This window comes from Falco rusticolus, chromosome 3 (genome assembly GCF_015220075.1).
Source record: "Falco rusticolus isolate bFalRus1 chromosome 3, bFalRus1.pri, whole genome shotgun sequence".
Classification (NCBI taxonomy): domain Eukaryota; kingdom Metazoa; phylum Chordata; class Aves; order Falconiformes; family Falconidae; genus Falco; species Falco rusticolus.
Genome location: NC_051189.1, coordinates 119,399,884 through 119,520,825, shown reverse-complemented (window position 1 = coordinate 119,520,825; position 120,942 = coordinate 119,399,884). Strand labels below are relative to the sequence as shown.

General features: G+C 48.7%; 6 protein-coding genes across 18 annotated transcripts; 3 read left to right on the top strand and 3 right to left on the bottom strand.

Annotated features, from left to right (window-relative positions):
- Nucleotides 1-13,756: 13,756 nt before the first annotated feature.
- On the top strand, nucleotides 13,757-20,398 carry SMPDL3B (sphingomyelin phosphodiesterase acid like 3B). Its single transcript, XM_037382243.1, has 8 exons — nucleotides 13,757-14,086; nucleotides 14,191-14,404; nucleotides 15,866-15,963; nucleotides 16,530-16,673; nucleotides 17,251-17,423; nucleotides 17,570-17,750; nucleotides 18,253-18,386; nucleotides 19,429-20,398. The coding sequence occupies exons 1-8, from the start codon at nucleotides 13,765-13,767 to the stop codon at nucleotides 19,819-19,821; spliced, it is 1,659 nt and encodes a 552-aa protein (XP_037238140.1). The 5' UTR covers nucleotides 13,757-13,764; the 3' UTR covers nucleotides 19,822-20,398.
- Nucleotides 20,399-20,806: 408 nt separating this feature from the next.
- Nucleotides 20,807-23,937, top strand: XKR8 (XK related 8). The gene is given in 4 exon segments (XM_037382001.1): nucleotides 20,807-21,102; nucleotides 21,819-22,015; nucleotides 22,920-23,602; nucleotides 23,604-23,937. Coding segments are annotated over 4 exon segments (1,233 nt in total). The 3' UTR covers nucleotides 23,661-23,937.
- Nucleotides 23,938-24,854: 917 nt separating this feature from the next.
- Nucleotides 24,855-84,209, bottom strand: EYA3 (EYA transcriptional coactivator and phosphatase 3). 13 transcript variants are annotated; one of them, XM_037378718.1, is made up of 18 exons: nucleotides 84,101-84,209; nucleotides 64,177-64,257; nucleotides 58,143-58,186; nucleotides 54,338-54,417; nucleotides 52,447-52,513; nucleotides 51,518-51,660; nucleotides 46,142-46,279; nucleotides 42,700-42,782; nucleotides 40,364-40,547; nucleotides 36,811-36,950; nucleotides 34,905-34,988; nucleotides 34,208-34,297; nucleotides 32,214-32,377; nucleotides 31,265-31,425; nucleotides 29,502-29,616; nucleotides 28,966-29,087; nucleotides 28,590-28,690; nucleotides 24,855-27,699 (listed from the first exon to the last, which is right to left on the bottom strand). In XM_037378718.1, exons 2-18 carry the CDS (start codon nucleotides 64,207-64,209, stop codon nucleotides 27,619-27,621), a joined length of 1,830 nt encoding a protein of 609 aa, XP_037234615.1. In that variant the 5' UTR covers nucleotides 64,210-64,257; nucleotides 84,101-84,209; the 3' UTR covers nucleotides 24,855-27,618. The 13 variants fall into 13 exon arrangements, with proteins under 13 accessions (XP_037234615.1, XP_037234619.1, XP_037234616.1 ...); XM_037378722.1 differs by having other exon boundaries at nucleotides 32,319-32,377; XM_037378719.1 differs by lacking the exon at nucleotides 84,101-84,209 and adding an exon at nucleotides 66,453-66,471.
- A 528-nt stretch (nucleotides 84,210-84,737) lies between these two features.
- On the bottom strand, nucleotides 84,738-95,996 carry PTAFR (platelet activating factor receptor). Its single transcript, XM_037381135.1, has 3 exons — nucleotides 95,892-95,996; nucleotides 92,136-92,327; nucleotides 84,738-88,326 (listed from the first exon to the last, which is right to left on the bottom strand). The coding sequence occupies exon 3, from the start codon at nucleotides 88,287-88,289 to the stop codon at nucleotides 87,207-87,209; it is 1,083 nt and encodes a 360-aa protein (XP_037237032.1). The 5' UTR covers nucleotides 88,290-88,326; nucleotides 92,136-92,327; nucleotides 95,892-95,996; the 3' UTR covers nucleotides 84,738-87,206.
- Nucleotides 95,997-103,648: 7,652 nt separating this feature from the next.
- DNAJC8 (DnaJ heat shock protein family (Hsp40) member C8) lies at nucleotides 103,649-116,800 on the bottom strand. The gene is made up of 9 exons (XM_037380626.1): nucleotides 116,610-116,800; nucleotides 115,285-115,386; nucleotides 113,798-113,854; nucleotides 112,030-112,096; nucleotides 111,286-111,380; nucleotides 110,364-110,435; nucleotides 109,110-109,201; nucleotides 107,738-107,813; nucleotides 103,649-104,424 (listed from the first exon to the last, which is right to left on the bottom strand). The coding sequence occupies exons 1-9, from the start codon at nucleotides 116,679-116,681 to the stop codon at nucleotides 104,302-104,304; spliced, it is 756 nt and encodes a 251-aa protein (XP_037236523.1). The 5' UTR covers nucleotides 116,682-116,800; the 3' UTR covers nucleotides 103,649-104,301.
- Nucleotides 116,743-117,948, top strand: ATP5IF1 (ATP synthase inhibitory factor subunit 1; the record flags this gene model as incomplete). Its single annotated transcript, XM_037380627.1, has 3 exons — nucleotides 116,743-117,102; nucleotides 117,193-117,305; nucleotides 117,644-117,948. Coding segments are annotated over 3 exons (615 nt in total), but the record flags the coding sequence as incomplete, so codon positions are not given.
- Between the last annotated feature and the right edge of the window lie 2,994 nt (nucleotides 117,949-120,942).

Here is a 120,942-nt window from a genome sequence, read left to right as displayed (position 1 = left end):
TGTGTAATGGCTATTACCGGGCTCACAGGTCAGATGCTGTTTAAAGGGTTTTATTCAAAAGCAGACTAATACGGTCAGGTCATTTGTAGGCTCTTTGATTTCAAAAATGTCTTAATCTAGCAGTGGTAGGTAAAGGGGAGTGGGGGGGAGTTTCTGCTTTCACTTCTGCTGAACGCCAGAGCAGCTGCTGATCCGTACAAGCTATATGGTGTCACTGGGACCTACCTGCTTGGTGTCAGAGACAGAAATGCTAGTGCAAGTTGAAGAGTGTGAAGTAAGATAATGGCGAGTTCAGGATATACAACCGTGTGTTTTGGGTCACAGTCTTCTAAACTGGTCTTCCCTGAAGGTCCCATGACCGGTAGAGCAGTAAGAGACACTTCACATCCCGCATCACTTCAGTGCCTGAGACTAACCACGATGCTTCCCCTGTCTCCCTCAGAGACCTGCCTGCTCCACAAAAGCAGTAGCTTTCCAGCAGCGTTGACAGCTGCTTCAGTGTTGTATTATGATTTTCAGAGAACCGATGTCCTCTTCAGAGAAGCTTTAAGGGAGTGGCAGCTAAAAAGCCTGAATCTTTGGTGTCCACCCTGTTGCACATAGACATCTGTCCTATATTCTGGCATCCATCAGTGAAAGGTTTCAGTTGTGTTTGCAGAGTGGTAGAGGAGGAGGAGGAAGTCTTAAATACTAGAGCTGGTGCTCGAGCTTAAATAGTGCTCTGGTCATTCTGACGAATCTTGCTATGGCTGAAGTAATTTACTGTCATCTTGTAAAGACACCCAGGCAGGCAGCTGCCTGCACGTGTGCTGGCCTTTGAAGAACCGGCCAGTAACACTGGACTAGTCCAGCAACTTGGGCCATGGCTGGCCACGGCGGCTTTTCTGACTCAGTCTTGGCTGCAGTAGATTCCTGCCTGAGCTTCACCAGCTACTTCTAGATACATCAGAGGCCTTCCCTTGCTTGAGCATGGAGGAAATGGAAGCAGCATTTCTCCTGGTGGATATGTCCGTATCATGCCAGGGCAAGTCCTTTTTGAAAGAAGGCACAACTAATTTTCTTCACTGTCTGTAAAAGTAGTGTTTTTACAACGTGAAGGGGTAGCAGGAGCTCGTTCTCCATTACCCTTTCCCCTGCAGGCTTCCCAGAGTGCTCGCTGACGTGGACAGCAGTTTCAGGGTTCGGTGAAGATGAGGAAAAGCCTGGAAATGAGCTGTGTTTCCGTTGCCTGCTTCAGCTGGGACCCCGCAGGTAGCTCTGATAATTCTTGCTTGCTGACAGGTCAGAGAAGATTTGTGCTTCACTGCAGGGAGTGTCACAGACCTTCAAGGTAAGGATGTTTTTGGCTAAGAGACCAGTCTGCTTTGGGTCCTGGCAGCTGATGTCATCCCCTGGCTTGACATGTCTTCTGTGCTCGTCTGTCCGGCACCTGCTTGTGGGAGCGCAGTTCCCGCTGCTGTTTGAGGAGCCTCCTGCATGTTGTAACTTCAGCCCCCCAGTGCAGCCAAGCAGCAAAGTTTAGGACTTGGACAAGCAGTACAGGATGGCTTGGCGACTGCCTCAAAGCTGGGGAGGCTCCGCTTGTCTGATGCCCTCAAGGGAATTTCTTTAGGCAATTCTTGTTTCCCCAGTTGAGTTTAGATATCAGAAGAACAGGTAGACAACTTTGCTCCCTGTAGCTGCTCATGACTGGTGTGATTTTCATCCCTGTGACCTGAAGTTGGCCTGTTCAAGGCTAATTCCTGACTTCATGGGAGCTTCTCTCTGTCCTGCAGCACAAAGATCATCTGCCTGTCCCCGAGTACCTCTGCTTCTCCTACCCTTTCTTCCAGCTGTGCCATGTGAAGGAAATGGAAATAAACCCCTATGGGCAGGAGGACTGGTACAGTGAAGGGTGCTGACATCTAAATGCCTTGTCTCTCTGAGCCTGGGAATGCTCTCCAGAGGCCAAGGTGAAATGAGCAGTCAGAAAATGAGTGTCACAAGCCCAGGTGAGAAGTTTGAAGGCTCGAAATAAGTGGTAATAAAACCTCTGTGTTGTGTAGATGGTACCCTGTGGGTGAGAATAGGAAACCAGTGGTGTGTTCTCTCAGTAGCAATATCCACCAGCTGTCACCTGAGCGCAGGGCCAGGACAGAACATCATTGTGTCTCCCCGAGTACCTGCGGCAGGGGCTCGGGGGGCAGCGGGGAGGGTGTCCCGTACGCTTGGGGATTTTCTGTGGCCGGTGGCCATCTCAGTGCGGATCCTGGGCTTTGTTTAGGGCACGGTACAGCAGAGAGATGCGCCCGGGGCTTGGTCAACGTTTCAGTAGCACCGAGATGTGTCGCCTCCACCCGATACCGAGCGCAGCCCATGCTAGTGGCAGGGAGGTGCCTGGCACCATGCTCTGAATCTTTTCAAGAGAAATGCAGGACTCTGTGCGATGGGCCAGTCCGAACTGGAGAAGATGGAGCCAACCGGTTTGGTGACCGTTACTGTGCTGTAGAGCTTATCTGTCTGCTGCCAGTATCAGCTGCCAAAAAGCTCTTTGCGCTGCGCTGACCGGCTGTAAATGCTCCTACAAGATGCTGCCCGCAGGATCTGCCAGCGAATTTAGTGAAAGCTGAGATGATGCACGGCAACCCGTGTGCCAGGAGACAGCGCTGCGCAAAGGTTTCAGGCAAGCTGCTAACTTGCAGAAAGCTCTCCTTCACGTGCAGTACCTGCTTGCTCTTCCCTTGCTATGCTCACTCATCCGCTTAGGGGCACAGAAACTTCACGTGACTTACGTGAATCATTTGCTGTGTGCCCGCTCATTGCTTCGTCTTGCATTACGTGTTGGGGTGTTTTTGAGGGGTGGAGTGGGGGTTATGAATAACCAATTCCATTAATAACCAACCTCTAGTAAAAAGGGACATTTCTGCCCAGCCTGTCTTTTGCAAAAGGCAACTGAGTGGAACTGATAATGGTGGCAACCAGTTTCCTTATTTGATATCACCGGGCCCATCTGTTAGAGGGGTTTTATGTTCTTGTTACCACTTAACAACTGTATCTCAGTTAGTATGCAGAGCACAACTAGTTGTACTAAGATAGAGGCTTTACGGTTGCTTGCTGCTGAACAGAATCTTGGTCAAGACCATCACTCATCCCTAGTCCAGCATTTTAATTTCTGCAAACCACTTCCAACAGATTTTTCACCTGGATTTGGTCATGATGTGACCAACAACGGTGTGAACAACATGATGTGAACAACGAGTGTGTTCTGCTCTGCTCAGGCAAATGCATGACTGGAGGGGGGAAAAAAGCAGTTGCGTTGTTTCCTGGCTCACTGCATGAGGCAGGAGGTGGCAACTTCCTCAGATGCAAGTTCCCTGCTCCTCCTACTGTCCATCCTCATCACCCTTGTTACAGCCCTGGTGAGGACCAGGGTAAGAAACAAAGCTGCTCATGGGTCCTGGCTCGCCCACCGCCCTGTGCTGTGCTCCACGGTGCTACGAGACGGCTTGAAGTAGGAGAGGATCCTTCTGCAGGGTGACAGCACCTCAGCTGGGTCCTGTCACACACTGAACTTGGAGAACGTAAGACGGGTCTTGTGTAGCAAGATGATGCCAGTTGGCCTGAGCACAGGGCTGGGGAGCAAGTGGCGGGGGAAATGCCCGTGTGGTCTGGCAGGCAAGCGTGGACGGTGTCATCGAGGTGTGACCTTGCAGGGCTGCCAGCGCGCTGGGATGAGCAGCTTTACTGCTTGGTGCTCCCATTTCTTCCACTGCAACGTGCTGCCGAGTGGAAGGGCCTCGGGGTGCTGCCCTGCTGTCCCAGGGGACCCTCTGAAGGGGGCACCTGCTGGGTGGGATCACTCTGAATTTGCACTTGGAGAGGTGGAGACGGTGCTCATGAAGGGGACCCCCAGGCCAAGGACCATGTGTCTGGCCTAAGCCATCCCCTCCTCAGGCCCTGGTAGAGAAGTCTGCTGTGCACCCGCTTGCTGCGGGAGAGCGGGGGCCGTGCGTGGGAGGCGGGGGCTGGGTTCAGCTACCTGGGAAATAAAGCAGCAGTTCTAGGGCCCTGCTGCGGCTGGTCTGGCCCTCCCCTTGCAGGCAGAGCACAGAGGTGGGCGCCAGCCCGGCAGTGAGCAGGAGGAAGCAAAAATATTCCACCCATTGATCCAGCTCAAACCTTTGGCTGTGTTTGGGATGAAGGTGAAGGAGCCCTGACAAGTTTGCTGCTTTTTCCTCCTTGCAGCTGCTCTGTTGTTCCCGGGAGCATCTCAAATCTCAGCAACCTGCTACACGTGCTTCTGCGTGGCTGCAAAGCAATAACCTCCCTCCTCCACCCCCCGATGAAATTGGGCTCGCAGGTAAGCTACCAGGTGAGGGTAGCACCGCTGGCCCCAACGCAGAGCTGCTCAGCCCCGCAGCCTGTAGTGAGCCGACCTGAAAGTGTCTCTTCCCCTCCTTGCCCCGCTTCCCTGCAGCTTCCCTGCAGCTCTTCCCGTCCCTGAAGCGATGCTGCTTCCCCCTTGGCTCTGCCTTGCCCTGGCGCAGCAGCCTGGAGACCTGCTCCGAGGTCCCTCTCAGGGAAGGGCCAGAGGGCTTTGAGCTGCCCACGATTGCTCCCCATGGCCGTACTTGCACCTTATCCAGGGCTTGGACCCCTCCGTGACCCCTTTTATCTTCCCGGACTTCCCGTGGAGGTTTGCACACTGGGTGCCCTCAGCTGCCCTTTCACAGCCACGCTCTGCAGCGGGGGTATCGGCAGCCGCCTCAGGCACGTTTCCCTGCATCGCTCCCCTGCCCTGGGACCCGGGGGCTGCGGGACCGGCAGCAGGTCGCAGCGTTCCAGGACGTTGGTGAGCAGAGCTCTGGGGAGCTGCACTAGCAGTCAGGCTTCTGGAGCAGCTCTGCTGTGTTGGGTCCCTGGGAGGAAACCTCAGCAAAGAGCAGAGTCTGGTTATCTTTTCCGACCACAACCAGCTTGTTAAATGCTGAACTATGGGCTGCTGAGCTGTCTGGTTTAGGCCGCTGTACATTTCTGTAGTTTCCTATGACTGATTCGCAAACCAATTCTCTGTCCCCCTCCCACTTTCCCCAGACTGGCAGCAGAGCACAGTACGCAGGGGTGGCTGTGGCCAGGCTCTTCTGTCATGAACTGGACCAGCAGATCAGCAGGGGAAACCCTCGTTCCCTTCTGCAGCTGTGAACAAATGCCTCAGCTGTCCCAGAACCCACACTCTGGTTTGCCAGGGGTGCCCGCCCCAGCCCCAGTCACCTGTTCCCTGCAGAGAGGCCCTGGAGTCAGCCTGGCCACTGGGGTTTTGGGCCGTCTAGCCACGTGGCTGGTTCTTCAGGGCCTGTTTGCGAGTGCAGGGAGAGACAGTCGGTGTGCAGAGACCTTTGCTGTTGTCTGTTCAACTTACCCTGTGATCTCCAGAGCAGTACAATCCATTTAGCTCCTCCCTGGACTCTGCCTCAGAGCAGCAAAACGCACCCCAAGGGACAAGCTCTGCAACTCACAAAGTGCAGGTGACTTTTCCTTTCTGGTCCTCTGGTTTCTGGAAGCCACCCAGACTCCAACTACTCTGAGTCCATAACATGCATCGGTTACTTGCAGAGGCCAAATACAGCCCCAGGGCTCCACAGCACAACCTCCAACCGCCTCAACCCTGCAGAAAGCTGCCCGCTTTCCTCGGAAGCAAGCATCCCATGTGCTGCCAGGACACCCCCAGGCACAGAACACCTTCCCCCTGTTGTGCTGTGCGCTGTGTCCTCAGCTGTCACCCACGGGACCCTCCCGACAGCACCAGACCAGCATACAGCTGGGTGGCCACCGAGCTGCCAGCCCAGGCCCTGGGACACGGATCTCATTCTGCGCTGCCACCGTGGCTGGGCTGGCGTTACAGATGGAGATGATGGAGACGCTTTGGGGCCAATATGCCCTGGTGCTGTTTGGCACGTGGGGTGGGTCAGGGTTAGGAGGAAACAGGACCAGATGCTTTGCATGGTGCAAGCTATGCCTCCGCGGGGGCTCAGACCACCCACCGACATTTTGTCAGAAACCCACTTTCATAAGGCAGCAGCTGCATTTTTCTCTATACAGCCAAACTCACTTCTCACTGACCTAATTTCTCACCAAGGGTGTAGAAATGTCACGGCTTTAGGTTTTGCTGGATTTCTCATCTGTTTTTAACTGTGCTTCCAACTAGAACGTCTGTCCTAGACCTCCACAGTCCCCCTCCTGCTTGGAGTGTACTTCTTGCATGCTTGCAGATTCTTGGCACCCACAAAGGGCCCTGCTGCACTCATGGCACTGAAAGCAAAAAATTACCTGAAAACCCAGTAAGGACCAAAAAGATCCCAACTCTTCTTTTCCTAGAAGTCTGGCAAAGCCCCAGGAAAGTGGCAGAGACAAAGACCTCATAGTGCTGATGGGCATTAAGGAAAAAGAGCTGACAAGGGGAGAGCTTCACACCAAAAGGAAGCAGGTGTTTCACTCCTGCATCACGCACTGCACTCCTCTTTCAAGTCAGAGCTAGAAAAATAAACTTAAAATTTAATTTAAGATCAAACTCTTTTGTTATTTTTTTCCCCCTCACCCAGTGAAGAGTAGCTTTGGGTTCAGTTTTTTCAGTTCACGTCGTTCCTCACCCAGCACACAGGGCAGAGCCCCAGAGGTGCAGAGGACCTCACTCATTTGAACTTGGCTCGAGTCCTGGCTTGGGTTTGGGCTGGATTCCTTCTCTGGCTTTGGTTCTGCCCTGGGACTGATGCCCTCAGTATCAGCACTCTCTCCTCAAATCACACCATGGGAGGGACACTTGCTGTTGAGGTCCTTTCACTGAATACTCACCCAAGGAGGGAGAACCCAGCTCTCATCTGCAAACAGGCCTTAGCCATTCATTAACAGCATCTGAACTGTACGATCCGAGAATCACAGGATGGTTTGGGATGGAAGGGACCTTTAAAGATCACCTGGTCCAACTCCTTCCACTAGATGAAGCTGCTCAAAGCCCTGTCTAGCCCTGCCTTCCAGGGATGGGGCATCTACAACTTCTCTGGACAACCTGTTCCAGTGTCTCACCACTCTATATAAAAAAATCCTACCTTTCTTATGACTCATCTAAACCTACCACCCTCTTGTGGTTTAAAACCTTTGCCCCTTATGCTGTCACCACAGGACCTGGCAAAGTGTCTCTCCCCATCTTCCACATCGACGACCTTTATGTATTGCAAGGCGGCAAGAAGGTCTCCCTGGAGCCTTCTCTTCTCCCAGCTGAACCACCCTGACTCTCTCACCCTGTCTTCATACGATGTACAAAGCTTCAACCAAGAGATCCACCGCAGTGGCAGGAGCCAACAAGTCTTTAAGTCACCCCAGAATCCAGTTTTTCCTTCTGGGGGAAAAACTAATTGCTAACTGTGGCTGGGGAGAAGGTGGGCTCCTGGGAGGAGGAGGGAAGCAGAGCACAGAGGAAGCCAGAACGACTGAACATGCCAAAGTGTTTTTCCTTGTCTCCTTTACCTGAGCCACAACCATTCCGAGTTTGGACCTCACTGTTAGTTCACAGATAGTTTTAAATGCAAACTTCCTGTGAAGCAGCTGACACTTCTGCCCCCTAAGACCTATTCCAAATTGTCCCCCTAGCCGGACAACAGCAGGTGTTCCTGAATCCTTTGAAAATTGAACAGCAAATGGAGACTGGGCAAAGAAAAACTCCCTCTCCAGTCACATCGCAAGTGTTTTGTCCAGACACACAACTACTCTTTACTGCAAGCAAGCCCATTCACCTTCACTTCCAAAAATCCTCAGGGATTTTCTTCCTGACCTGCAAATTCCTGCAAAAGGGAAAATGAAAAGTGCTCTTGGCTTCTACATCTGCCAGATTCCGGAGCCCAGAAATTCACCTGTTCCACATCCGTAGCACAGTTTAGCCCCAGAAGTGCCCCACGGCTACAGCTGTGGCACCCCCTGGAACCCGAGCAGGGCAGCGGGTGCCCAGCATTAGTGCCAGGAGCAGATGCCCTGGGGCCGGCAGCCAGCCCCCAGTTACAAGCACACAGGGGGGAAGCTTTTTCAAAGCCAGGTCGCTGCACCAGTCCCACATAACAAACCCCCCAGCTCGCAGCTCCCCTGGCACCCAGAGCTGACCAGCCTGTCAGCCCAGTGACACCAGCCCTGGGTGCACGTGCTGGTTTTCCAGCAGGCACCATGTCCCTGGGAACCCGTCAGGCGGCAAAGTGCAGCGAACCAGGCTCCCACCTGGCAGGCAGCAAGCACATTTCAGCGTCTCAGCATTCAGCTCAGCGAGAGATGCCGGGCCCTGCTTGTCAGCAAATGTATTCGCCACAAAAACTGTGGCTTCTCCTGTGAGAACAGCTACACCTTATGGGGGTCATGGTGAAAAATCCTCCCGAGTATCTATGAACTCCTGAAGCGCTTCCATTAATAAATGCAAACCAGTTCCCAAAAGGCAGTTTTCAGCTTTGAATTTTACAGAACGGAAAGCACATCATGACTAAGAGGACAGAAATAAGCTGAAGCATCTGCTCTCAGCATGCTGCTCCCCTGAACAAGGCAGGACTGAGCAGAAACAGGAAATGCAAATCCGTTATCTCCACCCCCATACATCACCCACATGAACCCCAACCTTTCCTAACTCACCTAGTCCCACAAGATGTAACTGATTTGAGCTGCAGCTCAAGTGCTTTTGGGGTCAGAAATGGTCCTGGCTATGTTTGGAACACTGATGCAACATGTCGCTTTCTTCCATAGCACAATTATTTAATTTCTTAGTGTCCAGACATTCACTTCAGTTTGACCCTTTAAAGCAATTTACTTCAAAAGCTAAAAAAATAAGCGTAGTTTAATTCTGAAAGCATGTTTTTACCCACATGGCTGGGCTTTGTCTTCTTTTGGAAAGAAGAAAAGCCTCTAGAGCCACACGTGCATGCAAGACTACCAAGTTAAAATTTTATTGGAAACATTCAAAAGCTCTATTAACAAGATTACTTCATAGTACAAATACAGATTTAAATGCATAAACTAAACCAATTAAAAATCTATTCATGATTACTGTACATAAGTGGAATATTACTCTTGGCAATCCACTTTGTGAATGAAATAGAATGAAAGCTGGGTTAGGAGAAACAGCTCTAGAAACAAAAGACAATCGATCTGCTCAGGACAAGATTAGAAAGAGGTTCTTCTTTCTAACACAGGCATCCTCTAAGGAGACAAGAACAAACTGAAGGCTCTGAAGCTTTGAGGAGCTCAGTCTTCCCATGCCTGTTTATGCTTTCAGTCACATGGTCACAGCACATAATCAAGCCCAGTAAACAGAATCCTACATATTTTGCTCATCCTTGAATTCTAAGGAGGAGGCACTCATAGAGTAACTGGGACTTTCAGAGGCTAGAAAGAGCGAAGATTACCTTCCATGTCGCAAAGCTCTGCTCTGAATCATGGACAAGCATTTGCTTAGAACTAAAACCAGCTGGAAGTAACTTCAGTCAGTGTCTGTTGACTTAAAGTGATCATCATCCACAGTGGAGTAGATGTGTCCCTCACTGCTAAGGAATTCAACAGCTTGCCTTTGAAGATAAAAAAAAAAAAAAAAAAAAAAAAGTGACTGCTAACTAGTCTTTATCAGCACCTTTCTCTCAGGGATTTCCCATTTACAGACCCCATCCCTCCTGTTCCCTTCTGGCACCTGCCAAGGGAAGCTCTCGGTGGCTCTATCCTGTGAGCAGCTGAAGTGCTGCTCCCCCAGTCACTAGTACTGCAAGTTTCTCCAAAGCTATGGCAATGTGCTCCCCCCGCAGCTCTCAGGGTCTGCCTGCCACAGAGGGAAAGGTCACCACTCTGTGCTTCCCCAGTAAAAGCCGTACCTACCACTCTGCTTCAAAGGGGAGAGAACGCAGAAAGATAACAAATGTTAATTACTGTTTTTCTAAGTCTCGGGGAAGAGAAATTCCACGAGACAGCAAAGAAAAGAACAGGAGCAGTCTATTCCTGTGTGCAGCGAGCAAGGCAGTCCTCAAAAGAAGAAAATAACTGCTAAGGCACTGCAGTATTCCTAGGTACCTGTTACTTTGCTACCAAGCTGTTAAACAGCTTGTTTTGAAAATAGGGAACAAAGTATTTTATCACCCCTTCAACTGACAATTGCTCATTCTAAGCTGCTGGAGACTTCAAAAGATCTGGCTCACCACCACATCCTTCTGGGAACAAGTGAAACTACCGGCGCTGTTTCACAAATAAGGATCTGGGCTTGCCCGCTGTTTTCCTCTCTGCCTCCTTTTATCACTCCAGGAAGGACTGCCTGGATTTCCAGAACATCCTTCTTTCCTATGCTTCTACTTACTTGATTGTTGACATGCTCATATGGTGGAGCTGAAGTTTCAGCTCTTGAAGACTCATTCCTTCTGGGACAGGGCAATTTTTAATCAAGTTCAACACCTGGAAAAGCAACAACCACCATCAGCATACAGCTAAGCTTCTCTATCGCTGACAGACAGCAAAGCTGAGGAAGAACTTCCCGTCTCCAAAGGGTAATTGAGCTTGCATTTGTCTTACATCACACCACAGCAGCCTCTGCTGCGACTGCTGTGCTCCTGGAGAAGCTGCTTGCGCCCACCTGACCCTGATGTGCTGTGAGTCCGTTCACTCCTAGGCTGCCACCGGCTCCATAGCCCCCCACGTCACCTGTCCCAGTAGAGGAAAACGACTGAGGCACTCTTGATGCTGACTGAAATCACAAGAGTAAAACTGTTGCAGTTACACAGGCTGCTGCAAGCCCACAGCGTTAAGAGTTGGTGTTACTTCAGAGAGACAGTAATTAAAAATAGATTCCCAAAAGAAGCCACTAGAAATGGACTGCAACGCAATCTCTCCAAGGAAGCCAGGACTCCTGTTACACCTTTGCTGTAGCCCCCCAACAGCTTCAAGCTTTCCAGCCCAACTGGTACGCAATTTCCGCAATGAACCAAGAGGTCCCTCCCTTTGGGAGACAACCAGTAACCCAGCAAGGGCCGTGACAGAATCAGGATCTTCAAGTACATACCGTACGATTTTTTCTGAGGATCATATGCGCATGGACAATCTCTAGCATGTGTGTGGTGAACTCATTCATGTTTTCCACAGGCATCATCTTAAATGCCACCAAGCTTTTCTTATTCTTTCAGAGGGAGAAAAAAACAACAACAACAAAGAAAAAAAATTAACATCACAGCAACAGGAACATGCTTAGCAGCCAATCCAACCACTCCATCCAGGAACAGGGATCGTGGTGGTTATGGAGCTTGTCTGCATGTAACTAGTCCAAAATTTTCTGACTCACATTTTGTGTTGGCTTTGCCTGGGACAGAGTTAGTTTTCTTCATAGTAGCTACTATGAAGCTATGTTTTGGATTTGTGCTAAAAACAGTGTTGATAACACAGGGATGGTTTTGTTATTGCCAAGCAGTGCTTACACAGAGTCAAGGCCTTTTCTGCTTCCCACTCCACGGCACCAGCAAGGTTGGGGGGCACAAGAAGCTGGGAGGGGACACAGGCAGGACAGACTGACCAAATGGATGTTCCAAACCATATGACGCCATCCTCAGCATATAAAGCTGGGGGAAGGAGAAGGAAGGGGGGACGTTTGCAGTGAAGGTGTTTGTCTTCCCAAGTCCCTGTTACACATGATGGAGTCCTGCTTTCCCAGGGATGGCTGAACACCCGCCTGCCGATGGGAAGCGGCGAATTAATTCTTCGTTTTGCTTTGTTTGCATGTGCAGCTTTTGCTTCACCTATTAAACTGTCTTTACCTCAACCCATGAGTTTTCTCACTTCCATTCTTCCAGTTCTGTATTCTAAAGGGAGCCCACTAACACTATGTCAGACGACCAATGCACCACTGCACCAGCCTCGTGACTTGGAGTCATGGGTAACATGATCTTACCTGGAAAGACCGAAGATGACCAGCTACTTTTACATAAGTTCCTGGAGGTATCACAACATTCTCACCACCTGCCTCCTGGCAGAGAGGAAAAGGAGAAAAGAGGGTTTTGCCAATTCAGGTTTCCATTTCTCAATTACCACAATAAATTATCTGGGAAAGGAGGCTTATCTCAAGCATGCATTCCTACGTTCAGTAAGAGCAGTTAGGTAAACATAACAGTAAATGAAAAACAGAGAAAAAAAAAATATTGGCTCGTTTGAACACACTGTAGACCTGAAAGGAGTCAAAACCAGTCATCTGCTCTGCTCTCTCTGTCCGCTTCCAAGAGACCTCCACAGAGCAACAAGAGGAAAGAACCCTCAAACAGTAAAAAAAGCAGGTGTTCAACTATATAACTTGGCTAGGGGAATGGAAGCAGGACAGAACCTTTTCTGAAGTTGTGATAAATTTGCAGTTAAGACAGCTTAATCTTAACTCGAGTTAAGCCAGAATATCTGCCTAATTACTTTCCCCAAAGTCATTCAACTGAACTCAGCTGTCTGCCTACAAATACGTGTTTCATTAACATGGGCTAGCTTTAAAGGTTTGCTATACCAGCATGAGAGTCCAGTGGGAGTTATCAGCATTTCAGGAGTCATGCATCAGAAAACAAGACAACACTCATTGGTACACATCTTCACATCTATCACTGAGCCACCAACAAATTCCTGGTTCACTCTCTCCTTGTATTATTCCTCCACAGAAGTACTGAGCACGCATCTCAGTTCAGCTACGAAGTAACAGTTGAGCTTCAGCAGCTGAACTTTAAAAAATTATACAAAGTGATTCAACATAGAATCACGCATGGACTACAAAACAGGAGAGTCACATACAGTACACCAGTGATCTCTGCTACAGCAGATTCTCCCTTGGATTTTGGAGGCATGTTATCCCTACAACACTCCTCAGAAAACCCACGTTTTTGATAAAAAAAAGTCCTGCAAGGAGTGAGGAGTTGGACTTGATCCTTAAGGATCCCTTGCAGCCTGAGATATTCTATGATTCTGTAACTTTCTTCACTGCTCCCACAAGCTTTTAAAGAAGCGTGTTGGCAATGAACTCGATGTTTACTTACATCAGTATCAACCCACTGCCTAACGTCCATCGGGGCCGCGGTCATGTCGTCCACCTTGTAGAGGATGTTTGTCGGTGCCTTCTCGGCGTGCCGAATGACGCCCACGATGGTGACCTGCCTCGGGAAGGGGGGGCGGTTACCCGGGAAGGGGGGACGGCTACCCGGGAAGGCCCCGAGAGGCACGGCTGTCCCACCGCCCCCTCCCGCCCGCCGTTCCCGGCGCCCACCTGGGCGATCTCCATGTCGCAGATCCGGAAGGTCTCGTCTCCCTGCTCGGCCGCCAGCAGCTGCGACACGGTGCAGGGCACGATGTTCTGCGAGCGGATCCTCTGCAAGTGGCAGCGGGGCCGTCAGCGGCGGGGCCGTCAGCGGCGGGGCGGCCGCCCCCTCCCGCTGCCCCGGCCGCCGCTCCGCGCTCCGGCGCCGGCCCAGGCCCCGCTCCCGGCCTACCTGCTTCTTCTCCGCCTGCGTGCCGGCGGGGGAGCCGAAGCCGCCCGGGGACTGCGTGTAGCCGCCCGCGGGCGCCGAGGGGCCCACGCTGCCGTACCCACCGTCGAAGGTACCTGAGGGGGGAAGGAGAGCCGGTGAGGCGGTGGAGGCGACGCCCCCCCATCCCCGCCGCCATTAACGGGGCGCGGCAGCGGCGGCCTCAGGGCCCCTTCCCCGGGGTCCCCCCGCCCCCCTGCCGCCCCCGGCCCGGCCGCCCCGGCCCGCACCGTGCCCGCTCCACATGGCGGCGGCCTCTCGCTGGGCGCCAACCGGCCCGCGCGCTCCGCCCCTCCCCGCGCCGCCGGCTCCCGCCCAATCCGTGCGCGCCGCTCCCGGCGGCCGACAGCCAATCGCGGCCCTCCGTCTTCCGGCTCCTTCCAATAGGGGAGCCCCGCGGGGAGGCAAGCGGCCGCCGCCGCTTTGGGTGCGGGCGATGCCCGGCCGCGCTGCGGTGAGGGAGCGCGAGGGGCGGGGCCGGGCGGGGCCGGGCACGGCACGGCAGCGGCTGCCCGGCATGCGGCCCGTCGCGCTCCTGCTCTGCCCGCTGGCCGCGGCCCTGTCAGGTAAGTGGGGGGCAGCGCGGCCGGCCGGGCGGGGGCCCGAGCGGTGCCCGGCGGCGGCTCCGCGCCCCCGCCCCGCTGAGCCCCGCGTCTCCCGGCGGCGGCAGGGCGCTTCTGGCACGTCACCGACCTGCACTGGGACCCCGACTACGACGCGGCCGTGGCCGCCGGGCAGGTGTGCCCCTCGGGCGGCCCCCGCGCCGCGCCCGCCGCCGGGCCCTGGGGCAGCTACCTCTGCGACGCACCCTGGCGCCTGCTCGTCTCGGCCGCCCGCGCCATGAGGAGGCGCCTGCAGCGGCCGGACTTCGTCCTCTGGACCGGGTGAGGCTGCGGGGAGGGCCGGGGTCGCGCCGCCCGGGGGGGGTCCCGCGGCTGACGGAGCCCGCCTCAGCTCGCCTGCCCCGCGGGGGGAGGCACCGAGCGCTCCCGGGGCGCGCGCCGGCCGGGCGGGCTGTCGTTCTCGGCGCGGCCCTGCCGGCTCGGGGAGTTTGGGGGGGGGGGGGGCGCGACCCAGCGCCCCTTACGCGGGGCGAGGTGGGGATGTGCCCGTCGTGCAAACAGGCTTGGGGAGGGCGCCGCTGCGGGGGGCTCTCGGCGCCGGCCAGGGGCTCCCGACAAGCCCCAGCAGCGACAGGCAGGTAAGGGGGGGCGCGCAGCCCACCGCCCCTCGTTTGCTTTCGGCTCGCTGCCGGCCCTGGCTGAGCTCCCGCGGGGCGGGGGGCGCGGGGCGCTGCTCTGGTCGTGAGCGAGCCCTGCCTGTCCGGCAGCGCTGCAGAACAGAGTTCGACGTCTCCTCAAACTGTAAAGAGGCACCTGGGAGACTCGTCTCAAAAAGGGGCTGTTTTGCTTTAGAAGCAGGAAGAACCCACCCCCCCCAAATGGAGTATGTTTTTTCCTAGTATGGTCTCCAAAAGTGGGTACCCTGTTCCACAGGAGGCCTCCATAGCACTTACAGATAGTAAAAGCTTTATTTTGCACTATTATTCTAAGTGCCTGTGTCTTCTTGTAGTGTCTGCTTTTCTCCTAATAGTGCAACATCAGCCTGTAATCTGCTGTAACCTCCAGTCCTAGTTCGCAGTGCTGTTGTCTGGCCCCACGGTTCAGTTTTCTGTCTCTGTGGATGAATGTTTATACTTAGAAGTAGTTATTGGTCCTTATGACTTTATGTTGATTTTATTTTTCCTTCAAACTATTTCTCCCACTTTGACATCACTTTGAATTTTCATCTTTGTCTTCGATGGGCTTGTTGACAGCCCACCATCATCTACAAATGGCACAAGCCTATTAGTGAAGACATGGAAGTGTGCATCTGCCACGCTTTTGGAGGCAGACCTCAATGATCACTACCTTACTGGAGGCATTCCTTTGTTTTAATAAGAGTTGTTACCCTGCTGTTTGAACAGCTGTGCCAACAGCTTTGCTTTGCTGATTGACCTGAGACTGCAAAATGCTGCTCCTTGCAGTATTTCCAGTCAGCTTTAATGTCTATTAAATGCACCAGGGCAGAGTGAGCCTCCACTTCATACGCTTGTGTTTAGGTTTTCATATGCTTGTTACAGGTTTTTCAAGGTAGGATAAAGTGGAGCCCGCTTCCACTGTGAACAATTCCTTGAAAGTCCATCAGTGCCTTGGCCAGTCAACACAGTGCTGGTTCCAGGCACCCAAAAGCTTCAACTTTATTTTCTAGGAGGCACAAAGAAAAGTCAGCAAGTTTCTCTGCCTTGCGTATCACTTTAAGTGTATGCTCTGTTAGTCACAGACATGCTGCTTTTATTTATCTAGAGATGATACTCCTCACGTCCCCAATGAGAAGCTTGGAGAAGAAAAGGTTCTGCACATAATAGAAAATCTGACTTCTCTGATCAAAGAGACGTTTCCAGGTAGGATTTGATGGGATGAGAAGGGGAGAGGGGCACAGTCTCTCATGGGAAGAACTTACCAGGGTGGAAAAATGACAGAATTGGGAAGGGGAAATGCACAGAAGGGCTGTGGTTGCTGGGACTTGTTTTTTCCTCTTCTGAGTTGCTGTATGGCATGAGGTGTGTCTTATGCACACTCATTGTTTCAGGTTAACTCACTCAAGAGAGGAAAATATTACAGAAATTACACTTCTGTAATTAGTCATTAAGACAGAAAAGGCTTAAGATTTCCTCATGCTTAATCCATGTCAGCAGTGGGGGAAGGAGTCTTATTGATGGTGAAAGCTCACCGATTCATCTGTAAAGCCGTGGCTCTGGGGTGGCTTGTCCTGCAGAGGGGATGGTCTTTGCAGCGTTGTACTCTCAGTCATTGCAGCCACGTGGCTGTGGTGTGGATGATTTGCTTTTGCGAGGCTCTCAAGCCATACTGTTCTTCCCAAGTGTGTGAGTGCCTCAGGGAGCTTTGGTGCTGAGGAACTCTGAAGCAAGCACGCAATTACTCTGAGCCTCCTTTTCTCTGTTTCTAGATACCAAAGTCTACGCAGCAATGGGCAATCATGACTTCCACCCCAAGAATCAGTTTCCAGGGAGACAGCACAGGATCTACAACCGAACAGCTGAACTATGGCGTCCCTGGCTGAATGATGCTTCCACTGCTTTTTTCAGGGCAGGTGTGGCACCACTGGCTCATGTTGGCAGCAATCTGGGGAGTTGGGGGTGGTTTAGGAGAATACCATGAAGGGTTTTCCCAGCCTCTATGCTCAGAGAAACAATACCTATGAAGTATTTGCAAAGGAAGGGTCCTATTTAGTGCTGACTTCTGGCACTGTGTTCTCCTGCTTGCAAGAAAAGAAGTTTTTTTATGCTTTAGTCTTTCCTGCTTTCCTCGAGTTACTGGAAAGTGCCCCTATGGAGAATGCAGAGTGGTGAACTTCGGTGGAAGAAAAAAGAACTTTTAAGAAAGCTGCTGGTGCAGGCAGCACTGTGGTGCTCTGGAGCTGCCCAGCTCCTGCTCGCCCTCCCTTCACCCTGAGAGGCATCAGTACCACAGGAGGCACCCAGCGAGAAGAGTCGCTCCAGATCCCTGTTCTGGTGTGGTCAGAGTGCGGCTGGCGCCTTGTCCAGATGGTGACTTTGCTGTGGCTATGGCCAAAGAGAGCTGACAGGGTTGGAAACAAAGGGATGCGGTGTCACGACAACCAGCTTGACCAGACCTCCAGCTCTTTCCCTGTGGGTTACATTTTTCAGGAGCTTTCTACAGTGAGAAGCTGCCCAGCCCAGGGACAAGGGGGCGAATGGTTGTCCTCAATACCAATCTGTACTACGACCAGAATGATGAGACAGCTGATGAGGAAGATCCTGGAGGGCAGTTCCAGTGGCTGGAAGAAACACTGACCAATGCCTCTAGAGCAGATGAAATGGTATTAAAAGAAATGAATAAACAAACTTTGTGGAGGGCTTCTCCTACCCTGGAAGCTCTTCTCACGCCTGCTTTCCCCTCTGTGTGATCACAGTGAGCCGGTGGGAAGCATGGGCTTTGTGTTCAGTGCAACTCTTTCTTTTGTAGGTCTATATTGTGGGGCATGTCCCTCCTGGCTTCTTTGAGAAGAAACGAGGAAAGCCCTGGTTCCGGAGTGGCTTCAATGAGCGGTACTTGACGACTGTGCAGAAGCACCACAGAGTGATTGCTGCCCAGTTCTTTGGGCACCATCACACAGACAGCTTTCGGATGTTTTACAGTGATACAGGTATTGGTTCTGGCCACCCAAGCATTTGCGTATTAGCTCTGCCAGCTCCCAGAAAATGACTGTTGATGAGAGGTTTTGTTCAGTGGCTGTTAGCTGAATGCAGCTGAGAAGCCAGAAAAGGCTTGTGAAATGCTTTGGTCAACAAGAGACAGCAGTGGTTCTGATCACCACCCCCAGCCTGTAGCTCCAGCCCTCCTTCCTGTTTACCCTCAAATTTTGTCATTTTGTCTGGGTCTCCTTGGCTGAGTGTGGTTCTCTTGTGCACCCTCAGTGCAGGAGTCTTTGGCAGCAGTGGAAAGCCTGTTCTCAGCTGCAGCAGTCCCATGTTCAATCCCTGAGGCTGTCCAATGTGCCGATCTTGACGTGTGCTGTCGTGACTAGGGCTGGTGACAAAACTGCTGTTTGCAGTGTGATCTGTTCCTGGGGTGCTCGCTGCTATGTGGACAGGGTGTGATACAAGCCAGCATCTCCCACTCATGGGTGGTTTTGCCTTTTTGTTAAGGTTCTCCAATCAATGTCATGTTCCTGGCCCCTGGAGTGACTCCCTGGAAAACGACATTACCTGGAGTGAACAATGGAGCCAACAACCCTGGGATTCGGGTGATCAACTACGATCCAGACACCCTTCAGGTGTTGGTAGGGGATCCCCACGTGCTGCACGGTGCAGTTTTCTAGAAGAGTACTTTAATTCCTCCATGAAGTTTCAGCCTCCTGTCTAGCACAAAGATTTAGTAAGCCTGTCAGTGAGTAAGAGCAAGACGACCACAGTCAGCTGGGCCAGCTTTTCTGCCGGGATGAGTTACTCAGGGCAGCACAGGACAAGTTTTGTCATGTTCTTGATGTCTTTAGCTAGTTTCCCTTGACACTTGCTTTACTACCTAGGTAATGTGGATTGCAGAGCTTCTTGTTCAGGACTAACAAACTCCTCAAATCCCCTCCAAAAACTTCTAACCATCTAGGAAATTATTTGGGTCCCCCTACTTGCTAAATTGTTTCATTTGCAATGGATCTGAATTTGGATGACTTGTAGGGGCAGCTTCTGTTTCCTCTGTCTCTTATTTGCAAAGAGGCAGAGGATGGGTTGTTTGTGCCTTTCTTTGCCATGGACCCAGCAGCTCTGTGGCTGCTCTGTTTACACATTTATAGCATGAGAAACGAATGCTGAAATACACTGTGGAAGGCTAGGGAACTGGTGAGGCAGAGAGAAAAGGGTAAGGGCTGAGAACAGAAGCTGTGAAAAATGTTAGTCTGTAGTTTGCTCACAGTTGAGAAAATAACTTCACTTGGTGAGCAACTCTAGTGCAATCCTTGCTTCTGCCAGTGGGCAGTGTTGATAGTAAATAAGAGTGATTTTTTTTTTTTTTAAGGTGTCCAGGCCTGAACTTTGTGATGTTTGGTGGTAAAAGTCAAGCAGAGAAAAGCCGTTCATGCCTGATGAGTTCTGGAGGCTCTCACCTGAGGTGTCTGTCCCCAGGTTCACGTATCGGTGGAAAGCAGCCGTTGGGAGGCAGCTGAGCCCTCGCTGGGCAGGGAGGTGTGCTGCCTGCAGTGAATACATGTAGCTGTTGTGCTGCACAGCAGCACCGGGGAGAAGGGGCTGATCACAGCCTAGCCAGGCATTTCCCTCGAGGGCTGAGCCTTTCTTGATTTGTCTTCGTTCTCTTTTCTCTCCCTGCAGGATATGGTGACTTACTACTTGAACCTAACCCGTGCGAACATGATGGCCCCAACATGGGAGGAAGAGTTCCCAACATGGGAGGAAGAGTATGTGCTGACAGAAGCCTTCCAAGTCCCTGATGGCTCTGCGCGCTCCATGCAAACGGTGCTGGAGAGGATATCAAAGGATCCCCACTATCTGCAGCAGTACTATGAGTTTAACTCTGTCAGATATGACCTCACCCCATGTGAGGAGGCCTGCCGTGTCGATCATGTCTGTGCCATCAGGGAAATTGATTTTACAAAATACGATGAGTGCGTTAAAGCCAGCAGCTCTGCCTCTGCAGCTGTCAGTGTTTGGTTTTTATTCTTCTGCTTGCTCTTAAGACTTCTCAGTCTGCAGCAAGCACTGTAATGACAGAGAGCAAGAGAAAACGAAGAGAGTGCAAGTTCGTGATGCACGTGAGTTGGCAGTTGTGAATGCTTTTGGTGTTGAGAACTTACTCGGAAACCAAGACAAAATCAGTGGCTCTTACTAAAAGCTCTGTGATGTCAATTTGAAATCTTTTTCTAGAAAAGCTTGATGTACCAGAAAAGGGCAGTGATTGTTACAGTCTTTGTGCCAGGCTGACTGGTGCCAGGGAGCGTGTCCCGCTCGTCCCGTGATGTCTGAGGCAGTCTCCTGAATCAGATGAATTCCAGGCCCTGTGGATGGGAGCTGTGAGCTGCCCTGTGTCCCTGAGGAGTCTGCTGCCAGGTGGGTACCTTCTGGAAAGGCCACCAACTGGTGACCCAGAAGGTCTTGTTTTGGTGGCCTTGCGCAGTAGCAGCCTTGCCTTTGGCTTGTGAGCTAAGCCAGGTGGGATTAGTTCTTTGACAGTGTATGAACTTAAGCAAGTGTGGGCTGTGACTTTCATGTGTCAGCATCCAAGATGAGGCTCTAGGCTAGTGAGGTTGATTATTAATAAATAATAAACACCTCTTCCCTTCTGTGCCCTCTGAACTCACCCCTTCCTTCACTGGGCTGTTGTGGGCTGACCTTGACCGCTTGACCGTTTAAGGATCTCCGAGCGCTGGGGCGATGGGCATGGGGCAGCCTCGGGCTTTGCTGCCCTTGGGGCAGGGGGCGTGAGGCACGGCAGGAGCGGGCGGTGGCTGGGGAGGGGGCCGGGCGCTCTCCCCGGGGCCTGATGCGGCCGAGCAGGAGCGCGCAGGGCAGCGCGGAGCCGTGCTGGGAGCGGCGCCCCGGCGGGTCTGCAGCCGGTACGGGCTGCGGCGGGGCCGGTGCCCGGGGCAGAGCCGCTCGGGCTGGGCACGCGGCCGGGGGCGGGGCCGCGGGAGGGCGGGGCGTTCGCGCGGGGCGGGGCCGGGGCGCGCCCGGGGGCGGGGCGGCGGTGCTGATGGCGGCGCGGGCCGCCCCGCCGCGGTTCGGGCCGCTGCAGCTGGCGCTGGCGGCGGCGGGGACGGTGGCGGCGGCGCTGGACGTGTGCGCCGACGGGTGGGTGGCAGCGGGGTACGCGCGGGGCGGGCAGCCCGGCTGGGCCGCGCTGGCGCTGGCGCTGCTGGCCGCCGCCTCGGTCGCCACCCAGGCCTGCAGCTGGCTCTGGCTGCGCTCCGACCCGCCCGCCCTGCGGCCCGACGTGCCCCCCGGGCTGCTTGCCGCCCTCCACGTTCTCCAGCTCGGCATCCTCTTCAGGTACAGCTTCCCCCCGGGCATCCCTGGTGCCTCGCCTCAGCCCCCCCCTGCCCCGGCGTCCCCCTTCCCGGTCCCTCCGCCCCGCCGCCCCCCCCCCCCCCCCCCCCGGTGCCGGGCTGCCCCCTCCCCTTGCTCCTGCGAGGAGTCAGGGCCCCGACTCACTGCGGCTGCCGCTGCCCTTGGGCATCCCGAAGGCCGGGGATGGGCAGGACGGGACCCCCCGTGCCCCCCCCCCCAAGTGTTCGATGTTCGGGGGCTCCCTGGGCAGAGTGGCTCGGCCCAGCCCTGGGTTGGGACCGGGGGATGTGTGTGTGGGGGGGGTGGCCTGTGTCCCCCCAGCTCCCCACCTGCCTCCCACAGCTCCGGCCACCTCGCCAGACTGGGGCTGGGTGTCGGAGCCCTGAAACCTTGGCTCATCCTTGGGCCTCCTGGCTGGGTGGGCAGCGCCCGGCTGGGTTGTGCCTCCGCTCCGGGGAAGGAAAGAGCCAGTTTCTGCCCAGGGTGACACTTGGTGTCACTTGAAGTTCGAGAAGTCAGCCTGACACTTGAACTTCACCCAGCGTGGAGCATCGCGTGGGGCTGCGGGGCCTGGCTCGGGCAGCAGCAATCTGAGCAGGGATGGGAGCGTTTGAAGCTGTCCTGCCAGGGCAGCCTGGGGGCTGCGGGGGGGCTGCGGTGCCACCCAGCCCCTCCCCCACCACCTGGTCCCCACACAGGTGCCTCCATGCTCTGAAGGTGGGCTGGAAGGTGTGCTGGGAGAAGGCGGAGGAGGAGGAGGAGCAGAGCCGCATGGCCTTCCTCTCCCATGACATCAGCATGCTGCGCCTCTTTGAGACTTTCCTGGAGAACACCCCACAGCTCATCCTGCTCCTCTATGTGATCCTGCGGACAAACAAGGCAGAGCCCTCCCAGGGTGAGGGGGCTGGAGGGCGTGGGCTGGAGGTCAGAGCAGGTTGGATGGGACAGACCAGACGGGCTGTCTGGGGGCTGCAGGACCCAGCAGGACACTGTTCATCTGTCCTTGCTTGAGGTTCCCATGTCACTCCTTCCCTCGATATGACATGTAGGAGAGCAGACACCTGTCCTGTCCTTACAGCATCACAGACTGGCCGGGGCTGGAAGGGACCTGGGGAGGTCACCCAGCCCGACCCCTGCTGGAGCAGGCTCCCTAGAGTGGTTGGAGTTGCATCCAGGGGGGTTTTGAATGTCCCCAGAGAGGGAGACTCCACGACCTCTCTGGGCAGCCTGTTCCAACGCTCCGCCACCCTCAAGGTAAAGAAGTTCTTCCTCATATTCAGAGGGAACTTCTTGTGTTTCCGTTTGTGCCTGTTGCCCCTTGTTCTGTCTCTGGACACTACAGAAAAGAGCCTGGCCCCGTCCCCTTAACACTCGCCCGTAAGGTATCTGTATGCGTTTGTAAGATCCCCTCTCAGTCTTCCCTTCTCCAGGATGAACAGGCCGAGCCCCCTCGCCTTTTCCCGTGAGCGAAATGCTCCTGTCCCCTCATCATCTTCATAATCGCATGCCTCAGTGGACTGTGCTGGGCTTGGGGTGGGAGGGTTGGAGCTGGGGGACCTCTGTGCCACTTGGTCCTGTCACCTCTTCCCCATCCCTTGGGCAAGGCCAGGCACCAGCCTCCACCTCAGGGAGCGCGGAAGGTGGGGGGAGAGACGTAGGTGCTGAGGCTCTGACCCCCCCAAAGCAGCTGCTTTGCGAGGTGGTGGGAAGCTCGTTTTAGCAGTGCTGGGCAGGGGGAGGTTTAAGCTGAGCTGGGCCCCCTCAATCTGCCCTCAGCATCTCCACCACTGTGTTTGCAGGGCTGGGGATCTGCACCGCGCTCCTGTGTGTGACCTGGTCTCTACTGGACTACCACCAGTCCCTGCGCTCCTTCTTGCGGGACAAGTACGAGCTGAGCCTGGGCTCCTCCGTTGTCTACTTCCTGTGGAACTTCTTCCTCATCTGCCCCCGCATCCTTGTGGTCACCCTCTTTGCCCTGCTCTTGCCCTATGGCGTGGCTGTCCACTTCTCGCTCGTGTGGCTGGTGATGTTCATCTGGGTCAGCCTGCAGGGCACAGACTTCATGGAGTCACCAGGTCCCGAGAAGCTCTACCGAGCCATGGTGGCCGTGATCCTCTACTTCAGCTGGTTCAACGTGGCGCAGGGGAGGACGCTGTACCGCAGCATCATCTATCACGGCTTCATACTGGTGGACAGCACGCTGCTGGCCCTGTCCTGGCTCTGGTGCCGCTCCCCCTCTGACGAGCACTCGTTCCTCATCCCAGTGGTCTCTGCTGCCCTGCCCTGCTACTTGCTGGGGCTGGCGCTGAGGGTCACCTACTACAGGTGGCTGCACCCCAACAGGCAGGCGTGGCAAGAAGGTGGCTGCGATGAGGTGGATGCCCACGGGAGGGGTGATGGGCCGGAGTTTCGCTCGCTCTCGGTACCAGGCCTGGTGAACAGGCGGATGTGGTGGCTGGCCCAGACCCAGCTCCCCCTCTCCCCGGGGGGCAGGGCAGCGCTTGCTGAATGGGGCTGCTGCCACAGAGTCTGCTGTCTGAGGCCGGCTCCTCCAGAGTGACCTGCCAGGGAGGCAGACGTTGGTCCTGCTCCTGGTCCTGACCCCCCGGGCTGTTGTTTTGGGCGGTGGAGGGACCTGGCAGAAACCAAGGGTAACGTGCAAGCACCCAGCAGGTCACAGGGCTCCTGTGGCTGTGCCCCTCGGGAGAGCCACAATGTTTGTGGGGGGGTCCACCATATTGTGGCTGCCCTGCCATGTCAGCTTCTTTTGTTATTTATTATTAGCTTTTTCCAAAAAGAAAAACTCACCCAAAAAAGAGCAATGGTTTTTTTCTGTCTGTGGCCTCTCCTGTGCCTGCTGCCACTGTTGCTGCCCAGGCAGGTGGGTGCTGGTGGGGGAAGAGCTTGTTCCCCCCCTTGGAAGCAGCAATCTGAGTTTTCTGTTTCCAGCCAGGATTTTCCTTCTCCTTTGATTTTTGCTCTTAAGGTCAAAGATCACCTGTTAGGACTATGTTCAGGGAGGGCGCTCCCATGGGAGATCTGCGCTGGGAGAACGCGGGCAGAGCGGTGGCACGTCGCCACCCTGGGGAGGGTGCTGTGGGATGGTGCAGGGTCAGGGCAGGTGGGGGCTTTGCCCCTTCAGCGACAGGGAAGTTGGTCCCAGTGTGGATTCTCTTCGGGCAGGAACGAGGAATGTTGCTTCTGGCATTTCCCAGGTCCCTTCCTGCCTTTCCCCTCTGCCACACCCTGGGCAGCGGCTCCCGAAGCCCCCGAGGCCATCACGGGGGCCAGGGACTGACCGCAGAGGTGTCAGAGAACAGGCTGAAGCAGCGACTATAGAAAATAGACTTTATTTTTTTTTTTTCTCCAGTTCATAGGACAGTTCCCATTACAGACCATGAACAGGCAGAGGCTGTGTGGTGCCCAGGACCCCTCTCCCACTGCCAGGGCTCCACAGGTCCTGCTGCTTTCCTGAGCGCCAGCACAGACATCTTCCCCCAAGGCTCCCGCAGGCAGCACGCACCGGTGGATCTGGGGGGTTTTTAAACCCTCTGCAGTGGAGCTGGAGGGGAGGCTGGCAGCACCCAGGTGGGTTTGTCACCAGTTCAGCTACAGCCAGTCAGGGGTAACGGGAAAACACAGAGACAGAAGAAAAATCAATGCTTGGATAAAGATGTTGTTCCCACCACATGAGAGACAGGAAAAGTCTTAAATTCAGCCAGCAGAAGAAAAAATAAAATAGCCAGGTCAACCTTTATTAAACATAAAACACAGAAATGTACCATCAACCTCCTATTATAAAAGTACTTTACATACATTCAAGCAAACATAGTATAAATATCAGTATGAAATGTCACTGGCTGCGAGAGTTCCACACTCAGCTAGAATTTTTCCGATATCTTAAAATTTCCTTAAAACATTTTAAAGTAAACAAACACAAAGCAAAGCCAGTCAGCGGCAGGGCTGCTTGGTACCTTGGGTCCAGCACTCGCTGCGAGTGCCTGGGCAAAACACGTCCCACCTCCCAGCGCGGGCCAGCCTGGCTCTCCTGCCAGCTCCCTTTGGATGCTGGGCAAGCGGAGGGGCCGCTCAGCCGCGCCGGATGGCAGGAGGTTAAGGCACAGGTTTTGATCCCAAAGCTCAGCCAGCCACAGTACGAGATGTGCTCCAAATGGGCTGCTTCACCAGCTGGGACATATCCCAAGCCTGCTGACAGGAGACTTTTGGACGCACTGGGGACCCGCAGAGAGATGGTCAGGATCCAGCACAGGCTCTTCTGTGATTGCACCCAAGTCCTGATCTTCTGGCAACATTTCACACTCTGGGAGCGACGGGGCTGCTTCTCGGCCTGGCTCATGTCCCACCAGATCTGCTCGGCTGATGCAGTAGTGATGCTTCACAGGGACCACAGATGAACTGGTCTCTTTATGGACCCAGCAGGAGCCCTATAGCATCTCTCCCTGCTCTGCATGGGGCCCACGCTGCTGTGGAACATCAACACACACCTACACGCGCTGCACCGGCTGTGTGGGATCACCCACTAACACACCTGAGCTCTCTGCCTTGCGTATGCAGCACGTGGGAGAGCATCCCCTGTAGGCTCCTGCTTCTCTTCAACCCCACAAGCACCAGGCAGCACGTCCCCAGCTCGCTCCAGGGGCTCTGCCGGGCCAGCAGCCACGAGCAGCTGAACAGAAAGCAGACCACCCCTGACTCCTGTGACCACCTTGGAGAATCTCCTCTGACTTCGTTTTTTTTCTTTTAAAAGCAAAACTGGAGCTAGGAACATGTGAAACAGACCTCCATGTCCAGTCCCTGAGCTCTGCGAGTCCGCAGCCCTTGCTCTAGGCACCTTCTGCTCCACGGTGGTGACGAGCTGGCCCAGGAACAGGCAGTCCTGGGGCACAGCTCAGCGTGTGCTGACCTGGCCCAGCAGCTCCCCCAGCACTGATGGAAATCATTCCCCGGTAATTAATGCCACAAAAGGAATGTGGCAAACATCACCTGCTTCTGTGGGCACAGCCTGAGTGGGTCAGCGTCCTCCCTGAAGTGACATGCTTTCAGACCAGTCCCCTGTGGGTCCCAGACAGGTGACACTGTGCTGGAGACCACAGATCTGGAGGGGTGTGGGTGCAGCTGCGGCGTCTGGCTCAGTAGGCGCAGCAGAGGCGGTGGGGCACAGCAGACATCTGTCCTTTGTGCAGAAACCCCAGGCACCTGCTGATGTGGTGCCGCTGGGGTACAGGGAGGAGGCAGATACCACTGAACACAGCCTGACCTGGCACAAACCCGACACCCCGTGCCAGCCCCCAGTCTCCAGCTGGCTACTTCTGGCTAGTGGTACTGCAGGTCACCAACTCCAGCCTTTTTTTCCGAGACAGTAGCAGAAAAAAATCAGCATAACCATCACTTACAAGGCCAGTGTGCTCCAGGCTGCCAAGTCACAGTGTCTTAGAAAATTAAGTCCCTCTTAACAAGGGTTTTGTTTCTAACTATGTAGTTAGGCTAATGCAAAGAAGAATACAAGAAAATTGAATCTGATTCTACTAAAAGGAACTTACTCTCACAAATGGAGTCAGGAAAGTAGAGGTGAAGGTTAATAACCATAACCCTTCTTTGTAACATTCATGAGGATTTAGTTCTCTCAGATTATTCCAACTCCAGAAGAGGACTCTGTTCACATCTGAGCAGTCTGCAATAGTGTTGTGCTGTATCTAACGTTCATTGGCAGTTCTGTTTTCCTTTACAGGGAAAAATCTGTGGGATCTACAGTCTGGGTCACGGGTAGCTGAAATCCAATGATCTCCTGCTTGTTAACAGGGCTTGTGCACACATTGACTAGAAGCCACCAGGATCAACTCAGAACACCAACACCTGTACAAGGAACCATGTATCCCAGAAACATTCCCTTATCTATTTTCCAGTATTCCCATGTTGAGGAAATAACATAAGGACATTGTAATAAATTAACTGCTTTGAACACCCAGGGAAGGAGAGAGGACACATTTCATAGCAATAGAGGTATTTTTGACATTTTCATTAATATTTCCTATGAAAAAAACCATAGCTCTTTTTGGCTTTGCGAAACAAGGGAGGTTCAGCTCTGCCATCAGTACTTTTCTATAAAAATAAGGTTTTGTGTTTACTTGGATTCTACAACTAAGCTGAATAGAAAGGAGAAGAGTCTTACAAATACTTCTGCTGTTGTATCACACCCGGAGGCTACCTGCTAGAGGAATTCAGCTGGCTTCTGCAAGTCTCTTCTTCAGACAAGCTCTAGCTCTACTGAGTCTAGAGCATCTTTATAGGACACCTTTGTACTTGGCAGGGCCTGTGCTCCTGAGGAAATGACCTGGTGTCATGTTCTACGGTACAGGTTGCATTAGATATGTTTTCTTCATCACGCTGAAAAGTGAGTCCCCAAATGTATGAGATTTCTGCCTCCCCAGCGATGGAGAGGGCTTGCAGGAGCTGCAGTCATGCCTTTGCTCCAACTTCTTACAGGAAGTCTAACTCGAGGGCTTGGTGAAGGGACACGAGGTCTGCATGATTTGTGATCCTCCAGAAAGGCATGTTGTGCTGTAACAGAAGAGCCAGGTTTATCAGAATGATTTAACAGCTAGGTCGAAGCAGTCAAGGTACACCTGTAGGGTTGTGCAACACTGGTTTTGACAGCACTGTCTGAGCACACCACGTTCAGGAAGGACCTTGGCTGGATGCACATCAGTATCTGAAGCCTATCTTATCTGCACATCTGTTTACGACGGACACTGGCACTATCAGCTGCTTTGCACGCTCCTGATGGCAAACCTCAGCACTCGGCCGTGAGCTGCTGCTTCACCCAGGAAAGCCTTTCCAGGGCTCCCAGGGAACCTGTGTAGATGCCAACTGGCACATGGCAGACAGCACGAAGCCTGCAGAGGCAATGTCCTGACAGTCATCTCTGCATTTTGCTGCCTTTAATTAGCATGGCTGAACAACCTGTTCAAGCCTGTCCAAATAAATCAAACTGTTTGCTCCTTGTTTGTAATTCAGACTAGTAGTAGATGCTGTGTATTGATCTGATCGTCACCAGCAGTTTTCCCAGCTGAGCTGGCAAGTCTAACACAGAGTTTATCACTGCTTGACAGAACCAAGTCCTGACTCCCTCTGTGCTGCTGACAAACTGCACTATCCTAACTGATAGCTGCATGCTATGATCAAGACATGCTACATCAAGATACTGTTTTACAGGGACAATGTTATATGCAAACCTAAACAACAGTAAAACAGAAACTTGAAACCCCCAAGAGCCAGAAAACTTCCCATCTTAATGCGGTGAAAGATCTCTTGCATCTCAGGCCAATTTCCCCCTGGCTGCCCCAGCCTGAAGAGTTCAGCCCTGAAAAAGTGTCCCTGCATAAAAAGACTGCTGCAGCAACTTCCCTGTGCATCGACCACATTCCACCCCTGCAGAGTCAGAAACCCACCTGCTTAGCTGCAACCTCTTCGTCACGCCCATCTCCAATTACCACATAGGTGACTTTCTTTCCAAATCGTGACACGATCCTCTCAAAACAGCTCTCTTTACCTGCCGAAAGACAATCCCACTGTAATGAGCCTTAGGCAGAGAGTAACAAAAGCCTGAATAGGTCCCTTCTTCCCAGTACAGAAACACATCCTTGTCTTAATGGGAAGGGGCTAACACCCAGTTCAGCTGTGAGGCCAGGAGCCACTGCTGTCACACGGCCAGCTGGATGACAGCCGCCACGGGGCTGCTCAGCTGCAGAAATTGTTTCCTGTATAAAAATCCCAGGTAACCCATAGCAGACACCTCAGTGCCAGGTACGCAGCACAACCCCTTACCTATTTTTGTAGCACTATAAATATTTTCAATGGGAAACACTTCGCCCAATCCATACAGGAGAACTTTGGCAAGAGCGGGCACCAGCTGGGTGGTCGTGATCAGGATGTTCACACAGTTTTTTCTAAAAGAAGAAAACACATACGGTCAGTGGTGCTGAGGGCTACTCTGGGCAGCTTGCTCAGCTTTCCAAAGTGCCACATGCTTTGTTGTCCTGCCTTCAGGAGGCTTTCTAGGCCAAGACTTTTGATTTGTGATTTTTGTTTGCTTTTTGTTTTGAACCGAAACTCTCTGGCAGAAATGCAATTTTGTGAGCCCAGTCCTATTAAGGGGACCTTTCTAACAACAGATATTGCAGCAGAAAAATCCCAAATGGTGCTCAGGAGTGGAGTTCCTGCACTCATTCGCTTTGCTTCTCGGTACTTGTAACAAACAGCAGTCCTATTACATATGGAGACTGCTGCAACACAGCACTGCGTGCAAATCTACGTGAGAGAAAGGGCTGAGAAAGCAATATATACATTTCCAGTTTCCATACCTGGACTGTATGAGTAGCAGGGACTTTAATGCCGTTTCCAGCCAGGAATCTGTTAGCACTTCTATATCGGTCCTTAGTCGCTGCAGAGCTTCCCTCTTCTGCGGGCTAAGAAGGCCTGGAAGGCAAGCAACACAAGAAGTTTTCCCAGCTGAGTTGGCAAGTCTAACACAGAGTTTATCACTCAGTTTAACAGCTGCCTGTTCTGCAATAAATAACACGGTACTGAAGGCATTTGAAAGCTGAGACTGTTTTGAGCCAACAGGAGAAACCTGCTTCCAGCGACACAGGTGACGCCAGACACCCATCTGTGACACTGACTGTGGGGAACTGGGTAGATAATTTTCTCTGTTTATTTCAAACCATTTCTCAGGATATTTCAAACCATTTCTCAGGATATTTCAAACCATTTCTCAGGATATTTCAAACCATTTCTCAGGATATTTGTTACTAAACGCACTTCTCTTGTACAAAGCACTCGCAGCAGTAGGTGTTGTCCGAGGTGACAGGCAGCAGGGGAAGGAACTCCTGCAATCACCCTCTCTGACCTCCTACTTCCCAAGGACCTCTTCCACTTTAATCCTTTTTAGATATCCTTTTTAATTTCTTTATCACTGTATTTTTTATCCCTTTTAGATACCATTTTCTCAAAGTATCCAGTTTTGAATTAAAAGCAGCCAGAAATGGAGCCCATACACTCAAACCTGCTCCCATCAGTAAATACAAAATGAAAGGAGCGCCTCAAGTCTGAACCTCTCTCCACCCAATTTCCAACCAGGACATAAACCCTCCACCTCACTCCAGCCCTGAAGTACACCAGTCCGCTGACAATGAGGCCACGGAGGGACCCACTGTGGGCTGTGCTGACAACTGCTTTACCATGTGGACAAGTCCTGAAAAACTTTGCATCCAGGTTTCCCACATGCAAAATACGGAATAACGGTCTGAATAAGGTTACTGCAGCATATTGAAAGGCAGACTTAACACTGATGGGATTTTTAAGGCTGATAGTCATAGTTTTGAATACCTGGTTCTTAAAAAATATGTTCAAGGAAATGTTCTATCAAGTTGTGTTTCGGATTTTTTTTTTGTATAAGGCAAATGGTACCAAAACCCACAACCCACCAGGCTGAGTCACCCTGCCAGGTGAACTGCTCCAGCAGCACCCCCCCTTTCCCAGGGATGGCAATGCCAAGATTCAGACTAAACAGAAAATCTATCTACATTTGATATCTGTGGTTTGCATCGTTATTACTACTTTGGCATTGGAAGGGAAGCAAATCGAGAAGATTTTAAGTGACTTTGTGAACAGATGTCATGTCAGACTATGAGCACGATGGCCAAAAGGGTGAACGCTGTATTTCTTGACAATGGCATGATAAAAGAAAGATTTTGTGAAGACATAAGTGAAAAGATCTCCTAAGCAGCATGACAGACAATTAATTTAGGCCTGTTCTAAGCAGACTGACAGGCAGCCTTTCATACAAAATTACAAAGGGACGCTGCACCTGAATTTTCTCTTAGATACAGGATTGGACTGACCACCTCTATCTACATGGTAACTCACAGACTGCACTGGCACGCTGTTCAGTTTTGGAAGACATACCCTCTCAAATTCCATGGAGGTTTGATCCCATTTAGCACTAGCAGAACGGTTACTTTTCATACCCAAACATTCAGGAAAGCAAAAGCCCTGAGAAAGGCCAGGGTCTGGCACCACAAACTGTTTAGTGCTCAGATAAACATCAGTGCAGATGAACGCTCACCTCCGACATTAGTTTTGTATTTGTCGTAGATCTCTCGTACCCTGCGGTAGCGGAAGGCCAGTTTTCTCATCCAGTCCACTCCACCCTGGACTCCGACTGACGAGCTGTGATTCGCATTACTTCCTGAGCCACTGAAGCCATCCGTGGAGAAATTGTAGTTGCTATTTCAGAAAAGCAGATCTGTTACATGTGCCGTAACAGCAGAACCACTGCAGTTTTTCTGGCAGGGTTGCAGATTTCAGCTCTGGCAGCAGCTAGAAAAGCACCTCGGAGAGGAACTCTGCACAACCACCACCGCACCCCGACAGCAGAGACCGACTTCTACGGGCAACGTACTCTTGACACCCAACTACATTTGCTGCCCGTTCTGAAGTGCTGTACTGAAATGCAGATTCAACTCCTCTTTCACACCCTCCACTATAAAACCTTCCTTTGCTCTTTTGACTGCTCCCTCCTCTGCGATACAGAGCATCCTTCCCCCTAACCCCTTTCCCATCCCGCAGTGATAAACCCCACACAGTATCTTCCAAACATAAAGTCTGTTGTCTTCACATCACAGCTGCAGCTCCCCAGGCAGATGAGCTGCTTTACCAGCAGGAAGCAGGTCCCGCTTCACCACCTTCCCCATATTATTTCTCCCTGACAGGCACTTCATAGACCTTTCCATGAGACAGTTCAGTTCATTAATTGCAAGCAGAAAACTTACCCTCACCCTGCCTGACAGTGCACAATCAGATCACAGACGGATGCAAACCACAGGGAGACTTTTAAAGGTCAAGATCATGAAGTCTGGAGTGCTCGTTCTGCATCCATCATATCATTGAGCACACAAGCAATATTTAGCAGTGGACAACATAATTCACATTGTAATTCCAAATGTCTTCATGTTTTGTAGGTCTTCAAAGAAATAACCACCCAGCAAACAAACAGCATTTGCCAAGTTTCATACCTTGCACAATGCTGACCTCCATCCCTCAACCCCATCTGGGTTTGAAGTCCCCACAAAAAACAGATTACATGAGCTATACACTTCATGCATCCATGAGTACACCACCTTAAATCTTGGCCATTGTCATCAGATGCCACATCTTCTATGTGTACCTGGTCACACTCCTGTTTAAGAAAAAAATTAAAGTCACGCTGTTGTAATCCAGAAACATACTGAAATTTGCAGATTAAAGAAAGTGTGACACAAAACAATCCCCTCACAATTCCCAACAGCAACAAGCCATGCCATACTGCCTCTGCAAAGCTATACATAGCTTCCATCAGCTTTGTCTCCCACTCCTAGGTTTTACTTCTCAGCGCCAACAGGTCCTTGCCGAGACTGGGATTTGAATACCAGAAAAGTCTGAAAGCAGCATGTGTCCATGACATTTAGAGTTACCTGCAAAAAAGGATCTTCGACACTCACTAAACAGGTTGGACTCAAAGCTCACTCACCATCTGAAACTCTTTTTCCATTTCACAACAACAAGCCAAACAAAACCAAATATACCCCAAAACTACATTATCTGGTCAGGTATTGATATTCCATTTCATGAACAGAGCTCATGGTTAATTCTGTTACTGGAGAGCCACAGCACAAGCCCTGGAGTGAAGCATCAGCATGGTGACACTGCCAAGACTCTGGTAGTTAGTACAGCTAATTTAACCCAGAGATAAATTGCAAATACCTTAGGACAAGAAATTATTTTTCCCCATTTCAAGAATTTCCTACTGCTGCTACTAAACCAACAACTACAGCAAGTATGTGTAACATACCAATGACTACCTTTCCAGCACAGGAGACTGTATTTGGTGGGGTTTTGGTGGTTTGTTTTTTTCTGGGACAGGGAGGTAACTGTCATTACCACCTTTGCAAAGTTCACAGCAGCAAGCAGTCACAGCCACAAATGGAAACTTCATTTAAGTTTGTATTTGCATCAACAAAACCTTCTTGTTTTCCCACAATGTGCAGCAGTGATGCACCTACAATTCTTCTTCTATTCACAGTTCTTATTCAAAAGATTCACTGTTCTTATTCAGCCTTACTAAGCTTCAAACTAGTTCTGTAAATTCTGCAAGTTAGGTTCATGAATTCATATTTGTGGACTCATCTCAAAGAAGAAATGAATCAGATTTGCTACTTCCTACCATTTAGTTCCAGATTCTGGCATAACTTCACGTCTTCCTGTATAGGTCGCATTACTGCCTCCATTCCTACGTGATAATTCATCAGTGCACAGCACAGGGCATTGCCATGATTAAAGCAAAGATTTATATTCAACTTCAGTGGAAGTGGTGCACAACAGTGAGATGTATTTAATTTGGTGAAGAGTACTGCACGTGAAAGAGGATGGGAGCTGATCAGAAGTTCTTGAGGCAGGATGGGAACGGCAGAGCGGCAGAGACAGCTTGCAGGAAAGAAGAAGGGCAGGTGCTGTGGGACCTGCAGCTGCGCAGCACGCCTGTCTCTGGAAGCGTGTCCTTCACAGCTGTTACATGGCCAGTGCAACCCACTGAGGCACCGGCTGAGATGCACAAGTTGTTTCCTGTCCTTGACTTAGTCAAAGCCCCTGAGAACTGACACGCTCGAGGTCAGGCCACTTTGTTCTCCACATCTCTGGTCTCCATTTCAAAACAGGACCAGTGAAAGCAAAGTTTACCAGTTCAGAATGCAAATATAAGACAAAGCCCACATCACTCTTGTTATCTATACAGGTTCAAGCAGAAACCCATCAGATTGCTACGAGAGCTCATGACACTAGAAGCCTGCCGAATGCCTGTCTCAGGTAAGTGAGCACACCTCTGACGCGGCTGTGCTTAGAACCACTTAGCTCTGGCAGACTGTTATTTTTTGGCATCAAGCGGCTCTGAAGCACAACAGCCCTCACAAATGGTGCACCATCATCCCGACCAGGTAATGCGGAGTTTTGCCTTTCGAGAACGTTTGCCATGTACCTCCAAGTCATTGAAAAACAAGTGAGTATCAGCTACTTCAAAAATCATCTCCTCCATTGACAGACCTGAGCCAATCACTAGGGTTGGATCCTGGTAAAACAAAAAAAGGAAAATGTAAATTCACTGTGGTTAAAGGCAGAAGTAAATTGTGATAAATCTTTCATCAGTTACATCGCAGCTTCCACTGTATATCAAGACTGACATAATTCCACCTGCATTCAGTGTTGTGAATTACAATTGCCCTAATATTTTACATAACTCCATTAAAAAAAACAAACCACACCCACATTCTGGTAATACACTGACCCAAAATGTAACAAAACACTTCAGTACTGCACAGCAGGGACTGATACATTTTCAGAGGTAACGCAAATAAACATTCAAAAATCTTCAGTATTTTGAAGGATAAAAAATACTTTCTTTCACAATGTGCTATGACCTCAATAATTCCTAACGATGACAAAAACCAGTTTGAGATTTTAAGACTTGTATTGTTGAAAGGCGTTTGTGATGTCCATATCCTAGTTCTGTATAAAGCCAAATTTAGTGTCCTTTCCCCACCCCAAACTGCCAACAACTCAAAAGTATCACCTTATACATTTAAACCAAAATATAATTTTGTATTCCTTTTCCAAAGATCAACATTTAATTCTGCATGACAAATACGGTTCTTCTTCCACAGAAAAGACAGTATTACCTTGCCATATTTTTGAGCATAAGACCCTGTGAGAAGTGAATGGAAGATTATGATGGTCTCATCCAGGTCCCAGAGAAACACTCGCTGCACAGAGAATAAAACAGTTTAGAGCAGAAACACTCCAAGCGCTGAGCTACAATAAAGGAGCAAGTTTTAGGGTTAACTTTGTGGTGAGTTGCAGTATGCTTTTAACAGATATGAATGACAATATCCATCTTACAGGCTGAACATATTATTAAATTATTTCAGTTTATGCAGTGGAGTTTCTGAGTTTCTATACTGCTACAGTGTGACTACACACTCAGAGTAAGGCCTTCTTGCTCAAACTATTTGAAAAGCTTCTCTTGCTTTTATGAAGTGCTAATGAATTTTAGAGCCCTGCCAGGGTAAAAGTTTACTGTCTGTGATCTGGAGAGCACCAGGTAAATGACCTGGGCGTTTGTCAGACACCTTTGCTCTGATGAAAAAGGGGGACTGGCTGCCACGAGAAGTAGCAGAGCTTCAGTACAGAAGGACTTTGATAAACTTGAGAACTGGGCCAACAGGGACTAGAAGAATGTCACTCACTGCAGATTCTGCACGTGGGGTAGAACAACCTCTCGTATCGGCCCAGGCTGGAAGGAGCTGGAGGGGACAGCGGGCACAGTATGAGCCAGCAGCACCCTCCCTGGGGTAAGACGACCTGCATGCTGAACACTGTGTGCCTCGCTGGTTGAAGGAAGGTGCTGTCTCACCCTGCTCAGCACTGGGAAGGTCACCCCAGATTACATCCCCAGTTCCAGAGGTACGTGAGGGAACGAGAGGGGCCAGCAAAAGGCTGTCGAGACGGTCAGTGGCCCAGAGGAGAGGCTGAGGGAGCTGTGATGGTTTATCGTAGCAAAGAGGAGACCAAGGGGGATCTAATAGCAGACCACAACTAGTTGAAAGGGAGCTGCAAAGATGGAGACAAATTCTTTTCATTAGTGGCAGAAGGAAAATTGCCATGGAAAAAGAAGGAAAAATTTGCAGCTTGGAAGAGTCCAGCTGGAGAGAGACAACCTCCTTCCCCAGGTCGATGTAGTAGTCCTGGGACAGATCACTAGACAGATCTAGAATCTCCAGCCTTGGAGGTTCTCAAGACTCAGCCAAACAAAGCCATGGTTTCAGTACTGGGGACAGCCCTGCTCCAAGCAGGAGAAGGTACTAGACATCCAGATCTCTCCTCCACTGACGCCACTATGATTTCAAGATGCGTGTAGGTGATGCTTGTCAAGGACCACTGAAGAACTCATTTGGGCCAGTTCTCAGACAGCATGGGTCACGGGAATTTCCCAAATAACATCTCAGCACAGGAAAGACATGGACCTCCTGGAGCTGGTCCAGAGGAGGGCCACAAAAAATCAAAGGGATGGAACACCTCTCCTGTAAGGAAAGGCTAAGAAAGTTTGGGTTGTTCAGCCTGGAGAAGAGAAGGCGCTGGGGAGACCTTATTATGGCCTTTCAATACTTACAGGGGGCTTATACGAAAGATGGGGACAAATTTTTTAGTAGGGCCTGTTGTGACAGGACAGGGAGTAATGGTTTTAAACTAAAAAAGGCAGATTTTCACTAGATGTAAGGAAGAAATTTTTTATGATGACGGTGGTGAGACACTGCAACAGGTTGCCTATAGAGGCTGTAGATGGCCCAACCCTGGAAATGTCCAAGGTCAGGCTGGACGGGGCTCTGCACAACCTGATGTAGTTGAAGATGTCCCTGCTCACTGCAGGGGGGTTGGACCAGATGACCTTCAAATGTCCCTTTCAACCCAAGCCATTCGATGATCCCCTTCCATTTCCATGGAGAAAGAGTGAAAGAAAGAGAGGAGGACTTTTACCACCACCACTGCTCTGCAGCGCTACCTGTAGAAAACAAGATGGCTACTTACCTCTAGTTCACTGTCCTGTGAGGAGGAGGTATCTGCTTTCCTCTTCCCCCTGTTCTTCCCAGGGATGTTTTTTCTTGCCTGCTCATCTAACTCTTTACTTGCTGTTGCTCTTGATAACGAAGGACTTGTGGATGCATCTCCTAAAAGAAAGAAATCATCCCCTCATGTCTCAAAACAAACACCAGCATAAAGCTTACAGCATCTGGCCACAAACCTCCTTTGCAGAAGGTAAGATGTTATCTTGCTTTATTGATGCAGTAGTAGTTGAACCCTTATTAGAACATAAAACATGATTTCTTTGTCCCATCACTTCAAAGCAGCTGTCTCCTCAATTCAGTCCACCAGGACTGAGCTACTTAACTGCATCCTGCCTGCAGTACAAAGCCAAAGAACCTTCTATCCTAAGGTCTGAAACCCCTCAGATGTCTCACCACCCTGGAACTGCTTTACTACTCAATTAATACTTCTTGAGAGAGTACCAGAAACCCTCAGTCTGGAATGAGTGTACAAAGGAAAGCATTTCTCCCTCCCAGATTTCCTGGACTAGTGTCCTGCATCCGGCTGGGAGAGAGTTAATTTTCTTCTCAGCAGCTGGTTCAGTGTGTGCGCTGGATTTGGTGTGAGAATCACCTTGATAACACACTGAAGGTTTTGGTTGTTGCTAAGTGATGTTTATACTAAGCCATGGACTTCTGGGTTTCTGAGGCCCTGCCAGCGGGAGGGCTGGGGGGGCACAAGGAGCTGGGAGGGGGCACAGCTGGGACAGCCAGCCCCAACTGCCCAGAGGGATATGCCAGACCATGGAACGCCATGCCCAGTGTACAAACTGGGGGAAGAAGGCGGAAGGTGGGGGATGCTTGCAGTGACAGTGTTTGTTTTCCTAAGTAACTGTTAGGCGTGACAGAGCCCTGCTTTCCCAGGGATGGCTGAACACCTGCCCAGGGGAAGCAGTGAATTAATTCCTTGTTTTGCTTTGCTTGTGTGTGTGGCTCTTACTTTACTTACTAAACTGTCTTTATCTCAACCCAGGAGCTTCCTCGCTTTTACTCTTCCGATCGCCTCCCTCATCCTGACACGGCGGGGGAGCAGGGGAGCTGTGTGGAACTTAGTTGCTGGCGGGGGTTAAACCACAACAACTAGTCAAATGTATTTTGTGTCAAGCAACACTACACAACAGATGATGTTTCTACCTCTGCATAGGCTACTCACCCCTGTGCCACTGTAAAGCCTTAAACGGTTAAACCGCAGCCAGCGCACAGTTATCTGCAGTGTGCTAATCGCACGCAAATCCGCAGTGTGCTAGCTGTGAAGCAGACTCACCTAGACTACAGGTCCATGGGCCTATCCAAGAATTAGTAAAGAACAACAGGGATGATCTGGGCCCTCGAGACAGAGACTTGGCCAAGCACTGTGGCCATGGCTGATGGGGATGTATTATAGAGCCTGTTCTGCTACTGGTAAGAACACCCTTTCCCAGGGAAAAAGGAAAGCACCACCATAAAATAAAAAAATCATGTTTTGATGTGCAGAATATTATGACCATGATGGGAGATACTGTCTGAACCCTTTATTAACAGTTCAGGCAGAAGAGTTAACATCCCAGATGTCTGCCTGACCAGTTCAGAAATAGGATCAGAACTGCAGTGGGAAGGCTGAGGGCACAGAAGACTTGAAAGAGCCTGAATCCAGTCTGGCTCTTGAAGACAAGACATTACAATACCTATGAAAATTAATGCAAAATGGTGAACTTGGAGAATTCTTGAGCTAAGAAAAAAGCACTGAAAACATTAACAACTGGGCCGCTCCCTGGCCCATGCCTTGAAATAAAAGGTCAATTCCTTAGGTTTTCAACATCAAATGAGAACAAATTCTCATGGGTAAATCTGCTGTTGCTCACATCAGCTAGAGGCCAACTGCTTCCTGAAAGAGGGAAAGTGCTTGAAGCACCATGCTTCTTGATTTACAGCATCACAGTGCGGTGTTTGTCATCCCCGTCTGCAGCATCCATAAGGTAAAGGTGAGAGAGGTCTGGAACTTCACTGAGTTAAGGACTCTTGATTTGTATGCTTTGCTCACTGGCAGCCACCCATCCCTGCTCTCAGGCTTCTTGAACAAGTCTGAGGAGCTGGCAGAGCCCAGGCACTACTGCTGGACATGGGGAAGATGGAGAAGGCAAAGTGCTGCAAGGCAATCACTCGCCACCTCCCACAAGCAGGCCGATGCCCAGCCAACGTCCAAGCAAGAGCAACCCTGGAAGCTAAACACTTGCTTCAGTTTTTACTGCTAAACATGACAGTATATGGTATGGGAAGTCCCATTAGTCAGCTCAGGTCAACTGTCCCAACTGTGTCACCTTCCAAGGTTCTTGGACAAGAACACAAGCTGGCTGCAGGGGGTGTGGAGGGGAGAAAGCCTCGACACTGTACAAGCATCCTTCAGCAGCAGCCAAAACGCTCCTGTGTTATCAACACTGCTTTAGCCATGAATCCAAAACACAGCACCAGCAGACTTGCTATGAAGAAAGTTAACTCCATCCTGGATAGACCCAGGGCACCAACAAAAATGAAGACAATCTATATTTTTTTTTCTTCCAGTCTACCAAGTTACAACAGGCAGCAGATTTTGATTTAAAACTGTTCAACAATGCGATAAGAATTTCAGAACTTCTTGTGTAAGACACTGGAAGAAACACTACGTCTTTGCTCTTGTCCTTGTTAAGTATAGAAAACTGTATTTTTGGTAAGGAAATTTTAGTCAACACCACTGCAAATGGTACATTACATGGCATTAGTGGAAAAGGCCAGCTAAAGTTGTGACTTCTCTAGAACAGTCAATTAAACCTTTTCAATCCACTTTCTACATTTCTTCTCTTACCAGCAAAAATCTTCTCCCTCGACAAGTGCCAGGTAATTTACTGCTATCCAGAAGCAGATCTACTCACATGCAAAGCACAGCAGAAGAGCTGTCATTTCAAAAAATGGTTTACATGAAGATGCAGAAGAAAGGACAGGATGTACTCCTGGGCACATCGAGGACCAACTCATTGAGAGGTGATGGCTGAACTACAGCTCTTGAAAACGCCTGAGTAGTGTCCGGAGGGTTCCCATAACTGGGACTGGCAGCTATGTCGTGGCTATCAGGTAATCTGAATATCTAGCTGCGGGAGGGAAAGAGCTAGCAGGAGCTATTGAGACTGGATAGCCCAGGTGAACACCCAGCCCCAGCATGACAGAATCTACAGTCCCCAGGGAGCTGCTGTTGGCAACTCTTCAAGTCACCCCTGGAACCCCCTCTCCCTAGGGCATTCAAAGAACGTGGTAGGTGTCTACTGAATCGCAGCAGTATAAGACTTCCAGCAGGTCAGTCTGGCTGCCCACCATAATACTCCGCACACCAGCGAGACCAGCCTGATAGTGGAAGGCAAACGTCCCGTCCAGGCCCACACGCAAAGGTGCTGCAATCACCTTCTGGAAAAAAGTTTTCCCCATGTCTGCACACTGTAGTGTTTATCAAAGGTATTTTGCAGCCCCCCTGTTAAAGATCCAGTCGTTACCGGAGGAATGCCTCTGCACCGTCCGCGTAGGCACCATGGCATTTGGTTTTTCGGTTGGATACGTAGTTGTTGCTAACGCAGAACTCTCCGTGCTGCTGTCCGACGGCGTTACGACTCCAAAGCCAGAACTCGGGTAACACGTCTGGTACTGACTTTGGCCCAGGATTGTGTATGTAGGATATTCCTGTTAGAGGAAAGGATTTGTTATGATAGAGCCCTTCAGGAAACAATATTACATGACTGGTCGTGGGATCAGGAGCACAAGCGGCCTTTTCTTCTGTCCTGCCAGTTACAGGGAACGAGGGAGCATGTCATCGACAGATCATACAGATCAATACCTGAATCAAGGCCTGGTGGCAAAGGCTACATTTCGTGATTTCTGATCATGGGTCAGCACCATTTATACAGCACCAGGCCTGCTGGCGACAGATGGGGTTCACCTGTCTCTCAAAGATGGGAAAGGACGCTAGGGTTTGGGCCCCTCACGGGCAGAGGGACGCAGAGGGGCTGGAGCGTGTCCAGAGCCGGGCAGGGGGCTGGGGGGGGTCGGCCTGGAGAGGAGGGGGCTCGGGGGGCCTGATCGCTCCCTACAGCTCCCGGACAGGAGGGTGTAGGCAGGGGGGGTCGGTCTCCTCCCAGCCGACAAGCGACAGGACAAGGGGAAACGGGCTCAGGCTGCGCCGGGGGGCTCAGATCGGGTGTTGGGAAACATTTCTTCACCGAGGGGGCAGCCAGGCACTGGCACAGGCTGCCCAGGGAGATGGGGGGGGGGGGCGGTGTCACCATCCCCGGGGGTGCTGAAAAGCCACGTAGATGCGGTGCCTGGGGACATGGGCCGGTGGTGGGCTCAGCAGTGCTGGGGCAACGGCTGGACTTGATCTCAAAGGCCTTTTCCAACCTAAATGATTCTGTGATTCTATATTAAGATGACTTTTATGCTAGAATATGCCTGTCAAAGAGAAATCCCAGCACAAGCACAGTCTGACTTTATGCTATTTCATTCTGTCTGTGTAAGACACCTTCCAAAAGGGCTGGGATCTGACCTCCCAACAGTCCTGCACACGGGCAGGTTCTGCAGACTGGAGGCTAGCAATCACAGGGCTGCCACTCTGTCTCCAGTTTCTTCAAAAAATAATTCATTATGAATAATGTGACAGCAACAGGGGAGTATCAAGTGGATGCCAAAGCCACCCTGTGCTCTGGAATTTGTGGTTTTGTCTTGTGTTTTATTTTCTGAGAGCAGATGTACTGACAGCAACAGAAAGTCATCTTGGCACTGGCTGCAATGCCAGCTACAAGAGCTACAGATAAACTGCCTTTACTCATGTCCTGACTTCAGCAAGCAACTATTTTGCACGCTGTGATGAAAGGTATCCATTTATGAAGACTATTTACTCATTTAGGAGATCACTGATCACCTGAAGCTGTGCTTGAGGATTTTAATTTCTGCTACAGATAGTAAAGAAAGCAGCCATCCCAAATGTCATGTCACACTCTTCTAGCACACAGTGCACTCCTTGGTTCCCTCAAAGAGCAGTGGACTTGTGAACCAGGCACCCTGGTCTGCACTACCGAAAGAAAAATCTTTTTTTTTCCCCTTACAGCTCCAAGCAATTTTATGTTAATGAAAGAAACTTAAAAACCAACAGCACAAGCATACAAGAATTTTTGTGCATCCATTGCATTTTCCACACTTCCTATATTCTCTTTCTGCAGAGTTGTGACATTGAAGGGCTCCTTTGCATATCTAAATACTCAGAATGGCAGTTAACACTGACAGTGCTATGTATTACCTGCAGCAGGTCACAGTCAGGAGGAAGGGCTCTATGCTAGCTGCAGGGATTTTTTCCTTTGTTCTATTCTAGCACCATCAGAATGCATCTCCTACTGTACTGTTGTGGGGTTTTAGTTTGTTTTGTGTTCAACCTATTTTCCTTTCCTTGCTGAGGGAGAACAAAGGCATTGAAATAACATCCACCTATAATCCTCCCTGTAGGTTTGGTTCTCAAAACAGTTTTCTTCTCCACTGTCTCTCTTGCAGAGATCTCAGTACCCTGTTTAGAGATCCACCTTCCACACAATCGGCAGACAAGGAAACTGCTTTGAATATACGAAGTGAGTTTGTTGCAAAGGCCAAAGGGAAAAGCTTTATGGTTAAAGAGACAGAAAGAGTAATTTTGCTGACCTGGAGTTCCATACCAAGCCCTATAACTCTAGTACCCATTGTGCTCCATTTGAAGCGATGCAAATATTTGCCCTGCCTTTGTTAGTTTTGAGTAACATGTTAAACAAAGGTGAAGGAGATGCTGCACATAAATATAGCAAGGAAGTTTTACCTGTGAGATGCTGGCTACTGCTGATGTGGAAATATTGACAACAGTTGAGGATGTAGAGACTGGACTGGCATTGGTAGTTGATGCTGTAAAATTAAGAATTACTGCATTAAATGCTTCTAAAAAAATCACAAAAGACAAGACAAATCCAGGTTGTGAGAAAAGTACTTACTAGGCTTATGTGCAAACATTTGTGCTTCCAGTACCAGTCTGCTTGTAACAGCCAAAAAAAGAGCTGGAGCATATTTTCAAACCAATTACGTTTCATCTGGGATTACAGGGAAGGAGAGCTAGCGTATCTTTAAAAACAGTACTATCAAAATGTTTCAGAAACCTTTTCCCTCCATGCCTGCTAAGCAACTGGAGTATAATTACAATGGCTTCACATCTTTACTAAGAGTTTTGAGAAGACAACAATCATATTCTGATGTTCAATCAAGTAGTAGTTGAAAATTAATCAGAACACATCAGTAAAATGTGTTAGGAAATAAATGTGTTTAAATAGCCCTGATAAAAAAATTCTCTCTGCGTTGGACTTAGCATATTTAGTCTAACTAGATTAAAAAAATTAAGGAAACAGTAAAAATATTTCAAATAGTATAAGAAGGGTGCTTCCTAATGGAGAAAGCGAACATATCTCCCCATATCCCTGTGAGACTACAACTGTTTCTTGGATGAGACTTTCTGAAATAATTTGTCAACAGCTTGTAGGACAAATTCTTAAGAGACATGTGGTTGTTAGTGTGATTTTTAAGATGTTTAATAGCCTCCATGTTACTGCATTCCGTTCCTCCAAAACACAGAAGAGGCTGCTAGAGCACTGTCTGGGAACACCAGTCATTTAGCAGATTTTGTGGTTTTACAGCCCCAGGGCTACTCCATTAAGCATTACTCCACACCAGGTTTTGGGACCCTCAAAGATTAGTGAAAACAAATAATGAAATTGGCATGAACAAAATCAGGATGTACTAAACCAGGTGCCAGCAGAAATACTATTTTTGCTAAACCTTCTGTCTCTGCACACAAATAAAACCAAAAAGCACTTTTCGATGCTTATGAAAAGACCTGGAGAAACCCACAGTATCGCCTGCTTCACCATCACTCTGAGAAAAGCCCTCACTTTCTGCAAGTAACACCCATGCAGAATTCACCCCAAGACTGAAAAAGTCAAGCTTCTGAAGGCTTCAGTCTTTCTACCCCAGGGCAACAGACCCCACCATGAACTCTCCATCAATGTAGCACAGATACTACCTGGTGAAAGCTCCTGGAAAGAGGAATGGATCCAAAATATGCCTCAAAAAAGATGAAACCTGAAAGAAATGTATCTTCAAAGAGGTGCAGAAATACACAGTATTTACAAGAGGTGAGAAATGTGAAGGGTGACATCTCTGCGGAAGCAGAAACGAAGGTCAGTAATTAGCCCCTGGGAAGCCCCTCATAGATCGGAGCAGCCGTGTTCAAAATCAGATAGGAGAGAATTTGGGGGGAGAACACAGAAAAGGGAAAAAAGGCTGTACTGAACAGCAACAATGGTAATGAAGATATTCAAGTACCTACTGTAGCTACACAGCTACTAGAAGCACAATTGTGAGAATAAGGTACCCATGACAGATAGTCCTCATAAGCAACTGCTGGAGAACAGGGGCCAGGGCTAGTTTTCCAACTAAAACTTCTTCCAACAATACATGTTACGGAAACAATCAAGGCTGTTATTACCTGAAGAAAACGTCACTTCCTAGGGCACTCTGAAGAGCAGCTCTCCAGAAAAGGTCCTCACTAACACAGAACAAACCTGCCGTGAAGCTGGAGGAGATAAACTGTCTATAAAACAGATTATTCTATCACCTCTCTCAAGATTATCATGGAGAGCAAACAGAAAGTGATTCTCACCTGCAGTGCTCTGAAGAGGCTGCTTCTCCACTGAGATAGATAACAGAAGGTAAGAAATCATAGAAAAAAGATTCCAAGTGCTGGGATTCTGGTAAAAACACAGATGCCCTCACGTGAACTTCATTGTTTATCTTAACTCTGGTCTCCTTCCAACATTTTTTTAATTATCCTTTATCTAGTCAAAGTTATACATCAGATTTTTACAAACGGCTCCCACTACACAGATTAACCATTTCTTCCTGCACTGTGGGTCAGTTCCTTTCACCTGTGAATGGGCCAAAACCACACAAAAATGTTTGGCATGGATGTGCCAGAGGGGACCACTTCATGGTCTCGGGTTTAAAAGATCAGCAAACAAGTACGGCTTTGAAGTTGCCATGACTCTTTTTCTCTTCTCTCTTTCTCCCCCACTTCCAGACCTCATCCTCAGATCTTACATCCCTACCTCTCCTGCCTTATTCATCCCATTCGGCTTGGCTTCAGTCTTTTTCAAAGATGTTTCAACCTCCTTTATGTGATGGGAAGAAACGGCAATTAATGCATTTTATGTTTCACTTGGCTGCTTTGCTCTCTCGGGGAAGAGGGGATACTCCGAGCTGACAAAAGAAAAAAGGTTTCACCATGATGACAGTCAGGCTCTGGAACTGGCAAAATCTCCATCCTTGGAGATTTTTGAGACCCAACTGGATAAAGCCCTAAGCAACCTGGTTCTGAATTGTGTTAACTCTTCTTTGAGCAGGAGGCTGAACTAAAGATCTCCCAAAATCCCTGAATTATTCTATGAAAATATGACACAAGAAATAGGTTAAGAATTCCTGAAATGTTTTTTAAAACCTACAGAGAAAGAGACAATTTTTCACAATTTATTACCCAAACATAAATGGCAAAAATCCTGCCTAAAAATAAATATATATATATCTCTATATATATCTATATATATATATCAATTTGCACATATTTGCCTATGGATCAATATTCCATTATTCAGCTAAATGGCACATTTACTCCTAAAAATTGCTTTGGAATCTGGTGAAATTCAGCACCTGGCTTCTTAGATGTGGCACTTCCAGCAGTTGTGATATTTGCAGGGTAGTTTTACACTGAGAAATTCACTTTCTAGCGGATCTACCAACCTGGGGTGTATGATATAGAAGAGCCATCTACCTTCAGAAGTAATTAAAAAAAATATGTTTAAAAAACTCCAGTGTCAGACAGTGTATTTCCTGACATCAAGATAAAGACCACCAACAAAGAGCTTGAGCTGCAAGAGCATTCCCAGTAAAGGCATGCAAGAACACAACATTTAGTCTCCTCTTCCCTTCCCGTTTGCTCTTCACCCTGTTAAGTCCATCAGCGTGGCACCACCAAGCCAGCCTGGTGCATACAGAGGTACGTAGCAAATACAAAACCAAACACAAACACACGCACAAAGAGAGAAGAGGCAAAGCATAAAGAAGCATGCACAAACCAAGAACAAACGTGCAAGCCTCTCTACCTGTGGTATCTGGACTCAATTAGGTGGAGAGAGATGCAGATAAAAACCATGCCAAGTTACCTTCAATGGAATAAGAATAATGTGCTGGGCTGGGCTGGCTTGTGGTTAACCCTGTAGTGCAGGTAAGAACACTGTGCTGACTTGTAGATGGAGTCTGAATTAAACCACTTTCAGGTTTCATACCTGGCCACAGTGCACCTGAATTGGATAAATTGGACCAGTTACAAACAAATATGCTGGGACCAAACAGCATGCTGCTACCTCAGATTAAGATCTTTGCTTGTCACAAAAGCAAGTTACAAATCAGACATGGAAAATTTTAATTTCTGCAATAGTAAGTGCTGTCAGGCTGTGCATGGATTAGAGCTGCTGACAAAACTGGCTGAAAAAGAGAAAATTAAAAGCACCAACAAGACCAATTTCCAAAGCTTTCAACTAAAAATCTGCTAGTGTCACAGTAAGATTCACTGCCACGTCGGTACAAAGGAACTGCTAATCCCTTTGATGTTTGGGCTGAGTTGCACAGCACTGCAAATAACCTCAATTATTACATAGTGAGGCTGAAGTTGATATCTATTAAGGTCAAGGTCAAGGCTTCCACTACTTCAGTGGGCTTTGGGTTGACTGTCTTAAAACAAGCTGCAAGTCAGTAATTTTCAAAGACTTACAACTGCGAATATGGAGCTACAAAAAAAAAAACAAAAACAGTGGAAAAAAGAAATCTAAATGTTTCTTTAGATTTTCTGTCATTCTGGAAGGCATTTGTAACAACACTGGGCAGAGCACAGAGACAGCCAAGTGACTGTAATTCATCTGTACAAGGCACACAGGGGCAGCATGGTTTCAGCTCAGGTGCCGTGTTAAGGTCTAGGCTAGCGCACAGCATCCGACTGAAGTAGCTCGGCTCAGGCCCGATTCTTCAGGGCTCTGCAGGCTTTTGTATTTCCAGACCTACAGCCAAAGTCAAACGCATTTCTCCCTGGCCCTGGTTAGAAAGCAGGAATCAGTTGAGAGGATCTACTTAAAAACAAGCAGGAGGTGTGCAAAGCAGAGGGAGAAAGGATGTTTGGAGCTAGACACAAAGTTCAGGGGCAGTAGAAAGTCCACCCTCCTCCTTAACCCCCCACAAAAAGGAGCACTAAATCTGTGCGAGCCACCTGCAGCCTTTCGCCCACCCCAGCAGGACGAGCCACAGGCTCTGAGCTCCAGGTCTCTTACCCAGAAGACACAGGAGACTATAGAGCTGGACAGGAGCAGCAACTCCAAGAGCTTGCTCCATGTTGTAGCTCTGTCAGAATTAAATTATGCAATGTCTCTTTGATATATTTACGTATCTGATCTCAAACTGTCACCTGTGAGTCAAGTCATTCACCTATCTGTACAGCCACACCAGGGTTTTGATTCTTTGACTCTCAGGTTGCGACTTCATTACTGTTCCAAGCCTCTAGAACTGTGATAACTGGCAAACAAAAGGGAAAGACTGATTTAAGAAAGACTGTAGATATATTGTAGGAACTCCAGAACAAAATTTATTGGAAACAGATCCTCTAAGGAGATTGGGAGTAGCTGTATTTGTTTAGTCTGGAAAGGGTGTGCCACAATCTTCAAATAGGTGAGTACTTTTCTAGAGGGCAGAGTAACCGACAGTTCCTTACAGCACAAGATAGATGGACAAGGAGCAGACAGCAACATAGTGAGATGGTCACAGAGCACACAGAAGTGCCTAACAACCCTAACAATGATGCACAAACCAACTCTGAATGCTGTAGGATAATTATCACTTAAGGAGTGTAACCCCAGGTCTAACACACACGTCAGTGCGGGAGCTGACTCAGGTCACATGTTAAGGCATCTTTCAGCCCCTGCTTTCCATGACTGTTTCTTTGTCACCTCTCAGTACAGACACGTTCTATCTTCCATACAGGAAGGCACACTCTGGGCCTTGTCCTTCCCTCTCATTCTGCACGACATTTATAAGCTAGCACAGCCTCAAGGATGACAGAGAGGAAGCTGGGTGAGGGGGAACAAGAACTCCCCCTGTCCAACAACAGCACTGCAGCTGGGCCAGAAGAAAGTCACAGGACATGTCTGGCCCCACACAGGACAGCCCATCACTTGTAGGTTTTTCTTGAGTTACTGCAAACCATCACATTCCCAGTGTTTCTCATGCCAACTTACAGCCACACGTATGCAGCTTGTATGTCACTACTCTACTGCTTCTCTAATAAAATCTCTCCAGACCACAAGTATGTCCCAAGCAGAACTAAGTACCATCAAAAAAGTATTACAGCACAAGGAGAGGTGACAAATTGGCAAGAGCATAGGTCATCTCTTCTCTGAAAACAGCATCCTGACCTGAGTGATCTTAAAACTATGCTTGTGTTTCTCAGCTTGCTTGAATTTCCTATTAAAAATACATCTGCTTTGTTCCAGTTTACATAATCCACGATGCCTTCTTTTCGGCATAAAACCAAGTAAGCAGTAGAAGGTCACAAAACCTCTGGAACAGGCCCTTTGATGCTGGTAAAACATCTGAGCAAGCTGGGCACATCCTTACCTGCTTAATGGAGATTTTTGTGATCAGAAACAATTTGTAGAATTTCCTCTGCACTTGCATGTTCAGCCCTCTACCCTCCACCTGTCCACCACGCCATGCAAGGTCCATCTTCTCAGTATGATCAAGCAGGTACCACTCCAGTATGATTTCCATTACTAGAAATATGACTTTTAACACCTTCCAAACACTTAAATTCAGACTAAAACTTCAGGTATTTAATAACAGACCTCAAAATCCATATCAAGACATTTCAGTAAGTGAACACATTTCAGAAGACATTTAACAGAGAAGAGTTCCTATGAAGTTAACAGAAAATGCTGACCTCTTTGCTAGGTCTTCAGAAGAATTCCTACTGTTAAATTCAGGGTACTACACTGAAGCAGCTAGGCACCCCCAAATTCCAGAACCTCTGGATTAAAAAAACCCAAACACTCCCCCCAAAACACAGCCACCACCACTAACCAAGAAAACATCACACACACAAAATACTAACACAAACCCCTACATCCTCCCTCCCCCAAAAAAATTTTAGAAGTCTAAAACTCCTTTTTAAAAATCTTGGCCTAACACTTCAAGGAAGCACCGCACGTATTTAGAGGTATCTGCCTTTAAAAAAAACCAAGCACATGACACAGTAAAATACCTACGAACAAGGCAGCCTCGGTGCACCATCCACAACAAACTACCAATAAACACTAAAAAAATGAAGTAAAGGAAACCACCGGCCACTGTTCAGATATAGCAAAAACCAGTGCAAGAAGGCACTGAAAGCAAAGTGCAGGCACCCAGGGAAGAGAAGTATGTTCCAGCAACCATAACATGGGGTCAGGCACAGGTTGTAGGTAACAGACTGCTGTGACAACCACCACCACTACAGCCAGACAAAAAGCCAAGGGACAGAGCGTTCAGAAAGACAGCAGACAAACTGCCCTGGCAGCTGAAGACCTGAGTGTGGACACAGCATCAGACTTGTCTGCACTGGTCCAACCTTCCAGGGAAAACCTCTCCTGGAGGAATGAAGGGAGCTCAGCAAAAACAACAGCCCGACCTTTGCCTCACCAGGATATCTAACACAGAGCCAAGTAGGTCCTCGCCTAGAAGCCCAGGTGGTGGGGAAGTTTGGATGTTTTCAGAATTCTCTGAAACGGCAGTCGAGCCTTACTGGCAGGGGCTGAGCTAGAAACGCAGCAACAGCAAATACTAAAACAGCCCAACACTTACACCCTGCACAGCTCCCACTTCGTGGTGCTCAACTGAGCAGTCAGAACAATGTACCTCAGCATTAACACAGGGGAAATGAGATCTGGGAGATACTGTTTGCTCAAACCCTTACATCCAAGTTACTGAAAAGCTATCATTTTTTTCCTAAGGATCCCTCATCCACAAGGAAACTCCTTTTCATGAATCCCAGGTGTTACAAAAAAAAAAAAAAAAAGAAGAAAGAAAGAAAGAAATGTAAATTTGTTCTACACTTTGTGCCATATTATTTTAAACAGTACTAGTAATGTAACTTATGTGTAATAAAACGGAGCTTAGTTGTCTTATCTTTTCTACACCATCTTTCAAAAATGGCACAACAAATCAATTGTTTTGTAATTTCTATAAAAGTCCTTGCTGTGTCAGCAGCTATCAAAACCCACAAATGTTGCTGGTTTTAATCAAAGACATCTCGCTCTTCAGCTAAGGAAAAAATCATCCTTTTACACTTCAAAACAGTAATATTTTAGCAGTACAGATAAACCTGCACAAGGCTCTATCATTTAGCTACGCCGTGTGACCACAAGCCCCTGTGACAGACCCCGCGTGGTGGTCTCACACTCGCTGGCAGCACACGGGGTCTCTCCCAGGTACCTGCGTGGAAGCGTGATGCTCTCCCCTCGCATCAGAGCCAGGTGCTAAGGGACAAAACAGCCTCTGCCACCACACATTTTTGAGAGCTGGCAACATTATATGATATTTACGTATGAAACCAAGCTGGACAACATCAAAAATGAAAAGAGAAGTTAAAATGTTAAATTTTAATAATCAGTTATAAAATTTCATACATGCAGGGGGATAGTCAATCACATTTTTTGCCCCCCAGTGCCTGACGCTTTAATATGCAGCGTAAATCAAAAGACCAGGCAGCATTTTCCACCAGCTAACCCAGACAGAAGTTAGCTTTTCTTCTGTCTGCACTCCTCATCCTAAACTCCCTTCACATGTCATGGAGAGAGATGGACGTTATCTTCTAAACCAGACCAACACCCCGGAGGGGTGTCTCTCCCTCCAGGCACTACAAAGGGAGCACAGGGTGAATGTCTCCAACCCCCTCATCCAGCTTTAGCTGCTCAGCTACAACAGGACTTGGACCCTTCAAGCATCTGCAAAAACTGGCGTGGCTAACAGGGGGCTCAAGTATTTGTGCAACTTCAGCAAACTTACTTGCCTAGTAAACTTGGGAGACATTGTAGCATGAAATCTACATTTGCTGAAAGATGAAATAACAAAAAACATTTAATCCTGGGCAGCAAAAAGGAAAGGAAAAATACCTTCAGCAGACATGTACAGGGTCTTGTGTGATTTCACTGACAAAGGAAAACTGCACAAACACAGCTATACCATAATCAGAATTATGATCGCAAACTAAGAACCATCTGGCAAGCTTCACGGGGAGACATCCAAATTGATGGCCAGGAAAACAGCTTTCTAAGAAATAATGTATTATAATATAAAGTCCCATATAGAGATCAGTACTGATCTGGAATTTAAGTTGGGCACGTGCTCTCCTACAAATTCTTCCCTCCGACACACCTGGTTAAGCTTAACATTGGCTTTTTAATGACAACATAAAACAATAACAGCAGGCCCTGAGAAATCTTTGAAAAGTTACTTCTTACCGAAAGGAGGTAGTCCATAAGTTTGCGTGGTCTGGGGGTAGATGGTGTAGGGCTGAGACTGCTGTAGTGCTTGGTACTGAGTCTGACCAGGGTAAGGGCTCATTGTTTCCGATACAGGTACAGAAAGGATATGTGCATATGGCCTTGATAAAAGAAAGAACAAGAGTAAAAAAGAACCGTTTACACTATACATCTTTCAGTCTCTAAACCAGAAGACACATAAAAAAAATACTTTAGAAAGAAGAAACAACACACACTGACATGTGCCCTCAGTGTAATAAACCGTGGGTGTTTCCCAATACCTCAGGCTCTTGGTTTTATACACATTGCCTGTTTCTTGCAGTGACACCAGGGAAAACTCCTCTGTGATGCCACAGCACCAGTACTTATCCCAGAACTGGGAGGGGTACAACCAACTCCCTGTTCCAACAGGCACAAGCAATTAGTTTCACTTCCCATGCCTCACCACACCAAACCCTAAAGCTGATGCAATACAGCAGTTATGTGTCAGCACTGCTGGGACACACAGACAGACAATACAAAAGCAGTCACAGGGGATGAAGGCCTACTGTGCTGCAATGGGAAGAACTACTAAGATCCCCAGCCATGGTGAATGACAAGAAAATCCTATCTTCCCCTTATATTAATTTATGTCCAGTTTGTTTATTCCTCAAATAGTATGGGCATTATTCAACAAGACTATTGTGTTGTTCATTACTTGAAGGGGGTCATTTATCCTTCTGATCATAAAACAGCCGCTGAAGCCAAAGGGTGCCTCCTATGACTTTCAGTGTCCGCAGCAATGAGTATCTGTTGCCAGCAGATACAAAAATGTGATTTACAGCATTACAGAAATTCATATAGATGCAAAAAGATTACTTCAGAAAGAAGTAAGAATTACAGAATTCAGTTACAATTGTTTGACTTACTTTGCAGAATACATTTGTGAGGTATAATCAGTTGATGACCTTGGGATATAATCAGTGCATGTCATAACTGGAAAAAAAAGTTTGTATAATTACATGGGAGATTTCAAAACCCAGCAAATAATGACAATTAAACATCAGCATGCAAAGTACATTTTAATCACAACACAGGATTTACAAAGGTTTTTTAGTGCCTTCAATATCTGTTTCAAGGCAAATTCTCCAAAAATGCGCTGTTAAACCAGCACACAGACATGTTTTTCTTGGCAGCTCACAGCAGGTGGACAATTCAGCCAATACTCTTTCTCCCTTTTGTAACAGTGCTCTTTCTCTTTACCAGTTGGTACCACCACCTCTTGCAACTGTCACGATAAAACTTTGATTTCAGTCCTGGCCAAAACCTTGCATGGGCCAAAGGGTCTTCATCTGTACCAAGCTTAACAATTCTCTTCTGTGTCCTGGAGCAGACCCAAAAGCAGATGTTTGTTTTGCCAAGCTCTCCTCTTCCACATCCCTTTTCTACATACTCTACTCAGAGCATGGCTCAAGCAATCCATCCTTCACCAAGGAGCAGCTCCCAGCTCAACAAACTTAATCCCACGCATTGAGCGATAACAGGCTAAGCTGCAGTGCACAAGGCTCACAGTTCAAATTCAGATGGCCGCTAAAGAAATTCAGCAGTTACATCTAATGGGATGTTTACATTTTTCTGCTTGAATAAATCCATAGAAATTGCACTCTGAAAGTGGTAAGACAGAGTCACTCAGTTGTTTGTTGCAGGAGTTACCAAAAGTTTAAGCCTGCAAAATCTGCTGCCTAACTGGATAAGCCATTTACAAATTCCAGAAGGTGCATGCAGTAATATTGTGAGGGTTGTTTGGGTTTTTTTTACACCTTTACCTAATTCTCGGTATTCTCTGTATGCTGATTAAAAAATAAGAATTCTAGAAATACCATTACTACATTTCTATTCAGCTGAATACTGACATTCTTTAAAAAAAAACAAACACAAAAGGAGGATGTTTTTTGCAGGACAAATGTGAGAATATCTGACAAGCGTTGAATGAAAGCCTGTAGGTCCAAAAGTTCCCAGTTTGTTTCCTGTTGTATCTTTGTGGTACATGGGTTTCACACCATGAGTAAAGGCAAACACTGAGGCCCAGAGGGAGGTGATTCATGGAGCATTCAGAAGGTTGAGCATGTGGTTGATTGCTTATATTTCTCAGCAGCTTATGCTCAGTTTACACTAAGATGAGATTATTTAAGTATCAGAATGCAAATGTTAAGAGTTAAGGTTGCCTGTGCAAACTAACCTGCAAGGTATTTTACACAGGAATCCTACTTTTGTAATAACCTCCAGTCCTCTTTTTCCAGAAGAAAGGATACATTCCACCTCTCACTTACTACGTCATCTCTTTATGGAATCTGCCTCAGTTTCCTCTCAGTTTTTTTCATAAGGAATTTCTGCAGACATTCAATAAGAGTTTAGAGTCTAACACTAAGTGTATGGCATATTATTACAAAAGACCCAACCAGCTATGTAGAGATAATGATTTATAAAAATAACATCTCTTACAATAAGCGTTATTATTGCTCAACTCAACCCTCAAGAAAAATCATGTATAAGGCGGGTAAGACAAAGCAGTACCCAGTAGCAAGTTGGCAGGCAGTGACACAAAAATATTTGTTGGGAGATATTTGCTTACCATCAGGCATTAACACTTTGTAAACACCACAGCAAACTTTCACTTTACAACTGATAGTGAGGACAGGCTAAGGATTACAAGGAGGAGACAAAACTTGTGCGTGATGAAGCAAAGTAACAAGACCAGTGGAAGAAAAGAGGAAGGACAGTGGGAGCAGAACAACTCCAGAAGATACAGAAGATACTTACTCTCACCGGACATGGGAAGGTTTGAACCAATGCTTGAAGATTCAGGTTTCTGATCGCTGACTTCTGCGTTGCTCACATGACTGCCAGGACAAACAAAGGCCAATCATTAGCACTATGAACTCTTAAATTAACATCCTTGGACATCATAACCCCTGGGTTCAACCTTCCTAACCAAGGCAAACTGACTCTTAACAGGAACGAGCTGTGCACTCCTTGGTATTTCACACAAGAGATCCCAAGAGGGAGATCTGCAGCTCTAACCACACATCAAACTGTCCCCGTTTTGCGTGGCGAGGTTTTGGTGACTGGGCCGCTGCCGGGGCGGCCGCGGAGCGAAGCTGCCATGAGCTCCCCCGTGCCCCACGGAGCCCACGCAGCCGGCTCCCAGCCAGGCCCACCGATGGCCGAGCCCACCAGCGACGGTGGCAGCACCTCTGGGACAGCAGGGTGAGGGGGGGGCAACAAATGAACAAACCTGCACCAGCGGGAGAGAGCAGCGAGGCCGTGTGAGAGCAGCAGCCCTGCAGGCACCCAGGGCAGCGCAGGGGGGGCTCCAGGCGCCGGAGCAGGGGTTCCCCGGAGCCGTGATGAAGCCCCCGGCGAGGCAGGCTGTGCCCCCAGCCCGGGGAGCCCCCGGGGAGCAGATCCCCCCGCAGCCCGGGGGGGGACCCCCGCTGGGGCAGGGCAGGGTGTGAGGAGCAGCAGCAGGGACAGCGTGTGAGGGACTGACCGCAGCCCCATCGCCCTGTGCCGCTCGGGGAGGGAGAGGAATCCGGAGGGGAGTTATGCATAAGGTGTTTTTTAAGATTTGGGTTTATTCCTCATTGCCCTACTCTGACTTGATTGGTAACAAACTAAACTCATTGCCCCAAGTTGAGTGTGTTTTGCCCGTGACGGTAACTGCTAAGTGATCTCCCCGTCCTTATCTCCACCCAGGAGCCTTTTTGGTGGCATTTTCTCTCCTCCACCCAGCTGAGGAGGGCAGTGACAGAGCAGCTTCGGTGGGCACCTGGCCCCCCGCCAGGGCCAACCCACCGCATCCCGGCCAGCACATCCACCCCCCAGCTGCTCTCTGAGGATAAGGCAGCAGCTCGGAGCTGCGGCTTCTTCCCTGCCACCGGGGCACAGCCCCCTGATCCCGTGTCAGCTCAGGCACCCTCTGGCTCTCCATGGAAGCTTAATCTGTTCATCCAGCACAAAAACTGTAGAGTTATTTTGCTGGGACACTAACTAGGCCCAGCTCACAGAGGGGTGCAGTGAGCACCATGCTTGGTGCACACTTGAGCTACAAGCAGAACTTCCCCTCAGCAGCAATAAGCAGTTGTACTGGCTCCTTCATCTTGTGAAACTGCAGACTCAGAACAGCAGAACACCACAGATGCCTCCAAATTTCATGAAAAGCTGTGTTGCAGAACTAGAAACAATAAAAATAAAGCCAACAAGGCAAGCATAAAGGGAAAAAGCAGTTTCATGATGAAATTACCTGTACTTCCTATCCTACATAGAGACAAAGCAAACGGACGTATAACTGAAAGTGTGTGATAAATGCCAAATAATCCAAAGACCTGTGAACATTCCTTAAGCACAGAAGTGACACCCAGTTCAAGGATGCTTCAACACTGGTCTTCAGGGACAAACCCAGCAGTGAAACAGCCTCCCATGGGTATGGGAGTCTGTGACCGCAGGGCCACAATGTACCACGCACGGCAGCATTTACTGGGCTCCTGCAGGCTGTGGGGGAAGGGAAGCTGAGGAGTGTGTGATACCGAGCAGCAGCGCCCTGGTAGCTCCATCCTCCCCTGGTCTGGTCCTTTGGGCTCCCACAGGTCCCTTTTGTCCAGCTCCTTGCTCCAGGATGGGCTGGAGATAATCCCCTGGGGCAGGGGGTGCAGCTTTCCTGGGACACAGCAAGGGGCGAGCTGGCTACTGCATGCCATGGATTTGGTTGTAAGACAAACGAGTTTCCTTCCTTTTGTGAGAGGGAGTGAACCTTAAGCAAAACGCATCATCTGGCTTTTTGCCCCTGAAAACCTTTGTAACAAAAACCCTTGGATATCTTTCTCAATACTAGTAGATGAACAGACTTTCCATAACAGTGTGAATTTTTCAAGAAAATAACATTTTTCTACTTAGACTCGGGGTATTTGTGTGCTGTTTTTCTTGGCGGAAAAAACTGCTGCGATTCTGTGGCACAGATAGTCAGTCTGCAGCTGTTACATGGCATGCCATTTGCAAGCAGGTTGAGAGCTGCTCATCATGATCATTTCCTGTGGAAAATCTAATAGATAAAGTTTCTGACCATACTATACCAGCCCATGTTTCTGCTCTCAACACATGCAGCTGTGGCTCTTGGAACACATCCATCCCAGGTGCTCTTATTCTCTATAAGTTACAACTTTTCAATTCTCACAGACTGGGAGAAAAATTCTCAATTGCAGCACAACTGCCTTGTACTACCGAGAGCATCCACAGACCAGCCTGACCAGCAGAGCATGCTGCACCCACCAAAGTGTTAAGACTCTTAGGGGTGCTTCATGCTCCCAAGAGAGAAATCCCTCACCGGGTACAGCTCTTCCCTTCCCCACTCCCACTATCCAGCTACAACAAACCAGCCAGAGTATTGACATAGGCTGAAAATCATTTTGCTGAGCAGAAACAGGTCTAACAAATTATTTTAAACTATTCCATATGTCAAACTTAAAATCATATAGGGTTTATCAAAATAGAGCCAGAATATTTAAACAGAATATATAAGCAGGTTAGAAATGCAATTTTATCCCGCCATTCCCCATGCTATTTTTAAATACTAAACAAGGATGTTTACACTCAAATCTTGAGGCTACTGGCACCTGTAGGAAAGCTGTGATGGCACTGAAGCAGGGTAACACACCGAGGGAGGATCAACACCATTCACTCTGGCACCTTCAGGCCTGCCCGTGCTGCCCTCAGCTCTTCCGCAGCCAACAGAGAAAAAATCCTCCTAGGACATGGTTTATCTCACCTTATACTGGCTGGAAAGGGAGCTTGCAGTGATTAGCTCAAATTTCTAACTGTTAGACATACAACGAATTGCATACACTGTTTGCTTACTATTTCCTGTTAAAGTATTCCCTGTGATTTTTACAAAAAGTATATACCAATGTCCTCATTCAGGGCTTCAATATACCACATCCACTCCGGCACAAATGGCACACAGTGTTTCCTCCTCACTCATATTGGGATGTCTGAGGCTCCAAAAAGAAATCTTTCTTGGCAGTATTCGCTACTGCTCACAGGAACAGAATACATCCTAATACAGCTTTTTGCACTAGATAATAATAGTCATTAATTCCTAAATATAAGATACATCAGAAAGCATCTACTGAGGCTAAAAATAGTACAACACAACAGCTTCAAACAGAAGAGACTATCAGTTTTAGAATGTTTAAATTCTCAAAAGCGTTATCCGCATTGTTTTGCTGAGAATCATAGCACATATATTACTAAAATATTCTGAGTCTCACCAGAATAAATGCATGGTATATGCAGTACATGACAATCTCATCAGATTCTGTGAAAAACAGGACGCTTGGTGATACAATTAAGACTCTTTGTGGTCACTTTTATAAAAGCTTAACACCAAAGGGCCAGTTAATTTTTTTTATTGGGAACTTAATCTCAAAATTATATCAAATACAAAAATGACTTCTATTTGCCCTTTCTCTGTGAAAAACAAAACAATACGCAAGCTTCTAAAATAGAAGCTTATCATGATAAAAAATATTAGTAAATGTTCCACACTAAAATAAAAATTGAAATTACGTACCTCAAGCTTTGTTCTCTGGATTCCTGCATCTTGGCTTTTTTTACCTGCAAAGACAAAAACGTTCAGATGCATCACTGACAAGAGCTGTCCTTGACGGAATCTGTGCACACAGACCTTTGTTAGCAGATCACCACTGGTTATGATAGTTTGCATTTGTGTCTAAACACAGAAAGCCTTGCGCTGAACTCCAGAGCTAGCCAGTGTAACCACCGGTTCTTCATCTCAAAAGAAGCTTTTTCCTAATTAGAAAACAAGTGCTAATGCTGAACCTGTTAGCAAAATTGCCATGATATTTAAGTAAGTAACAGACGATGGGATATACAGCTAATCGTCTGATAAGGACATTTTTATGGAAATCGAATAAAACAGACATAAATTTTATGTAAATCTTATTCTGCATAAATTCAGCACGACTGTCATGAACTTGGGTTCCTTGTTTTTCCCTCCCTGTATTTAAATATCATACAGAGATAGGAATTTGCGTATTTTTTCTGTAATAAATGAGGAGTTCTGATTTTAATTTCTGAGTAAAACCAATACAGCATTTATTCTGGTTTTTGTAGGTGGCCAGCTGGATCCAGTTCATATACAGGGTATTATAAAACAGAAAGCACTGGCTTCAACACAAATTCAGTCTTGCGCATGCAGGCTACAAATACTACTTTGAAATCCCCAGGAGTACGACAGGGTTAGTTTCTGTAGCCCGAGACACTCCTGCAATATACAGACTTTTCTTTCCCCCATCTTCTCCCTCTAGCAGAAAGTTTTACAGCCTTCCATGCTTCTGGAGCATGTTTAGATGCCAAACTTGCCGCTTCAGTACCCAGCAGCACATCTTCTGTGCATGGGGTCTGGGAAGGGAGATGCTGGGTATCAGGCTGCAGGGATTACAGCCCCCGACTTGGGTACAGTAGTCAGACTGCTGTATGGAAAGCTGCTAGCACAAATGCCTCACCACATTATTCAAGTCTGTCTCTCTCAGGCAAGTATAAATAAAACGCCAGGAAGATACAGTTTGGGCATGAGAGGTCAAAATGTGCTCAAAACTTTTTAAAAAATAAATTAATAAAATGCAAGTAAATTCCTGTTCGGTAGAGGGAGATGGGAGGCAGAGGTACAATAACGGATAAAGGCTCAAGGCAGCAGCGAGAGGAAAGGAGTAAGCAAACAGTAAGAATGGAAAGGAGAAAGCCAAAAAGACAATCTTTCCACAATGAGGTTACCAATATTTTATTTATAGCTCAGTCTGCTTCCATCTCGTCTTCTCAGCAGCAATTCCCCCTGGCATTTCACAGCAGAACACCACAAACTTCATCAGCGCTCATCACACACACACAAAAGGCAAAGGCAATGACAAAAGACTATGGCAGCCCGGCGGCTTAGATATCATACAGCCTCAAATCTTCTGGCATTCATCACTTCAACCTGAGCAAAGAGCTCGTAACATGGGCATTGACATCAACTACTGATGTAGTTCTCCACTCCCACAGCTCCACAGACCTCTTCAGGACCTTCTCCTGCCTGGCCAGGAATACGTGCTGCTTCTGCTCCCCACTGACAAGAGGTTCAGGGCCAAAAGTCTTCCCCACCTGAAGACCATGTTAACTACAACACCAAGGGAAAGCAGACTAGTGTTCCCTCAGCTCTCTTGGGCACCAAGTTATCAGAGCATGGCTGCTGCCCATCCATACTGCCCTCAACCCCTGCTGGCATCCTGCCCTGCAGCAGGTGCTCCAGCCCCTGCCTGAGACCCTGCCACCCCTCCTGAGCAAGGACCTCAAGCCACCAACACTGCACCAGTTTGGCTCAGGATGTCAAACTGCCCACAGGGTTCTTAATGAAAGGAGATAGGAAAAAATGAATTGCATCAAAAGAAGTAGCAGCAAACTGCTTCAGACCAAAATTACGTTGAGGATAAAAATAAAAATCAACTTAAGAGTTGGGAGCTTGAATTTTAGATTTCATAGGAGGAATGCTGCTGTTTCCAGTCAGGTACTCAATAAAATCTGGCTTCTTAAATTCAGTAGTGGTTGGGTGTTTTTTTTAATATAGGTGGACAGAGAAATCAGCTCACTTACCCAAAACAACAACAACAACAAAAATCCAAACCAAAAAGCACTGAGGTTTTGCAAGAACACATCAGCTTTACTGACATTTTCATCACAACCAGAATGCAAAAGCCGTTCCTGAAACATCTCTCGATAGTCAGGGCTTGAACTCAAAACACCGCTTTGCTGCTCTGCCAACGTTGGTCCCAACTGGCACTTCTATCTTGATGAGTACCCACACCGCCAGCCATCATGCCCGGCCTTCCTCCGATGGGGTATCTTCCCCCTCTGCCAGAAACGTGCCTTTGGTGTTGTACAGAGAACAATCTTTTAAATGAGTTTTCCTTTAAGTCAACAGTTCATTTAAAAAACAAAAATCAGTAAAAATCTGGACAGGTTTTCATACTCTCTTTAAATGGCTCTGGAACATGGGATACCCAGTGCGAGCATGCAGCATAAGTCAAGCAAAACAGCAATTATGAATTTCAATCTATCATGTGCCTCAACTGGCTAGCCTTGGCTAGCGCCCATCTCTGCAGGTTTTTAAAAGAAATTCTCCCTAACATCTTAATGCTACGCAGTAACATTTACAAAATCTTGAAACTTTTATGGCAATTTATGATACAAACTTAAGTGGGAGGGAACAGTGTTAAACATCGTCTTCCGTGGGCTTGGAAAGCATTTTCTCTCCTGCCACATGTCACCAAACCTATTTATTGGACGAACAGCACCTAGTAACAGTAACTTCAGGATGACATCCAGGGCACAAGGAGAAAGTGCTGCCACAAGGCGCCATGCTCCCAGCGGAGGCCTGCACGATCGCACGCCAACCCCAAACCGTACACGGGGCGCCTGGTCACCCTCTCCTGCATGACCCTTCGAAAAGGCTGCTGAAACCTCTTCAAACGCCTCCTTTCAACACACACTCCCCTCTGAGCACCTCTGGAGAGATGCTGAGGGTTTTTTTGTCCCCTCTCAAGTGACAGGATCACAGGAGAAGTGAATTCACTCCTTAAAAATAAAAAAAAAAAGAGAAAAAGGAAAAGAAATTAAAACCAGGAAAAAGATGCTGTCTACCTCAGTGATTCAAGTTTCAGCTTCAGCAACTTCAGACTTGATCTCACTAAGCTGTTCTATTGCACTACAGTGAACATGTCACATAAGCTACATCTTTGCTCCTACCTCCATCTTTTTATTTCACTATTAGTTTTGGGCTTATGTTGATTTAAATTAAAAAAAAAAATTAAAAACAACAATAAAAAAGTCAAGTGACACATTAATCGATCCCAGCTCACAAATCACAAATTTCTGTAACTGAAAATCCAGATTATTCTTTGCGCTGGGAAACTCTGTTTCTGCCCCAGATCTACCAGGACTGGAGTTGAGTTCAGAATCACAGCAGAAACAGTATTCTTCCTGACGTCAAGATAACAGCTGCTCTACGATGGAATCCAACTCTTAGACTGATGTTCACAGAGTAATTTCCAAGCCCGAGCAGGACCAGGGACACTCCCACACTCACAGCCAGCCAACAAGCGAGGCGACGACTTGCTGGAACAAATGCTGCCAAAGCCATTTAAGACTGCAGCAGCTGTTGTGAACGGAGGACCGCACTCAAGTCAGGAAAGCAGAATTTTATTGCAAATCCTTTGCCAATTTCAATTAAGAAAAATCTTCAGCCCAAACACATGACCATCGTTTTTTCTCTACACTTTTGGCAGCGTTGGGCATTTCTGAAGCCCTTTTCAACACCCTGCTACTGACTCTGGCTTGCCATTGCTGCTGTCATTCCAAACACAGCAACCCAGTGGATATCTGCAATGAGCAAACACAAGTTCACCATCCCTTCATTTTCCAGTATGAAGGATTAAATAAAATATCATAAAAATCAACTACATGCATCCACAATGCATTCAACAAGTGAGAGATTACAGGATGACTTCTAAAAGCTAATCCTGATTCACAGCTTATTATGAATGAGTAACTTCTTGGTCATGGGAAGGGCAGGAGGTCACTTTCGATCATTTTCCCCAAAACTTCCCTTTGCTCTCTTATTTCCCATGTCTGTTTCTGTTTTCTAGCACTGCGGTGGGCACAGAAACTTTTCCATTCCAATTCAGACTTGAGAAGGGAAGAAACATTCCAAGAACAGGGACAGAAGACATGCCTGTTAAACATGCCAGGCAGCATGTGAAGTGGGGAAGTGAGAAGTCTAACATTCATTTAGAGAAGACACACTGTGTACATTTGCACCAATTCACCAATTATTACATCAGTCCACATCAACGCAAGAAAATGACACAACTTCTTTTTTTTTTTAGGTTAAATACATTGAACTCAAAGCCTGATGACTTCTCCACAGGGTCCTTTCTGGATTCAGTTATCAATAGTTTGCCATAAACATTATAAACATTACTTTTTTGAGGCAACATACTAAACTTGTTCCCATGACTAAGAAAAGCAAAATGATTTGGGAAAGAAACCAAGTTTGTATACTATCAGCACTGGGCTACTAGGCTGACAGGATTTTGAAAAGCTGACTTCAGTTTTCTTTTCTTTTTTTTTTTTAATTAGGAAAATTCACTTATTTCAGGAATGGTCTCACCACAAAACCCCAAAAACGTTCTTTTCATTTCCTGCAACAATGTGCTACTATACTCAGAACACCGCCTCATTTACTAGCTGGGATCAATAGTCTCACATTCTGTCTTAGAATGACTGACTGGCGTAAGATACTTAAAAGAAATTACCGAGAAAATCTTCAGTTGAAAATTACAGCAGAATCTGCTTACAGAGGATGCTTTCATGTACTAAAAATTAGCTGTACCCTGTCTCTCATGCCCCAAAGAATAAAATTTTATAAGGAAGTTTCCATTACTTAGGGATGTAATCACAGGTATTTCCTTTGTTAACGCATGCATTTAATCCATTTTTAAGTCCTACAAATATCTGGAGTTTATATGTTTTTGCTGATTAGTTTCGTATTTTGTGCGTATTGACTCAGGCACATAATCTGCATGTTGTGCCAAGCAATATTTTGAACAATTGTGAATTTACATTTCCATTTCATTCAACTTTGTTCCCAAATCACAAAACTGCATAATTGACATTACCGGGTATTTTCTAACTAGGTAACTAAGGAACATAAAAGTCTCACATTAAAACCCATCAGAATCTTTTCAACGAGAACACCATACTGCCCTCCCATACTACTCTATTTTTGTGTGCTTTTGAAAAGGTCTTCAAAATTAAATTAAGCTTCTTTCACAAGGTAACTTGGCAATTTCTTGTTGAGTTTGCATCAGGTTTAATTTGAGAATGTAACATCAATACAAATTTTTTTGCTTAATTCCTATGCTATTATGTTTCAGATATACAAATGTAACTTCCTATCATACTGTACTCATAATCGCTCTACCCAAAACTTCTGTGATGGGGTATTACTTGTTACTGATAATACAGACAGAATTGCAAATATGTAAGATGTCTGGACAGCAATTTTTAACTTAAGACATGATTCCCTACTTGAACACATTGTTAAATTAAGAATTTTTAAAAATGCTTTGCACTGGTAGAGATGATGGATCACAGGACGTTTTCAAGATCTCAAGCACAAGAAGAATTAAAGACTATACACATTGTAATAACCAGCATGCTGATCGGTTAGTAAAATAGCAAATTTTAATTTCTCTAGAACAGGCTTGAAATAGTCTGGTTTTCTGTGCATAACAAGTAGTTATTTTACATAGAAACATTATAGAGTTTAAGCATACATAACTATTCCTTTTATTACTATTGCCTCTATGATTATAATAAATTAAATTTACAACATATTTTACTAACACCAAAATGATTTTTCACCTCTAGATAAATATACTAAGTATAAGCCTTATTTTCCATTATTAATTAAAATAACTGTATACTGAATTTGTGAGATCACCAATTTGTTTTCTATGTTCAGTTTTAGTCTTTTTAAATGTACTTACAGGTTGTTCAGGTAAGTCTTGTGCCTCTTCCATGGGTGCTTAAATGATTCAAATCGTGTGTTCCTCGGCAGTCCTCAAAGCCTGTCAAAAAAAGGTGTTCATAGCTTTATGTACTTTTTGGGGGGCTTATCATTTAGGCTATCAGAGAACATTAATTGTCATATATTCCACCCACAAGCTTTCTAAACTCATGTTGCCATCTCCCAAGTAAAAGATGAAATTCATATATGGAGAGATTTCATAAACAAGGGATTTAGCTTTAATCTTCAAGATACAGATTTTTTACACACGTGGCACATTTCTACATCATTTACTTGTACCATACTGACTACAGAAGCTAATGTATCAATCAGACACGTGCACCATGATTTTAAAGACACTTTAAATGATCAGGTCTGGTCTACTAGGTCAGTAAACAGCGTGATTCAATCTAACCTGTTTTCATTTAGAACATTTATATAACAAACAAAAAAAAAAAATCAGGACAAGACTGTACACCTAAATGTATTCACATGCAGTACTGTTTATTGCCAAATCCACAAAGCAAGTTTATTATTTCAATTGTACCTTTCAAAGAGAGACGTTTGATGAAATTTTTAAAATAACTTTTATTTTGGAAGCTAAGTAACCCAGCAGCATTTAGCAGACAGATCTTGTATATTACACCAAGAGCTGCTATCCCCCACGATTTTAAAACCATGAAAAGGAAATTTTTCAATTACTTTCACAACCTGATTAATTTTTGCAGTTTAGTGCACAAAAGATAAAGGCACATGTCCTCCACGGCTTCCCCCTCTGCCCGACCAACATTCACAAACAGTGTGACCTACACAATTTGATTGCTCTTCTTTCACCCTCTCATTTCAGAGCCAGTTTATTAAAACAAACCCTAACCTCTTCAGACAAGCTCTATCTCAACTGCACCAAAATCAAGTAGATGCCTCCTCTCCATCCCAGCAGAGCTGCCTCTTCCATACACACGTGTGCATTATTGCACACAAAGCAGAACCTAAGCAGATTACAGAAATTAGAAGAAATACTGAAAAACACTTAGTGGTTTGGAAGCAATTAAATACAGTGAATTTGTGTGCTGAGGTAGAACCTATTCCTGCCTCCACAGCCGTGACAGTTTTTCTGTAAATCTCAGTGGAAATGCAGGTGGTCATTCACTCGCCTCTCCTTTCTCTGTGTCCTTCTGTTTTCCCCATCCTGTCTGGAGCATTCAGGCACCCTCACATTATGAAATTGTCCCCATGCAAATGGACTAAACAAGTTAACAGAAACAACTTTCCTGCATCCTGAAAACAATTGCTATTCCCCGCTCCTGGCCCCTGCCAGACCTACTTAGACTCCTCGCATGTGCAGCCAGCCTGCAGTGGAGCACCACGTGCCAGGTACAGGCATGCTCTGTAGCCTGGAATAATTTCATATTAACCATGAAAACACGAAGGATTTCTTCTCCCTTATTTGAGGACAGATAAAGGTCTTACATGCCAGGGTGTATCATATACTCCAGGGTAAAATTTCATTGAGGGTCTGAGCATTTTCCAAGGCTGCCTCCCCTAATCAAAGCTACTTACCTTCATTGCCTTAACAGTGTATCAACTGAATTTACAGTAAGTCTCTTCAATAACTCAGGTTCCTTTGAAATGACCCTATTCAAACCACACAAGAAAGTATACAATATCAAGTACTACTGTCACCATTCCAGTTTTTCCTCCACCACCTTTACTTCAAATATAAAAGCTTATTTCCTTTTTACTTTTTTGTAGGAATAACAGAGAAAAATCAAGACTTAAGAGAAACTGTGGCATTCAAAAACTATGAATAGGAGCACAGAATACAATGGCCACCAGCAAGAATATTTGAAACTGATACCAATGGGTCCTGTCTTGTCCCTTGTCCTTCATGTTTGCTACTTGACACTATTTCATTGTGCAATTTCTTTGAAAAATTCCAAACTAAACTCTTCAGTATGGAAAAAGACTTCACATCACACTTCGATCCATACAGCAGTAATTTCCCATCCCATGCTTCGTTTAAAAGCTGTAAGCTGATCTTTAATGTTGTTTTTAAGAAGGATCTAAACAATTAGAAAGACAAAAGAGATTCCCAGGGTCCTGTCATTACACTTGGGAACAAAACTCTCTTCCCAAATGAGCAGGGCATCTTGTAGCATCTGGAAACAAATGATTGAACCAAAGCAGCTGAGCAGATGGCAAGTGAAAGCTTGACCTCTGGTGACTTCATGCTTTCCTCTGGAGAATACTCTGTACCTCCAGAAATAGCAGCTTGGGCAGAAGACATCTCACAAAGACCTAGTGCTTGTAGCTGGTGTTATGCAGAAGTGGGCAGAACAAGAAGCAGCCTGCATTTTGGGGTGAAAGCGATGTACCTAACCGGTATGCCTGAGTAGCTAGGAGTGATGGGGTCTCTGCAGCAAATGCCTCCTACACCACAGTTTAAGCTGCTGCTGAAGGAAGAGCTCCTGCTCCTCCTTATCTCCAGCAACACATTCTTGCTGGCCTGACACCCCTTCCTTTGTGGCCACCAAAGCACTTGTGTGGCTGAACAGCAGTCTGGATCTGGGATCTGACCTCCTTCTAAGGAAAAAGAAAGAAAGAAAAAAACCCAAACACCAAACCAGAGGCACCCAAGCACAACCTTTCTGCTCCACTGCTTTAAGTGGCATCAGCTCTGGTCTCACACAGCCCCAGCCAGCAGGATGGGGAAACAGGCAGAGCACGCAAGTGGGGCAGCAGGATGCCCCTTTTCACTGACAGCCACAGGAAACGAAACCACAATTTTACCATCTTACTCATGCTTCACTTGGGCAAAACAGAGGACGTAAGTCACAGTGATGTACAGATGGCTCCACAGCCTTTCAACCGGTATCACCCACCCACCACCAGTTCTCCGGTAGAGCCGCCACATGACTTCTTGTGGCCGGGCATGGGGAGCGCGGCCGGAGGCCAGAGCCCCCACCTTCGTTACCTCCGGGCATGGTGCCGGGCAGGGCAGCTGCTGCCTGCCTCCCTCCCTCCCTCCCTCCGGGAGAGGCTGAGCAAAGCTGCTGACAGCTTCAGCGCCAGCCCGGGCAGCACCTGCGCCGGCTGCACGTGTTTCCCTCACAGCACCCTCCGATATGGCTAATCCATCACCCCCGCGCTGGCCATCAGCTGGCTGCAGCCTTCGGGCAGGCGTACGCCCTCCGCCAGCCCCAGCACCCCTGGGTGCTGCAGGCTGCCCACCGCTCAGCTCTCCAAAAACCAGACCCCGCGCCTGGCGCCTGTGCAGCTCAGCTACTCACAGCGGCTTACTTAGCCAGCAGCTCACCACAAACAAAGCTGATGTGTAAAAACTGGAGATAAACAACACTGATTCTTTTTAATGGCTTCTCAGATCTCAAAATTAGATTTTTAACTTGTGGAAGACTCAGGGCGACTGTGCCTCAGATAAGCTTATCACACAGCTTCTATTGCAGAGCATTTTAAAACCTTAAGCAATCACAACAGAAGAGATATCAAAACAGATCTTCAGTTCCACAGAGTTCAAACTGGTGCAGTCACACCCTTGGCAGGGGGTGCCAATGCAACCCTCAGGCAGGAGAAGAGCCACTGCCGTCGGTCGGTCCTGCTGCCGGTCCCAGTCCCAGAAACGCCACTGCTTCCTGAAGGGGACTGACACCAGCCTCCAAAGGCAAGAAATTGCTGATTAACAGCTTTGCAAGCAGCTGGAGGAGTTTGGTCACTTTCCCCATCTATATAGCCATTTATATTTCTCTGTGTGGGAGGGATGTCTGAGAAGTAGATTCTGATGGTGGGAATACTTCTGTGGGCCACCAGGCCCATGAATGAGAAAACCAGCACAAAACGTGACTGAGAGTGCAACAAGCCATCAAACGAGCTGCAGCAATGAAAAAAACATTCAGCAAAAATGAGTCAGGTGCACACTTCTGAAAACAGCAAAACACCATACCTTTTCCCCTTTATGGGGTGGTTTTCATTATTTACCCTGATAAAAATTGTTTTGTAATATGTGAATGAAACAACATTTTCAATTTAATCGACTCATTTTGAAGAGCCATCTTGGTTTAATTCCAATTTGCACACAAATCTACCAACAGTGTGGAATTACCAAGGACGGGTATTTGCACGTTGTTTTACTTTGCCTGCTCGATGTATGAAGGCATGTTATCTAAACTTCGAAATGGAAGGCATCAGTGCAGAGGAACGGGCTGCAGAATCACACCGATGAGTTGCCTGCCTTCTGTTCTGCACAAGATCGCAATGCCAATTAACTCCCTACTAAAAGCCCTGGCAAGTTATGTACAGTTTCTTGCAAGAAAGCCCGTTTTAAAAATCCTAAAATGCAAATTCTACTTCAGTCAGACTCTTTCTAACTAGATACTGTGGGTATACTTTCTGAAAGGTACCTGCTACTAGCATCAGGATAGACTGCTATTTACTTTCATTCTGTTCTTTCAAGCCCATCTGCCTTGGCTTTGAATATAAAATTTCGGCTGAGGTACAGTTCTTCTCTCAAGCTGCAAATAATTAAAATCAAAGATACTGTTATAAGACCAACAAGCAGTAATTACACTGATTAGAAAAAAAGCTGTTTGAATAGGGTTTTATATTACTTTAATAAAGCCACTATTCCCTAAGAAAAAAGCTTTATTTAGGGTAATGAAATTGTATCTCTTAAACAGAAAGTTAAAATAAAATAACAGAATCACAGAACCCTTTAGGTTGGAAAAGGCCTTTGAGATCAAGTCCAGCCATTGCCCCAGCACTGCCGAGCCCACCACTGACCCATGTCCCCAGGCACCGCATCTACGTGGCTTTTCAGCACCCCCGGGGATGGTGACACCCCCCCCCCCAGCTCCCTGAGCAGCCTGTGCCAGTGCCTGGCCGCCCCCTCGGTGAAGAAATGTTTCCCAACACCCGATCTGAGCCCCCCGGCGCAGCCTGAGCCCGTTTCCCCTTGTCCTGTCGCTTGTCGGCTGGGAGGAGACCGACCCCCCCTGCCTACACCCTCCTGTCCGGGAGCTGTAGGGAGCGACCAGGGCCCCCGAGCCCCCTCCTCTCCAGGCCGACCCCCCCCAGCCACCCCAGCCCCCTGCCCGGCTCTGGACACGCTCCAGCCCCTCTGCGTCCCTCTGCCCGTGAGGGGCCCAACGCTGAGCCCAGGGGCGCGGGGCGGCCCCGCAGCGCCGAGCACGGGGGGACGGACGCTGCCCTGGTCCGGCTCTTCCGGACACAAGCCGCGATGCTGCCGGCCTCCCTGGGCACCTGGGCACCCTGCTGAAGCGGACACAAGCCGCGATGCTGCCGGCCTCCCTGGGCACCTGGGCACCCTGCTGAAGCGGACACAAGCCGCGATGCTGCCGGCCTCCCTGGGCACCTGGGCACCCTGCTGAAGCGGACACAAGCCGCGATGCTGCCGGCCTCCCTGGGCACCTGGGCACCCTGCTGAAGCGGACACAAGCCGCGATGCTGCCGGCCTCCCTGGGCACCTGGGCACCCTGCTGAAGCGGACACAAGCCGCGATGCTGCCGGCCTCCCTGGGCACCCTGCTGGCTCGTGTTCAGCGGCCGCCAGCCAGCCCCCCCAGAACGCTGCGGGAGATGGCGCAAGGGCCTCGCCACGGCCCAGGCAAACACCCACCGCCTGTCCCTCAGCCCGAAGTGGGTCACCGGGCTGCAGCAGGAGATCGGGTTCCTCAGGCAGGACCTGCCTTTCACAAACCCGCGCTGGCAGGGCTGACGCCCGGCCGTCCTGCACGTGCCGCATGAAGGCACTCGGGACCTTCTGCTCCACGAGCTTCCCCAGCACCCAGGGCAGGCTGACAGCCTGCCATTCCCCGGACCCTCCTCCCAGCCCTTGCGCAGGTGGGTGTCACACTGGCTCAGCCCCAGCCTGCTGGGAGCCCCCCGGTCAGCCCAGACGCTCATCAGTGATGGAGAGCGGCTCGGCGAGCTGCTCCGCCAGCTCCCGCGGTACCCCGGGACAGTACCCTGGGCTGGGTCCCCTGGCCCCAGACACCGCTCCGTGTGTCTTGGTGCTGCAGCAGGTTGCTGGCTGATTCCTCCTGGACCGTGGCGGCTGCATTCTGCTTCCCATCCCCGTTTTCCAGCTCAGGGGGACGGGGACCCGGAGAACAACTGATCTTACTATTAAAGAGTGAAGCAAAGAAAGCATTAAGTACCTCAGCCTTTTCTTCATGCTTTGTCACTATGTTTTCCCCTACATCCAATAAAGGCTGGAGGTTCTTCTTAGCCCTCCTTTTGTTGCTAATGTATTCACAGAAACATTTTTTTTATTGTCTTTTATGGCAGCAGCCATAACATTTTGTATGCATAATAACATGATTATGCAGTTATTTCAACTCCTTTTTTACTCAAGGGCCAGCACCTTACCACGAATATATACAATGAATATATGAATTAAGCAGCAGCAGAATAGTCTATGCTTTCCGTATTTTCCTGTGGAGCATTTCATCGTAATCTGTGCCATGCTGCTACACGACATGCACCTGGGATTGGAGAGCGCGGCTAAAGCAATCTAAGCCACCACCTGACCGGAGCATGTTTTTTCTTTGCAATATGCTTTTTACTCTGTGCCACTTGCCACATGACAAACCGCTTCTTTCGGAGAAGAGCGGAATTTGGCACAGTGGGATGCGGTGGATCCCCTCCCCCTTTAAAAAATAATTAAAAACACACAAAGAAAGAAATACGAAAAGAGACACATACTGATATTACTATGCACTGCACAGCTACAAAATGCTTTTTTTTTTTTCCTCTCCAAAGGCTTATGACTTAAATTTTAACCTTCAGGCAAAACACAGTATCAGCCATCTCCCACACTGGCAGTGACTCGTGCCCCTCCACATCAGGGTGTGAGCAGGTGTATGGATATAACCTCCTTGTTCCATGGGAAAGTTTCTTTACAATTTTATCCTTCCCCATATCTCAGCATTTCTCTATCCAACTGTGATAGAATTTCATCAGCCAAGCTGCTGAAATATTTCCAATTCGGTACCCTACATAGCCAAACTAGCGTTCTGACTACACCGAGCAAGCAAACTCAGCCCACTGCCACTCCTACGTGATCTCTTGTAAGAGGCATTCTCTGAAGTTTTGAAGAATTTCCCATTTTGTTTTTAAACAGCTTTGATTAAAGATCACAGGAAATGACAGCATCAGCCTGGCTCCTAGTTCGGTCTGTCTAACAAAACAGCCCCCTAAGGAGCTGTCAGGAATTGAACAATTTAGTGTACTACGCTTCATTTTTCCTTCCTTCAGGCAAAAACAAGGTAATGGAAATTCTTCATGAAGCTGTACCACCACCATAATGATGCAAACAAAATGAGTAAATAGATGCCTGGGTGTGTAAAATGTTCTATCTGGTGTGCCTGCCTACAAACTCAAAAAAGTTTAAAGATATTTTAAAGAAAAGGGAATTGCAGTATTTAGTAGGCTGATGCAACTCTGGTGACAGGCAAGAACGGCAGGGGTGAGCCGAAGAGGAAGGGCCCACCTGGCTTTCCTCCCCCATCAAGGAATGAAATGCTTAATACAAATAATTTATTTGCTTTCACAAGTAGACGTGCAAGTAACACAATGCACAATCTCCTTCCCGTGGTGTTCCCAAGTTAATTTATAAATATCATCTTAAGGCTGCACGTTCAGTATCTGACAGCCATTCCATGACTGCCAAGCAGATGAGACACGTGCATTACTCCAGTGTTTGAAAATACAAATGGGGTAAGAGGGAAAAGGAACTTGGGTTTCTAGCTTTAAATGGTGGTACCCCCAAACTTTCTAACACTATCAACAACCAACTCCTGAAACAAGAGTCTTTCTCTCCAAAACAATTCTTAAAAATTCCCTCTAAAATCCATCTTCAAGGCACCGTATCTCAAGCTTTGTTTTGTTAAATCCACCCCTTTTTTAAGCACAGTTCTCTACTAGTTTCCTTTTCCAGCAGCAGAGAGCAGAGATTTAAAAAACAGAAAACAGAATAAAGTTAAAGAATGAAAGCTGTGCTACACACCAGCCTGCTGATTTCATATCTTTAACAAACCCAGCAGATCTCATGGCAAAGATTTATACTCTGCTGTTCCTCGCTTTTTCACACTCTCCACGCACACACCCAGATACACACATGCAACACATGGGTATTTGCAAAATACTGTTAAGAACAGCAGAGAATAAACCTTTGCCGGGAGATATGCTGGATTGCTTACTGCTCTCTCTCTGCACTCTCTCCTCCCTTCTTCATTAGGCAGGGAAGACTTGGAATAAAACACCAGAAGTTACAAGGACGGCAGACTGTACGTCCCGTTTTTGAAGATACAAGAGGCCATGACAAGCCTGTAAATGCAGTCCTGTAGGATTAAAAGAACCACGGTTTGATTAACATTTCATAATTTTAAAATGGAAATTTTTTTTTGCAGTATTTATAAAGTGAGAAAATTACTGAAATTAAATGTGGTCACACAAATGCAGTTTTACTCTAAGCAATGCCTATTTCATTAATAGGAATTTTCATGATATTATTAAATCCTTCAAGGGCTATCAACGTTAAGACTGTCTTCAGTTCACTTTGCTCGAACAATGACACACAAGCAGCTTGACTTCCCAGTTCTTATGCAATTTTTAAAAATTTGATTTTGAAACACAGCAGGGAAATTTTTAATGGGGAAAAGAACTGTTTTTACAAAAGGCAAATTTGGAAATAACTTCATCCTTGAGAAAAACAGCTCCCACTGAGCCCAGAAACAAGTCGGCATTTCTTCTAGATAGATCTAATGTGCATAGCTCACACGGCACAAGAACACAAACCTGCTATTAACCTTGTAGTTATTAAACAAAGTATGGTAATTTATGCAAACGTAAGAAAAGTAAAAAAGTCAATTAACTCCTCTGTTCATGAGGATTCAACTTGCACTGAGAAGGGATTTTTTCGACGACCACAGATGATAAGGTACCTGGTATCCTACAGCTCACATACATTTTTGTGGTTTAGATAACTGATAAATGGGTGACAAATCTCTACAGCTGCAGCTCTGGAGGAAAAAAACACCATCTGCCTTAAAAGCTTTTTAAAACAAACATTCAAACAGCAGAGCACAGGCCTTAGATTTCTAGAAACCACTTCAGACACATTCAAACAGATTAGGAGATTTTCTGAACAGAAGACTGACATTTTTAATCCCCTGTCAGTCAAGACAGCAAATCTGCATCATATTAACCACAAAAAAGGAAGCAGTTACATTATGCAGCTCTAAGTTTTGTTTTCAGTACAAGATTTTACTAACACATATCAGATAGCAATACAGATACCACTAGAGGCAACCAGGAAATTAATCTATAGTTCTATTACAGAAAATTTTTCAGTACTCAACTTTCAGCATGATTTTACTAAAAAGGTTGTGACTACAGTAAATTTACTTACTACTTTTGTTATTTAGCATTAGCGGCAGCCATGGTATTTATCGCGGTGCAATCAGTTCTGAGAACATCTGCAGCTATTTGTGTCTTAGCAACGCCAGTTGCTAGAGTAACCTGCTCAAAAATATTAAAGGAAGAATAAAGTACTGGATATTTGAGATTTTTGGCTGGGGAAAAGGACAGTTTAAATGACAGTGTTCAATGCTCAGCAGCTCAGGAAGAGTCGCTGCTTTTAGTTAAGCAGATTTATTGCACCATTCGCTTCACACAGCACCAGTCCTGCTGGCAGAGGCAGGGGGAGCACAGAAGCAGCCCGCGGGGTCGGACCAACGTCCGACAGCCCCATCTCCAGCAGGAGCCGACACCGGCGGGGAGTGCGTGAGCCTGGGCACCCGCAGAGAGGACATCCCTGCCTCGTCCTCCCGCATCCACCCGCGCACCGGCCTCTCCCCGCAACCGTGTCCCGCCCCGGCGCGGTCGGCAGCTCCCGCCCTGCCGCATGAAGGATTCTCGGCTGTCTCCCACCGTCTCCCCTGAGCTTCCGAGCGCCTTCAGCCCGCGTGCGGCAGGGCTGGGCGAGCAGCTCCGCTGTCAGCACATCCCCTGCCTGCAGCACTTTGTGCGCCTCGACCACATTCTCCCTCCAAATCAGTCCCAGCCTTCAGCTTCTCTTCATCGGGCACCTGCTCCAGCCCCTATGATCACTGTTCTGCCCCTCTCTGCTCCCTCTTAAGACGTAGCAACCAGAACTGCACATAGTAAACGAGATGTGGCTGCAACCACAGCTCTACTACAGAGAGGTAAAATGTTTCTTACTGCTGTCCGCATCACCCTCCCTTATGACGGCCAACACCGTGGGCTTCTTGTTTGGCTGCCCTTTACACCGACTAACCATCTCAATGGCCCACCACTGCCCTCAGGTTCTCCTCCTGGAGTCTTAACTGCCTGTTTCCGAGTTCAGGAATCTTTCTTATGTAGATACGGTTTAGACTGCTTTTCCCTATATTAATTGCCTTTAATTTAGGGAAAGCAATCTAAATCATATTTATGTTAATTACCTTAAGTTCTCATAAATTCATCTACACTGAAGCTCTTCTGCCACCTTTCTGATCACTCAGTTTGCCAATACCCTCCTTCTACCTTTGGCGTAGCTTCTTATGACCCAAAACTACAGTAACATCAGTAAACCCGGAGATTTCACTGGTCATTCATTTCTCCAGATCACTGGTGAAAATGCTGGACAAACCCAGTCTAAGCACCAACATTAAGGGTAGAATCACAGAATCATTTAGGTTGGAAAAGGCCTTTGAGATAGAGGCCAACCGCTGCCCCAGCACTGCCGAGCCCACCACCGGCCCATGTCCCCAAGCACCGCATCTACGTGGCTTTTCAGCACCCCCAGGGATGGTGACACCCCCCCCCCCCAGCTCCCTGGGCAGCCTGTGCCAGTGCCTGGCCGCCCCCTCGGTGAAGAAATGTTTCCCAACACCCGATCTGAGCCCCCCGGCGCAGCCTGAGCCCGTTTCCCCTTGTCCTGTCACTTGTCGGCTGGGAGGAGACCGACCCCCCCTGCCTTGGGAGCTGTGGCTCTCGCTTTTGGCCCCTACCTGAGCTACAAAGTTGACTTCCCAGCCTGACCACAAAGCCACCTCACCGTGGATCCGTCTGCCAGCCCAGGCTCTTCCCTCAACCCAGCCACATGCCATTGCCCACCTTGTCCTGATCACCCCGTGGGTTCTGAGGGACTGTACCCTCGCCGGTGAGGCCACTGCTGCTGCCTGCCTTGCTACCACGCTCAGCGTCCCTTCTCTTTGGGACCAGCATGTCCCTGCTGCTCCCAGGCACTAACAACGGCACCGAAAGATGAAGTTAGACACCGCCTTAAGAAAACTGGACAGACGCAGCTCCCTACGACCAAACAGGATGGAGAAGGAGCTGCTCTCTACCATTTTTGAAAGGTCACATCAATCCATGTGGTGACTGGTGACTACAAAATGTCACCCTCAAGACAGGCAATAAGGGAGATGGAGGCCAGTCAGACTTGCCTGTCTCCCTGCAGTGTCTCTGGGGACTGTGGAGCAAATCCATCTGCACACACATGAACAAGAGAGCTGTAAATGTTCTGTATCTAGTTTTAGTAACGCAGAGTCCTGCAGCCACACTGGGCCAGTATTAAACTATGGACAGACTACACAGTGGATGAAAAACTGTCTGGACTGCCAAGTTCAAAGGACTGTGATTACAGTCTACAATCTAACTAGTACCTGGTAACAAAAAGCCACCGACAAGAGCTGATAGCGGACACAATATGAACATCTTCATCACGACAAGTACAACAGCACAGAACACACCTTCAGAATACCTGTGGATAAGACCAAACTGGTGAAGCCTGACAAGCAGAGCTGCAATTCAGATGGACTATGACATGCTGGAAAAATGGGCTGGCAGGAGCCTCACAGCAGTTCAACAGGGGCAAGTGCTGTGCACCATCCCAGGGCTGGAACAACTGCATGCAACAGGACAGGCTGGGAACAAACTGAGAAGTCACAGTTCTGCAGGAAAGAAACTAGAGATCCTGGCAGACAAGAAGTTCAACCCAAGTCAGCTGTGAGTCCTGGCAGCAATGAAGGCTTACCTCAAGCTGGGCTAAAAAGATACAGAAAAGACAAAGCCAGGCACATCTCAAGTGCCTAGAGAAAGAGCTAACAGTCATAAATCACAACAAGGAAAATTCCAGTTTGAGGGAAGAAAAAAAATTATTCACCATGTGAGTAGTCTGCACTGGAAGAGTGACCCACAGGGGTGGTGAAATGGCCACCCTTGCACATTTTCAAAACCCCAGCAGACAAGACCCTGAACAACCTACCTTCTGTGAGCAGGAGACTAAAGGTGGCCACCTCATGAGGTCACCTGCAGTCCAAATCAATCTTTCACCAGCTTTCCACTGATGACAGAACCTCTCCTCCAAGCCTGGGGAAATTTAGCTTTGTTAATACAACTCTGTCAAATGTTTTCTGAAAATCTGATTATACCTGTTGCTTCCCTCTATCCACGCACATGCAGAACACCAGTACATTAACAAGGTGGATTTTCTCTTCACAGAAGCCATGCTGACATTTACCAATGGATTGTATTTTCCAGTTAACAGTGATTTTGTCCTTTGTAACTCTGTCATGTTATGGTTGCTGGCAGCCAGTCACCCGTATGGTGTTCCCAGGATGTCCTCTAGAGGCCATCTTTAGCAGTAACAGTGACAACAAGGAGATCACTGAGCTTCTCTTACACCTTACCATCCCCAGGTGCCCATTCCATCACCTTCGGTCACCGAGCAATCCCACACAAGCACTACCTGGATTCCTGCTCTGGACAGATTTCAAGAATGTATTACTACTGGTTTGAGCCTCCTGTGGAAGGTGCTCTTCAACCTCCTTTCCACCCTTTTTAATTTTCTTCTTACATTTTACCTGCCATGCTACAGATTTTCCTGTTCTCACCCACCATGCTTTCCATTTTCTAAATGCTCATCTTTTGCCTACGATGGCTTTTTAGCTTTATCTTTGAGCCACACAGGGATTTTCAGGGGGGTGGACACAACACCAGTTTGTTTTCAAATGGTATACCTTGGTTTCTGACACAGTATTTTTTAAACAAACTCCAAGCTCACTGTAGGCTGTTCACTTTTCGGGCAGATCTTTTCATGGTTTAGGGTTTTTTTAAACTACTTGATTCATTTTTAGGTATTTTAATTTCTTGAAATTGAATATCCATGTGCTGGATTTATTTTGTCTGCTGTCCTCTTCTACTCAGTTATATGTAATTGTACTGTGGTTGCTATAAGCCACCTCACTACTAGCTTAAAGTAGGTCCTATGACCCTCTGAAAAGCAGCTTCTCCTGTCAGTTTAAACTTAGTTACTGTAGGAAGCAATCATTTATTGAGTTAGAAGAATGCTCTATCTACTTTGTCTCCTGATGAGGCACAGAATTGATCTTTGTCCAAGTAGCTGAAATCTCTTCTGTAACTCCCCCAAATCTGCATCTTCTTTGATCTCACTTAATAGCTCCTGATCGCTATTGCCACCCTGATCCAGGGGCTGCCAGTATAATCCTAGTAGTACATTTAAGGCCTGGGATTTCCACCCATACAGACCCAATAGTGCCTATCTCTCCCTGTATTTGTAATGCTGTTACCCTTTATAAAAATCCTTCAAGCACAGTGCCCACCTCCCCTAGACACCCCAGCCCACCATTTCTGTACAGCTAGTCCCCGGCATTACCACATCCCAGTGAAAGCCTCCTTCCACCATACCTCAGAGACACTTGTTACAGCACAGATTAGCATCCCTAATCACACTTAAAATAACTGATATGATTACAGTGATAACAACTAGTTAATGCTATTGTGTCACAAATCACCCAAACCACAAGCACATTCCATTTGGAACTCAACAGCCCCGAAACTTAAAATTGGCATTACAGTACTATCAACAGGTATCAAACAAATGAAGACTTTGGTGGTAAAAGATTTGCTGCTTCTTGCTACAGCTCACTGGTGAAACCCTTTTCCCTCTCTGCTCTTGCCAGGTAGTTCAAGTTTCAAATAAGAATTAACATCTCAAAGCATCATCTCCTCTGCTGGGTACAATTTTGGCAAAGAAATATCTGATGACTTTTTTTCCAAATCTACTCTAAAGGTCCCATTTCTCCCTGTTCCCTTTTTCTTTCACGTTTGTTCAGGTTCTCTTTAGTATGAATCGTAACTAACATGTGCTACCAGTACCAGTGACCAAATCACATGCAACCCAAGAGTCTCTGAGCTGATTCTATCTCGTGCCTTACTGTTTATGAAAGAGAAGGGGCTGTTATGTTATTGTGAGTGCTTCTAGCTTACCTGTGCTCCAGACTAGGTCAATCAGTAAAAAAAGCTACATTCAAATGCACAAAAATAGTACAAAGTTTCTACATAATCCTCAAAAGATACTGCAGCCAGAACAAGACTTTCACAGTAAAAAAAAATAATTCATATTTCCTTTCTCTTCCCTGTTGTCCTTCTATCTATTCCCATTTCCTTTTTTCTCTCACACTATTATTTATGTGAATTATCTAACAGGCAGCCTAGTCATTACATAACTTTTTGTATTTAGCCCATTGAAAATACTTCCAGTTCAAGAGCAGTCAAATATATTAACTTCTAAAAACAATGACTCATTCCAATTCCAACCAACAACTCTCTTTTCCAGGAAAAAAAAAATAAATACTTATAGACAACAAAATTGTGGTGACACAAGCTTTCAGTCTTCGGACCTGTGCTACTTGAAACTTTTTCTTTACTATAGAAAAAGATAGCTTTTGCTCCCTGCATTCTTCCAAGTCTCCTTCTAAACGCAGAAAAGCAGTGCATTCAGTAATTCAACGTGAATTACTACTCACTATCGCAATTAGCGAGCCTCTGGGTTCATTCACAAGCAGCAACACCACAGGCTCACCAAATGCACATTCAGCTTTCACTACATACACAGAAAAATCATGTGAAGGCACTGAAGGAGTAAGACAACACACATGCTAAAGATACAGACAAAGGGTTTACACAACTGTGGTCACAAAAAGAGACTCAAACCTTTCTGTCTGCACATTTCTGCTACATGTGTCTGCTCTTCTCTGGTCAATACTTAAACAAAACCAAACCGAAGAATGAATTGCATTGCTTCAGGCATCATGTAAACCAGGTCCTCTATACAATATGCAACTATATGCAAGTTGTTGCTTGTTTCCAGGACAAAACAAACAAGATCAGGAAGATATCTGCATTGCTAGAAATACATTTTCTTCAGACCTTGTCACTGACAATTAATTCCTAATCAGACAACAAACAAATCCTAGCAAAAACAGTGACATGTGTTGTGAAGTTTCTGATGAATGCAGAAAATCTAGAATGCAAAATTAACGTGGACAGATGAATGACTAGGTCACTGTTGTACTACGATATTTGTCATTAGTTGAGCTGTGGCACGTGATAATACCGTGCATTCTTGTTTTAGCTGACTCCAGTTGCAAAGTGACTCACGTTATGCAAACGACTGCAGCTGGAATCAAAGGCTGTTTACACTCCGTTAAGATACAATCAGTTTTATTTAACAACTGAGACAGGCAAGGAACACAGGCACAACTCAATCTTTGCCGCTCCTGGAGCCTTGGTAGCTCTGTCACCTGTGACCGTGTGCCCATCCCCAGGGAAGCCAGGGACCCTGGGCAAGCCACTAACATGACGGAAGTTTTGGCAGAACCAGCAGGATGGCTGACGCCTTCAGGCTAAACGAGAGCCCAAGGAATTAGTATCTTCTTGCTTACCATAAGTAACAGGTAACCTTTGAGAAAGAGCAGTCCACCATATTTTCTGCTGCCTTTTAGCTCCAAAATCTGTCAACATCAAGAAATTCTCCAAAGGGCTGTCATCTTTCACTTAGGCCTATTCCAGCTAATTCAAGAGAATTTCTGACAGATGCTCTAGTCCACTTTTTACTTCCCTCACTGGAAAAAGACGCTGCATGACAGACACTGGGTTCTGGTAGTAGCTAGCAAGATCCAAGACTTTCAGTAAAGATCAATTATATATGTTTTTTGTAACAGCATCCACAAAAAAGGTCACGTCATTCAGAGATCTGAGAACCTTACTCAAAAACCCGGTGCTTCAGCACAAAGTTACATTCTTTGGGTCCTGGAAAGCTACTATACAGATTAATAATTCACAGAACTGTCAATCTACTTTTGCTATCTTATTTTAAAATGCTGAAAGCAGTGGCATGATTGACTCATGGCGATTTTTTTGCTTTCTCCAGGTCAGGCAAGGGTGAGTATTTTCTAATTTCTTTTTCTTTAAGCCAGAAGAATTAATTCATCCTTATACCCAGAAAGGTAAATGTAGAAGCAGGCTTAGCATGAGAGCTAACTACTGGATTAAAAAAAAAGTATTACACAGTAGAAGAAAAATTAAACCTCATGTGTCTTTACAGTTCTCCAGAATGCCAAACAAGCTAACAAAATAAAAAAAAAAAAGAAGACCCTGTATCTTTGAGTCCCTTTATCTCCTAGAAAGGCCAGCTCCCCTTCCTATACCAGAAGTTCTGGATGGACAGGAAACAGGGATTTTAAGCACACAGAATAACAAAGCCAATGGCCTCTGAAATTTCAAGAGCTATTATAAAGGTACTGAACAAAACATCAGGTGTACTACAAATGGGATCAGACTTCTACATTAAACTTCAAAGCCTTGAACCAACGGGGTTGTTTTCTGTGACAATATTTTCCCCAATTGGTATGTGAGAACAACTATGTCTTTACCAAAAAAAGCAGCCTGGCGATATTTTGATAGGAAACCAGTGATGGAACCTACTTCAGAATACTTCCATATAGGTTTGAAAACAACTGCTACTTTATTTTCTGCTCTGAATAATAATTTATCACCTACTTTTTCAAATTATCCTGGTCGTAAATATGCAATTTTTCTATCTTTATCATCTTAAATCAATCCTATTTAAGGAATAATTTCTTAAGCTCTCTAAAAGAGAACAGGGCAAAAAAATGGCCACAGAAAAGACATCAGTATGAGACTGATCTATAAAATCTTCAAAATGGAATTCCATGATAATGCAGTATTTACAGAAATATGAACTATCACCCAAGGTTTAAAGCTACCACTTTATGTTATGTTCCAGTTGGTGACTCTCAGAGAAACAGCGCTGTCAGTATTCAAACACAAACAATGCAAATTTCAGGACTCAGAAAGCAGCTCCTGGGATGTGAGAACAGCTCTGTAGATCTTCCCAAACCAGAGACCCACCTTCTGCAGAACTGAAGAAGTGGTCAATCACCTCTGAAATTAGACTAGCCATACCTTTAACCCCAGAAGTTTATTTAAGAGATGGAAAATGTTCCCAGCTTCATCACAATACTAAATTATTTTTCTAAATACAAAGCTTCTTTTCTAATTATATTGGCCAGTTACAGAACTGATCGGTGACAACCTAGAAAAGACAAGGCAGCAGTGACTGGCGTATCGTGGATCAAAATGACACCATACACTGAAGAGCCTGCTACAACATGCTGTGTCTTCTGCCCACAGCACTCTCCTAAACATCAGGTTTGGGTAGCGCATTAGGAGGAGATCTGAACCATTGCAGCACCACCTTCACTGAAGCTCTGGAGACAGCTGCAAGAAGGAAGAAAGGATCTGAAGTTACTCCCTCAGGTACTGGAGTGCCTCCAGTCACAGTGCCCACATGGACTATCCTTGAATCCCTGCTAGAGAGGGGCCACCAGAGAGAAGAGATGCTTGTTTTGCTGCCCTTTAACCAGTTAAAGGAAAATCTTCCAGACAAATTAGGATGAAAGAAAGAGAATAAATTAAGGATAAGATAAAGCAAGAAAAAGCTGAAAAAGACCTTCCTCAACTTACAACTAACCAGTGTGTGCCACTGGTCATGGTTTAGGTGACAAAAACACCCAGGAGCTGCTGCAAGAGACGATGCTGTCTGTAGACACTAACTGGCATGAGATCATACATAAAATACTAGTCGTTAAATCCTGACGTGATTCCAGTTAAGGCCTCAAAAGCTTCCTGTACATCTTCATCCTGACAGCTCCTATTTTGATCACAGGGTTTAGCAGACCCAGTGTAAGTTTTAACAAACACCCATTTTTCAGGAAAAAAAAAAGAACACACAGTTGCAAGGCAGGAAAAAAAAATAATAATCCTACTTCTGATAACTAAGAATACAGGCACTGAGTTACTCATGCCCACAATGATATATCTGCTTTAAGCCTTGAATCTTTACGAGCAACATGACTTGCACACGGGAACACAGTACGTGCAGGCTTTACATTCAATTAAAATATTCAGTATATTTTATCCAGTTTTATGTTTACTCATATATAACTACCCATTGGTACACAAAAGTTAGGAAATCGTATATTAAATCTGCTGTAGACGTACTCCAACGCATTAATACAAAACATGGAAACCCATTTAAGTAAACTGTACTCTGACCTGTTCGATTCAAAACTCATTCAATGTATTTATATGTTAATAAAAACATATAAAAAAAGAATATTTACCAGGCAAGGTTCTGAGAAGCTATAAAACCTGAAGTCACCGATTACTCGGCAATTATTACAGCTATTGATTACAGCTGTGATGAGCAAGTGACAGTTTTTCAAACAAATCTGTCACCTGACCCAACAACAGTTACCGAGGTGCCGCAGCTGCTGCTGAGGTTGCATGGAAGAGCTGAAAGCTGCGGAAAGACGTCGCAGTAACTAATGGCTTATAAACCCTGCGGCCTTAACCTCAGCTGTGGAGCAGTGAGGACGTACCTGCAGATCACCCGTTTGCACGACAAAAATCGGACTGCAGAACTGCGTAAGGAAGAAGTATCGCACCACGAGGCAAAAGGAAAACCCCAGGCCACGGCAGGTAGAGCCGGCCAGGCCAGCAGCTCTGCAGGCCGAGGAGGCCACGATCCTCCCAAGTTTTTCACAGTGGCTTATTGTGAAAGCAGTGCCTTGAGGCACGTGAATTGCCACGAATCTCAACAAAACCTATCGAGTTCAGTATCACGAATTTAAGATGACCCACAACGACAAAACTGAAGGAAAGCAAACAACAGGGGCAGATAATGACAATCATCTTAATCATTATGGTTGACTTTTAATTGCCAGTTGGAAGCTGTTGCAGTACAGATTAAGGGCATCACAGAAACAGGAAAGCCAGCTCCATACCAAAAGCAAAGCCCACCAAGGCTTTTCTCCGTGATACTACAGCTATGCTGCATCGCGGGCCAGCTTCAGGCTGGAAACGATTTAGCCGAAAACGCCGGCACCGAACCGGTCCGGCACGCCGCCCCTCAGCGAGCTCCGCACGGCCGCGGCAGCTCGGCGCGGCGTTCCCAGCGCCGGGCGCGTCCAGCCGAGCGGCTGCGGATCCAACGCCGCCCGCCGAGCCCAGCCGGCCCCGGCCCAGCCTCCCGGGCTCGTCCGCGCAGGCTCCAGCAAGGGCCGGACCCGGCCCGCGGGGAGCGGCGCGGCCCCGGTAGCCGCCTCCTGCGGAGCGGCACGGCCCGAGCGGGGCTGCCCCGAGGCCGCCCGCCTGCCGCGGGCCCCGCCGAGGGTTCTGTCCCCGCACCCGCGCTGGGCGGCGCCGGCCTGCCCCCTCCGGCGGTCCCCCGGCGCCACCGGGCTGCAAGGCCCCGGGGACCGGAGCGGCGCCGCCCCCTCCCCCCCCCCCAGCACCGGGCCGCGGCGCCGAGGGGCTGCGCGCGGGCGGGGGCCGGCACGCGCCGTCAGACACGCGCCCCCGCGGGCGGCGGGCTGGGAGCGGCGCCGGGGGCTCCGCGGGCGGCAGCGCGGCCGGGCCGGGAGAGGCCACGCGCGGCGCCTGTCGGTTCCCCCCTCCCCCGCGGCGGGCTCTTACCGAAAGGCGGCTCCGGCGCCGGGCCCGCGAGCACGTCCCGCAGCGGACATGGCAGCGGCGGCCCCGCGCCTCCTCGCCCCCGCCCGCCGCAGCCGTCCGGAAGCCGCGCGCTCGGCGACGGAAGTGACGCAACCGCCCGAGGCCCGGGCCGGGATGGTGGCGGCGGGTGGAGGGCCGGGCCGAGCCGCGCCGGAGCCGGGGGGGGGGGGCTGCAGCCGCCCTGTCTGGGCTGCGAGCGGCCGCCAGCCCCTGCGTCGGGGCGTTCCGGCGCTAACCGGGCGCTGGGGACAAGCTGCGGGGAGCGGGCGGGGGGTCCAGCGCCGGGCCCGGCTGCCTGCGGGGAGCGGCCCGTGGGCGCGGGCCGGCGGGCTCGGGGGCGGCCTCCTGGGGCTTTGGGGCGCTCGCGCAGGCTTTCAGAAGTTGCTCTCTCTGAAATGAACCCCTTTCCCCTTCCCTTGTAGCAGGTCAGAACTTGCTGAGTCTTTAATGTCACCTCTCCCGCGAGTTCACGTAGTGGTTCTAAAAAAACACCAAACTGAAGCTGTGTCAGCGGGTGCTGGGGCTTTTCCCTCCGGTGTAAATACAGAAGGATGAGAAAGTGGAAGAAGTTAAAGGGCAAAACACTCAGGGAACACACTTATTTAAAAGAACTTTTGTGGATCCATTTTATTGCAAAGTAAAGCAGACTAACACAACATTGCATAAAACCAATAAAGTAATTTCTAGAACAGAAGTAGAAGCTCAGACTGGTTTTTTAGAAAGGCGTTGTTACTGACTTCCGTTACCACAACATAGCCTCCTGAAATGCCCTCGGCGCTTTTTCTCCACTTACCCTTTTCCTTAGATGCAAGTTTGCAATTGTTCTCTGAGCCCACACCAGCCTTACAGCTGTTTTCTGTGGAGTAAAGCATGTTACTTAGCCACAGTAAGTAGCCTGAACTGTAAACTCTGTTGCAAGCTTTCCTGGAATCAATAGAAGACCACGTGTTTTTGTGATTTCCAGCTAAAATCTGTTTCCATTTCCTCTAAGAATTGCCAGACTCCATCTGTTTAGTGCTTTGGGGTTGTGAAGCAGGAGAGCTCCATTCGCATCAGGTGGCAAGGGGAAAAAGGTAAGCTGCACCCCATCTGCCAGCTGCGAGCGCGCCTCAGCCAGAACACGCCACCTGGGGAAGGCAGAAATACAGAGGCAGGATCCTCCAGCAAGTGGGATTTAGGCTTTTAAATTACAGAAGTTGCCCCCCTTGCTCTGTGCTGTGGTTCAGATCGCTGCAGATTCAGGGCAAAGCTTTGAACATGGCTGAGGAATTCTCTCTCTGCTAAGAGGTGCCAGCAGGTGTGCCTTCTGGGTGGTCATAACCGGAGCAGAGTCCAGGACCAGAAGGGAAATGAATTCATGCTGTAATCAGATTCTTTCCTCTGCCTGGCACAGGGCCCGGAGTGCAGGGCTGGTGCTGGCAGGTGGCATTAGAAACAGAAATGACTTGGTTCTTGTACTTATTTGCACCAGTAAGCATAAACGCTGCCTGAGGATCTTCAGGAGATAAATCTGAAGAACATGTTTCTCCACCAAATACAGGCAAAGTCTAACACAAATGTTGATCCTGTCTTTGGAAAGACTTGAGCCCATCTTTCACATTCTCTGGTGGGTGTAGGAAAGCTGCTGTGCTTGCATATGAATAATCAGTGTCACAGGTCAGATATGCTTTTCTTGTCATCAACCAGGCTCCCCTATGTAGTTTAGGGAACCAAAAACTGTTGTGAAAACAAGTGAGTTCCCTGCCCTGCCCAGTTTCCTATGCTGGATTGAGCAACTTGGGTCAGAAGAGGAACCTCAAGGGTCTCATGATTGGTAACAGAACTTGGCACCCACCCCTGGAAAACTACTTTGCCCTGGGCCCCAGCTGACTGCAGCCAGCCCTGAGTGAGGAGTCCCCAGCCCCTTGGAGCGCATGAATTACCTGTCTGTCAAAGGCCCTGGATCACTGTGCAGCGCTGATTTACTCAGAAAGTGGCCATGACCTGCCCTAATACTTCACTTGTGGGAGGCTATCAAGAACGAGGCAGCTTCATTTCTTCATAGCAGAAATAGAAATGCTGGGGGAAGGAATAACATACAGTTGCTTTCTACAGCTCTAATTTAAATAAATAAGAAAAGAAGATACCAAAGCATTTTAAGCTTTTTTTCTTCTTATCATAATGCCCATGCTGACAGTAATCTTCTGTTATCAGGAGCCTCCAAAGTGAGATTGGATTCCCACAGGTGCATGCAGTCAGCCAAAAATTACTAAACCGAGTGCAAGAGGCCACTGCTCTGCCAGTCGCGCTGTCGTACAAGAAGCCAGGGCAGACAGTAGTGCCCCTTGGACATACCTTGGACATATGGGGGCTGAGCCACTGCCACCTCTTCCTTTTCTTGCCTACTGCTCGCCTGATGCAAGAGCTGGGAGCAAAGGCAAACGTTTGTAATAGCTACTCCCAGACGCCTGTCAAGTACGGACCCCGCAGATGACGCACATAGGTAAGAAGGGGTCAGAGGTGCAGATCTCTTTTTTGATGGCATTTGAGGAACTCCTTGGACTACACCCCTTCTAGCCACTCAAGCTTCTTCAGCTCAGACTGTCTTCAAAGAACTGTGCAAGATGCCTTAAAAAGTCACTTGATGATACTAGCAGCCCAGTCTGTTCTCCCAGGTCTTTCTGAAGTCTCTTACAGGTCTGACCTTGGATTCTTCATGGGAGCTGGGCAGGCAAAAGACCAAGGACGGCGCTATCTGGGCTGACACAATGGAAAATTTGAGTGCACTTAGCTTCCAGCTGCTCACTGCAGAGACTCAATGACACATTTCTTTTACGTAAAAGCAGTCATCTGAGCTGTTCTCAGTGTGCATGAGAACATCAGCCCAGAGAGAAGGCACTTTTCTGCTAGCTTACTACAGGTTTCAGTTCTGCTAGTTGCATGTGGTAGAAGAAATGAGCATCCATTCTTCTGCCTGATGGGAAAAAGGAAGTGTAATATCCTGGTCCTCTGTTTTGCCCCTCAGTGCCTCCTCCTGAAAGATGAGTGACTAAGATGCATCTCAGTCTACAATCAGAACAAGGCTGAACTAGATCCTAATGGAGTCTTCTCGGTGGATGGTGCCCTCAATCACTGTGTCTGTGGTTTGCTTAGAGCATTTGCGACTCCCTTTCATGCTCTTCAGGTTTTCTGAAAGATGCTTCTGGAATTTCTTGGTGAGGAAGCAGTAGATGATAGGGTCCAACATGCAGTTGGTGCTCAAAAGGCACAGAGTCACCTGGTGAGCATCATTGAGTTGTTGGCGCAGCTGACAGTCTTCCTTCTTCCACTGCTCCAGCACAGTTAAGGTCCAGGGCAGGTGCACTATGTGATGAGGGACAAAGCTTATGACGAACACAGCCAGCACTGTGCAAACCATCCAGAGCGCTCTTTGCTTGACATGAGCACTCTTCCGTGGCTGCATTGATTTGGAGAACAGAGTCCTGATGATGATGATGTTCCAGCCTAGTATGAAAAGGAAAATGATATAGAAGAGGATACAGATGATGACATGAATGGCGAGAACAGCTGAAACACTGCCAGAAGAGCTGTAGTGCTCAAAGCACCGCGTGAAATTCTTTGAGTCCATCTCCTCCTGATTAGTATTGTTGTCAAAAAGGTAATACAAAGAGCTGCCCACTATTATGATCCAGATAGCCGCTGACAAGTAGATACCCCTTCTCTGGGTGGTAAACTGAGCAGCTTTGATGGGATTAGTCACAGCTTGGTAACGGTTATATGTGATGACCATCAGAAAGGCAACAGAAGAGTAGGTGTTAACAAAAAATAAACAGCCAGCCACATTACAGAGGAATTCAGGCATGATCCAGTCTCCGTGGTGGTGATAGTAAACAATCCACATTGGCATCGTAACCAAGAAGAGCAGGTCAGCCACTGTCAGGTTCACCATGAATATCTTGATTTCATTGAGTTTCTTGGTGGGGTAAATACGGCTGAAAATCCAGAGCACATAGCAGTTGGCAACAAAGCCCAGAATGAAAATGATGCTGTAGAAAACAGTGAAGAGGTTGTAGCGAAATTCAGAGTCTATGTGGCATGAAATGTAGGAATCAGCACTGCCTTCAGCACCACCTTTACCCTTTCCAGACATTGTGGTGCTGAGTGGGCACATCTGAAGGAGAATTTCCAGCTGCAGCTTTTCTTTTCACCTAAAAATATAAAGCATAAAACGAGCTGATTGGCATGCTGCCATTGCTAAGCCCAAATCCACCTCTCATCTTCAGCTGTCTGTGACCACAGGAGTTCTGCTCTGTGCCTTGGCTCAAGGTACAGACACCTGCCCTGTCCCCTTGGTCCTCTCTTTGATCCCATTTCCATGCCGTACTGGCACTTTTGTCTTCATCAAGCATTGTTTGCTGCCATGCAGATCTCTCACTAATCTCTAATCTCAAAAGATTTTTCTGCATGAGGGTTCTTAAATAAAATAATCTGCTACTCTGCTCCATCTCAAGATTTTTAATCCTTTACTATAAGCAAACAGGTTTCCAGCCCGCCACTGCTGTGGTTCCTCATGCTTTCTAATATGCCTAAATTTATTTTAACCTAGAAATTCCAGAAGTGAAAAAATATCTAGTAAAAATATCTGGTCACACTAATGCCATTTCCAGAGTTGCCCTCTACTTGTTGTTTTCTGACATTTTCCTGCTTACACTTGTGAGGATTGTATTTGGTTTTGGTTGCAGGCACCGTAGGATCTCACACTCGCTTCACAGGCCACCTGACCTCTCAATTTTTTTCCTCAGTGAATGATGTAAAAGGTGAGTCACTAATCCTAAAGGGTGAGGTTTTGTGGTACACTGCTGATTTTAACTACAGCTTCTCTCTCTTAAAATCTTGGCTGTTGTCTATCACGTCATCAATTTGAATTCAAGTTGTCATCAAACCCATCTGGCTTCCCCCCTGCCCCGCGCCTCCCGCCCGCCCCCCCTTTCTGCATCAAAGCCAGTGTCAGCAGCAGTTCTGTGCTTCCCTGTGGCGCTGGAGAGGCTGCTGGCACACACTGTCCCTAGAGAGATGCTTTTGGATTTGTAATATTACCAGTCCCTGCCTCAGTTAGTATTTCTTCATATCTTGCCTACAGTTTGGACATATAAAATTCCCGTATCACCAATACCGTACATGTTCTTGTCTCAGATTTACATGGACTGGGTCTAACCGCTTGCATGCTTTTACCATCCCGAGGACGTGCACCCCTGTTCTTGACTCCGGAACCAGCTCCCCGTCTGGCGCTGGGCAGGCACTCCCCTCTCCACGGCACAATCTCGCATAGCTGCTCGTTTTTGTCTCCTTCTTCCTTCCCCCTGGGCAGATAACTGACTGTAATGCAGGTAAAGCAGCCTGAGAGCCACCGGCAAGGACACTAGGTCACTCGCTGATGGTAAACTTGCTGGGGTTTTAACCTAATTTGCAGAACATGGTGGTTTTCCTGGAGAGTGAGTGAGCTGTACCACCAGTCACGAAGCCCAAACTTCTTGTGCAAGTTACGGTGGGAATGCCGGGTGCTCGTGCTTGCCTCAGCTCTGCCAGCCCCGAAGCATTTTCCCAAAAAGACTTGCTGCCTCCTGAGAAGGCACCCTCCTGTCTTGACACTTTCTGGATCTTCCCCAGCAGCGTGCTAGTAGCATGAACCCACATCTCACCCGCTCCGGGTTGAGTGTCTCTTTGTGCCCATGTGCTGTTGGTTCCTCATTTATGCATTTGCACATCTGCAGTTTTCCTCTGCAAATGGGGAAGTCGGCTCTAACACAGAAAAGCTCTCCCTTTCTTCAGAAAACCCTGAAACCCCTTGGCACTTCTTTCCAGCTGCCAGGAGAGGAAGGCAATAGCCATCTTCCTGAGCTTGTTCCTCCTTACCCCTCACAGGTTCCCATAGGACATCACAACTACAGATGGCCAAACCTTGTCCTTGGATCTTCACAGGCTGCTGCGTGCTGGCCAGCACTGGGGTTTAGGTGTCTTTAAACTCAATCTTTTTCAGCTGTGTTCCATGTGAATTAACAAGTAGAGTGGCAGTAGTAGCAGTTGGCCAGGTGACACTTGTACCTGTCCTCTTTCACTTTGAGGTCTGTCACCCTGCTGAGAACCCACCAATCTCTAAAGGGTTCAGCTGGTGGCAGCCAGGAGGCGAGGATGCTCTGGGTTATGGCACCCTGGGCTCCGTCCACAGAGGTCTGGCACATCCCTGAGGAGTTACGTGTCACTCCCTGCTGCCCTGTGGAGAGGTCCCAGAGCAGGCAGGACACCACGTTCTGATCCCTGTTCTACCTGTGATCCATGCAGGACCCCAGGCAAGTCGTACTGGTCATCTCATGGATCTGTTTACACACCCTCATCTAGGTATTGAAAGTGGTAATTGTGACAACGTGGCCTTAAATAAAGGTCCGTGTCTAAGCCCAGCTCCCCCACCTGCTGAGGGACCATCTCTGGTAAGGACAGACATACACCAGTTAGAAGGGTTTGCATCGCTCAACTTGGGAGGGCACCTAGCAGATGCAGACACTCAGGAAAGGGGGAAAGGGGTGAGGCTGTGCAGGGGCAAGAGAAACTAGTGGGGAGCTCTGTATTTGATGTACTATTCTGATGTTAGAATATGAGGGGAAAAAAAGTCCTAATTACCTAAGATCATTTGAGAACTTAATTTTTTTTCAAATCTGCATCATAAACCCCCAGTGTTCTGGCTATCTGCCAACTTCAGCAAATGGTTTTGGTGCTTGTGGCTAGAATCTTTGCAATGAAAACTGCTCTATCGCTGTAGCACCAGACTTGAATATACCAAGAGTTGGGGACGGGGAGGAAGGAGATGCATCCCTCTAGCAGAATTCACGAGGAGGAGGGAAGCACCCACAGCCAATACGTAGGCACAACTGTTATTCACAAAGTCCCTTTAGAGTGTGCTGCAGGTCACTGTCTATCCACCTCTCCATTTCTGGTGCTGTACGTGGGCATGGCAGCCACCAAACTGCCCAGGAGCTCTGGTGAACTTTACTGGTGGGATCTTCAGGCCTGCCCATCAGCTGCCATATCTACCAGTTGGGTGGAAGGAAGAGCCAACTTGCAGATCTCCCTCCGCTGCAAACCCTTGCATAGGAGACGGGTTTGAGCTAAGGGGCTGGCGGTGTGATCTGGAGGGATGAATGCAAGGATGTGCTCTAAGTCCACGGGAAATCTCTGGCAGTGGTGGGCTGTGGGAGATGGCAGTGCCATCTCCTGACCCCAGCAGCACTTGGCAGAGCTCACCTATCTTTGCCTCAGCAGGCTGTGCAGTGCCAATGCCAGGGTCCTTCAGGGAATCACAGGAGAGTTGCTTTTCCCTTCTCGCTTGTCAAGCCAGATATTCTACAAATTACAGCTAGAAGACAGCATGGCACCATTCCCCACTAACTTTACCCAACACCCACTTCCTTCTTCAGCCGGAGGAACTCAAGCTCACATCTCCCGTGTACTTGTGAGATGTCCTAAGCCCTAGACTCCGGAGCACCATACGGGGGATCTCACGCAGCCTCTCCTGTTGAAGTGGCTCCCCTTTGTATAAAACATGTAAATACTCTCCATGCCAGCAGAAGGGAGAGCTGGCATGGTGGTCGGGGTGTGGGCGGGTGGGTGTGGGTCCTGCTCCCCGCTGCAGCAGGCTGCATTGCTTTACCAAACCCCCTGGCAACTCTAACCCCAGCCGCTCCTTGTGCATAGTACACCAGCCAACAACCCCAAGTGCTTTAAGTCATCAACTCCATTGGATGCAGAACTAGAGATGGAAGTAACCGGCTGTGCAGCAGAGCATGGCCGGGGCAACTGCGGACTCTGTTCCCAATCCACACTCCTTCCCATGGGCCATGCTCTTCCCATAAGGATCCACTGGCTCATGGCAGCAAGGTGCACAGACCACGTTAGCACAAGCTATGCCATCAGCAAGAGTATATTCCAAGAGGACTAGCAGTAATAAAGCGTATTTTCTGCTTACCACCATCAAAAGGATTCAGCACAGTATGTCCATCTTCAGCTTCAGTAGAGCAGTGGTGGGTGTTCTAATGAGGATGCTCAGTCTTCTTCCAGGTGTTATTTTCTCGGACCTGGAGCGGAAAGGTCTCCACACAGGCGGCTCTCAAGAACAGGACACCAGAATGGGAACAGTTGCAGCATGACTGCAGAGTCACTAGAGAAGAGGAAATGTGTGACATCAGCTCAAAGGAAATGAGAAATAAAATAAGCTGTAGAGGAAAGGCAATTAACCACAGTGAAGATCTGGAAAGTCCTTTAAGCTGTTTCCTCAAAGTATCTCTGCTCCTGATGATCCTGAAAGAGGGCAAAGTTGGGATTTTCCTGTAAAGGCAGAATAGGAACCCACCCCGTGTCCATGGTTAGACAGCATTTGAGCATCCCTCTTCCAAACAGATGAATGGCAGGAGCCAGAAGAGCTTTCACTTAAAAACTTTGAGGAAGGGAAGTGGTAGGAAACTCATATATCCCACGGACAGACTCATTCCCTAGCAGTCTTCTTCACACTCAGGTCGGGGCTAAACAGACCCAGGAATCCAGCCATCCCACGTCTCCTTTTGTCTTGGGGACCTTCAGTGGACACTGAGACACCACAGCATGGCAGGTCTTCACCTGGCCCATCTGCCTTCACATGATGACTGCCATTATTGGTGGCATCCTGAAGACCACTCATCACAGTGATGCAAATTGCGGGGGTGCCCAGGGAGACACCGGTGACAAGCAAAGCTGCACACACAGTCCCAGCTAAGCTATAAATCCCAAGCTGTAGCTCCCATGCTGATGGTTAACCTGCCCTTCATGCAGACACTGCTCTTACACCTGCACACAGCGCACATGTGAGCTTGGAGCATCTGCACCATGTCCTGCACAAACCTCACACCTGCAGACACCTGCAGGAACTGAAACACCGAGTCTGGTGCCTGGGTCAGTGTGAAACACATAGGGACGGAGCCACAAAGTCCGTCACCAGCACGCAGCGGTGCCTGAGCCTGCAACAAGGTTGCTGGGGAGCAACACGGGCCCAGGGGGAGCAGAAGAGGCCGGTCCACATTGGTGCTCCCTGGGAAGGCTGGCTCTCCTGGCTCTCCTCATGAAATGCTGCCCGTGGCAAGCAGCCCGTGGCAGGCCCTGGCCACCTCTGTGCTGTGAGGAGCAGCAGAGACCCCCACGGCGTGGTGTCACACCTTGGGAGAGCCACCATGGGCAGCTGAGGGCTGCGTTCCCTGTGCCACACCATTTTCAGCTTTGCCTCAAATGCTCAGCTTAGGCCTTAAGCTACTGAGGTTCACAGAAATGCCCAGAACAACCGCTCGGTCACGTAGCTGGGCCTCTTGCCGGGCTTGCACTTGTCCACCTCTTAATTATCTGGGGAGTTCCCTTCCTCACCATCTCCGTTTTCAGCTGTCGCGTTTAACGCATGAAAAGTAGAAGGGGACGCAGACTCAGTGCTCCCAGTACCAAGGCAATAGAGAAAGGGTGAGAACAGCCCCCTCCCAACCTCCCGAACTGCATTGTGTCCATTCTGCACTGACAGGTTCCCTTAACGCCCCCCACAGTGCCCACCACCAGCACTTCTCCCTCTCGCATCCCTTCCAGCCTGGGGACTCTGCTCCCCTGCTCCTGGGACTGCTGCCTGTTTCCAAGCGCGTAACTTTAAGTCCAGTATTAAGATGCATTTTGTTTGCAGTGGCCTTGCTTGTTAAGTGGTCCTGGCAGGTTCTGACTGCCCCGTTCTGAGTGATATTTACCTTTCTTCCAGTCTGGGGGATGCACACAAGGTCTGACAACCACTAAATGCCATGCAAGGCAAAGTTAAAAAAAAAGCAATTTTGAATATGCTTTTACTTTCATCAAGCAAACTTGCAATCTAATAAAAAAATAAATAAGCTTCTTTTACTATAACTGATTCCCATACGATGCTTTTAAGTAGCACTAACGGTACTTCAGGCTGTTGTACCAGGACGCTGGATCCTGGAGCAGCTCTTCCAAATGATGTTTTCCGGGGATGAATTCATGCACGCCGGCTGTGGCAGCGGGCTGCTTCCCTTGGTTCTGGCACCACATCAGCACCCTCATGGCAAGCGCACACCGCCGTGAGAGAGGCACACCGCCTCTATGCACTGCCTGCCTCTGGCATGTTTCCTTGGGGGCATTTCCTTTTGAGATGGAGCCCGTTAGCAACATACGCACTTTTGATGGCCACATATAAATTTGCAGGTACCAGAAACACTCTGGGTTTCAAAAATGTAGTATTATAAGGAAATATTCAGAGGGGTCTTCCCAAGAGCAAACCCATACCGTATTAGTGGAGAAGAGCTCTCCGAGGAGTGCAGAGGAACGGCACTTTAGCTAACAGACTCCATGGGCACTGTCGACTGCCCTGTGCAGTGGCAAGCTGTGAACAAGGACAAGATGAAATACCAACATGGATCTTGCGAAAGCACCAGCCACCGCCACCAGGCTAAAAGTTGTGTGGTGCATGCAGCGCGCAGGAGCAGCACACGGCTGAGCAGGATCCCTGCCAGTCCTGGTCACCAGGATGCGTTTTGAAGTGCCAGGACAGGTCTGTGAAAGGACATGAAGTTCCTTTTGAGCCAGAGCAGCTGATGATCTGACGCTAGGCATTACTGTCTGCAAGTTTCCACTACTCATGTCACACCCTGTACACAATTTCCTTTTGCTTGTTGCAGGAAAGAAATACTAAACAAACCCCGTAGCTTTCCCCGGCGAGCGTTTCAGAGCCCAGCACAACAAGTCCCCACCTCATTACCAACAATGCAGGAATGCGACCCAGCGCTTGGGTTGCTCCGTGGAGAAATACATCCACCGCAGCGGCCGAGAGCCCCTCCTGGGGCAGCGAGCAGAAACGCTTCCTGGTAGCCATTGCAAAGGCAGGGCAGAGCTTCTGCAGCTGGCGGTGCTGCCGGGACCCCCGGCCTGGCAGGGAAGGTCACGGCCGGGAGCTGCGGGGGCAATGGGGGCAGCAGGAGGGGGGCAGCTTTGGGCAGGTGGGGCCCGAGCCCAGCCCTGCCGCAGTGGGCACAGCGGTGGGATCTGTGGGCCACCGCGTCGGGTTTGCAGGCTGCAGCCCCAGGCTGCCGTAGCTCTGCTGGAGGGGAAAGCCGTGCTCCCACCGAGCTGCCCGGGGCCAGGTCACTCTGCTTGCGCTGCTCCAGGCTGCAGCACGTCACCTCCCAACAGCGGCTGCCTGCCCTCTGCCCCGTCCCCCTGCCCCAGCCGGGGAGGAGCAGGGGCCACACAGGAGTGGGATGAGGGACCTGGGCTCCTTGAGAGGCTCCAGGCATTGCCTCCTCTTCCTCACTCCAGTGGCAGGGCTCCTCACCTCGCTTCGCAGCATCCAAGCAAAGCTGGGGTTGTTCTTGCCACCCAGAGCTGGGACAGGACCCAGGTGAGGGCAGTCCCTATTGCCACAGCCCCAAGGGCGATGGCAGCGCTAGCCTGACTCATGCCATCATGATGCACCTCATCCCTGCTCGCTGGGCACAGGGAGCAAGGACGCGTCTGCCCGGCTCACCTGGACGGGAGGGCAAGGACGGCTCCAAAGTCCCTGGAGCTGTCTGAGATGTCACAGCTCAGAGATCCGGGGCGGACACACAGCCAGCCCGTGTCCCAAGACACCCAGACGCAAGAAAAGCCTGTGGAGCTGGGGGAGGGAGGCCAGCACCCTGGGGGAGCGCGCAGAAGGGAAAGAGCCTCTTACCTGAGGGCCACAGAGCACCTGGCCCAGCAGACGCCAGCCCGGCAGGTCCCGGCCGTGAGCAGGGTGAGCCACGGGCGCTCCTGCTCGGGAAGAGGCAGGGACGGAAGGACAGGACGGACGGAGGGTGAGGGTGCTGCGCTCCTCGCAGGTGAGTGACTCACTTCCCTCTTGGCACTTGCAACACGGCTCAGACATGCCCTGGCTGCGCCCTGGAGCCTGACACCAGCTCCTGCGGCCCTTCCGCAAGCAGGCGGCGGCAGGGAAACAGCAGCAGAGGCTCTGTCCTGGCCAAGGGCTTGTCACACTCCTGTGTCACCCGGAGCCACCCAGGCCTGAGCGGGGTGGCCCTGCCCCGCAGCATCTCCAGGGCAGGGGTGCTCTCAGCTGCACCAGGGTCGCAGAGGTGGCCCGGGCTTGGCCAGGGGGCCCAGCACCCTCAGCAGATGCGTCCTCTGGGCCTCTTTCCTTCCAGATGATGGGACTGGGAGCCAGCACAGTGGTGAGAGCTCTTCAAATGCTTCCACTGGAGGTGGAGACTGGCTGCAGCTGAGCAAAGCGTCAGGATGAGACCACTTCGCTGCTTGAATCCCCACATGGGGAAACATCAGCCAGAGAACTACCCCCTGCCACCTCTGCAGCATTATAAACCTCCCTCAGCTCTTGTGCTCCTTCAGCCTGAGAAGAAAGGGGAGACAGACACATGGGGGACCCACCACCTCTTGCCGCCGAAGTCCCAGGGCAGCAGTTCTGACATTGCTCTGCTCAGGTTTCACATGGGATGGTGGCACTGGCATCACTTAAGTCACGGGAATAACATCCGTCTGAGTCACTTGTGTTATAACAAGAAATCACATGTGTTTCTGTCTGCTCCCGTTATTCACTGTTGGCTGTTTAACCAGGAAATGTTGGGTTTTCTTTGTTAAGAACCGGCACTGGTTTCTACAAGGATGGAGGTGTGAGGTTTCTGAGCCAGCCCTGAAGGACCAGGCAATCACAACTCGTTGACGTGCATTGGAAGCCCACTGGAGCAGGCGCGCAGCCCGCACTGCTATCGGAAGGCTCTGGCTATTTGCACGTCCCATAGTTCCCATCTAAGCCTGCCAGACACCCACTGCAGCATGCAGAGCTGCAGCAAACACCCTGGTTTCCCAACCAAACAGCAAAGCTGCACCAGTTTAACCACAGCCTTTCTCAACAGAGAAGGTTGCCAGCATGCTCTCGTGAATCAGGGGAGTTCGCTATGCTAGGAGGAGCATGGCCAGCAGAATGAGGTCAGTTAATAGCCCTCTGCTTGGTACTGGTGATGCTGCTCCTGGAACAGCACGTGCAACTCAAAAGGGACGTGGAGAACTGGAGCGGCACTGGCAGAGAACTGCCACCAAGCCTGAGCCCTGGGGCACGTCTGACAGAGGGAGCTGAGCCGGGAGAGCCCGGAGGCGAGGGGTGTCTGATCCCTACCTGCCGCTGTTGGAAGGGCGGCTGCGAAGGAGACGGAAGCAAACTCTTCTCAGTAGTGGCAAATGGTGTGGCAACGGGCAACAGGCACAAACTGGGGTGCAGGACAGTCAGGATGGACACTGGTGAAATATTTTCACTAGAAGGGCTGTGCAGCCGCAGAGGCCAGGGGTCTCATCCTCACCATTTGGGTAGATGCAGCCATAGCTGACCTCACCTAGCGCCAGTGACAGCCCCACTTCCCACACAAGGCCGAAATAAAGACCAGCAGAGATCAGCTCTGCCATTTGAACCGCAACAATTGCATTGGCCTATGTGCCGGTGTCATTTGCCTTTACAGGTGCTCTCCACGACATCAAAACGCGCTCCTTCAAACCCTGTTCCACTTGGTAAAACTGTTACAAAAGTGCCCAGGCCAGGCCCGACAGCATTTGAAAAGGAAGCGATTTGACCAGACGCGAGAAGATGGGTGCCACATGAATCCTATCGATTATTTTTCAGGCTACATCGTGTTTGCTTCAGTGTGAATCCGGTAGTAGCTGTGACGCAGGGGACTTTGCAACTTCATGTTAATTTTAATGCTGTGTCTGGACTTCCCTGGTGCTGCAGGACAACTGAATACCCCAGAAAGGGAACACGAATGAAGCAAGTGGCCAGGAGGACAGTAACGGAGGCGAGTCCATTTCAGTGGCACTGCACAGGCTGAGGCACAGACCTCCTGCTACAAAGGGAAGACCTCACTGCCCTGAAGCATGTGTCCGTTCTTGCCCTGGGAGCCCCAAGTCCTCTGGCTGGTGTGACAGGGAGGCTTCCCAGTGGGAAAGCTGCCAAGCCTCCGTAGCATCAGGCAGCTCAGCTACATCCTACATCTACCTAAAGCGCGCACGGTGCTCACTGCGGCGCTGAGATCAGAGTGGGAGAGACGGGACCCCAGCCTAGAGGAGCAGCACTCCCAAACCATCTGCCCATTTTGTGCACAACATGAAGCCAGGGCTGTGGGAGCTTCAGCTTCCAAGAAGCAAAAGGAGTTTGCCCCTGGGGCTGAAGGCAGGGGAGCCCCAGCAGCAGCAGCAGCAGCGGCTGGGAAAGGCAAAAGCAAGAGGGTTCCAAAGGCAGCGGTGCAGCCCCGCATGCGGCCAGGCCCAGGCGTGCTGTGCTGGCGCACAACACAAGGACTGATGCCCATTTCTGCTGGTGAGCTGTAGAGCTCCGCTGCCCAGGCAGGCGAGGGCTTGCTCACACTGCGGCTTGCACGAGGCCAAGGAAGCCAAGACAGCCCCTTCGCCCCGGATAACACCCTGCAGCCGCCCAGCTCTTCCTGAGGGAAACTCCCTACAGTAAGGCCAACCTCTCGGAGCGTCTCTCCTGTTTCAGTTGTTTTAAGAGGGCAGAGAAAGACCAGCAAAAGAAACTCATCTGGGAGAAGACGAGAGCACAAGCCCTTGGTCTCCCCCACCTGGGTCCCTCTAAACAGTGCTACACTGGCTGTAGTTAATCCCCCAGAACTAGTTATGGTTCTGAAATACAAATCACATAGAGAAAAAGGGTTGTTACCACCCAGGAGACGGGGTGGACAGCTAATTTAAAGCACATCACTCTGTTTGCCAAACTGAGATAAATGTTAAGTAACACACTGGTTTATGTCTTATCAAGAACAGACCTTATCTCTGGCTGATCTCCCAGGCTTTCTACAGCTGCCGTAACTTGGTCTAGCCTTTACTGAATGGTTTTTCTACCCGTGAAATCTAGCTAATTGGGTGAATATCTGGTGAAATACAGACCTAGGCTTGTCTACATGCTCAGGGGACCCTCTGTTCTCATCCCTGGACCACACAGCGGCACCAGACAGGAAGGTCCTGCACCCTGTCCCCCTTAATCCACAAGTGAGTAGGGTTCTGCTGCAGTTTCCCCTTTTTTTTAATCTTCAGACGCATGAAACCAAGTAACTTGCAAAGGTCCCTTCCTGCCCCACCGCACTGGTGCTGAACACAGGGTACGCCCTTGCAATTGCATGTGAAGGGGAAGGCAACCTCGCTGCCAGAACGGAGCCAAGAGCTGCAGGAGCGATCCCTGGACTCCCAGAAAGCAGCAAGGAGCCGGGCTCTGGTAGTCTCCCATGTAGATTCCATGGGAACTGGACAAGAGGACAAGAAAACCAAAGCTAAGATCCTACTGTAGCCATCTGGTACCTTTCCTCCTTCCACAAGAAAAAAGATTACTCTTTATTCCCACTGATGTATTTTCTTGTCCTGCATATTGAGGACAGGTATTGGAGTCTACGAAGACCACTGACCCAAAAAAGCTCCAAAAATGAAGGAGGCCTAGAGATCTCAATCTCTACAACATCTCCATCTCTTGAAATTAAACAACGTTTCATTCAACCCATCCCACCACCCTGGCATGCCTCGCAGAGGCCAGGAAACAGCCCAGCCTGTGTCTGTGGGGGCCAAGCTGTACGTTCACTTATTTCCATCCAGGCGATTCAGAGCAGTTTGCTTTTACAAAGCCTGAATACAAGAATCAAAATTAACCTCCCAGGTTCCCTCCCGTGGAGCCAAGAAGTATCTAGTAAAGGGCCAGGTACTTCACGCTGCTACAGCCTGTCGGGCAGATGGGAAGCTTCAGAGGACTTGGCTGAGTAGATAAGACAGGAGAAATACTGCATATGCAGACACAGAAGCGTATCACAGGCAGGACAGGAAGAAAAGGAAACAGGAACAGCTACATTGAGAATGAAACAGCATTGTTATAAGCTACACATTTTGCTGCCCCAACCAAGTTGTGGAAAAAAACAACTCTGACTGCAGAAGCCCATAGGAGCAGGACTTTGTTCGCTTTGCTCATAGGCTGCACTCCGCGAAAGCCAGTGGTAAGCAACTCCACCAGTCAAGTTCTCCTAAAACCGCACATCTCTGAGAAGCAGAAACAGAAACATTACTCTTACAAACATTTCAAGTTCTCATAGGACTCATCCTGAGCTACCTGGAAAGAATGTAAAGATCTCAAAGGTCAGTACCATCGGTCAGCAAAGCCATTACACCATCTGAACAAAAGGAAAGACTTTGGCACTAGGGTGACTGGGACAGATCTCTCAGCTAGAAATACTGTGACAGGGGAACAAGAGGCAGGCGAGTCAGAGGGACAGCACGTCCTCTGGGCAAGGCTGCACTTAGAAATACTCCAGTCATTGTGCACATCCAGGTCAACAAGGCTCCCAAAATGCGCAGGCGCACGTACGGAGCCCCCGGTAGGATCAACCCCTACATGAGCTCTCCCTGACACATGGAGATTCACCCGAGCTACTGCCCAGCACTGCTGATGTCTTACAGCCAGGAAGCAGAGGAGATTGCATCCCAGACAGCACCACAAAAGTTAACTGACATCTTCCCCAGAACAAATGTGGCTAATTGTTGCCTTGGCAAGGAATTTGTGTCCTAACAACACGTTCCCAGTTAAAGGAGGATCAGGCTCTGCCAACAGAAAGGAATTTCAGCGCCTGAACAGAGCAGTGCTATGCAGTTCAGTGTCTCCCAGGCCTGTCAGCCCACCTTGGTCTGCTTCTAGTTAATGTTTGGCTCTTGTGTGCCACCCAGGCATCGCTGATGTGTTATTTTTTAAGCTATGTTTTGCCCCTTCAGTTTCAGCTCAAGCTAACTACCTAGCAGGACAAAAACGGTAAGGAAACTGTATTCCTGTGTTTACACAGAACATAGGAACTGTATTCTACTGTTCTAAGAGCCAGTTAATATATAAAACACCAAAATATCTTTGTTTTAATAGGGAAGGATGTTTCACTTTACATCTGGTTACAGAGACCAGCACATGAGAGGAACAGTAGAAATGAAGGCAAGTGGAGAGCACCAGCCACATTTCAGCAGATCCATCTAAGCCCTGGGCGCTGTCAGGAAGCACTTACCTTCCCTGGGAGCTGCTTTTCCTGCACAAATCTATTCAGTAACACAACAACGCTATCACGTCGCTTCCTCCCTAGCAGGCAGAAATAGAAGGCAATTAATCAAAACTTCGAGTTGAGACACGAGAAGATGGAGGACCCCTTCAGGGACAGCACAACCAACTTTTCTGAAGAGAGACCTCACCAACGCCTGAGACACAACGAGCAGTACGAAGGACGGCGCTCATTTGAAGGGGAGGGCACATTAGACAGCAAGTCCAAGTGAAAGGAGCTGGCTAACGGCAACGAGAAGAAAAGCAGCAACAGCATGGAGGCAGCTACCCACAGAACCCAAGTACGGGGATGGCCATCAGGGCAGACTGGAAGAGTCTGCAGAAAGGGCTCCAGAGGAGTCTGCCAGGCACATGTGAATCTGTAGTATTCTCTGAACACCTTCAAACAGCTGAGAACCTCGTTCTGAGGAGTTAACTCCTAACAGGTGCTCAAGTCACAGAACCCTTTAAGTTAGAAAAATCCTTTGAGATCAAGTCCAGCCGTTGCCCCAGCACTGCCGAGCCCACCACTGACCCATGTCCCCAGGCACCGCATCTACGTGGCTTTTCAGCACCCCCGGGGATGGTGACACCCCCCCCCCCAGCTCCCTGAGCAGCCTGTGCCAGTGCCTGGCCGCCCCCTCGGTGAAGAAATGTTTCCCAACACCCGATCTGAGCCCCCCGGCGCAGCCTGAGCCCGTTTCCCCTTGTCCTGTCGCTTGTCGGCTGGGAGGAGACCGACCCCCCCTGCCTACACCCTCCTGTCCGGGAGCTGTAGGGAGCGACCAGGGCCCCCGAGCCCCCTCCTCTCCAGGCCGACCCCCCCCAGCCACCCCAGCCCCCTGCCCGGCTCTGGACACGCTCCAGCCCCTCTGCGTCCCTCTGCCCGTGAGGGGCCCAACGCTGAGCCCAGGGGCGCGGGGCGGCCCCGCAGCGCCGAGCACGGGGGGACGGACGCTGCCCTGGTCCGGCTCTTCCGGACACAAGCCGCGATGCTGCCGGCCTCCCTGGGCACCTGGGCACCCTGCTGAAGCGGACACAAGCCGCGATGCTGCCGGCCTCCCTGGGCACCTGGGCACCCTGCTGAAGCGGACACAAGCCGCGATGCTGCCGGCCTCCCTGGGCACCTGGGCACCCTGCTGAAGCGGACACAAGCCGCGATGCTGCCGGCCTCCCTGGGCACCTGGGCACCCTGCTGAAGCGGACACAAGCCGCGATGCTGCCGGCCTCCCTGGGCACCTGGGCACCCTGCTGAAGCGGACACAAGCCGCGATGCTGCCGGCCTCCCTGGGCACCCTGCTGGCTCGTGTTCAGCGGCCGCCAGCCAGCCCCCCCAGAACGCTGCGGGAGATGGCGCAAGGGCCTCGCCACGGCCCAGGCAAACACCCACCGCCTGTCCCTCAGCCCGAAGTGGGTCACCGGGCTGCAGCAGGAGATCGGGTTCCTCAGGCAGGACCTGCCTTTCACAAACCCGCGCTGGCAGGGCTGACGCCCGGCCGTCCTGCACGTGCCGCATGAAGGCACTCGGGACCTTCTGCTCCACGAGCTTCCCCAGCACCCAGGGCAGGCTGACAGCCTGCCATTCCCCGGACCCTCCTCCCAGCCCTTGCGCAGGTGGGTGTCACACTGGCTCAGCCCCAGCCTGCTGGGAGCCCCCCGGTCAGCCCAGACGCTCATCAGTGATGGAGAGCGGCTCGGCGAGCTGCTCCGCCAGCTCCCGCGGTACCCCGGGACAGTACCCTGGGCTGGGTCCCCTGGCCCCAGACACCGCTCCGTGTGTCTTGGTGCTGCAGCAGGTTGCTGGCTGATTCCTCCTGGACCGTGGCGGCTGCATTCTGCTTCCCATCCCCGTTTTCCAGCGCAGGGGGATGGGGACCTGGAAGGAAGCTGGTGTTGCTGTTAAAGAGTGAAGCAAAGAAATCATTAAGTACCTCAGCCTTCTTCCTCATCCTTTGTGGCAATGTTCCCTGCTGCATCCAATAAGGATGCAGATTACCCTTGGCCCTCCTTTTGTTTCCAATGTATTTGTGAAAACATTTTTTGTTACCTCTTATGGCAGCAACCAGCTTGAGTTGTCCTCCCAACCATCCACACTCCCAAAGGCACAGCAACAGGCTGTTTTCAGGATGGACTGGCACACCTGCATCCACCCAGGGAAGAGAGATCCTCTCCCCATCCCCCTGGGTGCCACTCTGCGGGACTGTCACTTCAAAATTCAAGTCAGAACAGACTTTGGGATGACAGCAGACCCTTACCAGGGAGTGCTCATGCTGAAGAGCAGCAGCGTTTCAATGGCCAGCACTCGGTTCACACCCTTGCAATTGTATGCTTGAATAATTCCAAGAAAAATAAACTGGTAACTTGGGTAAAAATTTATTTTACATACAGACCATTGCAACTCAACTATTAATCAAGAGAAGTTATTTTTCCTTTACAGGAAGTGACCGGCTGGTCTGAGATTAACAGAAGTCTAAGCCTGAGAGCTGGGATTTTAGTTTGGAAATCAGATCTTGGGAGAAGGCTCCTTCCGAGCACCACTCAGTTCAGTGAGGAGCTGCAGGACTTTACCTGCAGGACAGCTGCACTGCACAGTGCTGGGAGCAGATCCCCAGAGTCAGTTCGGACCTTTCCACATCTGAACTTGCCGAGACAGATGATGGCTGGAAAGGTACCGACGCATTTCCAGTATTTTGTTCAGCTCTCAAACCAGAAATGAAACAGCACAATCTCTGTGAAGTACAAAACATCGAGTTACAGGGCAGCAGACGAACAGGACAGCAATAATGGTGTGGACCCTCCTAAGCTAAGTGTTCTACATGTAGCGGGTTCCTGGCCCAGTTCACACTATGGCCCTAGTTCAAATGGACAGAGTACAAAAAATACTTCAACCAATAATTAATTGTACTGGAAACAAACAGTCTACTAAAAAGCAATTCTTACTCTAGGTGCCAATGAGTCCTTAAAAGCAGGGAGGGGAGTGAGGAGCTGCACTTGGGCAGTGCTGCCAGGATCATTCACGCTGCTCCATTTTTACTTTGGGAGGTCTCAGGAAGGTCCTGTTTTTCTTTTCTTTCTTCCCCTTTGTATTTGCCTGGAAATTTCTCCAGCTGTCCACACGACCATCTCGACTTTCCTGGGAACAACAGAGAGGAAGAGGAGAGTTAAGAAGTGGAAGAGCCAGAGAACGAGCAGTACATACCACTTTCAAGAGATCAATAGCAATTTCCCCCTTCCAGCATGCTGCACCCTGGCAGCCAGGGTGAAAAGCCACTGCGAAGAGCCAGAGCGATAGATGAAGCACAGTGGAACTACAAGTGAGCTCACAAACACCAGTATAAGCACTGTGCAGGTTTCTCGTTTCAGAAGCTACCAGCTTGGGTTGTACGGTCTTGACTAGAGCCTGCTGAATCCTCTGATGTGCAAAGGAAACAACAAACCTCATCTCCACTGGATGTTCCTAATCCGTCAGCCCAGAACGTGCCATTTCCTTATTGTGTCCCACATCCTTGAGATGGCTCTGCTTGTGCTGCAGCTTGGAGGCAGGGAAAAGAGACAAGGAAAACCTACTGCTGTCTTATCTCATGCTTCTTGCCCCAAGCTTCATCACAAAGACACAATGAGAAAAGGTCTCTGATCCACTCTTTTCTCCTCTCCCTGGCCTACCGGCAGAGCAGCAGAAATCCCTCATGTGGAAATAAGAAAACCAAAACTTACCAAACAAAAAAACCCTCACGCCCCTCCCACAAAGCCAACTTACAATCCCTACAGGCTGAAGATTTCACAGCAGGACAGAACAAGTCCAGGGATGATCCAGTTCACAGCATGGGATCCATACTCAAGGCCCATCTGACCAAGCTATAAATACTGGGGCTGCACTCAGGCTCTGGTGACAATACCTGTCTGCTTCGCTCCCCTCCTTCCCCATGGCAGGACAGGGAAGGCCAGACACTAGGAGTGATCTGCAGGATGGGGCAGAGTGCACCCTCAGCAAGTTGGCAGATGACACAAAACTGGGAGGAGAGGCCGCTGGGCCAGAGGGCCATGCCACCATCCAGAGGGACCTTGGCAGGCTGGAGGAATGGGCTGACGGGAACCTCATGCAGTTCAACAAGGAGAAGTGCAAAGTCCTGCCCCTGGGAAAGGAACAACCCCTGGCACCAGCACGTGCTGGGGGCTGCCTGGCTGGCAAGCAGCTTGGTGTTCTGGTGGACATGAGGCTGACCATGAGCCAGCAACATGCCCTTGCTGCAAAACAGGTGAATGGTGTCCTGGGCTGTGTTAGGCAAAGTAGTGCCAGCAGGTTGAGGGAATTGATCCTTCCCCTCTGCTCAGCACCAGTGAGGCCACCACTGGAGTGCAGTGTCTAGCACTGAGCTCCCCAGTGCAAGAAAGACGTGGACATACTACAGAGAGTCCAACGAAGGCCACAAGGAAAATTAAAGGACTGGAGCATCTCTCATGAGAAAAGGCTGAGAGCTAGGAATGTTCCGCCTGGAGAAGACAAGGCTCAGGGGGATCTCATCAATATGTACCAGTATCTGAAAAATGGTGGAAAGACAACTGAGCCAGGCTCTTCTTGATGTCCAGTGCCAGAACCACAGGCCATGGGCACAAACTGAAACACAGGGGGCTCCACCTGAACATCTGAAACAAGTTTTTATTGAGGGTGACCGAGCACTAGAACAGGTTGCCCAGAGAGGTTGTGGAGTCTCCATCACTGAGGATATTAAAAAGGCATCTGGACATGGTCCTGGGCAACTCAATCTAGGTGGCCCTGCTTGAGCAGGAGGGTTGGACCAGGTGGACCTGAGAGGTCCATTCCAACCTCAACTATTCTGTGATCACATTTTTGCTAGGAATAAGAAGACTGTATGGCAACTTCAGTTCTAACCTACTTGTCTCCCTACAGTTTGTTGGTGGAAGCTGTTCTTGAAATTACCAAGAAAGCGAATTTTGAGGGAAAGTAGATGTTCCAGCCTGGTCCTTGTAAAATATGTCAAGATATAATTCAGCTCCCAAAGCAGCCTATGAATAGCTTCTAGAAACAGCAGGCAACCACTTGGATGACACAGATATTCCTATGAGGATTCAGAAGTACTGCAAAACATACACAAGGAACAAAACCTACAGGTCTTCAGGGTAAAGAGACAGGATCAGAACTAAGATACAGTATGCAGACAAGGATTGGAATCACCTGGAACAGGAGAGCCCAGAAGAGCAGTGCAGAGGTACAATGTGAGCGCCTTTAAAGGTTGGGATTTTTGTGTTGGGATTGTCTGGTTGTTTTGGTTTCTTTTAAACTGAAACTGCACCACAACTGCAAAATACCAACTTAATTTTTTTTCCTTACAGTTTAAATATCATTCAAAGCAGCAACACACATACTCCTTAAGGATGCATTTTAAAGGCAGTCACTGAATTAGCACACACACAGGAGCAGCTAAGAATTCATGTGTTATTTTGCCTTCAATCACCCTCTCTCAATGATGGTCACAAGCAGAAATAAGCTTCTTATTCTTGTGTATTCCCATGACGCATTTTGGACATGAACACCTGGCTTTGCCACTGCCTTTTCATGTGGATTAAATGGTCACCAACAAGGCTCTGGAGAAAACAGGTGCAAGTGCTGAGGTTCAGCTGTCTAGGACTGGTTAAGGACGTGCAGCTCCACTTTCCACAGGATGCTAGTCCAGCTCGCATGCTTCTCTCCTGGATACCCTCTTTTTTAAAGTCCTCTTGAACTGAGGAATAGACTGCTACCCACCTTTGGATTAAGCGAACAATCTAGCTCATCTTTTCATGAGGTCCTGCACACCATTACTGACTTCTTTCCTGCCTTCCACCCACCACATGCCACAAGACTTCGCCTCTGGTGTGTAATGAGGGGAGAGTTACAGGCTAGATCAAATATTTTGGCAGGTTGTAGGTGTGACCCCTAGAATAGCAGCACAACAACCATAAAGCTACTTCTGATACACCTAAACCCTGAATACAACGTGGAAGGGTCAAAGGGAAGTGACTGTCATTCACATGTCTGACATTCACAGGAGGTACAGATTCCCTGAGTGTTAGCAACCAGGCTGAAAAGTACCGATAACCGTCCACACTAGTGGTTCAACAGCTGCCAGATTAAGTTTTACTGGTGACCAGTGACCTGGGCTAAGCAGCAATTCAAGTTTCTGGCTAGGGACAAGAATGAACTGCTGACAGAGCTGAGGAATACTGTATCATAATCTACCAGACCTGTTTGGGAAAAGCCCTATCAGCGGGCTCTCCTCCCCACACGAGGACAAAAAAACAGGCTTGTGCACAATCTTTTACCAAGTGTCTACTTAAACTGTCTTATAGCACCTGCAGACAAAAGGTCTCTCCCCCCTTTAGGGGCATTCCCTGCAGCATGGCCAAGAATCACTCAGGCCTATCCTGTAAGTTAAGCTGCTGATTACCTCAAAGTTCTTCTGCCATTCTCGCTCTCGTTTAGCTTTCTCTTGTGCCTCAATTTCCTCTTCCCTCTGCCGCTTCCTGGAAAGGAAGCCACAAAGAAGCCGTGAACACATAAACACCTACTTTAAAGAAACACAGTAATACTTTGAAAACTCTCAGAAGGCTCTTGTGATTTCTTGGCAGATTAAAGCGCTTATCAGAAAAGATAAATATGTACACCTAAGATAGCACAGCAAATACAGTTTTATTACAAATCTGGAAAAGCAACAACCAGGAAAGATGGTTTGGCATCACTGACAGCATGCATGGACTTAATTATTGAGTCAGCTTCTCTTGCTCAGCAAAACAAGTTGCACTCCATAACTTTAGCTGTAAATCTCTGAAAGTGTTGAGAATACACGCTTTGAGAAGTTAATAAGCACCTGAGCACGCAAGGTAAGAATGACATTCTTTTCCCCCCTAATTTTAATTTGTAATCAAAAACAGTGCCCTGCAATCATCTCCCAGACTGATTTCACTGACCAGTCGAGAAACTCTGCTCTATGAAGTGCATCCACAGTGAGCACTCAGGCAACATGTGATCAAAACACTTAAAATAGTTCAGGATCACACATGGCACAGGGTATCTCTGAATTACAATTAAAAGTCAATTATTTGCATGCTAACAACATGCAGATATGTGTCACCATTTAAGTGTTTTGGCTGGCCTCTCAAGGGGGACCCTCTTGCTCTCTACAGCTCCCTGACAGGAGGGTGTAGGCAGGGGGGGGTGTCAGTCTTTTCTCCCAGATAACAATAGGCAGGACAAGGGGAAACGGACTCAAGTTGCGCCAGGGGAGGGTTAGATCGGGTGTTGGGAAACATTTCTTCACTGAAAGGGTGGACAGGCACTACTGCCCAGGGAGCTGGAGGGGTCACCGTCCCCAGGGGTGTTTAGAAAACACGTAGATGTGGTACTTAGGGACACTGTTTAGTGATGGACTTGGCAGTGCCAGGTTAACGATTGGACTTGATGAGCTCAAAGTTCTTTTCCAACCAAAATGATTTTACGATTCTGTAAGAGTACATAAGATACCTATCAATGTCTTAAATACAGGAGGGCAAGTTTCCTGTTTGCATTTCTCAAGCACAGAGGTCTACAACCCACAGGCCGCCCAGAGAAGTGGCGGAATCTACATCACAGAAAGTCAGCTTGACAGGACCCTCGTTAATCTAATCCAAGGCCCCGCTTTCAGCAGGAGGTTGGACCAGATGATCTCCAGAGGCCCGTTCCAACTCAAGACTTTTTTAAGACTCTATGATTCCTTATCTTCTCTGAGGAAGCATGAGAAGGGATGAAGAGCCTGAACTACACAAGCAGAATGCTGCTCGTACCTTTCATGCATTTCTTTTGCTTCTCTTTCTTTCCTCTTAATTTCCAGTTCAGCAAAGAGCTTCATCGTCTGTTTGTATACAGCTTGTTTGAACTGTAAAACACAAACCCAGTGTCAAAATAATGCCCGTTAACAGAGCAGTCTAACTTACATATGGTTCACATTCTTTTTATGCTTCTTACATTTTACGTATGTTTACATAGTCCCAAATCCTGCCTTGACAGTATCGGTAGCAGTGGCATATGAAAACGCATGAAACAGTGGTTAGATTCTTGCCCTGACACCGGGAAACAACTACTTATTAGTCTCACATTAGTCTCATTTTCATTTGTCTTCACGAAGCTGTGCCTAAATAGAACTGTTCATTTCAAGCTCTCTTAGTCTTCTGTTAAGTCTTGCAATTTTTTTGACAAAAACCAGAAAATTCCATCACTGTTCAGATAGTAATGCCCCAGTGGGCCTTCTCGATGTGTTGTAAAAGTCTAGCATTGGCCTTCCAGTTCCAGGGAACATCAGTATACTTAAACCAAACTTCATTACTAAAGAACAGCAAGAGACTTCTGAAAATCAATGGAAAATAAGATGTTTAAGGGGCTACTGTGGTGACATTAAGAGGAAAAAAACACTTTGTAGTAAAAAGAAAGGTGATGACAATAAAACTAATGCTATCAGTGTCTGATAATTACCTATCATTCTGTTAAAACCTCTAATATCACTTGACTTTTTCAGACTAGAAACCAGGTAAGAACTATGTTATGTCATGCCTTTTTTAATAAAAGTGATTTGTGGCAGAACAGCACATCTGTCCTCGAGTGCTATATGGAAGCCAAACAGCTCTTACTACAAAATGTCACTAAAAGCACATTTCAGACATGCTGCAGTGGGTTCTATATATGCCTTTGCTGGCAGCAAGAATGCTACAGTTCCAGCATTCAGAACACAAGAAATTCAATTCAAAAAAGACTGTGTAATGTGCGAGCAATGAAGACTTGCTCCAAGAAGAGAACAGGGTATTTTGATTTATATAATCTCATGATCTATTTAATCTTTACACTACAGTTAAACTATTTTCTAAAATATACAGGTATTATCCAACACATGGTACTCTACACAGTGGCTTATCGGAGTTTATTCTTCAAGTGCAAGGATTTACAACACTCTTAAGGCCAATAAATACTTCTGTACTGGTTTTGACTCCTAATTCCTTGAAACACATTTTGTACTCCCCAGTTTCTCTGAACAGTGCATGACTTACAACTTCAGGATCATCCTCTTCTACAGTGGGAGGTTTTCCATCTTTCTTCAACTGCTTCTTTTTTTCTTTCACCTAAAGATTCAGAACAAAGATAAGAGCTTAAAAAGTATAATTGTATCCAAGTAGTTCTGCATTCCTGCTTCACTGTGTGGGAAGAACTCTGGACGACAGGAAGTTCTTGATTTGGATCAATGTTTTATTTTAGACCAAAACACCCTGGTCCTAGGTCCAGACAAACACATACAAGATGACTATCACATTAACCATAGTTACTAAAAATACTATTTTACATACTATTCATTCAACATAATCCCTTTGTTGGTTATTTTTTGTTTTATTTTTAAGATATATTCATATCTAATATACACCATCCAAAACAGCAGGAAGCTTGTCCTGCTCTGCAATACTCAAAAAACAAGCAGAACATAAAAGTGTTCCTTGGTTTAGAGTTTTCACATATCATTCGCTTTCTCAAGCTTGTTCTGTTTTAGTCTACCCACATCACGCAACCAACTTTTTGGTCAACGCAATACAAGCTCCTTATCTTATAGATCATTTCCCCCAAAACTTCCCAGTCTCCTGCTGTCATCATCTACTTTCTTCCACCTACAGATATCTGAACTGCATCATTCATTCACAGACTTGAAAAAAAAAATATTTAGGTCAGATCATGTGGTCTGACCTAATTATTTCAAGTACTGAATTTCACTGAATTATCTTGCACTGGGCTCAACAGCAGTCTTGGACAAACCACGTTTGCTTATGCCATAAAGAGCTCAGAGTTCACCTGCACAGCTCCATCACAAGTCTTCCTCAGCTCACGTTTTAATGACACAAACATGCAACAGGCATACCAAAAAGCAAATTATGAACAACTGATTACCACCAACCCCCACCCCGGACATTCCTATGGAATACTTACAGTGTGTTCCACATATTCTTTTCCTGCTTGTATCACATCCAAGGCCCTCTTCTTCTGCTCCTGATCTAGCAGCAACTTGTATGCTTTATCTACAGCTAACGAAAAGCATCAACATTAATAGCACCAGTAGTCACATTCACAAGGCATCACAAGACTGCTATTTGTTGACCATACAAATTTTGCTCCCTAAAATCTGGCAAGTTTGGTTGGTTTTAGGGTTTGTTTTGTGTTTTTAAATACATCTAGGTAAGTGATACCACGATTAATCAAGTAAGTTCTGGGGTACAGTAATCGCAGAAACTGTCAGATACTTTTTGGAGTTAGCAGGGTGAAAGTATCAGTCCTAGCAAGTGATGTAGTTACAGGGCATGACGGAAGTGTAAGGTGCGTAATGGCATAACGCAAAGCATACGCCTAAACCCATCATATTACTTCTGTCGTAGGGTCTTTGAATGGAATCTAATGCACAGATTGAACAGTTTTTCTTCAACAATCTCAAAACCCCACAGACGTGTTTGTCCCCATTGCGAACTGTCGATGCAATTACTGCCACCTGGTGACATTTTCTGCTGAAATGCCATGAAATGCCATGCGAGAACTGCTTCTCCCTCATCTGAAGCACCTCTACAGCAGTTCTGCCCACCTGTGGGGCCCCCACCCCTAAAAAACCTTTAAACCAGCTACAGAAAAATAGCAGTCCAACTACTATCATACACTGGCCCAGAAAAAGGGTGACAGCATTACCTTCAAACGCCTTCTGGGCTCTATCTGCATCATCTTGATTTTTGTCTGGATGCACCAATATTGACAACTGCAAGGAAAAGGATCTAGCGATCAAGACCATTTTAAAAGATCAAGAATATTTCAGATTTTTTGTGATAGGAAGGAAATAGTCTCAGATAGAAGGAACCACAGGGGAACATATTCTTTTGTATACAGACAAATCAGCTGACAGCATGTGGAAGTATGCATCAGTAAAACCTTACAAATGTAATACAAACCCTGTAATAAACAGGCTGTCTGAGAAAAACTGCTACAGTGCCTGGGGCTGATACGAACCCCTTGGTCATGCAAGTTTTATATCCTTGGTCTGAAGAAGAAACAAACCTACAAAGATCATCCTCAAAGTTTACCTTCTACTCAACAACGCCTCCCAAGAAGTTCGCCAGTATACCTAAGGCTGTCCAAATATCTGTTTAAAAAGAATGGGGAAGTTTTCCTTTAGGCTCCTTTACTGAAAGTTAAGAAAACTCCTTGCTGTATTCTCTATCCAGCAGAGACAGGACATTGATCACCATCATCTTTAGGGCAACCTTAAGTGGGCTGGGAAAGCACACGTCTTCCACCTTCCTTTCCAACTTTCCCCACATGGCTTTTTTTTCCCCTCCCAGACCTCTTGTTTTTGCTGTTGCTGCACGGACTGTCTAGTTTATCTGCATCTTTCCTAGTATAGTGCTCAAAACCAGTCACAGTGCAGCAACTGAAATTGCATCAGTGCCAAAGAATGCAAAATAAGTACTTCCTGAACTCTGCAGATGGCACTTTCTAGTTCACTGGAAAAGGGTCTGCCCCCGGTCCTGAACAGCAGCGTGCTGCTGATTGACTCCATCATTTGCTACAGTCAATGTCTTTTTCCTTCTGTTGGCTGTTCCACGTTCTGTATTTAGTGTTTGATTTCTTCAATACACAATTCCATGCACTTTTTTCATTTCTTCGCATTGACTTCAAACCATTTCCCTGTAGTATTCTATCAGCCTAAAGCTATGACAGCCCCAGTTTATTGATCTGCAGAACTGAGAAGTCAGCAACAGACTAAAAGGTTATCCTCCCACTTCCCACACAGGGCAGTAGCCCGTATCCCATCACCAACCTGGCAGGCACGTCTGTCTGTCAGCCAGCACAGCTTCCTGCCTAGAGACAATTCTTGACGTTTACAACACTAATTCAGGTGGGAGGCTCCAGCCCTCCAAATACTGTGTTTCTTTGCTGCATGCACCAATAAAACTCAAATTTCTGCTGCAGATGTGTCAGCAGACAAAGTCTCGTGTAACATTTCCTGCATTGCGTGGGACATTGCAGACAGGTCAGTGAGCAGGGCTGCTCAATGTAACCCAGCTGCTAAAAATGACCACTGAAATCCTTAAAGAAACTTCACAGAAAATACACTCTTGGATCCAAGTCCATGTATTTGAGAAAAATACCTTTTCTCAGTTCTTCTGACAAATTTTGACCTTCTCTTTGAACTGAAGTTTAATTAGTTGATTATACACAGGCGTATCAGTTTGCAATAGCCCCATCCCACACCTGACAGGCAAAGAAGTATACCATGCATGGACCAGGGATGCTTCTGCAGCTCTCCTCTTATTGATAGGTTGTTCTATGCATTTCTTCCCCAAATGGCTACCCGCTCTACCCTGATATAGCTTTACCACCATTTCTCTCATTCCCAAGCACAGCTGCACAATCTCTACAGAGCTTCTAGTTTTCTTCCAGAGGTGCAAAAGCCAAATACCTGCCGGAATCTTTTCTTTATCTCTTCATCTGTGGCTTCAGGATCCATCTGCAGTACCTGAAAGAGACCATGAGAGCACAGCAAGTTCAATGATACTCCCCATGTTTCAGGTTCCTGGTAGCAAGCTCTACACACTTGGTTCACTGGTGTAGAGACACAATGCCAGAAAGCTCCCCCCGTCAGGGTGCTGTTTCAGGAGATGAATTTTCACCTAGCAAACCAGAAACATTTTGAGAGACACCATGTTTGGGACATTCTGCTTTTAGCCATGCTAGATTCCTCCGACTGCGCCAGTGTCCTTTCCACACTGAAGTCTTATGTAGACAGCTGCCATCCCTAAATAGCCACAATTGGTCTGAACCTTCAGCCAGTCCTGTAGCAATGCCTAGTTTGGCAGAAATGGAAGCATATGGTGACTTTGGGGCACTGTCAGATCATTCATAACTGAGAACTTTGGGCAAGAAATGTACTACTTTGTAAGAATTTATTGATTTTATCATTTTGAAAGACAGGAGGGTTTTACTGTCTGGTTTCCATGAACGAGCCCACCTGTCTATGGATCTTTAGGGATGCAGCAGAGTTTAGGAGCTCTTCTGTGAATTAATTTACTGAACAGAAGTCCTAAGCAACAAGTGAGCCTACTCAATGGAGACGCTTGCTAGTCTGACACTGACAATCTGTAAACAAAAAGCACTCTCTTGCAGGAAAGCTACCGTCTACTTCTAAATGGCTTTCTTAATTTACTCTCCAAGTCAAGTACTACAGTCTACACAGCACCGAACACTGTCAAGGTGAATCTGCCAACTGATCTGGCTGACCAGCTCTAAATTGGGACTACAAAAGGCACTCGAGACTTTAAAAAGGCAGACAAAGATGGTATCAGGAAGGAAAACAAACAGGGAAAGAGCCAGCTCCAGATGAACACCATACTGTTTTATCCACTGTCTTCCTCAGTTTTTATAGTCATCAGGACTTCCTAACTGACTGCAACCGGAATCAAACCATGTAATGTGTGAGAGAATTATCCGTTTTCCAGTGACTCCTCAAAGATTGCTAACTAGCATGAAGAGTGAAAGTTCTTCTCTCATTCGACGCACTATGCAGGTTCAGTGGGATGAAGATCCAAAATAAAAGACACAACTAGAAATGCCACGTCAAAAGTGCTCAGAACAGGACCTGACAGGCATGCCACCTATAGCCATTATAGTCTCATTCAGAAAGTACCTAGCATTAACCTGCCAAATCTTCTAGTGTTGTTGCACAAAGGAAATGTGTCAAAAGAATATAGTTTGTGCCTGACATAAAACAGTGAAAAAGAGAGCAGGAAGACACACACCACCTTTCTGTCTTCTGTAAGCCTTCTGCACAGTAATGTAGAGATATTTTTCTTTCTTTATGCTCCATCTTTTTACTGAAATAAATACCCAGTAAATCTGGAAGTTGGTATACGCAGTCAGAAGAAGGGAGGATAAAACATTCAAACTAACCTCAAAAGGGTTCAGGTTGAAATAGGAAGATCCAGGTCGGGTCAGCCTGTCAATTTGGTTTTTTGATGTTAAAACAGAGTCACGTTTTTCAATTTGTTTTACCTGAAGAACAAGAGAGATCTCTATTAACTGACCATCACGATGTGCTTACCTGTGTTCCCACGCGATTACTTAGACCAGTCATCATCATTCCATGCTACAATTCACAATACCTCTTGCTCATCCCAAGTCTGTAGTTATTTGACTCAAGTGCCAGCAGAGTACATCTTTCCAGACTTCTCTACCGCATGACAATATTTTTAACATTGTACTTTATAAAGAACCCAAGAAAGCACTCCTGCCTCTCTCTCCCATGGCTGGCTCAGCAGTTGTGGTTTTTCCCCTCACCTTGCTCCTACATTGGCAGTGCCACAGTGACTCCTTGGGCACCTACCCCCCCCACCACTGTTGACCCCCCACCGGCAGGTCAGCCCATAAACACCTCCAGTGATACCGGTGCAAGTACCCGAGACCACCGCCTTCTGACCACAGGTGATCCAGCACAGTTCAGTTCTGTAGGTATTAGGCCAAACCAAACCCTGCATCGCATGTCAGGCTTGTCTTTATTTAAAAAAAACGGCACCCACCACGGCGGCACTGCCTGTCCGCCGGCAGGCTCAGCGAAACGCACACAAGCTGCACACCAAGTCGTGGAGCCCTGCACGGGCTGGGGGAAGGGGCCTCACACCCCGTGCCCGCGGGCCGCCTGCCCACCCAGGGGCCTCACACCCCGTGCCCGCGGGCCGCCTGCCCACCCAGGGGGCTCACAGACCCCGTGCCCGCGGGCCGCCTGCCCACCCAGGGGGCTCACAGACCCCGTGCCCGCGGGCCGCCTGCCCACCCAGGGGGCTCACAGACCCCGTGCCCGCGGGCCGCCTGCCCACCCAGGGGCCGGGCGCCGCGGGGGAGGCGGGCACGGAGCGGGCGGCGCGCAGCTCCCACCGGCTCGGTGCGAGGCAGTGAGGCGCGGGCCGCACGCCGGGGCCCTGCCCCAGCGGGGCCCTTCGGAGGGCGGCAGAGGCCGGCGCGCCCGGGGAACGCCCGCTCTCCCCGTGCCGGCGCCTGCCGCTGGCCCGCCCCGGGCGCCGCTCGCCCTCCGCCCGCCTGTCGCCGCAGGGCCCGCACCGGCCAGGCCCGGGGCCCGGCGCGTTCCCCTCGGGGCGGCCCGGCGCCGCGCGGCCCGCCAGGCCCCGGCGCTGGGAGGGGAGGCCGCCGGACGCCGGGCGCGGGCGGGCAGGGCCCGGGGGGCGGGGCCGGGCCGCCCCCCGCCGCGGCGGCGCCGGTACCTCGTTGTAGAAGGTGAGGAACGCCTCCTCGGCGGCGCCCCCCGCCCCGGGCTCCCCCGCCGCCGCCGCCATCGCCAGCACCACGTGATGCCGTGCGCACACACGTGAGCACGGCGGCGCCCCCCGCACGTGACCACCGCGCGCGCCACGGCGGCAGGACCCGCCCCGCTGCCCCGCGGTCCCGGCCGCTCCGCCCGGGGTGTGTGTTCGGGGCGGGGGCCGGAGCCGCCGCGCCGCGGGGCGGGCGAGCGCGGCCAGACCGGACCCGCCGGCCGCAAGGCCCGGCCCCCAGCGCCGGGCGGGCCGCGGAGCGCCGGGCGCGAGGGCTGCGCATGCGCGCGCCGTGACGCGTGGGGCCGTGCCGGGCCTCGTCCGCGCGGCGCTCCAAGGGCAGGCGGCGATGGCGGCGGTGGCGGCGGCGGCGCGGGGCGGGCTGCGCGGGGCCCTCGTGGCGCAGCAGCAGCGCTGGAGCTCGGGCTCGGGCGCCGACCAGGTGGGTGCGCCCGTCGCGGGTGCCCGGTCGCGGGTGCCCGTCGGTGCGGGCCGTGGGTGCCTCCTCCACCACCGCCGTCTCTCCCCGCAGCTGGGCGAGCTGGGCAAAGGCGCCGGGAAGGGCGGCGGCGGCGGCGGCGCCATCCGTGAGGCCGGCGGTGCCTTCGGGAAGAAGCAGGCGGCGGAGGAGGAGCGGTACTTCAGGTGAGCGCGGCCCCCCCCCCCCACACACACACACAGAGCCAGGACCCACGCACACACAGCCGAGCCCCCCACAGACACACAGCCGGGACCCCCCGGGCGCACACAGCCGGACCCCACACACACAGCCAGGATCCCCTCTGCAGGCGAGCCTCCCCCCCACACACACACACACAGAGCCAGGACACACACACCCACACGCGCACACACAGCCGAGCCCCCCCACGCACACAGAGCCAGGAGCCACGCACATAGAGCCACAGCCGAGCGCCCCCACGCATGCACAGCCAGGACCCCCCCTGCCGTGCGGGTGCTGCACCTCGCACCGTGCTCTCTCGCAGGGAGAAGGAGCGGGAGCAGCTCTCTGCCTTACGGAAACACCATGAGGAGGAGATCGACCACCACAAGAAAGAGATCGAACGTCTGCAGAAAGAAATCGAGCGCCACAAGCATAAGATCAGGCAGCTGAAGGACGATGACTAAGCTGATGCTGTTGCTGAATGTCCATGGCTGGTACAGACCGTGGTGTGTAACAGCGCTGACTTTGTGCTTTGGCCAACGTAATCCAAATTTGTCCAGCTATACTGTGGTATATGTCAAATGCGACAATGTCAAATAAACTACTCACTGGCTTTTTTTCTCTTCAGTAACTGTTTAATGAAAAAAACATAATAACCCACTGTCTGGTTTTAAACCTCCTTGACCTTCCAAAATAACGATATACTCTTCAATAGGCAGTCCGATACAGAACTTCACTATTTGCTTTACGTTTATTTGAAAGAAACGATCCCTTATACTTACAGTACGTGTCCAGAGGCCTGTTCACACAGGAGTAGCTTTGTCTCAAGAAAACTGTCACTGTGGTTTAGGGGGGAGATGGCTCTCCACACTGAACTAACAAGAATGTAAAAAACGGGGGGGGGCGGGGTTGCCCTTAGTGTTCGGTGCCATGAACAAGAGAGGGAAAATACTATCCTATGTTACGGAGATTTCGCTTGTGGTGGTGCCAGGTTCTCAGGTGCTTCCAGGAGCTCAACAAGGCAGCTGAGATCCTGAGCAAATGTTCTTTTCTGCAGAGACTTTGTAATTGCTCAGTAGTGGGGGTTTTTTTCTGTCTCTAGTTCTCTATGTTCCTTATCAAAGTCCCTTTACAAAGAAGGATGAATTAAGATTAATTTTATGCAGGTTTGGTTACTTTTGCAATTTTCATATAAGAAATTAATCGTAAAACATCCAGCAAGTAATCTATTGAAATAGTGCAGCCTTACTGCACTAAGCCCTGACAAGACAGGGATTTTATGTAATGAGAGCAGGCAGGTAAGGAAACAGCCTTTCCTTCTGCACCTGCACTGTTGTGTCTGTAAGTCTGCCTGAACAGGCTGAATTTCTGCCCCTGCTAAAGCCTGGTGTATGTTGCGCTGCAGTGAAGCTGGACTCGGGGGAGGAGTGGCTGGAACAGCCCTGACTGAAACGGCAGGAGGCAAGTTGGAGCCTTTGATGCAGAAAGTGTTTTGACAAGGGTGTGACTGGCTGGCTGAAGGTGTCCCAGTTTCTCCTGTGTTAACTGGTACAACCCCAGCCAGCTGCTCCCCTTGGGCCACTTTCCCCTGTGCAACATGGCAGCTAGTGGTACATCTTGTCTACAGAGTAAATGACAGCACTGTTGCTCTAATGAAGAGTCCGTGCCATAAGAAGCTCTTGTTTAATGGAAATGTCATCCATGTGCTCGGCCGTGGAAGGCAGGCTGCACTGTGAAGGATGTGGTTGCCTGGCTCTGCTCAGCCTGTGGAAGGTGGTGTTGCAGCGAGCTTGCGGAGGTCGTGTCGAGCCATCACTGGGGTCCATCCCTTTTAGTTGGGGCTGATTAATGTGAGCCAAAAATACTATCTCCCCCTCCATACCTCCCCAGGAACATGAAACCTGGTGGGAAGAACTGTCATGAAAAGCTATATACTATTGACCTGTTTAGTTTATACCCATTTAAAAAATTGAAATTTTTTACTCATTTGAAAAATCTTTTTCCCATTGTATCTGTCAGCTGGTTGGCCTCCCCTGAAAGCTGTGGAGTCACTAGTGAGATATCCCTACAGAAGACCAATTCCTTGCAAGCGCAGCTACAGTAGACTATTTAATAGCTGAAATAAATATTAGGACAACTATATTCTGAAGGGAATAGACAAGGGCTTAAATTCATGGCTTTGTGATTTACTTTGCATTTCTGTGCACCACTGAAATCTTACCTGTGCTGCCGTGCAAGCTGAGCTGCAGAGCCTCTGCCCGAGCACTGGTAAGGGGGAGGGGGTTTGCGGTGACCCCCTGTGAGGGTGTTGTGATTTGGGCCGCTGTGAGCGGCTCAGTTTTGCACAAGTTTCAGCGTGGCTCCTATGCCAGTGAATGTGCTGGGTCCCTCACCACGTGCTCATAAACCCATCTCATCTTCTGGAGGGAAATGTCTAGTTCAGTCACTGCTTTGCAGTCACCCTGAATTTCTGTCAGATTAGGGCAGTGGAAGTACGCGTGATGAGGACAGGCAGCTGTAGATCTTGACCGAGCAGTCCCTTTCAGCAGCACTTGACTGGCAGACAGTGATTATAAAACCATGCCCCCCGACTACAGCTGCCCGAGAAGCTGAATGGATTAGCGATGCTGCTGTGTAAAGCGGACGGTCTCCTTCCTGCTTCTCCCTCTTGTCCTCCCTTTTACGCTCTTGATCTGTTGGACTCCCGGGGGAGTCAGTCAGCCTGTTGTCTCAGCAGCCTGCATTTTGGTTCTGAGCCCAACAAATCTTTTGCTAGGTTAGCAAGTTGAACGGCTTGTGGAGTCCAAAAGTGCCAAACCCACCGCAAAGCAAACGTGAGAAGTGCTGAGGAGGGAGGGGTGTGTGTGGAGGGGGCAGTCTTCTCCAATCCCTCAGTGGGACCTTTGCTAAATTAGAAAGGTGTCTATTTTTATCCAGCTGGCATGATAATTGATTTTGCAGCCATCCTCCTACCAGGGATTCCACTTGGCTGTAAACCTTAATGCCCTGGGTGGTGTCTGTTCAATTTGTCCTCGTGATGAGGTTTCTCTGCTCTATTCTACCCACTGACCTCGTCTTCCAGGGAGTCCCAGTAACCTAAATGTCCCTGAAACCAGTTTGCTTTATTCTAATGGGGGTGACACCCTGGCCCTTCCTAGTATACAGGCACCATTTTATTTCCCTGGCAGTGCAAATCTCCCTGCCTAGCCAAGGGCCCCTCTGCTGAACTTCTCTCCAGAAATCACAAGCCCGCCACCCACACATTCCGTGAGCAAATCAGCTCCTACAGGAGCTTCCAGCACCCTGGTCCGGTCACAGCACCCTAACCCTTTCCTTGTGCTGGTTCTGGTGCTCATTAAAACTTTTCATATGCAGGTTCTGTTGCAGAAATGTCTTTCCCTTTTCCTCGGGGTGAGTAAGAAGAATGAGTTTGTGTGGCATCTGATCACTAGGAAAGGAGGCTCAAGGTGCATGTCTGAAGGGGACTTCTGCCTTTTACCAAAGGAGATGTTAAATCATCCTGGTTTGTGTAGTTTCATCGTCACTGCATCTCCTGAGAAACGTTTTTTTCTTCTATTAAACTTTGAACTGTCAGTCTCTGCAGTAAGTTACCAAACAACA

Bases quoted from the DNA above. Each gene is read 5' to 3' on its own strand.
- SMPDL3B (XM_037382243.1), top strand. From the start codon at position 13,765: ATGGCGGCGGCCTCTCGCTGGGCGCCAACCGGCCCGCGCGCTCCGCCC. The intron at 16,674-17,250 runs GTGTGGCACCAC...TACATTTTTCAG, and splicing joins CACTGCTTTTTTCAGGGCAG to GAGCTTTCTACAGTGAGAAG. The intron at 17,751-18,252 runs GTATTGGTTCTG...CTTTTTGTTAAG, and splicing joins GATGTTTTACAGTGATACAG to GTTCTCCAATCAATGTCATG.
- DNAJC8 (XM_037380626.1), bottom strand. From the start codon at position 116,681: ATGGCGGCGGCGGCGGGGGAGCCCGGGGCGGGGGGCGCCGCCGAGGAG. The intron at 110,436-111,285 runs GTAAGTATTCCA...CTGAATCTTTAG, and splicing joins AAGAATATGTGGAACACACT to GTGAAAGAAAAAAAGAAGCA. The intron at 104,425-107,737 runs GTAATCAGCAGC...TGTTGTTCCCAG, and splicing joins AATGGCAGAAGAACTTTGAG to GAAAGTCGAGATGGTCGTGT.
- PTAFR (XM_037381135.1), bottom strand. From the start codon at position 88,289: ATGTGCCCACTCAGCACCACAATGTCTGGAAAGGGTAAAGGTGGTGCT.
- EYA3 (XM_037378717.1), bottom strand. From the start codon at position 60,337: ATGTTTCAGGAACGGCTTTTGCATTCTGGTTGTGATGAAAAT. The intron at 40,548-42,699 runs GTAAAACTTCCT...TTCCTCTAACAG, and splicing joins CAGTAGCCAGCATCTCACAG to GAATATCCTACATACACAAT. The intron at 36,951-40,363 runs GTAACGACTGGA...TCTTTCTTTTAG, and splicing joins GGTGCAGAGGCATTCCTCCG to GAGATGCATCCACAAGTCCT.